Here is a 123,692-nt window from a genome sequence, read left to right as displayed (position 1 = left end):
TCTGTTCTAATCAATCAAACTTTCATTTCCAATGGCAATAACCTTCCCTGGGCACTCAAGAAATCAGAAACTGGAGCCTTGTACACAAAAAGTCAATATGGTATTTGCTACCCTGTTGAGCGGTTCCTACAAACCTACTCACAATTTTTTGTCAGCAAGCAATCCGATGTTCCATTAGACTATGGGGTTGGCAACACCATCTCTATGTTCAAGACTGTCATGTTAAATGGAAAAGATGTAATCTGCATCTGGAACTTAAAATAAATTTGAGATGAAGCAAAGATAAGCAATAGCCTCCCAAACTCTCATCTTTGGTTATATTGTGTTGTGATGTCTGTGTTTAACGTTTACCAAAAAGACAGAAATTCCAGGTCATAGGGGTTGTGATGCTCATTACTTAGAATAGCAAACAGCTTTACAGATGTTGTTAGACAATAAGTGGGTAAGAAACCACAGACATGTTCTTGACTTTTGACCTCCTCCTCCTCTTCCTTCTGGTCTTCCTTCTTCTCTCTCCTCCTCCTCCTCCTTCTTCTTTTGCAGGGATGGAGTGGAACCCAGGACATTGAACTTGCTAGAAAAGTGCAGTACATCTCCATCCCCTAGACTTTTTCTTCTTCATTAGGTAAGTTTTGTGTGAAATTATAGGAAGATTTATTAAAACCTAACTAGAAGATGGACATGTAGCTTAGTGGTAGAGCACTTGCTTAGCATGCAGAAGGCCCTGTGTTCCAGCCCCAACACTACACACACACACACACACACACACACAAAATCTAAACTCACATGCAATGAATTTGCAATAGAAATTTTTCTTTTATGAGGAGGAAGATGGCAGCAAGGGGAGTGCATTGCCCCGTGTGCCGCGTCACTGTGTGGGAGTATGACGAGTCAGGACAGCTAAAGGCTATCTTGTTAGGAATTTCCAGCAACAGTGGGGTGCTCCGGAACCTGGAGGAAGGATTTCCATCACACGAGGATCGGCTACGGGGACTCAAACGCGAGAGATTTGTCGCACGGAGGGTAACACTGCTTATTCAGCAAATCGCCCCGCGGCTAGAGTCTGCAGCGTGCGCTGGGAAATGAGGAGATAGCGGCGCAGGGATACAGCGCTGCAGTTTCTGCCAGCCGTGCAAGCACCATACTCAGTGCTGAATTCTGGGTTCCTTCTGGGGGAAGGAAGCGGTCCATTTCGGTTCTCCACACGGGTCAGACCACAGAGGAGGCCAGCGGCCACCATCTTGGAGAGCTGACGTCACCATCCCTGTTTTCGACTGACCGCAGCTCATTCAGCCATAGAACAGGTAATTTCAGGCTGCCATTCGCCTGCGGCTTGCAGACAGATTACTCAGGCTCAGTGCTAAATAACCCGTGGAAACTGCTTCTTGGAGCCTGCTCTTATCAGAGCATACACCGAGCACGGAGCAGCCGAGTTCCGGCTCCCGGAACTGCTCTGGCCCAGAGATAAGGAGCCCGCGGAAACTGCTTCTCGGTCCTGGTTCTGCTGAGGGCCGGTCAGGACTCACCCGTTGCTTTGGTTACCCGGCAAAGGGAACGAAATGCTGCCATTCACATAGGATACCAACATGGCAGAGATCTGATGTCATCAGAAAGTGGCGGAGGAGAGAACTTCATCAATACTAGCGGCGACAGAAACAGTTGGTCTCCTGGTAGGGAGGGTGAGGCACAGACACCCGAGTCTCTCTCGATTTGTTGTGGAGCCAGAGGGGAGGAGCCGGGCCGCCGCCCGCGCCCGGGGCAGGCCCAGTGGCTCGCTGGAAAGCTCTGAAAGCTAGAAGATCCTGGAATAACATATTTCAAACACTGAAAGAAAATGGGTTCCAACCAAGAATTGTGTATCCAGCGAAATTAAGCTTCAGGATGGAAGATGAAATTAAAACCTTCCACGATAAACAAAAGTTAAAAGAATTTGCAGCTAGAAAACCATCTCTTCAAAACATCCTCGCCAAAACATTACAGGAAGAGGAAATGGAAAATAACAATGAAAACCAACAGTGGGAGGTAGGACAGTAAAGGGGGGGAAAATAATCAAAGAGGAAAACAAACCATGTTTAGTAACATAAATAAACAAATATGGCTGGAAGAACAACCCATATCTCAAAAATAACCCTAAATGTTAATGGCTTAAACTCACCAAGTAAGAGACACAGGCTAGTAGAATGGATCACAAAACAAGACCCAACAATATGCTGCCTACAGGAGACACATTTGATAGGAAAAGACATACATAGGCTGAAGGTGAAAGGTTGGGAAAAATCATATCACTCATATGGACTTCGGAAACAAGCAGGAGTGTCCATACTCAAATCAAATAAAATAGATTTCAAGCCAAAGTTAATCAAAAGGGATAAAGAGGGACACTACATACTGCTTAAGGGAACCATACACCAACAAGACATAATAATCATAAATATATATGCCCCAAACAATGGTGCAGCTATGTTCGTCAAACAAACTCTTCTCAAGTTCAAGAGTCTAATAGACCACCATACAATAATCATGGGAGACTTCAACACACCTCTCTCGCCACTGGACAGATCTTCCAAACAAAAGTTGAATAAGGAAACTATAGAACTCAATAACACAATTAATAACCTAGACTTAATTGACATATATAGAATATACCACCCAACATCAAGCAGTTACACTTTTTTCTCAGCAGCACATGGATCCTTCTCAAAAATAGATCATATATTATGTCACAGGGCAACTCTTAGACAATATAAAGGAGTAGAGATAATACCATGCATCTTATCTGATCATAATGGAATGAAACTGAAAATCAAAGATAAAAGAAGGAAGGAAAAAGCATACATCACTTGGAGAATGAACAATAGGTTACTGAATGATCAATGGGTTATAGAAGACATCAAGGAGGAAATTGAAAAATTCTAAGAGATAAATGAAAACACGGACACAACATATCGGAATCTATGGGACACATTGAAAGCAGTTCGAAGAGGAAAATTCATTGCTTGGAGTTCATTCCTTAAAAAAAGAAAAAACCAACAAATAAATGATCTCATACTTCATCTCAAAATCCTAGAAAAAGAAGAGCAAAACAACAGCAAAAGAAGTAGAAGGCAAGAAATAATTAAAATCAGAGCTGAAATTAATGAAATCGAAACAAAAGAAACAATTGAAAAAATTGACAAAACTAAAAGTTGGTTCTTTGAAAAAATAAACAAAATCGACAGACCCTTAGCCATGCTAGTGAAGAGAAGAAGAGAGAGAACTCAAATTACTAGCATACGGGATGAAAAAGGCAATATCACAACAGACACTTCAGAAATACAGAAGATAATCAAAAACTATTTTGAATCCTTATACTCCAATAAATTAGAAGATAGTGAAGGCATCGATAAATTTCTTAAGTCATATGATCTGCCCAGATTGAGTCAGGAGGATATAGACAACCTAAACAGACCAATATCAATTGAGGAAATAGAAGAAACCATCAAAAGACTACCAACTAAGAAAAGCCCAGGACCGGATGGGTATACAGCAGAGTTTTACAAAACCTTTAAAGAGGAACTAATACCAATGCTTTTCAAGCTACTTCAGGAAATAGAAAAAGAGGGAGAACTTCCAAATTCATTCTACGAGGCCAACATCACCCTGATACCTAAACCAGACAAAGACACTTCAAAGAAAGAAAACTACAGACCAATATCTCTAATGAACCTAGATGCAAAAATCCTCAATAAAATTCTGGCGAATCGAATACAAAAACATATCAAAAAAATTGTGCACCATGATTAAGTAGGATTCATCCCTGGGATGCAAGGCTGGTTCAATATACGGAAATCAATAAATGTTATTCACCACATCAATAGACTTAAAAATAAGAACCATATGATCATCTCGATAGATGCAGAAAAAGCATTCGACAAAGTACAGCATCCCTTTATGTTCAAAACTCTAGAAAAACTAGGGATAACAGGAACATACCTCAATATTGTAAAAGCAATTTATGCTAAGCCTCAGGCTAGCATCATTCTGAATGGAGAAAAATTGAAGGCATTCCCTCTAAAATCTGGAACAAGACAGGGATGCCCTCTCTCTCCACTTCTGTTCAACATAGTTCTCGAAACACTGGCCAGAGCAATTAGACAGACGAAAGAAATTAAAGGCATAAAAATAGGAAAAGGTGAACTTAAATTATCACTATTTGCAGTTGACATGATTCTATACCTAGCAGACCCAAAAGGGTCTACAAAGAAACTATTAGAGCTAATAAATGAATTCAGCAAAGTGGCAGGATATAAAATCAACACAGATAAATCAAAGGCATTCCTGTATATCAGCGACAAATCCTCTGAAATGGAAATGAGGACAACCACTCCATTCACAATATCTTCAAAAAAAATAAAATACTTGGGAATCAACCTAACAAAAGAGGTGAGAGACTTATATAATGAAAACTACAGAACCCTAAAGAGAGAAATAGAAGAAGATCTTAGAAGATGGAAAAATATACCCTGTTCATGGATAGGCAGAACTAACATCATCAAAATGGCGATATTACCAAAAGTTCTCTATAGGTTTAATGCAATGCCAATCAAAATCCCAATGGCATTTCTTGTAGAAATAGAGAAAGCAATCATAAAATTCATATGGAAAAATAAAAGACCCAGAATAGCAAAAACAATGCTAAGCAGGAAGTGTGAATCAGGCGGTATAGCGATACCAGACTTCAAACTATACTACAGAGCAATAGGAACAAAAACAGCATGGTACTGGTACCAAAACAGGCGGGTGGACCAATGGTACAGAATAGAGGACACAGAAACCAATCCACAAAACTACAACTATCTTATATTTGATAAAGGGGCTAAAAGCATGCAATGGAGGAAGGATAGCATCTTCAACAAATGGTGCTGGGAAAACTGGAAATCCATATGCAACAAAATGAAACTGAATCCCTTTCTCTCACCATGCACAAAAGTTAATTCAAAATGGATCTAGGAGCTTGATATCAAATCAGAGACACGCCGTCTGATAGAAGAAAAAGTTGGCTACGATCTACATTCGCTGGGGTCGGGCTCCAAATTCCTCAATAGGACACCCATAGCACAAAAGTTAATAACTAGAATCAACAAATGGGACTCACTCAAACTAAAAAGTTTTTTCTCAGCAAAAGAAACAATAAGAGAGGTAAATAGGGAGCCTACACCCTGGGAACAAATCTTTACTCCTCACACTTCAGATAGAGCCCTAATATCCAGAGTATACAAAGAACTCAAAAAATTAGACAATAAGAGAACAAACAACCCAATCAACAAATGGGCCAAGGACCTGAACAGACACTTCTCAGAGGAGAACATACAGTCAATCAACAAATACATGAAAAAATGCTCACCGTCTCTAGCTGTCAGAGAAATGCAAATCAAAACCACCCTAAGATACCATCTCACTCCAGTAAGATTGGCAGCCATTATGAAGTCAAACAACAACAAGTGCTGGCGAGCATGTGGGGAAAAGGGTACACTTGTACATTGCTGGTGGGACTGCAAATTGGTGCACCCAATTTGGAAAGCAGTATGGAGATTTCTTGGAAAGCTGGGAATGGAGCCACCATTTGACCCAGCTATTCCCCTTCTTGGTCTATTCCCTAAAAACCTAAAAAGAGCATGCTACAGGGACACTGCTACATTGATGTTCATAGCAGCACAATTCACAATAGCAAGACTGTGGAACCAACCTAGATGCCCTTCAATAGACGAATGGATAAAAAAAATGTGGCATTTATACACAATGGAGTATTACTCTGCATTAAAAAATGACAAAATCATAGAATTTGCAGGGAAATGGATGGCATTAGAGCAGATTATGCTAAGTGAAGCTAGCCAATCCCTAAAAAACAAATGCCTAATGTCTTCTTTGATATAAGGAGAGTAACTAAGAACAGAGTAGGGACGAAGAGCAGGAGAAGAAGATTAACATTAAACAGGGATGAGAGGTGGGAGGGAAAGGGCGAGAGAAGGGGAAATTGCATGGAAATGGAAGGAGACCCTCAGGGTTATACAAAAGTACATACAAGAGGAAGTGAGGGGAAAGGGAAAAATAATACAAGGGGGAGAAATGAATGACAGTAGAGGGGGTAGAGAGAGAAGAGGGGAGGGGAGGGGAGGGGAGGGGAGGGGGATAGTAGAGGATAGGAAAGGCAGCAGAACACAACAGACACGAGTATGGCAATATGTAAATCAATGTATGTGTAACTGATGTAATTCTGCAATCTGTATATGGGGTAAAAATGGGAGTTCATAACCCACTTGAATCAAAGTGTGAAATATGATATATCAAGAAATTTGTAATGTTTTGAACAACCAACAATAAAAAATTAAAAAAAAAGAAAGAAAGAAAAAGAAACATCGAAGGCTTAAATACAAAAAAAAAAAAAAAAAGAAATTTTTCTTTTAATGGATTTTCTTTCAAGGTACTATGTTGGAAATTTGTTCAAAGAACATTCAGATGTCCACAAAACTAGAAAAATAATATTTTAAGCACACAAATTCCAGCAACTGAATAGTTTATATTATTACGACATGGTGGAGTTTGTACCTAACACACTGTTTACGGATAGTCAATAGACAGTGAAGTCACCAGGCCTGGCTTCAGGACAGCAACCCCCTGTTGAGATCCCCACCACAACCAAGCTATGAGGCATATGAGGGTTGAAAGCAATGAGACTTTCTAAGCCTACAAAACAGGGGTCTGAACAGCAGATCTGCCTTCCCATGGCCTTGCTTGGAGGACAGAAGGAATGAGGTATGTGGTTCTGCTTTGCATCTCATTGCCATTTGAACAGTTCTTGGTAGTATTAATTCTGGGCTTCTCATGTGTATTCTGCATCTCATACATTATATGACAAGTTCCTAGTTGATTCTAATTCTTATTTTTAAAGTTTCATTGTCATGAATCATTTTATAGTTTGGCTAGAGACCAATCTTTATATGTTAATAATGTCATAATTTTTTAAAAAAAAAAGCAATAATATTGCTTTTCATGACACTTTTAGATTAGTTTTGATCATTTCATTGAATCTGCAATAAGCAAAGTCACTTGTTAGAACTGCATGCTCAGATTTTCTTTAAACTATCTGTTTGGGTTTGGATACAGGGTATCCCCCAAAAACCTCTATGCTAATGCAAGAGGCAAAAATGATTAGATTGTGAGAAGTGTAACCTAATCAGTCCATCCAATCAACCCATTAATAGACTAACTGGGTGGTAACTGTCAGCAGGTAAGGCGTGGCCTGGAAGGCTTCATCTCCCCTACAGTCCCTTTACTTCTCTCTTTCTCTGCTTCTTGGCCAGGAACTGAGCAACTTTCTCTGCCATGCCCTTCTGCCATGATGTTCTGCCTCTTCTCAGGCTCAGAGCCAAGGAGTCAGCGGACCATGAGCTGAACCTCTGAAACCATGAGCCCCAAACAAATTTTTCCTCTTCTAAGTTATTCTGGTCAGGTATTTTGGTCACAAGCAATGAAAAATTAATTGACACACACAATCCATGTAAGCCTCTCTCTGCTGCTTTTTTGTTCAATTAATGCACACAATTATTCTAAATTGGTAGCTCTACTCAACAATTTGTTAGCTTCTATTTTCTTGTTGCTTAATGAGACTAATTTAATCAATGCCATCCCTGTGAACTGTGTAACTGCATGCAGTTCATTTTTGTGCACCATAGTATACTCTATTTTCATTTTGCTGCCCAATCCTCCTGTCAAGCAACCTTATGCCTCAGGGCCCCAGCCAGACACCAGAGAATAAATGCATTGCATGGGTGGAAAAATTTATTTTTCTTTTTTTTTTTTTTTGGGGGGGGGGGCGCAGGGGTAACTGGGAATTGAACCCAGAGGCTGGCTATGTTAGCTAAGCACACACAGTACCACTGAACAACACCCCAGTCCCTCTGGTAGAGGGATTTGATGCTAACATTCTGTGCAAATGAATGACACAAAAGACACAGGATGGTAAAGGAATCCATCCTGTGGCCGAAGGAGGAACTACCTAGAAATACTCCAGGCTCCTGTCACTCCCTAAATACTATGGTTAAAACAACCAGTGGTAGGTGTTTTTTAACTGTTCCTCACACTCCGTGAGCCCCAGCATCTCCAGAACACCTTTAGAAGGCTAGGAGGGCAAGAGGCAGAACGAGAGCTGTTTGAAGGAGGAAACAGGCAGTGCAGTCATTTAATCAGCAGGCTGTGTGAAAGAATGTCATATCTGCCAAAGCACCAGTTTGTGGTTTTCAGAAAGGACAAGTGGGTGTGGGCTGAACATGTGGCATAATCGCCCAGAAAGAACTGAAATTGCCCAGCAGGCACATAACCACACGCCCTGATTATAATCTGTTGCCAGGCTGCTCCCTACAAATATGAGCCTGCATCTACAAGCCCATCTAAAAATAAAGAAGGATTTAATGCATCACTTTATCAGGGCCTCTTGGATGGCAGCAGGGCAACTGGAAGAGCAATGGCAAGGAGGAAACATTACAGCTCCTGTCCTAGCACTGTCATTAACAAGAGCAAGTTTTTTGAGAGCTCTGGGACTTGGAATCTTTGTAAAATAGGAATCACAAAACCAGCTCCATTTTCCTTGCAAAGTGATGAACTGAAGATGAAGAAAACTTATCAACAAGTACGTTATTGGACTCCCAGTGTTCCCAGAAGTGAGGGGGACTTGAGAAGGGATGAGATACAGTATTTGACTGAAATATTTTACCATAGATTTTGGGTGAAATGAGACCAAAGCCTGTGTAGTAAGTCAACTATCTGACAGTATTTACACAAGCACTCACAAATAGAATATAACATAACATTTCTGTAAAATTTCACAGGCATGAAAGGATGATATGGAGGAACCAGATCCTGAAAGATGAAGAGGGCTTGGCTGCAAAAGAAGGGAAGGACAGGAGTTTGTCAATAAAGACTGGAAGGCAGCAATTTGCAGGGCTTTTTAATTGCAAAGGAATGACTGGCAAAAAGTTCGAGAAAAGCAGGGAAGTAAATTGTATAGATAAGATGAGCCTGGATTAAAATAACAGTGAAACCAGATGGACAAGGTATCTGGAAAGGAAAAGAAATAAGGTTCCAGAGTTTTTTTTTTTTCCAAACAACAGTGACTTAGCATTTAAGGAAGATCGGCCTGAGAATGGTACATAATCTGGCCAGAGCTGAGAAGACTGAAAGACATGTGGAAAAGCAGCTATGATCCATTCTTAGTAGAGGTAATAGAGAAAAGCAGAGACAGCAGACAGAGTCTAAAGGAAAAAACTGGGGTCGGGCTTTAGCTCAGCAGTAGAGTCGGCATATGCAAGGTGCCCTAGACCCCTGATACTGCAAAATAAGTGAATAAACAAAAAAAAAGTGAAAAGACTAGACAATCAACTGCATATGGAGGACAAAGATATGTTAATGTTCATTCAAATACGAGTCTGGGTGACTACAAGAACATCTGCTCTGTTTGAAAAAAGAATGCATTGATGATTTTTTGTTTCTTTGATTTACTGGGGGTTCGTTTTAAGCTCTCTCTCCACAGAGTATTCTCAGCTGATATATGTTAATCATGATACATATCTTAACGATGACACAGCTATTCATTGCAAGTGTTTGTTAGTGTGCTTTCTTGATTCTTCCCGCCTTGATTTAACGTCAATTTCTACACTCTAGCTTTGCAATAAAATGTTTAGCATTATGTCTTATTATTTTTATCTGTGTATCCCTAAATCCAAAAGAGTAGAATAATTTGTAGAATTCGTCTGTCCTTATTTGAATAGTACATTATTTTTCTGAATTTTAGCTGCCCAAGTCCGTGGCAAGATGTAATTCTAGATTATTACACTAGATGGCAGAAAACAACTACTTTCTCTTCATTCCATTCAGCATAATAAAGCCACTGTACGGAAAAATTAAGCAATGTGGCTCATACATTTGTTTTCTCTTATCTCATGAAAAGAAATACAAACTTTCATACCAAACATGTGAATCCCAATGAGAAAAGTAGAGGAAGAAAAGTAATTGTGAGTGGTATTTCCTTTTGATTTGGTGGCGTTTGTTTGTTTTGTTTCGTTTTGTTAGTTTTTTGTTTGACTTTATGTCTAATGGGTTGCCTAAATAAAAAATGGTGACAGAAAATGAAAGTGGTTGTGATGTTGCTATGAAATGAGACTCTATTATTTAACTAATTTATTTATTTTTGCAGGTCAGAGTTAAGGTGAGTTTGGGTGGGAAGGTCAGAGAAATGGGAATATACAGGTGGAAGTTATGATCAGAATCAATGGCAATAAAACTGTTCCCAAAATCAGCCTCTGCCAGCCTTTCAGAAATGCCCTGGCACCCAGGTGGTGCTGAGAAACATTACTAACCACAGCTTTCAGGCGGCCTCTAGTTTATTCTGCTTCTGGATGGAATTTTACTTAAATCAACTGAGTAGAAAGAAGCGGACCTTAGACTTCAAACCTGATTTTAATATTTAATTGCTTTGAAAAGTGGAATCATGTTTGTTTTAATCACATCCTTTCAGTGTCTATTTTGTTGAACACACTCCACAGTGAGCACCCTTGTATTAACAAAATGACTGTCACACCTACCCTAGTGGAACTTAAGCCCTCTGGAAGCTTGTGAGACTTCTGCAGATTTCAAAAAATTCTACCAATATTCAATTCCCTCCTACCTGTTATATAACTGTATCTAGAAAGCAAAATATTTATTCAAGTATGAATTTGGGGTGAGAGCTCTATACTTCCCTCGGTAAAATCTCTATTATCTGTAGATGACTACTTTGAAGAAATTGGGGCTTTTTTTCCCCATCAAAAAAAAAAAAAAATACACACACACATACACACACACAAACAGTTTTTTAATAAGATTATACTCAAGAGTTCTTATTTCTACATAATTTCTTGAGTCTCTGGTAGTTCTGAATAATTGGGACATTTTAATGATCAACCTCACTAGGAAAAAAGTATCACTTATCACACATCAGGACTCGTGTATTTGCTCTTCCCCTCCCTTGAACTTCCTCTTTAGTATTATGTGAAAGTAGAAGGTATCTAGCCCTAATAAAGAAACGCTAAAATGCAGCCTAGAGCAATAACACTTTGCCCCTAGTGCTATGTTTGCATCCATGCTGGTGTGCTGCCTAATGGGTGACTTAGGTGTAACCCTGAAGTCCTTAATGTAAGCCTCACTTTCCCCCTCGGTGGAACAGTGAGATGGCTGCCTTAGGCACTTATAGAAGTCTGCTGGGTATCTCAGGAAACAATTAACAGGGCTCCAATGAAGGGACAGCACTATACCACAGGAGAACATTATGGGTGCTAGCAAGAACACTACCGGAGGCAGACACCAGGCTGGCTTCCTAGAGGTGTGGTCTGCTCTTCTCCTGAGCTCCTTCCTGCATCCTGTCACCAGACAGGACCACAGGAATGGGGCTGGCCTGAAAGCGCCATGAGCAGCTAGCAGAGCATAGATAGTGCTGGGAGGGCTCGGAGCCACTCTGCACTTCATGCCAAAGGGTGATGATTTAAATTGCTCTATGAATATGTATCTACTTCAGTAATTAACTTTTGCTATTACTAGCAGAGAAACTGCTGTGGCCAACCGTCTTAACAAAGCTGTAGTTATTGTGATTTCACTTTCCAGTTTTCCTGGGGAAGCAAGCATCTTATGCCTGTGTGAGCATTATTACCATATATAGAGAGAAAACTGCCCGGTTTAAAAAAAAAGAAAAAAACAATAGAAGCCTGAGTCAGTTGCTTTAGGTAGGAGTGACTATAGCCAGAGTCAGAAGTCACAGTCAGGAGGAAATCTGCACTTGGCAGACATTATTACTAACTGCTCAGTCTGAGGTGATTCAAAAGACAGATCAGAAAAGGGAAATGTTGCAAATGCTAGCACACTCATGGAAATTTAACTGCCAGGAGAGGTTGTTAAACAGTTATTCAAATTCTGGAGAACAGATGAAAGACTTTTCTCGACTTTAAAAATAAAAAAATAAATTTTACTTTTTTTCTAGATTTGCTTATTTTTTTAAGAAAAAAAATTTAAATAAAAATCCAGTTTATGGGCTGGGGATGTGGCTCAAGCGGTAGCGCGCTCGCCTGGCATGCGTGCGGCCCGGGTTCGATCCTCAGCACCACATACAAACAAAGATGTTGTGTCCGCCAAAAACTAAAAATAAATAAATAAATATTTAAAAAAAAAAAAAAAAAAAAAAAAAAAAATCCAGTTTATGATCTAAGATGAAAATCTGTGACCTTGAAACATTGTGAAGGTTAAAAAATAATGCAAATACAGGTCAAAGACATAAAACAAATTTGCTGACAACTCAAAATGATTGTTATGTAAGTGTAGGGTAATTGCTTTGATATTTGTGACATCATAGTTACTGGCAGACCCCCAAAATAGAACTACTACCAATATTGACCATTCTGATTTTAAGAGGAGGGGAAGGATTTTTGAATGAATGTTTGGAAAAGAGTTGAAAGCATTTCCATCTATTCCTGATCCTTCCATTTTGCTAGCTTGGGCATAGCTCACACTACCTCACCTTTTCACTCATAAAATGCTCATAGCATCTGTCTACATTGTTTTTAGTGCTTTATTAACATTTTCTCCAATTATGCCCTTAAAACTTTTAAAGCCTCCTGGAAGAAATATATTCTTATTTTAAAAATATTTCTATCATGGTCTATTATCATTTGATGATGACTATATAATTCTATATTTAATAAATTACTATCAGATGATAATTTAAAATAAGTCTGCAACATGGGGAATTTAAACATTACAAAATAACCAGAATGAGGCCAGGGGTTTACTTAGAGTCTATAAAAATGGGGAAAAGGAGTATCTATCCTATACAAATTAACTAAGAAAATACTTCTATGACTTTGCTAACACTAAATCAGAAAATGATGTAAGAGGAATTTCAGTTGTCTCTCAATGGTAGAGCATTTGTCTAGCATGCATAAGGCCCTGGGTTCCACCCTAGTGCTTCCAAAAAGGAAAAAAAAGTAAACCAAAGAATTGAGGGCTGGGGTTGTGACTCAGTGGTAGAGCACTCATCTAGCATGTGCGATGACCTGGGTTCAATCCTCAGCATCACATAAAAATAAATAAAATAAAGGTATTATGTCCAACTACAACTAAAAAATAAGTATTTTTTAAAAGCCAAAGAATTATATAGTGAGCCTTTCTGTATACATAAAAAATAAAGTATTTTTACCACTAAATAGACTTATCTTTTTTTTTAACAAAAGTTAAGACTTTCATTGTGGAAAATTCAAACAAAACAAGAATGCAGAAAAGAAATATGTGAATACCTCCTCATATTTCTGTACTCTCCAAAGACCAGAAAGATAATATCTTGCATGACCTGTTTCATTGCAATGTAGATAATATCCTGCAATGTACTTAATGGATTTTACTTAACCATACAGATTAATATTCACAGATTTCATTCTTGTATTGGCTGCAACCACTGACTGAATATACCACAATTTATTTAACCCATCTTCTCTTAATTAAATCTTGAGATTTCCCCCAGTGGTGTTTCCTTCTTTTAAAAAAAGCACTGCAGTGGACATTACTAAGACTTTAAATATACATGAGCAAGTACTCCTCCCATGGTAAATTAGATCAGAGGAATGTCTGGGTCAAAGCTGACACCAGGGTTTATGAGTGTCCATTTCCTCTTGTTTTTTGTTTGTGATGCTGGAGCTATTCTTGTTAAGATGTTTCAAGTTTTAATAGTTTCGAGTTAAAAAGGAGGCTAACAGGGAAAGAAAAGGAGACTGTAACTTTAAATCTAAGAAGCGCCTTGAACACCCTCACCTTTGCCCCCCAAACCAGTTTTCCTCCAGACATGAATTCTTAAAAAGCCTATGAGTCCTGTAAGTCTAGGTAATTAATGCCTACATGCAATGCTGGTTTACACAACATATTTTCCTTCAGATTAAATAAAGCCAAGGAAAAATACTGTTAGGACTTATGATGTGGTCATCTTCCAAATATTAACTTTTAGCTAGATGACATCAATCTAGAGATCCTGAAAGAATCAGACCACCATGACGCACCCAGTGTTCTATGATGAAGAGAATTGAGATCACCAGGCTGATGTTACCCCAAAGTACATTCCTGACCACTATTTACAAAGTTCCCTTTAAAAGAAGATCCCAACATGGGGGTAGGAAAGACGGTGGAATGAGATGGACACCATTATTCTAAGTACATGTATGAAGACACGAATGGTGTGACTCTACTTGGTGTACAACCAGAGATATAAAAAATTGTGCTCTATATGTGTAATATGAATTATAATGCATTCTGCTGTTGTAGATAACAAATAAAAATAAAATAAAATACCCAAACTTTTTTGGGAAAAAAAAGAAGTGCCCAACCTGTGTGATACATGCCTATAATCTCAGCAGCTTGGGAAGCTGAGGCAGGAGGATCACAAGTTCAAAGCCAGGTTCAGCCACTTGGTAAGGACCTAAACAACTTAGCAAGACTCTTTCTCAAAATAGAAAAAATAAAAAGGCTAAGGATGTGACTCAGTGGTTAGGCTCCCCTGAAGGAGAAGAGCCCAAGACCTCAAAAGTGAGTCTCATACCCAAGTGCTCACACTCCTTCATTTGACTGTGTGTCCTGTCTATTGTTTGCTTTCCTCAATAAATCTCCCTGCTTTCCTAAATAAATCCTGCTTGAGCCTGTTTTTTCTTTTATTACTTCATTTTAATTATACACAATAGTTGGTATCACTTTGACAAAATCGTACATCTATGGAATTTGATTTACCCACTTATTCCCTGATGCTCCCCTACCCTTTCCTCTCCCTCCTCCCTCCACTAGTTCTCATTCCTCTACCCTACCATGCTTTCTTTTGCTTGTTTATCTATTTATTTTTGATTGGTGTTTTATAGATATGCACATAGGTAGAATTCACCATGCATACATTTATACACATAAGTAAAATACACCATACATTTATACATACACATAGCATAATTTTGTTAAATTCATTTCACATTTCTTCCCTTTTCTTCTTTCTCCTCCCTCCCTCTTTATCTCCTTCTTGTACTCCACTAATCTTCCCTCTATCTTTATAATGTCAAATTCCTGTCCTTTTTTCCCCCCTGCTCTAGCTTCCACATATGAGAGAAAACATTCAACCCTTGATTTTCTGAGTCTGGCTTACTTCACTTAGGATGGTGTTTTCCAGTTCAATCCACTTAATAGCAAATGCGCCACAATTTCATTCTTCTTTATGGCTGAGTAAAATTCCATTATGTATATAGATTTTCTCAGTTCATCTATTGACGGCATCTGGGCTGGTTCCATAATTTACCTATTGTGAATTGTGCTGGTATAAACATTGATGTAGCTATGTTGCTATAGCATGCTGATTTTAATTCTTTTGGATAAATACCAAGGAGTGAGATAGCCAGGTCACATGGTGGTTTCATTCCTAGTTTTTTGGGAAATCTCCATACTGCTTTCCAGAATGGTTGTACCAACTTGCAGTTCCACCAACAAAGTATGAGTGTACTTTTTCCCTCATATCCTTGCTGGCATTTATTATTATTGTATTCTTGATAATTGCCATTCTGCTAGAGTGAGATGAAATCTTAGAGTAATTCTGATTTGCATTTCCCTGATTCTAAAGATGTTGACCTTTTTTTTCATTATTTTTGTTGGCCACGCTTCCTGAAATTATTTTCTGTGACGGAAATCAAGAACTTGCCAATGCTTTGTTGAGGTCCCCTTCTCCCTTCCTTCCTCAGACCCCTATCTGGTGATGTTTTGACCATTGTGCTGCATGGTCAGAGACTCCTCCACAAATGTGTCATCTGATCCAGCCAATCTGTTCTCTGTCCCATTGAGTTTCCACAACCAGCAAGTTGTCCACTTTAACATTAATGAAGTGATAGTAAGAGGGAAGGTCTTTAAAGGTGAATAGGACATAAAAACTCCATCCTTTTGAGTGGGATTAAGGATGTGTAACAGGGGCTTCATGTACCATTTTGCTCCCCTGCTCTTCACCTACTGTGTGAGAACACGGCATTCTCCTCCTCTTGAGGGGGCATCAACAAGGGACCATGTTGGAAGAAAAAGCAGCCCTCACCAGACAACTGAACAGGGCACCATCTTGATCTTAGATTTCCTAGTCTCCAGAACTCTGAAAAAATAAATGTTTGTTCCTTATAAGCTATTCAATCTGTAGTATTTTGTTATAGCAGCACAAATAGACTAAGGCAAATGCTAAGTCAGTTTGCCTACAAAATGGAGGAAAAAGAAAAGATGAAGGAGAGGGACTCAATCATGAGTTCATCCCTTTTATCCTCCACTGCTTCAGTGGGCATATGCTGCTTCTCTAGATGGAAGGCCTTGGTCAGAGGTAGGCTGGCTTAAGAGGAAAGTGAAAAATTTCTCCTCTCTTCCCATTGTTTCATTCCTCCCTTGATTCATCTTTCATTAGACCAGTTTTTGCACATTTTTTCTTTTCATTGATGGGGCAGCTGTTCATATTATTTTAATTCTACTAATGGTTTTTGTTGTATCTTAACATGTGAGCCTGCATTTACCTAACAGAACCTAATATCAAATTCTATTCTCTCCACTCCCACCACCCCATTCCAACAGGAACCATTTGCAATTTCTATTCCTCCCTCTTTTCTTTGCTCAGCTTTTAGTGAACAATCTGTCAAATTTTCCAGATGCTCTAATAATTGTTTCCTTACAACATGCCTCTTCTTCTTCAAGATTATTTTAAATTGCATCACAATTAAAATTAAATTGCATTTCATTTTTTTAATTTATTTAGATTTGACTAAAGTTTATAGAATTTTTACTACTTATTACTCTTTCTTATATACTAAGTGTTTTTTCTTTTCTTTTCTTGATACTCTTTCTTATATATTAAGAAGTTTTTTTTTCTTTTCTTGTGATCTTTACTCTGATTCCTTTTATTGAACTAGAGTATTTTCATAATTATCCAGAATGTGTACAAGGTTGGCATGCATTTATAATCTCTGAAGAGCTATGACTCTGTTATTTTCCTTGTTAACTTATTTCTAGAGAAAAATATTAGACACTTTACATTTCTTGACATTAGAAATGGGCCTTTGAAAAATAATGCCATCATAAAACTGGTGAACTTTTCCAGCCTGAAGACATAATATTTTCTTCAGCTCTGAGGTATTGTCTTCTAATATTTTGTTGATTGTTTATTCTCCATTGCATCCTTTTCTTGCAGTGGAAACCATGGTCATTTTTCAACTACACTTCCAAATCTATTCTGCAAAATACTTTTTTTTCACATCATCTCTGTCTCTCTCATGTACATGCTGTGTCAATATCATCTAGTGTTTGGAATTAGCGATTATAATATTCACTTTTATTTAGATTTTAATTTTGGCAATTATAGTTTAAATGCTATTTTCCAAAAAAAAAATTATTTCATGTTTCCTGAGGTTTTTTTTTTTCTTTTCCTTGATACAATGTCCTCTTAAATTTCACTGTGAATATGAATTAGGTTTGCCCCTGGCTTTTGCTTCAAAGAGGCATATTTGTTCTGAATGGTCAGCTTTGGGTCCTCCTTTTTGTTTTTTTATTTTTTGTCTTTTGTGGTACTGGGGATTGAACTCAGGGGCTCTTGACCACCGAGACACATCCCCAGCCCTATTTTGTATTTTTATTTAGAGACAGGGTCTCACTGAGTTGCTTAGCACCTGTTTTGCTGAGGCTGGCTTTGAACCCTCAATCCTCCTGCCTCAGCCTCCCGACCCACTGGAATTACAGTAGTGCACCATCACGGCAGTCCTCCTTTTTGAACTGATAGTTCTACCTGTGTAGCTAATGATTTGTTGTTATTGTCTAGCTTATTTGGTGTTATTTGCTGGAGTGAGTCTGTTTAGTTCTTACAAAGCTCTGGCTCTGGGATTTCCCCAGAACAATTGGTCTGACAGTTGACAATTAGGAGTGTCGAACCTTTTCTCAGATAGGCTGCTTGTGAGGGAACAAAGCAGGTAGAGGCAATTCCCTTCCAGGTATGTATATCTGAGGATTACAAAATGATGTTATAGGAAATATATAGATGGTAAAACACTTACTAAAATGAAACACATCTATCATCTCACATAGTTCCTTATTTTATGTGATAGGAGCAGCTGAAAACTATTTGGCAACTGTGCTAGTCAGCTTTTCATCACTGTGATCAAAATATACAACAAGAACAACTTAAAGGAGGAGAAATTTATTTGGGGATCAATGGTTTTAGGTCTATCAACTACATTGCTTTGGGCCTGGGATAAGGTAGGGCATTGTGTCAGAAGGGCATGGCTGAAGAAAGCTACTCAGTTCATGGCAGCCAGGAAACAGGAGGGGGGCAGTGCTAAGAGCCACGGACAAGATATAATCCCCATGGTCATACGCCCAGTGACCTATTTCCTCCAGGCATGCCCCACCTGCCTAGAGTTACAACCCAAGAGTCCATTAAAATTATTAATGAACACATACATGGATGAGGTTACATCTTTCATAGCCTAATAATTTTACCCCTGGCATTCCTGCATTTCTTAACACATGAGCTTTTGGGAGGGGACATCTCATATCCAAACAGTAACAGCAATTATCCCTAATACAATACAATGTTATTAACTTTAGCCCTCATGTTGGATATAAGGTCTCTAAACTTGTTCATACATATCAGCTGTTTTGCATCCTTTAATCAACCTCAACCTCTTCTAATTTCTCCCACCTGTCTGTCATATCTACTGTTTCATTCTTCATTTCTGTAGATTTGCAGATTTGAATCCTTTTTTTTTTTTGAATTTCACATATAAGGAAGATCGTGTGATATTTTTGTTCTGTGTCTGGCTTATTTCACTTAGCATAAAGTCCTCTAGGTCCACCCTATGGCCAATGGCAGGTTGTGGTAAATTCCTCCCTTTTAAAAATTGAATAACATTCTCCTCTCTCTCTCTCTCTCTCTCTCTCTCTCTCTCACTCTCTCTCTCTGTGCATGTTTGTGTGTGTGTGTGTGTGTGCATACACACACATATTACTTTCTTTATCCATTAATCTGTCAATGGAAAGTTAGGCTGTTTCCCCATCTTAGCTTTTTTGATAAATACAGCCATGAACATGGGAGTGCAGATCTTGATGAGGTGATGATTTCCCTCCCTTAGGAATCTACCCAGATGAGGAATTTCTGGATCATGCTACAGCGCTATTTTTTATTTCTTTAGGAGCCTCTACACTGTTTTCCATAATGGCTGTATGGATATGCATTCCTACTGAGGGTGTATTATGGTTTCCTCTTCTCTACATCTTTGCCAGCACTTGTTATCTTTGCGTTTTTGATAACAGCCATTTTTACAGGTATGAGGTGATATAGCTCATTATGACTTTAATTTGTATTTCCATGATTATTCAGGATATTGAGAACCTTTTCATATACTTCTTGGCCATTTTATATATCCTTTGGAGAAATGTCTGTTCAAGTTCCGTGCCCATTTTTCAATCAGTTATTTATTATAGTTATTTATTTATTGCTACTGAGTTGTAAGAGTTCTTTATAAATTTTGAATATTAACCCTTTATCAAATATGTGTTTGCAAATATTTTTTCCCTGCCCATATGTTCATTTTCTTGATTGTTCCTACAGTTTGATGTAGTCTTGTTTATGTAATTTTTGCTTTTGTAGCTTGAGCATTGGATACGATATCCAAAAACCAGTGCCAAGGCCAATGTTGAGTTTTTTCCCTATGTGCTCTTCTAGGAGTTTTATGGTTTTGTATCTTTTTTTTTTAATTTTTTATTGTTGGTTGTTCAAAACATTACAAATTTCTTGACATATCATATTCCACACTTTGATTCAAGTGGGTTATGAACTCCCACCTTCACCCCATACACAGATTGCAGAATCACATCAGTTACAAATCCATTGATTTACATATTGCCATACTAGTGTCTGTTGTGCTCCGCTGCCTTTCCCATCCTCTACCCTCCCCCCTCCCCACCTCTCCCCTCCCCTCCCCTCCTCTCTCTCTACCCCCTCCACTGTATAATCCTGAGGGTCTCCTTCCACTTCCATGCAATTTCCCTTCTCTCTCCCTTTCCCTCCCACCTCTCATCCCTGTTAAATGTTAATCTTCTTCTCCTGCTCTTCGTCCCTACTCTGATCTTAGTTACTCTCCTTATATCAAAGAAGACATTTGGCATTTGTTTTTTAGGGATTGGCTAGCTTCACTTAGCATAGTCTGCTCTAATGCCATCCATTTCCCTGCAAATTCTATGATTTTGTCATTTTTTAATGCAGAGTAATACTCCATTGTGTATAAATGCCACATTTTTTTTATCCATTCGTCTATTGAAGGGCATCTAGGTTGGTTCCACAGTCTTGCTATTGTGAATTGTGCTGCTATGAACATCAATGTAGCAGTGTCCCTGTAGCATGCTCTTTTTAGGTCTTTAGGGAATAGACCAAGAAGGGGAATAGCTGGGTCAAATGGTGGCTCCATTCCCAGCTTTCCAAGAAATCTCCATACTGCTTTCCAAATTGGGTGCACCAATCTGCAGTGCCACCAGCAATGTACAAGTGTACCCTTTTCCCCACATGCTCGCCAGCACTTGTTGTTGTTTGACTTCATAATGGCTGCCAATCGTACTGGAGTGAGATGGTATCTTAGGGTGGTTTTGATTTGCATTTCTCTGACTGCTAGAGATGGTGAGCATTTTTTCATGTACTTGTTGATTGACTGTATGTCCTCCTCTGAGAAGTGTCTGTTCAGGTCCTTGGCCCATTTGTTGATTGGGTTGTTTGTTCTCTTATTGTCTGATTTTTTGAGTTCTTTGTATACTCTGGATATTAGGGCTCTATCTGAAGTGTGAGGAGTAAAGATTTGTTCCCAGGGTGTAGGCTCCCTATTTACCTCTCTTATTGTTTCTTTTGCTGAGAAAAAACTTTTTAGTTTGAGTGAGTCCCATTTGTTGATTCTAGTTATTAACTTTTGTGCTATGGGTGTCCTATTGAGGAATTTGGAGCCCGACCCCAGCGAATGTAGATCGTAGCCAACTTTTTCTTCTATCAGACGGCGTGTCTCTGATTTGATATCAAGCTCCTTGATCCATTTTGAATTAACTTTTGTGCATGGCGAGAGAAAGGGATTCAGTTTCATTTTGTTGCATATGGATTTCCAGTTTTCCCAGCACCATTTGTTGAAGATGCTATCCTTCCTCCATTGCATGCTTTTAGCCCCTTTATCAAATATAAGATAGTTGTAGTTTTGTGGATTGGTTTCTGTGTCCTCTACTCTGTACCATTGGTCCACCCACCTGTTTTAGTACCAGTACCATGCTGTTTTTGTTCCTATTGCTCTGTAGTATAGTTTGAAGTCTGGTATCGCTATACCGCCTGATTCACACTTCCTGCTTAGCATTGTTTTTGCTATTCTGGGTCTTTTATTTTTCCATATGAATTTATGATTGCTTTCTCTATTTCTACAAGAAATGCCATTGGGATTTTGATTGGCATTGCATTAAACCTATAGAGAACTTTTGGTAATATCGCCATTTTGATGATGTTAGTTCTGCCTATCCATGAACAGGGTATATTTTTCCATCTTCTAAGATCTTCTTCTATTTCTCTCTTTAGGGTTCTGTAGTTTTCATTGTATAAGTCTTTCACCTCTTTTGTTAGGTTGATTCCCAAGTATTTTATTTTTTTTGAAGATATTGTGAATGGAGTGGTTGTCCTCATTTCCATTTCAGAGGATTTGTCGCTGATATGCAGGAATGCCTTTGATTTATCTGTGTTGATTTTATAGCCTGCCACTTTGCTGAATTCATTTATTAGCTCTAATAGTTTCTTTGTAGACCCTTTTGGGTCTGCTAGGTATAGAATCATGTCAACTGCAAATAGTGATAATTTAAGTTCACCTTTTCCTATTTTTATGCCTTTAATTTCTTTCGTCTGTCTAATTGCTCTGGCCAGTGTTTCGAGAACTATGTTGAACAGAAGTGGAGAGAGGGCATCCCTGTCTTGTTCCAGATTTTAGAGGGAATGCCTTCAATTTTTCTCCATTCAGAATGATGCTAGCCTGAGGCTTAGCATAGATTGCTTTTACAATATTGAGGTATGTTCCTGTTATCCCTAGTTTTTCTAGAGTTTTGAACATAAAGGGATGCTGTACTTTGTCGAATGCTTTTTCCGCATCTATCGAGATGATCATATGGTTCTTATTTTTAAGTCTATTGATGTGGTGAATAACATTTATTGATTTCCGTATATTGAACCAGCCTTGCATCCCAGGGATGAATCCTACTTGATCATGGTGCACAATTTTTTTGATACATTTTTGTATCCGATTCGCCAGAATTTTATTGAGGATTTTTGCATCTAGGTTCATTAGAGATATTGGTCTGTAGTTTTCTTTCTTTGAAGTGTCTTTGTCTGGTTTAGGTATCAGGGTGATGTTGGCCTCATAGAATGAATTTGGAAGTTCTCCATCTTTTTCTATTTCCTGAAGTACCTTTAAAAGTATTGGTATTAGTTCTTCTTTAAAGGTTTTGTAAAATTCTGCTGTATACCCATCCTGTCCTGGGCTTTTCTTAGTTGGTAGTCTTTTGATGGTTTCTTCTATTTCCTCAATTGATATTGGTCTGTTTAGGTTGTCTATATCCTCCTGACTCAATCTGGGCAGATCATATGACTTAAGAAATTTATCGATGCCTTCACTATCTTCTAATTTATTGGAGTATAAGGATTCAAAATAGTTTTTGATTATCTTCTGTATTTCTGAAGTGTCTGTTGTGATATTGCCTTTTTCATCCCGTATGCTAGTAATTTGAGTTCTCTCTCTTCTTCTCTTCACTAGCATGGCTAAGGGTCTGTCGATTTTGTTTATTTTTTCAAAGAACCAACTTTTAGTTTTGTCAATTTTTTCAATTGTTTCTTTTGTTTCGATTTCATTAATTTCAGCTCTGATTTTAATTATTTCTTGCCTTCTACTCCTTTTGCTGTTGTTTTGCTCTTCTTTTTCAAGGATTTTGAGATGAAGTATGAGATCATTTATTTGTTGGTTTTTTTCTTTTTTTAAGGAATGAACTCCAAGCAATGAATTTTCCTCTTGGAACTGCTTTCAATGTGTCCCATAGATTCCGATATGTTGTGTCTGTGTTTTCATTTATCTCTAAGAATTTTTTAATTTCCTCCTTGATGTCTTCTATAACCCATTGATCATTCAGTAACCTATTGTTCATTCTCCAAGTGATGTATGCTTTTTCCTTCCTTCTTTTATCTTTGATTTTCAGTTTCATTCCATTATGATCAGATAAGATGCATGGTATTATCTCTACTCCTTTATATTGTCTAAGAGTTGCCCTGTGACATAATATATGATCTATTTTTGAGAAGGATCCATGTGCTGCTGAGAAAAAAGTATAACTGCTTGATGTTGGGTGGTATACTCTATATATGTCAATTAAGTCTAGGTTATTAATTGTGTTATTGAGTTCTATAGTTTCCTTATTCAACTTTTGTTTGGAAGATCTGTCCAGTGGCGAGAGAGGTGTGTTGAAGTCTCCCATGATTATTGTATGGTGGTCTATTAGACTCTTGAACTTGAGAAGAGTTTGTTTGACGAACATAGCTGCACCATTGTTTGGGGCATAAATATTTATGATTGTTATGTCTTGTTGGTGTATGGTTCCCTTAAGCAGTATGTAGTGTCCCTCTTTATCCCTTTTGATTAACTTTGGCTTGAAATCTATTTTATTTGATATGAGTATGGACACTCCTGCTTGTTTCCGAAGTCCATATGAGTGATATGATTTTTCCCAACCTTTCACCTTCAGCCTATGTATGTCTTTTCCTATCAAATGCGTCTCCTGTAGGCAGCATATTGTTGGGTCTTGTTTTGTGATCCATTCTACTAGCCTGTGTCTCTTAATTGGTGAGTTTAAGCCATTAACATTTAGGGTTATTATTGGGATATGGGTTGTTCTTCCAGCCATATTTGTTTATTTCTGTTACTAAACATGGTTTGTTTTCCTCTTTGATTATTTTCCCCCCCTTTACTGTTCTACCTCCCACTGTTGGTTTTCATTGTTATTTTCCATTTCCTCTTCCTGTAATGTTTTGGCGAGGATGTTTTGAAGAGATGGTTTTCTAGCTGCGAATTCTTTAAACTTTTGTTTATCATGGAAGGTTTTAATTTCATCTTCCATCCTGAAGCTTAATTTCGCTGGATACACAATTCTTGGTTGGAACCCATTTTCTTTCAGTGTTTGAAATATGTTATTCCAGGATCTTCTAGCTTTCAGAGTCTGTGTTGAAAGATCAGCTGTTATCCTGATTGGCTTACCCCTAAATGTAATCTGCTTCCTTTCTCTTGTAGCTTTTAAAATTCTCTCCTTATTCTGTATGTTGGGCATCTTCATTATAATGGGTCTAGGTGTGGATCTCTTATGATTTTGCACATTCGGCGTCCTGTAGGCTTCTAGGATTTGGGATTCTGTCTCATTCTTCAAGTCTGGGAAGTTTTCTCGTATTATTTCATTGAATAGATTGCTCATTCCTTTGGTTTGGAGCTCTGTACCTTCCTGTATCCCAATGACTCTTAAGTTTGGTCTCTTAATGTTATCCCATATTTCTTGGATGTTCTGCTCATGGTTTCTTAACAGTCTTGCTGAGCTGTCTATGTTCTTTTCCAGTTGAAATACTTTGTCTTCATTGTCTGATGTTCTATCTTCTAAGTGTTCTACTCTGCTGGTAGTATTCTCCATTGAGTTTTTAAGTTGGTTTATTGCTTCCTGCATTTCTAGGATTTCTGTTTGTTTGTTTTTTATAACCTCTATCTCCCTGTATAGTTGATCCTTTGCTTCCTGGATTTGTTTGTGTAATTCATTGTCGAAGTGATCTTTCATTGTCTGATTTTGCTGTCTAATGTCTTCCTTGATACTCCAGATCATCTGAAGCATGTATATCCTGAATTCTTTATCTGACATTCCATCTGCTGCAGCTGTTACCTCTTCTAAAGTTGCGTTGACCTGCATTGCTTGTGGTCCTTTCTTTCCTTGTCTTTTCATACTGCTTGCGTATCTTTCCTGCAGGCGCGGGCGGCGGCTCTGCTCTCTCCTTATTCCAATTGGGGTGTTGTGGCTACCACGCCGGCAGGTCACTGGGCCTGTTCTAGGCGCCGGCGGCGGCTCTGTTCTGCCCCTACTCCAATTGGGGTGATGAGTGTACCACGCCTGCAGGCCACCGGGCCTGATCCGCCGGTCGGTTGCAGGTTTGCCTACCCTGCAGGTGCGGGCGGCGGCTCTACTCTGCCCCTACTCCAAATGGGGTGACGTGTCTGTCGTACCGGCAGGCCACTGGGCCTGTCCTGCTGGTCGGTCGCAGATCTGCCCACCTTTCGGGCACGGGTGGCGGCTCTGCTCTGCCCCTACTCCAATTGGGGTGTCGTGACTACCCCTCCTGCAGGTCGCTGGGCCTGTTCCTGGCACGGGCGGCGACTCTGCTCTGCCCCTACTCCAATTAGGGTGGTGTGTGTACCACGCCGGCAGGCTCCTGGGCCTGATCCGCCGGTCTGTCGCAGGTCTGCCTACCTTGGAGGCGCGGGCGGCGGATCTGCCCTGCCCCTCCTACCACGCCTGCGGACCCCTGGGCCTGATCTGCAGGTTGGTCACAGGTCTGCTCACCATGCGGGCACGGGTGGTGGTTCCGCTCCGCCCCCACTCCAATTGGGGTCACGTGGCCACCACACCGGCAGGGCCTGATCCGGGCATGGGAGAAGGATCTGCTCTGCCCCTACTCCAGATGGGGTGACGTGTGTACCACACTGGCAGGCCACTGGGCCTGACCTGCCAGTCTGTCACAGGTCTGTTTACCTTGCAAGCGCGGGCGGCTGCTCTGCCCTGCCCCTCCTACCACGCCCATGTACCACTGGGTCATGGGTCTGCCCACCTTGCAGGTGCGGGTGGCGGCTCCGCTCCGCCCCCTCTCCGATTGGGGTCACGTGGTCACCACGCTGGCGAGCCGCTTGGCCTGCTCCGGGTGCTGGCAGCGGCCCGGCTCTTCCCCTCTAGCTCGACGACAAATTGAGGAGACTCGGGTGTCTGTGCCTCACCCCCCCTACCAGGAGACCAACTGTTTCTGTCGCCGCTGGTATTGATGAAGTTCTCTCCTCCGCCGCTTTCTGATGACATCAGATCTCTGCCATGTTGGTATCCTATGCGAATGGCAGCATTTCGTTCCCCTTGCCGGGCAACCAAAGCAACGGGTGAGCCCTGACCGGCCCTCAGCAGGACCCGGACTGAGAAGCAGTTTCCATGGGCTCCTAGCCCTGGGCCAGGGCAGTTCCGGGAGCCGGAACTCGGCCGCTCCGTGCTCGGTGTAAGCTCCGATAAGAGTAGGCTCCAAGAAGCAGTCCCCGCGGGCTCAGTTCCGGGAGCCGGAATTCAGCCGCGTAGTGCTTGGTTTATGCTCTGATAGGAGCAGGGTCCAAGAAGCAGCCTCTGCAGGCTCCCCAGCCCTGGGCCAGGGCGGTTCCGGGAGCCGGAACTCGGCCGCCCCGCGCTCGGTGTTTGCTCCGATAAGATCAGGTTCTAAGAAGCCCCCAGGCACTGAACCCTAGCAATCTGTCTGCAAGCCGCAGGCGAATGGCAGCCTGAAATTACCTGTTCTATGGCTGAATGAGCTGCGGTCAGTCAAAAACAGGGATGGTGACGTCAGCTTTCCAACATGGTGGCTGCTGGCCTCCTCTGTGGTCTGACCGGTGTGGAGAACCGAGATGAACCACTTCCTTCCCCCGTCTCGAACCCAGAATTCAGCCCTGAGTACGGTGCTTGCACGACTGGCAGAAACTGCAGCGCTATATCCCTGCATCGCTATCTCCTCGTTTCCCAGCGCACGCTGCAGACTCTAGCCGCGGGGTGATTTGCTGAATAAGCAGTGTTACCCTCCGTGCGACAAACCTCTCGCGTTTGAGTCCCCGTAGCCGATCCTCGTGTGATGGAAATCCTTCCTCCAGGTTCCGGAGCACCCCACTATTGCTGGAAATTCCTAACAAGATATCCTTTAGCCGTCCTGTCGTACTCCCACACAGTGAAGCAGCACACGGGGGCAATGCACTCCCCTCGCCGCCATCTTCCTTGGCCTTCCTGGTTTTGTATCTTAAGTTTAAGTATTTTATTCATTTTGAGTTGGTTTTTGTGTATGGTTTAAGATAAGGCTCCAATTTCTTTTTTTTTTCTTTTTTCTTTTCTTTTTTTTTTTTTTTGCATGTGGAAATTCAGTTTTCTCAGCATCAGTTTTGAAGAGAATATCCTTTCTACATTGTGTCTTTTTCAAGCCCTTGTTGAAAATTAGTGACTGTATATGTTTGGATTATTTCTGGACTCTATTCTGCTCCATTAGTCTATGTGTCTGCTTTTATACCAGTTGTTGATTACTATAGTTTTTTAAATAAAATTTTATGTTACAAATTTGAGGCAGTGTATTTATTTTAATTAACAAACTTTATTTTTAGAGCAGTTCAGATTTACAGAAAATTTGAGCATGAAGAGAATTCCCATGTGTCTCCATATCTCCCCATATATGCACAGTTCCCCCTGCCACCATTACCAACATCTTGAATTAGTGTGGCACATTTGTTTTAATCAATGATCTAGTATTTAAACATTATTACTTAAGTTTGTAATTTGCATTAGGGCCCATTATTTGTTTTATGTATTCTATGAGTTTAGCAAATGCATATCATACAGAATAATTTCAGAACTATATGTTTAATAAAGAAAGCTTTTTTAAAAAATCATACATTTATCCTGTCATAGATCAACTGTGTAACGCCCTCAGACAAATGTGAGTGTCTAGGCAACTGTGTCATGAGATCGTGGTGCAACAGAGCCTTTTGTGGCTGAATAGAAGTTGACCTGAGATCCTTGATATTCAACATTGGTATTAGGGAGAATCTGGTTCAATCTGCTTAAGTAGAACAGTGTCTCTGGGGAGGGAATTTTAAGACAGAATAGTTTTGATGATAAAGCATAGTTTGGACCAAAGCCCAGTGGCACAGAAGAAAAATGAGTTTCCAAAAATAAAAATGTCTTGGGATGCTCTGCTAAGGACACTGTGAAAAGAATAAGAAGATGAGATACAGACTGGGAGAACATATTTTCAAAAGATACATCTGATAAAAAACCACAATCCAAATGTATATACTCTTGAAACACACAAAATAAGAAAACAAACAATCTTAAAAATGGGCAAAAGACCTGAACAGACGCCTCACCAAAGATATACAGAGGGTAAATAAGCATATTAAAAAATGTTCATCAAGTTATGTCTAGAAATTATAAATTAAAACAAGATGGATGCTACTACACACCTACTAGAAGAGCCAAAACCCAGAACACAGAAAACACCAAATGTTGGAAATGATGTGAAGCAGTAAGAACTCTCATTCACTGCTGGTGGAAACACAAAGTGGTTTAGCCACTTTGGAAAGCAGTTGACAGCACAATACTAATCATACTCTTCTGACACAATCCTGCAATTTCACTGCTTGGCATTTACACAAATAAGTTGAAAATTTAGGACTGCCCCCCCACCCACACACACAAGCTATTAAGCCATGAAAAGACATGGAGGAAACATAAATGCATATATATCCTTATGGCTTAATTTATTTTTTCTGTGCTGGAGATTGAACCCAAGACTATGTGCACACCAGGCAAGTGATCTCCCACTGAGCTATATCCCAAACTCTAAATGCATATTGTTAAGTGATGGCAACTAGTCAAAAAAAGGCTGCATACAAGCATGATTTCAACTGTATGACATTATAGGAAAGGCAAAACTACAGAGACATAAAAGATCAGTGATTGCCAGAAGTCGGGGGGGAGGGAGTGATGACTAAACAGCACACAGAAGGATGAGGGGTGGGTAGTGAAACTATTCTATAGATACTACTTATATGGGGATTTTCTGCTCAGTTTTGTGAACCTGAGCTGCTTTAATTTTTTTTTCTTAAAATATTATCTTGAGCTGCTTTAAATTTTTTTCTTAAAATATTATCTTGAGCTGCTTTAAATTTTTTTTTCTTAAAATATTATCTTGAGGGAAATGCTATCCAAGCTAGCAACCAAGACCAAAGCCAAGGTTCCCAGGATTTGTGGAACAGAGCTGGTTGGACACAGAATACAGCTGATGTCAAAAAGATCCTCCAAACTCAATCATTATGCCTGGCATGGTGTACTGGGTGTAACCACTGTGCATGGCCATGTTAACTGAAGAGGTAAATAGAATGTAGCACATACTGCTAAGCTTGTTCTCTCTAGGATTACAGTGAAGGGATCAGGACACAGCAGTATGGCCCTGCAGTAGGCTAGGCACCTCTGCTGCCAGACAATAACAAATATGTAACACAATTCCATCTCATGATGAGAATCTATAGCAAAGGTGCTGTTCAGCTATAATTGCTGTCTTCTCTTGAGTACAGGTACAAGGCAGGTGATTTGAGGAATCTGGAAGCCCAGAGGAATGCTGTAGGTGAGTCAGGGTGGGAAATGGAAGGAGCACTAGAGGAACAGTTAGCTGTTGGACGGCTTGTTAATCTTGGAGTTAAGAGGTTTCCTTGTTTATTTTATTTTATTTTGGAAAAATAGTACAAAGTAACATCAACTCACTTTTGTGATATTCCTGATATAGGAATGCTTGTTATTTCTATTGTTTTCCTGAATTCTATGGTTTTATTTTATATTCTTAAATTGCTGTATATATTCAGAACTCAAGAGCACACTTTGTAAAGAGAGGGATTTGGGAAATTATCTCTCCATCTTAAACTCTATACAAAAAATGGTTTGGTTAACATTGTATCTGAAGAACTTTATGTAAGAATATTTTGCCCAAAGGGCCTATTTATGACTCTAGAGAAAAACAGATTGGAGCAAGTCCTAACATATTTGTCACGTAGTACATCTGCCCTTAGCTTCCATTTTCTTCTTAGTGCATTGTGATCCCACTGCTTTGGGATTGTCTGTAACAGGATAAGACAATATGATATCCAATGGCTGCTCTGTGAGAGCTCGGAGTTGAGTTAATTCTGTTCTAAAGTTACAGGATTCTCAGGCTCCTTTACCCTCTTTTTTCCTCTTCTCACCCAGTTAAAAACAAATCAGGTCATACCCATTACAAAAGAAACAAAAACAGAAAACAACAAGCATTGGTGAGGATCAGGGAAAATCAGCACCCTGGGGCATTACTGGTGGAAATGTAAAATTGTGCAACCATTTAAAAAAAAAAAAAACACTATGACAGTTCCTCAGAAAGTTAAACAGAATTACCACAGACTCAGCAATTTCACCCAAAGGAATTTAAAGTAGGACTCAAACAAGTATTTATACATCTGTGTTCATAGTAGCATTACTCACAAGAGCCAAAAGCAAAAATAGACCAAATGTCCAATAATGGATGAATGGATAGACAAAATGTGGTCATATGCATTCACTAGCTGACAGTGAAATATTACTCAGCCTTTAAAAGGAAGGAAACTGACACATGTGACAATGTAAATGAAATCCGAAGACATGCTGAAAAATAAGCTGGATACAAATGGACCGATGTTGTATCACTCCTCTTATATGAGGTACTCAGCCTTGGGTCCTTTGCATCATCCCTTTCAGGACCTTTAAGTCTGTTTTGTCATTCATTTATAGTCATTCATTTGTTCATTTATTCATTTAACTAATCTTTATTAAGCATGTACTATATTTTAAGATACTCTAAAACTATGGAATAGCTTGGAGATTATTGATCATGAGTCAAATAGAGAAAGGATTTGATTGAAATTATCAGTATAAGAAAAATATCAATTTTTTAATTAAAACAATCTCATTATAGATTTATCACATTCAGATAAAGATTTGATTCTCAAATCAAAGCATCACAAAACACAAAAGCTGGAAGAAAACCAATCTAGCTTAGTTAAACTGCTCAGCAAAATAATATATTTTTTTCCGAATAAAATTCAAGGGTTCCTAATATAATAAAATATTAAAACTGCCAAATTTATGAAAGCTATCTTTTGCAATCTAAAATTTCATTATTGAGGTTCATAGAGTGGCCAAATTCATGGAGACAGAAAATAGAATGGTGGTGGCCAGGGGTTGGGGAGGGGAGAATGGAGAATTGTCATTTCATGAATATGGAGTTCCAGTTTGGGAAGAAGAAAAGCTGAACAATATTCCATTGTGTATTTTTACCACATTTTCCTTATGCATTCGTCTGTTGATAGGTACCTAGGCTGGCACCATAAATTGGCTATTGTGAATTGTGCTATGATGAACATGGGTACACAGGTTTCCTATAGTATGCTGACTTTAATTCCTTTGCATATATGCCCAGGAGCAGTATACCTAGATCATATGGTAGTTCTATTTTTAGTTTTTTGAGGAACTTCCCTACTGTACTAATTTACATTCCTACTAATCATGTATAAAGTTTCTATTTTCCCACCATACATCTTCTCCGGCATTTATTTATTTATTTATTTTGATTGTTTGCTTTTTTTTCTTTTGTATTCTTGACAACAGTCATCTGACTGGGGTGAGATGGAATCTCACTGCAATTTTGATTTGCATTTCCCTGATGGCTAAAGATGTTGAATAATTTTTCATATAATGGTTGATTGTACTTCCTTTGAGAAACATCTGTTCAGTTCATTTGCTCATTTATTGATTGGCTTGCTTGTTTTTTCAATGTTAAATTTTTTGAGTTCTTATATGTTCTGGATACTAATCTTATGTTGGAAGAGTAGCTGGGCACAGATTTTTCCTCTCTATAAGCTTTCTTCATTCTGTTGTTTCCTTTGCCACACTTGTATTTTTGATGTTTCAGCGATAGTAGAAAAGGATGGTAAAAACCATCACCAGAAATGATGGTTTCTTAAGTTTAAATAAAATGGAACATGTATTTAATGCTATAATTAATAAATGTCAAAATGATATTAAGTCCTGATTTTTTAAATATATAGAAATAATTGTTATTGATCAAAAAACAAAACAAAACCTAGTCAGGCACAACCTGTAAACAGGTTTTGAATTACACATTCATCCTTGGGCAGGAATTACTAGAGACTTAAAATAGCCACTTTCTATTATTTCACCAATTTCTCCTCCACAGTAAGGAAAATAGAATTTATTGGCCTCTTCAATTTATGATCCTTCCATTTACTCACAGTTCAGTTTGTTGTGATCTCTTTCTTAATCAAATTTACCTGTTAAATGTGAGATTTTAAAATGTTAAATTTTCTGTTGGAACACTTTGTATAATTTTAAGCTTTTTGTCTGTTTGTTTGTTAATATGCATGCCTTATTAAGATTATTCCTCTTCTGGAGTTAACAGAAATACAAAACACATATCAATAATCCCTATTTTAGATTTTTTTTTAAGAAACCATTTAAACAACTAAAATAGAGACACATATAGAACTGAAGTTCTTCTTACCTGGAAGGGTATCCTTCCCCAGGTGCTGCGGATGAAACCCAGGGCCTAGAGTATGCCTGGCAAGCACTCTACCACTGAGTTATACTCCTAGCTCCCCAAATAGTACTTTAATTGGCAATTAAAGTCAGATGGATTGCAAAGCCAAAAATATTTACTATTGGGCCTTTTGAGAAAAAAAAAGAGAGAGAGAAAAAAAAATGTGTCTCCTGATCTAGGAACAAAATAAAGGAAAAAGAAAACAAAACTCCCCCTTCTTGCAGTAATGGTACAATCAGAAGATTCTAAAATAGAAATATTGAAAAACAAGCATAAGCCTCATGTTAATTAAAGCCTACATTTAAAGGTCACACTGTGGTCAGTTCTTTGCCGCTAGAGGACAGGAAGTGTGAGTTAAGTTCCTCTGACTGTGGGAATAAAGAGCAATTCGCTATGTCCAGATATATTAGACAATTTTTTTAGTTGCAGATGGACATTTATTTATTTATTTTTATGTAGTGCCTCACACATGTTAGACAAACACTCTATTGCTGAGCCACAGTAGAGCTCCAGCTCCATAGGCAATGTGATTTTTTTAAGGACAAACAATAGTAAGCAAACAACAATGATATAATAAACAATAAATATCAAAATGATACAGATCCTTCCAAAAATTTTTTGCTTGGGTTTATGGACCAACCTGACATTTATTGGAACAGTTGCTGCTTTGGGACTTCAGGCTTTGAGGCAGGGGACAACAGGTGAGCAGTGGCATCATAGAAGCACATTCCATGCTCTTCTGTTTGCAGTCTGGGGATCCTGTGTTCTTTGGTAGGGGAAAAAAAATCTTTCAAAGTCTCCTGTACAGGACATGGTCTTTATCCTGAAACCCAGCCAAGACACGAATTCACTATATTCTTTCCTAGCTACATAAGACAATAAATTTCCATTTTTTATTTAAGTGCTTTGAGTTGATTTTTGTCACTTACACCACGACAGTTTTTTGTCTGAAAAAAATAGATTCTCTTCAGCTCTACCTGATATATGATTTTTCACTCATCTATGAGGGTAACTGCACATAATGTTTAATGTCAGACTTGCATTAAAATCACAGTTTCAGTATCTGTTAACTATGTGTAATTTTGACTTTAAGTTTCCACTGTCACATGGAGATATCTTCAGAGAAGGGTCTTAGAAGTTCCCAGAGGAAAGGGGTACTCAAATCAAGTCCAGTGGTGTTCTTTACATATGAAACAGAAAAGAATTTCAGCCTGAGCCAGACAAAGGCATGACTTTGAGGAAGGCAGATACATTCAAGAGAGAAGGCAGACTGTCTCCAGAGAAGCAGCCCTGACTTGGGATGGGAGTCCAATATTTATAGAAGGACTATATCAGGAGCTGGACTGGAGGTGGATCCAGGTGGAGCTACACAATTTCACACAGGTTTTCCTTGCCCTTGCTTATTTCCCTCATTTTGCAAGGGCATGGGCTAAGGGCACAGGCCAAGAGCACGTTGCTCAAAATTTACAACTGTGCCTTCTTCATCTTGATGGCTTGTGAGTGCTTCCTTTAAGATTTGGTATTTCTCTCTCTTAATCCTAAATCTCTATCTCAGTATCTCTTCAAAATGGAGATAATAATACCTGCTTTCAAGAATCATGTGATGATGAAAGAAGATTACATATTTGCAAAGCATAAAACATGAAAGAAACAATAAATTTTATGAAGGAGGTCCTTTGGTCCTCCTCGATCAAATCAGAAACAAAAAAACAATGGTCCTGACCCTCACCTCTTCCTACTCAACCTCTGCATGCTCATTCTTCTAGGATTAATCCACTCCCTTGCCTTTGGGAAGCCCACCTGCACACCTACCACTTCACTAAGCGGAACCAGATGAAAATTCTCAATGATCTAACAACTCTCTGGGGTTGGTACTTACACCTATTGTATCATGTAACCTAGGTATTAATACCTACTTTACCCATAATAACAATATATGTTTATTATGAAAAATTTTGAAAATACAGAAAAACCCAAAGAATATAATAAAAGTACAAATCAACTGCATTCTCACTTCCACAATCCCCAAATAATTTTCTTTTTCCTCTCTCTCCCATTCTATATGTACTTTATTGGTACAGTTTCAGTTGCCACTAAGAAGCAACGTGGATTTAATATTCAATTGGTTTCAACAATAGGAAATAATTATTAGCTCTCATAATAAGAAATAAGGTGACTTCTTGAGGACAGTTCATCAAAATCATTCTCCAATTATAGCAACAAGGAACTAGATCAGAGACAATTTTTTTTAATATCCCTTAAATGATTTTATAAGAACAAATGAGAACAGTAAACTATTTCTAAGTACTTCACATCTAGTAAATCAGCTTATAGGAAATTGACTTGCATTGTGTGAGTTTTTAGTGAATTGGCTTTTGGCCACCAACCTCCAGCCATTCACTTCAACATTGACTGACCAGCAGATCACAGACCAGCATCTGGGACCCCTTCATTTTTCTGCTTTCCCCTGGCATGAGGCACACAGCTGTGAAAGAAGAGGAGGAAAACCTCATCAAAACTGTGTTGTTTAGGAAGAAAGAGGGAAATAGTATGAGTAGGAAGCCTGTAGGAAATAGGAAATGGGTGTAGACAGAAATCAAGTTTCTGCCTTCTTATTTTTTTTTGACTTATCATATATAAAATTCCCTATGTCAGTAAGTATTTTTGAGAACATGATTTTAACTGAAAACATATTTGTATGAAAACATTTTTATTTTATAACAGGTTCCCTGTTAGACAGTTAGGGTGAGTCAATTTGTCTGTGTCATAAATCACTCAATGTTTTGTCCTAAAACTGTCAAATTAGTGTCCATAAATTCATGTCTTGAATAATGCTGTTTCTTTTACTGAAATAAGCATTACCATTTACAGTTAGTGGTGACCTTATGTCATTAATGAATCAATAAATGATTTTTCAAGAAAATCCTGGATTTGTAATATACATATATACTTTTTCAACCTCACATCCTTCACCGTCCCCCAACACCAGGAGAGCTCTTGACCAACTCATCTCGATAAATATTTCCAGATAATTTTGACAGGCCCTATAAAGACCCAATCTCTGCCTTTAAGAGCTTATAAAGTAGAGTTTTTCCTGAATAAATCACAGCAGATAAAGAGCTTGGACTACCAGAACTGTTTGATCCACACATTTGTTTAATGTCTATTGACTATCTGTTCTGGAAAACAGAGGTGAAATGCCTTTGTGGAACTTGGTAATATTAGGTACCGAGAAAGAAGTCCAGTGCATGGTTTCAAGTGGTTCTTCCCATCTTTTGTTCCCCAGCCCTTTGCTACTTAGAAAGGAAACATCTGGTCTCCCTGCCTTTTTCTGAATATTTTGGAGAGAATATTTAATGTTAATTTTCTCACCTTTGGCCTTGTCACTGATGTCATAGATAATGTAGCTATTTCACCAAGTCCTAGACCTGGCCAAAGAATATACTTTTACAAACTTTCTTTCCTGATGGAGTCTGTGGCTCACTAACAAGGCAGGAAGTGCTGCTCACAATGAACTTTGCTGCCTGTGCCTATGAATAACATGGGAGCTCTCGAATATTGCTGACCCAGCCCCTGCATTCTCTCCCAGGGGACCCTGGGTCTACCAGAGTGTGACAAGCCACAGAGTGTACTGGATTCTGCGTTAGGAATGTTGTTCCTTTTGGAATTTTTCAAGATAGAAATTTATCCTTATGGAACTGCCTGCCCATCCAAGGGATACCTGGTGATGTGGAAGGAAGGAAGGAAGGAAGGAAGGGAGGGAGGGAGGAAGAAAGGAAGGAAGGAAGGAAGGAAGGAAGGAAGGAAGGAAGGAAGGAAGGAGAAAAAGAAAGTTCCCTGGCTTCACCTGGACCAAAAGAATTAGATCTTCAAGGCCTGTGGGAACTACTGGTCCAAACTTCTCATTACACAAGTGACTAAAATCTAAGCCAAAGAATTCACCCAGGCTCTCCATCGGGCGTAATGCACTTTATGTCTTCAAACATCAACTTCTTTCTTAGTTACCACAAACAGGTCAGTGAAGCCATTGGAGGCACTGCTAGTCTTCGGAATCCTCCTAAGGAGATAAACAGAGGTCAGTCAATAAAAGGAGGCGGGGACTGAGGGAAGAGAGGCCCGTTGCTCCTGGCAAGGGAGCCTCAGCAGAGAGCCCTGAGTTATCTGTGCAGCCACCTTTCCTTTCCCAGGGTCCAGCTCCAGGAGCAAGGCCTTGCCCGTCCTGGCCTCAGATTGCTGCTCTGCTGCAGGGCATGCTGCACAAGTAGGAGGGCGCTGGAGAACCCGGGCAGCGCTGGGATCTGCGGCACCGGACCTCACAAACCAGCCCAGGACAAAGAGCAGCTGACTCACTGTTAAATTTTCGATGACGTGGTATTGGCAGAGCCCTGCTCTGCGCTGAGCTGCTGGCCCCATTCTTCCCTGAAGGCCAGGAAAAGGTACGGGCACCGCCAGGAAGAGGCACCTACAGATGAAGCTCAGCCAGTAGCCCAGGGCTGCTCTTTTCTACTTAATGCAGATAAATACAGAATGTCCCCAAACCTTCTCTCGGCCCACCTTCAGTGCCTACAGATGGTTTTGTTGGTGGAAAGATGACAAAGATAATTATAAATAAATAAAAAAGTAAAACAAAGAAATAAACTTTTTTTTTTCTTTGTAGTATTGGGTAAAAACAACAACAACAACAACAACAACAAAAAAAACCCTGAGCCTCACTCATGCTAGGCAAGAGCTTTACCAACTGAGCTACTTTCTCAGCCCTAAGTGGCTTATTTTTAACAGGTGACCTTGAATTCAAGTGAAAGGAGGCCAAATTGCTGGGACTGAATTACCCAATAAGATGCATTTATTCAACAGATATTTTTTGAGTCCTTGTCATTGAGAAACAAAACCAGCAAACATTCTTGCTTTCTGTAACTTACATTCTTAGAATGAAAATCTAAATATCTAGGTAATTAATGAAATATATGCATGAATGATGGTTTCCTTTTCCTGACATAATAGCTTCTTCATATTTATTGAGGTCTTCATATTTTAACATTTAAAAGAGTGGCAATTTAATCAAATGAAAGTAACTAAAATAAAGATTGTGGCATCCTAGCCAATAAGAAAAACTTAATTGGGTTACTTTCACTCTTGCATAGTGTAATAAAACTCCTCAAAAACACACATTATCATGAAAAGCAAAATTTAGAAAAGTTAATGATTAAGAATCAAAATCTATAAATTATCATATGCAACTTTTTTTACTCCCATGTTAACCTAAAAACTATTGGTTTATGATTTTAATAATATCCCAATAACTATAATCTATTGAACATTGTGTGCCAAGTATCATGTTAATATGCATTAAAAAAAATTAATCCTCATCATAAGCCTTTGAGGCAGGTCTTGTTATCTCCATTTTGTAGACTTGGTCCAGCACAGAGAGGTTAAGTAACTTGTTCAAGATCACACAGTTCTGCATCCAAATTCAAATCCAATTTGCCCCTCAAGTCTCTGTTATTAACTAGTAAGTTCTAGTGCCTCCCCAAACATCCCTATGGATCTATCATAGATTATTGGTGGGAAAAGTATCACATAGTGGTTAAATGCATGGGCTTTGGTGTCAAGCATTCTTAATTTGCATACTGATCCTACTGCTATATAGTCAAACAACACTCACCTCACTGAGTTGTACTCGGGATTATAAGATAATCTGTGTAAAACTCATAGGACAATTGTCAGCTCTTAACTCTCAATTAATGTTAACTATAAAATTGGGACCCTAATATTTTCATCATGTGGTTGTCATGGAAATTAAAATGAAATAATAGAGTGCTTAGCATATCATGTGCCTGGTGTGTTATGAACACCAAAGAATAGAAGCAGGCCTATGCCAGATACAGGAACAGACATAGACAATACAATAAGTAGTAGATACCTCAAGTATTCATAAATGGTTTTCATGTGGGTTAATTTTTTTTTTCAATAATATTTTAAAAGGACTAAGGGACTAGCCTGGGCCAAGCTGTGAGTCACGACAAAAGCATGTACATTCTGGGATCTCAGCCTGCTGTTCTATTTTGCTCTGCAAGAGCATGACCCTAGAACACCACTAAAAATAAGCAGTATAGACATTAATATGCCCTACTAAAAGAAGTGAGTACATTATGATCAGGATTTCATTGTGGCTCAGAATTGTAACTCTCCTTGTAATACCTGGTCAAATTAAACTGACAAAACACAGTTTAAGTAACCTATTTAATTACTGTGTTATTAATCCATTGGTGGTGTCATCCATTTGTCTTCAGAGGTAGGATGAATCGAGGTTCCCAAAGGGGCTGGAGAAGGGGGTGATGATGCACTCCAATAATACCCAGCAGTATGATTCATATAATACTCAGTGACGGGGCTGTCAGGATGTGCAGCTGAATCACAGTGATTGCTGTCAGCACCCTTCAGGCAACACCCAAAGGTTCTGAGAGCATCTAAGTGTTCAAATCATGGTGGTAACATGAAACACAGAGAGGTTCCTCTGCTCAAGAGATTTCACTGACTCTGGCACAGGCTACAACGGAAGCACCAATAAAACAAAACAGAAAGATGAGATACCACCAAGATTTTTCTGATGGCTATAGCCCTAATATCCTCAGAATGATGAAAAAAAAAGTGGCCCCATGAAACCATCACCTGAGGCCTGCCTAAAATCTGAGAATAAAAGCTGTCAGAATCCAGATTTATATCAATTTTAAATTTATATCAAGCCATATCCAATGATAAGTATTAGGGATTATTTTAATTTAGATAATAACAATGACTGTGCTTTGGGGTATCATTTCTTTTATTTGTTTTGTAATTGTAAATGGACAGAATACCTTTATTTGTTTATTTTTATGTGGTGCTGGGACGGAACCCAGTGCCTCACACATGTTTGTCAAGCACTCTGCCACTGAGCTACAGCCCCAACCCTGGGTATCATTTCTTTATTTCACTATTAGATCAGATAACAACAAGTCCTGATGTAAATATTTTTAACCTTTCAACTGTGACATGTAAAGTCAAAGTACTAGAAAAGCATCCAAAACATAATATCTCCATTATAAATATGAAGTATAGCCCCTGAAATGAGGGGAAATCTTAGATGGAAAATAAACCCGGGTAGATGAAAGATGTGAAAGTCATATAAAAACCCAAACTGGTTGATTCAGTGAGAAGAAAAAGATGGGTGCATGGGCATCTCTAAACCAATGAGAAGTGCCCTGGAATTTACCATTTTCCACTAGTTGGACTAGCGTTGTCTAAGCATCTCACTGTCAGTTTCATTGTCACAGAGTGCACAGAGGTAAGGTGCAGAGCCTTGAGGTGGGAGAAGGAAAGTGCTAGCTTCTAAAACAACTGGGAGAGGGGAAAGGAACATTAAAGGGACAATATGGAAGACAGGACAAGAACAGTAAAACAGCAAGCAGGGAAGCAAGTAAGTGATGAGGTTTCAGGGGGCTGGCGCTCTTGCTCGGTGGTGGAGCACCTAACCAGCATGTGCAGGGCCCTGTGTTCCATCTTCAGCACCAAATCAAACAGACAAAATACCCCGAAACAAAGCAAAGACAAAAAGTCTATAGGCTTTCTGTCACATAAGTCTGGCTTGAAATGTTTCTATAAAACAGGACAGACAATGTGTATCTTGAACATTTAATGAGATAATATACAAAAAATATCTAGCAAGTTCTTAACTACACAACATACACTCCAGGTTAAAGAAATGAGAACTGTTAGTATGAGCAATAAGAAAGCAAGAATGGTAATTCAGGGAGAGTTTCAATGTGCCAGTCCACTAGAGTCTGCACATTTTCTAAAACCTAATGATAATAATGAAGTACATTTCTACATCTGGATTGCTCTCTTAAAGGGCAAATCTTATTATATAAGGGGAAAGTGCAGGTTAATTTGGCAAATTCACAAGGGGCCTATTTTGTATTATTTCATTTATAAATTGGGATGAAATAAATACTCTAAGGGTTAATTTCATCTGAAGTAATAAAAAATCTCTGTAGGTCTTTAATTATATATTTGGTAAGATTCCAAGTACTTTCTGAGCTATTGTATTATTTAAGCCTTTAAACTACATACTTAAAATAAACATTTCTACAGGATAAACTGACCTAGCTTTTCAGCAACCTGGTAGCTTGAGGGAAAAAAGAAATGTTGAGTTACTGTTATGGATATTACAGACATAAAGGACCTAACAACCATAGGTGGTAATAGGGCTGCTTTCTGGTTCTGGTTTGGATTTGGGGGTATTTATTTATTTTGGATTCTGATTTGAACAAACTAACTGCAAAAATTTTTTTTTAGATAATCAGTAAAATATGATTATTGATTTGATATTATATATTAAGGGGGAAAATGTTAGGTTTTTGGTTGTGATGATATTATGGCTATATAAAAAAAGCTCATCTTTTCAAAATTTGTGCTGAAAAGTGTGAAGTATACTCTCACAGTCTGGGTTTTTCTTCCAAATACTTCAAAAATGGGGAAAAAAACCCTCAAGGACCTGATAAAGCAAAGATGGCAAAATCCTGATAACTAGGAAGTCTGGTGATGAGTCCATGATATTTTATTGTATTCTTCTCTTTAATTTAAATGTTTTATATCTTAATATGGTAAACTATATAAAAAGCATTTGAAAACAAGGCAATTGATTTTGTCCAAATATTTTCATTTATTACTAGGAAATAAAAATTCAATTTATTCATATTTACTTTTTTCCCCAAGAAGTTAGATAATACCTTATCTTTATATTCTGTCAGAACAAATATGATGTCATGATCTGAAATTTACAGGACTTACAATTTCAAAACCTCTACACTTTTTTCATTTGAAGGATGAAGACCTTTGATGTCATTAGAAAATTTGGCTCTTACTGAAGAAGTTTATGTACTCTGAGAAGTTCTACTAAGATTTTAAAAGTATTCACTTCAAAATAACATAGATAACCAGTAAAGCATATTTTCTATTTCAAGTAAAAAGACAGACTATGATATCTATTCTTAAACTGATAAATTTGTTCTTCAATGTATGTAAAATGCAAAGAAGTTAAAAACCAGGATCCTAAAAATTCATTTCTGATTTTTAAACTTGGGAGACAGGCCTCTTCTGATCTTTAGAACAAACCTATGTTTTTATTTCAACACTTTTATTTCTAACGTTCCTTTTTGGGGACAGAAAAAATCATCAATAGCATATTATAAATGTGCAAAATAGACAGGTGCAGTGGCACACACCTATCATCCCAGCAAATCTGGGGATTAGGCAAGAGAATCTCCAGTTCAACACCAGCCTCCGCTATTTAGCGAGGCCCTAAACAACTTAGTGAGACACTGTCTTTAAATAAAATATAAAAAAGGACTGGCGATGTGGCTCAGTGGTTAAGTACTCCTGGGTTCAATCCCTGTTACCCCCCTCCCAAAAAAAGGAAAAAGAAATATGCAAAATATGTCTTGTTTGTTTTGTGTATGTAGTGTGGTGTGTGTGTGTATGTGTGTGTGTGTGTTAGTATGTAATATTTGCTTCTAATCTGAACCTAGTTCAGCTTCTTCCTTCTGTTCCTTTATCATGACTGAACTATTTGAGATAATTCTGCAGTCATGACTACATATTTATAAAAGCTCATTGCTCTTTCCTGGGTTCTTTCATGTGGAATCACCCTTCTTTACATTCTAGCTTATCTTTTGAGCCATCCTCTGTGTCTTTTCTGCCTATGGCTTCATTTCCTTTTTTTGAATCACTCACATACTGTTTCCACCTCTCAGCCTCATTTTAGGACAACTTCTCTGCCCTTTTAGGGTCCACAGTTTGGCAAAAGAAGAGTGATCAGTACATATTTCTAGTCTGTGAAAGAAAATACTGTCAGAAAACCTCTTGAGGAAAAAAATAATGACTAGAATAATACTTAAAATTGCATTTTCCAAGTGAACACACAATAATAGCCATACAAAATTAAGATTAAAATTAAAAAAACAAATTTTCTTAACTAAAAATGATCTAAGCTGATAATAAGCTGAAACAGTTTAAATTGCATATGAATGTTTACTAGGAAAACACTACCCCACAATAAAAGATTTTATACTGAAATTTGGAGTTCTCTTAATATAAGAGCTGTCAGTATACTCATAGTTCTGGAATTCCATCTCCAGCACTGCAAAAAAATAATTCTTTTTCTTTTAATTCTACACTGTAATGTAGCAAGCTCAAAACCAAACTACAGATCTACTTGAAATAGTGCCAATATTGTTCTGTTTTGTAAGTAACATTAAGATATAGATTTATAGAAAAGAGATGTAAATTTATTTTCAATGTATTACAAAAATATCAAAATATAAGAGCAGAAATTCAATCAAACGCTGCTCATATCGAAATCTAATCAAAATGGAATAGCTGTAAAATCTATTTCCTTTCCATCTATTTTTGCATAACATCCTGATTGACCAGCTGCAAGACTTTTGATATGCTTGAGATGGTAATGCTAATTTACATGGCAGGCCTGTTTTGGATTAGTCATTCTGTACAAAAAAAAAAAATGTAGGTGATATTTTATGCCAATAATTTCATTAAGTATTTTTTTTGTAATATCTGACACAAGCTGACTTCTGCTTTTCTGTCCTGGGGCCAGTCAAAAATATTACTCTTTAATAACCCAAGGAATAGAGCATTCCTAATTCTGCAAATCAAAAAGTCTAAGAAAGGATGAGAAATCACTTACCATGTTCCTCCACCTTAAAGTTTGAATAGGGGCAAATAAAAATATAGACTGTTTACAAAGATCATCAAAGATGAGTGTTCTGTAACTTCAGTGACTAATTCCCACTTACCAATTATTTTTTTTCAACCTGAATCCAACGGATAAGTTTATTCTAATTTCCTTCACTGCTAAGCAGAAGAGCCACACCCCACCTTTGTCATCACTGGGGTAGACTTGACATTCTCAGAGTGAACCTCCTGAGTTGATCTGAATGCTGCAGTGCTGCTAAAGCATTTAATTCTTCTAGAGTCTCAGGTGCTTTCTGTGTACAAAATCTTGTTCAACCATTCCTTCAGCTGTAGCTTTGGCCTGAGCACTCACCTGCCTTGCTTCCCTGCAGAACTCCCTCCCCTCTTACACACTCTTCACAGTTTTACATTCTGATATTTAATATATGGAGAACTTTCATTTTATGTCTCAGAGCCATCATCTTTGAAATCTCTTCATTCTCATTATAGGCAAAATTTCCTAGGAGATTTTTCACATGGAAATACCGTTTTATTTTGTTTCTTTTTTTTCTCTTTTATTCCAGCGACTGTTCTCAAAAAAAAAAAAAGAACATTCAGGCCCTTCTGATCTGTGATTGCTGATTGTAACTCAGTCCTGAACACTGTAGGAATCCCAATCATGCCTTGGCTGAGGGTACAAGTACTTGGTGTCCACTCCAGTTGCTTTATGTTGAGAATTGTACATGTTCATGGGTGAATGCCAGCCCGTGGCTTTGAGGTCTTCTGAAATCAAATTCCCCTCACAACTTAGGCTGGCTCCAAACAGCAGAGATTACTCTCTTAGCACCTTAATTTAATGTACTCTTCTTTTTCTCTCCTTTCTCCTATTTTAAGCCTCTTGGTTCATTGAAGTATAATTTCTTTTAAAGTCTTGCCTCTCCCATGCCAATTTTGGTCAGTAGGGTGTGGGTCCCTGGGTGCACCAGAGCATATTTAACATTTGTCAGAGTTCCAGAGAGAAAACACTTGATGTGTTTTCACACACACACACACACACACACACACACACACCAATCTATCAGTCCTATTTCAGGTTGCAATTAATCATTGCATCAAGCATCTGATTGATAAAGGTTGATATTTCCAATGGACCATAATTTCAATACTGCCTGTGCTCATTGCTTTGGGGTTATCACTATTTCTAATTCTTTTCAGTATTCCAAACCCAGGAAATGTGTAACTTTTAAAAATGTGATTAAATATACATAACATAACATTTATCATCCTAACCAATCTCCAAAATGCTTTTCATCTTGCAAAACTGAAGCTTTGTATCCCAGAAAATAACAATTCCTTATTCCGTGAGGCCCTCAGCCCATGACAACCATAAAATACTTGTTATTTTCTGTTTCTATGAATTTTCTATTTAAAGTAATTCACAAAGGGAATTGTATAGTATTTGTCTTTGGGGGGACTATTTCATATATCCTCAGGTTCATCCATGTTGTAGCATACATCATAATTTTATTCTCTTGTAAAACTGAATACTATTCCAATACTATTTTATTTATCCATTCATCCACTGGTGGATACTTGAGTTGCTTTCACTATGTAGTGCTGCATATAATGCTGCTATGTACACGGGTGAAAAATATCTCTTGGAGACCTTGCTCCAAATTTTTTCAGGCATGTACTCAAAGTGGAAATGCTGGATCATATGCTAGTTCTATTTTCTATTTTCAGTTATTTGAGGAATCTCCACACTGTTTTCCATAGCCATTGTGCTATTTTACACCCCTATGAAATGCATAAGTGTTCCAATTTCTCTGCATCATTGTCAATACTCATATTTTAGGAATTTTGTTTTAAAAGCAGTCATCCTAATAACTAATATATATATATATATATATATATATATATATATATATATATATATTGTGTTAGTGTTATATATATAAAATATTGTGTTAGTCATACAAACACTTAAGATATGGACACTGCCTTAAGAAAAATCTTTAAGGTGTCTGATAAAAAATATGTAACTGACAAACTTTGAATGATTTGGTTGAACAACTTTATGCCCACACACCTGGTATATAACAATTATAATCTGATGCCATCCTTTGTATGTATATAGATGTATATGATTGTTTAGAATAAAGAGCACCTAATAGCAATCTCATGCCCATCCAGTTCTGTGTCGACTAAGAAGATAGACAAGGAGTAACTTATAGATGAAAATGTCACTTAATTACTTTCATAAATGCTGATATGGAAAACATGGCTTACAGATTACTTCTTTTTCTTGAACACCAGAATCAGATTGGTCTGCCATAGTGGAGCTCAATCAGAGCAGTCATTGTCTTTGCCAGGGCTGCCCTCAATTCTTGCAGCCTCAGTTTCAATCTGTGTTCTGTAACTTAATGCAGCATGTACTTACTATTGCATATAGTTATGCAGTGTAGTCGCTCCTGTCTCAGTTTCCTTGGCTATAAAATGTGGATAATACTATAATACTTCACATCAAGGATTATAGCCCAACATGTTCTACATCTTGTATAGTTTATTTTTATTTAAATCTTTTAATTATTTTAGTCCATGGATATATTCAAATTTATTTAATCAATTACAGACAAATTTCTTATATGTAAGAATTCAGTTTCTCATATTCCATGTACAAGGCATTGCAAATCAGCAACATTTATGCATTTATGGGTAAAAAAAATATACATATATATTTATATATTTACATATATACTTTCCCAGTGCTGGGGATTGAACACAGGGCCTTGCATATGCTAGGCAAGCACTCTACCACTAAACTACATCCCCCAGCCTTCTTTTATTCTGAGATAGGGTCTCTTTAAATTGCCCAGACTGTGCTTGACTTTCCATCTTCCTACGTCATCCTCCCAACTATCTAGGATCATTGGCGAGCTCCACCATACCCTGCTACTGATAAAATTTTGATTGAAGTATTTCATTTCCAAGGTCAATATTCTGATGTCAGAAAAAAACAGTATAATTGACATTTTAGGCATATGGAAGTTTTGGGAGAATTTATTTTATAATAAAAGAGAAATTGGTATTTTAGGAATCTGGTGTAAACTTAGATAAATGAAGGAGAGTCAGGCATACAAAGATATTGAAGAGCTAAAACATCAAACCTTTCAGACTAAGATTATTTCATTCTAATTACAATAGAATAACACAACATGCAAAATTCTTTCAGTTTAAAACATTACCCAGCTGGCAGCCATAAGCAGTTCTAAATAGGGAATTCTGGTGATCCTAGAGGGAAAAACTTATGACATCAGCCAACAACCATGCAGAAATCTTAAAGCAGAGTGTCACAAGGCTTGTTCTTCCAAATGCTCTGAGAATATTGTTAGAAAATATAATTGAAGTTTATTTAGAATTCTCAATTCATTAAAAATTTACAACAGCTTTGAATTGATTTTTAGATATAATATGAAGGTATTTGAGTCTCAGTGTATTAATTGGAAATTAATTGTGTTGATTTGATTTTGGGGGATTGAACCTGGGCCTTACACATGCTAGGCATGCATTTTACCACTGAACTAAATCCCCAGCCCCTAAGTTGGAATTTGGAAATAAAAAAAAAAAAATTCTAGTTTCTCTTTGAAAATTACTTTACTTCAAAAAATAAATAAAACAGCAATTTGTAATTGCATGGTTTGATTACTTTTCCTGTTCTACCACCTGCAGGTTCTACAACATGCTGTGAAAATCTTATTATAAATACTTGGAAATACAAACTGATGTTTTGAAACTTGTTTCAAGTAAGACTAATCCACATAGGACTTAAAATTTCAGGATAATAACAAAGACATTTGTTTAGGCATTTAGTCTAAAAAAGGACTGATCATGTGTTTAAAATAGTGGTTTCTAATGTTTTGGGGTTAAGATCCCATTAAAACTATGTATCTATCTATCTATAAATGAAATTTTGTTTACAATTTTAGGGGTTTTGTAATATCCCATTTATAAGCATGAAACAAGATCTGGGTGGGACAAGAACTCTGCCTTAGATAATATACTATGAGGATTAAATTGAATGGGGGGGTGAGTGCAGGGAGACGGTCTTGCTTACCTATGATTCCTACTCTTTGACGAAACTGGCCTAAATCAAGCTGCTCCTAATTCAAAATGCCACTGCTGATTTTTCTCTAGATACTCAAGTACTTAAATTAGGAAAGAAATGCTGTTTCATAGTCACTAGCTATAACCGGTTGATGCTCATTTCCTGTACTAAATGACCATTGTTCCCAAAAATAACTGCAGTGCTATTCAACTGCTTATATTTGGCGTATTCTTTATTCTTATTTGGGAAGGCACATTCCCTTCTACAGCTGAAGAAACTCTGTTTGAAAAGCACTGCCCCAAAACACTCTTCCCTCCAGGCCCTTAAAAATGTTCAGCATCTGAATGTTGGCAAGGAATGCTCACACCCAGTGGAGGCTGCGTTGTGTGGATTGAACAAGAGAAAAAATGGGATACTATATATGGAAAACAGGAAGCTGAGCCAGTGGAGGCAGCCTTACTCATTAGTGACCCACATTCAAAGCCATAATCCAGCCACTGTTAACGATCTAGAAAAGGAAAAGACTTAATGGCTAGCCTAAACTATAAAGGACACATTACAAATCTGGTCAGAATGTTCTGCCATTTTGCACTTTACTTTTAAATAAGTTGAGAAATGAAGCACTAGTTAAGCCTTGTCCATTTCAGGCTGGTCAAGCGCACTGAACTACTATACATACTCAGTTGGTGGCTGCCTTGTGGCAAAATTAACTTTTCATGTCTTTTTTTAGGAAGAGTATTGAGGGGTGGCACTAAAGGGAAGCCCTGAAACCCAAAACAAAAAGTTGCAAAATAAACAAACTTCCAGTTTCTCTGCATTATATGACTATTTGAACATTATACATTTGGAGACAGAAAAAGGAGGAACTTCAAGGACTGTCACCCTTTCTTGGTATTTTAAAAGGTCAATAATTCCCAGGGCTGCTTTTTACAAGGAATACACATTTATGTTTTAAAAGCAGAGTTTTAGTATCTTAGGAAATGGAATGGAGATATGATTCTGAAGTACTTCTACATTAGTATTATAGGACGTTATGAGAACCATCTATCCTTGTTCCTTTATCTCCTCTTCTTCCCCCTCTCCTTTCTTCTCTCCATTCTCCTCCTCCTCCTCCTTTTTTATTGTTTAAAAAATCATATTCTAAGTAGCTGGATGTGACCAATGAGAAAAATGTATCTAGGTCACTCTGTAGACATGGTTCTTGGAAAAGTAGTCAAAGACTCACCTAGTCACCTAGTCAATTTGCTCTAACCACAATCATATTCATTTATAATGGTATTTAAAATCCAAGTTCTGTTGTTTATCCAGGCTACTTTCAAGATTTTTTCCCCCTAATTAAATCCACCGGTAGGGTCTCTTCATCTACAGGAACTGCCTAATTCTGCACACTCACCCCCAATCACTTTTTACTTTTACTATTATCATTGTTAAAATTGGTTTTTATCTATAAACCTAGAACCTGATTTGTAATGTGTCCCTTTGAATTACCTTGAATTTCTACTTACTCCTTACTCTTCATAGTTTGAATATTCTTATTCATAGGGTGACTATATCATTTTTCATTCATACCAGAATATAACTTTGAGAATGAAAAGGGGAACAAATTAATAGTTATGCTTCAGTAACAAACTGGTACTATCTTGGGATATCAGAACACAAGGTTACTCTGCTTATTTAAAAATGGAATTGTGTTATGCCAATCAATGGAAAAATTGTTCTTGGGTATGCATCTATTCTCACAATGCAGGTATTCATTCTTTGTTCTAACCCTGGGGTGGGGAGGTGGTCTTACCTTCTGAATGTTATTGTGCTTGCAAAATGATTTATAAATGGATGTGCACTCAACTATTGGCCCATAAAAATTTATACTGTTTAAGGAGGTTTCTACTCTCAAAGATTGAAAAGCCTCCAAGTTACCATGGGATGATTTGTGGCTCACTGAAGGGACTAATATTTGAGAGCCTAAATCCCAAGAGGGCTCAATCCACCAGAGAGAGATAGCTGTCCGTTCCTGAAGACAACATTGACTCACTTATACTTCAAATCCAGTACTGCATAATCATGATTAAATTCAATTTACTAAATTTAAGCTCAGTAATCGACTGTGGTCCCACTGTTGCAAGGAGAAAATAAGGTTTTCAGAGAAGCCTCTAGCCTCCTTTGCATCTTAATGATAAAGGTTTCTTTTATTTGTGGAAGTCTTTATAATTTTATTTAGAAATAGGAATAAAAGGCTAATTGAAACAAACCTGGGCATCACAACATTTTCAGTGAACAACTTTGAAACTTAATTTTAGAAAATAGTAGGTTTGAAGAACCTTGTATATTTTGAAGAGCAAGTAATATGATGCCAAAACTAAAGAAAAGGACAACTCTAGTTATTTAACATAATGATGACACATGAAAGAGTAGAAAACAATTTATGACAATTCGGAAATTTCGTGGGTAAGGTATGGATTTATCTTGAATTTAATGGACTATCATGGTGTGATCTAGCAATGTAACCAGCACTGTATCTACTTAATAGGATTTCCCCTTAAGTATAAGGCAGACCAACTTTCCTTTGGAGTATTCATAAATTTTAGTTAACTATGCACTTGTCAATATTTGAATGAGATCACAAGTAGTCATGCTCCTGACCAACTACTACTTTTCTTAGAGAATATGTTTCTTTAATTTCATTTTTCCTCATAGCTCCTGAATTCTGCATGTAAATTGCTACTCACAATTCAGTTTAGGCAAATGCTCTAGATTGAAAATGTGGGTTGCCACCTGGGGAACTGTAGCACCCTGTTGGGAACAAGAAAATCTATTCGTTCATTTATCAAATATTAGCTGAAACCTGATTATGTGTCTTGGAACATTGCTTGATACTTTGAGGGACTAATTTAGAGTTATGTAAATGTGAACATTACTAAGGTTTTTGTGGCAAAAATTGTTAGTAACTCACCAAATCACACATAGGGAAGAAATTCTGGGAAATATAGATCCTTGCAAGTCAAATATGGATAAATTGTGCTTTATCTCAAACTATACAATTTCCTGTGCTAAGACTGGACCAATTTTGAACAGTGGTGAAGTTAATACCTTTAAATTCAAGAACGTTGAGTTCTAACAGGTTGTTAATATAGAAACATCACTTAGCCTCTTAAGCTTGCCAAACGTTAGGCAGGAGAAATAATGCTCATTTCTTAGAGGTCTTCAGAGACTGGCTAAACAATAGATTTGATTTTGCTGGTGAACAACGTGCAGATTTTCCATAGATGGGGTCACTTCATCTTCTATTTAATATTGACGGCCAAATGAACATCCCAGTCTCTGATCTCTAACAACAGAAACACTACTTCACAGGTTCATAAATCTGGTATTTTGAGCTCTGTTCCCAACAGGGTGCTATAGTTCCCCAGGTGGCAACCCACATTTTCTGCTAACTTCATGGCAGCTTGCCAGCCACATATTCTGCATTACCAGGTTTCAGTATGATGTCGATTGGTACAGATTTCAATCCTCTATAATCAAAATGTGCCCAGTCAATCTCATAATGAGTGTTTCCCTTTTCTTCTAAATGTTCTTTTTCCGGCCCCCAACTCCACCTAAAGGGGGGAAAACGAGGAGAAACGAGAATGTGTACTCTTAAAGATGAGAATTTTCCTTCTCATCCTTATTTCCCCACACATGGACTTCCAGATAAATCTACCAAAAGCATCTTCTCAATTCATCAGTTTTTCTCTAAAAGTTCCTCATCCCCCCGCCCCCCCACCTCCCCTTTCTTGCCACTCAGATCTTTTCTAAATCTTCAAGTTTCTTACAGACAAGTCAGGCCCACTATTTCACGAAAAACATTGCTGCTAGCTAATTCCCTTTTGAGAGGACAGTGTCGTTTTGGTCCCCAAGAGGCCCCGCAGGGTGGAGGACTAGCCCTCTCCATTTGCCCGGGGGGGATCCGGGGACTTTCAGGGATCAAAACGCGGAGGTGCGACTTTGAGGAAGCAGAACTAAGAAGGGCCTAACAGGAAAGTGAGTCCAGGCTCCGGGAGGCTTACAGCTCACCCAGGGCCTGCGGAGCGCTGGGTCCCTCCCCACACCTCCCTGCCTAGACAGAGAAGGCCACTGAGGCACAGCCAAGGCTTCGACCGGGCCCTCCCCCGGCCTCCGCCGCCTCCCCAGGCCCACTCGTGTCCAGGCCCGCTTCTTTGTCTAGGCCCGGGCCTCACAGGCTCCTTCTCCTCCTCGCCTCAGGCTCGGCTGACGCTGCCCGGGAGGAATGCGTTTCCGGAGGGAGAGGGCGGCGGCGACTGCCTTAGGAGCAGGAGCCGCCGCGCGGAGGAGGCGGTGCCGCAGAGGTCGCTTCCTGCCGGGAGGCGGCTCGGGTGGCGGAGTCTCCTCCTCCCGCCCCTGAGAAGGAGGAGCCGCCGCCGCCCGCCGCGCCCGAGACCGGGAGGCCGCTAGAGCCCGCGGGAGAGGCCGAGCGCGAGCGGCGGAGCAGCAGGCCCGAGCCGACCGTGCCGGGACCCGACGCCGCCCGGAGAAGGTAGGGCCTGAGGCCTGCGGGAGGGCGCGCGGCCCCCGGGCTGCCGGGCCGGCCGAGCCGGGCTCGGACCTCTTTGCGGGGCCGGGCAGGGCCGGGCAGGGCCGCGGGGCGGAGGGGGTAGGGCTGGATTCCAGCCTTCAGGCACCAGAGGAAGTGGAAGCTCGCCGCCCGCCCCCCGCCGGGCTCCTGGCCCTTCCTGCCTTTCCTGGCTCTGTCCCGCCGCCCCTTCCCCAGCTCAGGCGGACTCTGGAAGTAGAGCCGGCCCTAGCCCGGTTCCGAGTGGGAGGGTCGCGGGCCTGGGCGCTGTCACGTCGGGGGGCGGTGGTGGCCCCCATTGGCCACTCTCACACCTGCCCCATCTAGCGACCCTTGCGGCGGTCTTGCAGGCCTGAGCTCCGCGGTTAAGGTACGGGAATTGGGACCGCCGGCTGTGGTCCGTGGGAGCGAGAAGCCTCCGAGGAGGCTTTGAATGGTTGTGGACGCCTTCTAGCCCTTTCTCTCTGTTTCTGTCACTGGCCGCTTTTTCTGTGAGCTACGTGGACACGCCTGGTCTCTTGCTCCCGGGATCAGAACTGCTCCCGCCTCCAACTTTCTGAAGCGGTGCGGCAGCCCGGAGCGCCCGCGGCGTGGGAGGGTGCGGGCTAGGCCCGGGCCGAAGTTGGCACCCGCAGCCGCTGGGGAAGGGAGGCGCAGAACCGGCGTGTGTTCTTGTCTTCAGTGTTTAGAAGTACAAAGGACACGGCCCACCGCGGGGCGGCCCCGGGACCGGGACCAGGACCAAACCAGGACACGGGGCCAAGGCCGACCCTCCTGGCAGGTGTCCACTTGTCCGCAAGACTTAAAACCCTACCTCTTCTCGTATCGTTTCACTGCGTGCCCTTTCTTATGCTTCAGAACAAGTTGGATTCTGAGAATTCTCATATTTAAAACCTGAAGACTTTTTATTTCAACAACTTTGTACTTTAAATGGGAAAACTAACACCAATTACATTGCTTCTGTTTCCTCATCTGTAAAATAGGAACAAGAATAATAATTATTATAATGACAGTGAAGACCATGCTTAGCTCTAGGCATTTTGCACATATTATCTCATTGAATTTCTAGAATGGCTCTGCTGAGGCTTAGGTATTGTTCTTATACCTGTTTTACAAATGAAGAAACAGAGGTATGGGAAACATAAGTAAATTGCCGATGATCTTCAGGAGACCCTGGAGAACCCATGGGATCTAGCTCCAGAGCCTATGTTTGAACCATGTGTAACCACCTTAACTGCAGGATGGTTGTGAAAATCAAATGTAAAATGTAAAAAAACACCTACCTGAGAGTAGATGCTCAATAAATATTGACTCCTCTTCAATTCTCCTTGGTTGTAAAAATGTCTCAATGTCATTGATAGCACCATTAGTAAGGTTTTTTGGGGTCTGTATTCCATGTGTTTAGGTGAGTAGAATTACTAGGAAGTTATTTTTTATTGTTGTTTTGATGGTACAAAAGTAAATACTAAATGGATTTTTATTAGACTTTTTTCTTATATGACACACACCCTTTACAGTAGGTTATATATTAGAACATGTTAATAAACTATTAAGAAATATTAGTTGAAAGTTATCTATTCTACATTTGTGGACATCAAAGACTTAAGTACCCAAGAGGGACTTAAAGAGATTCATGGTGATGTTCATGTTTTTAAGTAATTTTGGAATATTGATCAATATTAAATAAGCAACTGAAGATGATGAAGTGAGAAATAGAAAAGAAATGAAGCAGATCAGTATTTTTTTTGTTGTTTATAGACATTTGCAGAGTAGATGATGTTACTAGAAAGACTATGTAACTAGAAAACACATAAATTCCAATTTAACTCATGTGTGTTGACTTCCCAGACCAACAATTTTAAGTATTTGGTATATTGGTTTTCTTTTTTAAAGACTGAAATTCTACATTAAGAGTTTTTAATCCTCTCAATTTTCTATGCATGATAGGATGGAATCAACAATTTAAAAAAATCATTGCATTTAGTAATTTCAACCTTCAGGCAGCTTTCTTAGTTTTCTGGTTAGTATAACTTAAATTTGCCCCCAGTTATCGTCACTGAATGAAAATGTAGTTTAACTTGATATTTCTAAATTCTTAACTCCAGGAGGGACACTGGGGACCTCTCTTCACTTTATCTTAATGAAAATTAAACATTTTTGACCAGTTGCTATTTTTCTTGACAATGCTTACTAATTAATGTAATATCTATTTGGCTTCTTGATAAATAAATTGTGACTGTTGGGATGGGGGGAGTGTAGTATTCTCTCTGAAGAAAATGTTCTTTTCATTATATTCTGAAACACACTTGTTCTTAACTGTTCTGCCATACTGATACGATAAACAGCTTGTAACTGGCTAAAGTTTCAGAGAACTTTTGAGTTCTGAGATTTTATATTTAGAATTCTGGATGTGTAACAAGCTGAATTTATCTGAGTGAATTTGGATGGACTTGTTAATTTTAGATTTCCCCACTGTTTGTGGGGGTTAGGCTCTGTCAAGTTGTAGGTAGAATCCTAGAGAATTACATTGTGTAAATATGCAGAAATTTGTATTATAATATTAGTGTTTATTCTGTTCCTGATTATATGTTCTCCTGAGATTTTCATTTGTCCTTTTATATTGTTGCTGCAGAGGTGGGAATCCAGGGTAAGGGAGGATAAGAGTAGGAAAGAAAGAATGCCTTAGTCTTCTGGATTCTGAAATAATAGCAGGATCTGCAGCTGTAGCATGCTGAAATGTATTGAGGTTAAAGAAGGTGCAAGTCATAAAACTCATAATATTGGTAGTCTTAAGATATTTCAGTAGAGGTCAAAAACGGACCCTTTTCAGGAACTATATGCAAAAGGAGCCAAGCTATACTTCTTATACTTTGTTAATTTCTCATTGTTTTAAAAATGCTTATTTGTAAGATTTTTAAGGACTGATGTGTTGCTAATAAAATAATGTGTGAGAAAGGAAAAAAAAAGCTGCTTCAAATATATGTGCATTCATGTATAAACACACACTCACATACACATTTCTTTTTTTAAATATTTTGGTTTTTAGTTGTAGTTGGAGACAATATCTTTATTTTATTTTATGTGGTGCTGAGGATTGAACCCAGCACCCTGCATGTGCTAGGCAAGCGCTCTACCACTGAGCCACAATCCCAGCCCCACACATAGACATTTCTTACATGACCAGTCTCATTATGTGAGTCTCCAAAGTGCAGTTTTCTGATCCTTAGGGATATGTAAAATGACTCACAAGAGTATTAGGAAGAAAATTTTAGGCTTACTATTATGTATGTTTTAAAATTTTAATCATTTTAAAATTCAAAAATTTATTATGGTTTACAATATCTTATACCGTTGCCATAAAGCTATGTGTATTTTACATGCATATTCCAAATTTTTTTAGTGATAAAGGTGAGTAATCAAAAGATTTGGCAATCCTAGGTATAGCGGGTGGTCTGGGTGGGAACATAAGAACTACAATGTTTAGGTGTCTGAGGTTAGAGAAATGAAGCAGCCTGGTGTGACACAGGGTTCTGGCTATGTGGTGCCATTCACCAAGGTAGGATTTGTGACCACAAGGGGTAGTCCTGGTTGGCTGGAGGAGGGGAAATGATGATGAATTTATAATGTTGAGGTGTGTTTTGTTTTGTTTTGTTTTGTTTTGTTTTGTTTTTAAGGTGACCACAGGGCATAGGCAGAGATGTCTAGAGTGTAGCTGAAATTAGAGATCAGAAAATAAAAAAGATGTCTGGTTGAGAGATTTAAATTTGGGAATTCTTAGCCTGCAAGTGCTAATTGAAGCTGTACGCTGAGGGTGAAAATACCAAAGGAGTGAAAAGGGCCAGAACCTGGGCAGTATTTACCAGTGGATGGGTAAGTGGAGAAAGAGGGATCTAGAAAAGCATTTCCCTTCCCTCTTTCTTGTCTGAATTTGTGGTTCCTTTGAGTGACATTTTAGTGGCTGGGATTTGTGGAGTTTTCCTAGTCATTAGCATGTTTAATGTAAAGTCGGAGAAACTTTATGCCCCTCTTTGGTAATTTATTTAAAGACTAACAGAACAGAGGGTAGGAAACCTGGGCATGCTCTGCCACTGAATTTTTTGTGCACTTTGTCAAAATACTCCATCTTCTGGATTTTTTTTTTTTTTCACACCACACTATAAAGTATCTGCTACATTTCTCATTCTGTCATTTTGTGAGTTGAATAGTTACTGTCTGATCTGAGTACTGTAGAGTGCACTTCTTTTTCTTTCCATGAGCAACCATTTTTTTGTATCACCAGAGAGCATAGGTGCTGTGCCAAATTACCACTCTAATATTTGCCAGTGCTGATGGATGAAATTGTTGCTATCAGCTCTTTGTTGGGGTGTAGCTCAGTTGTGCATTACATTTTAGTCTATCAGTATATTATCACTGTCTAGAGACAAAAATGGTGTACTGAGTGAGCATAGATCAAGAAGTTGGTCTCGTCTTTGATATTGAGTGAATTATCTAGCTGGGACAAGTAGTTTTCAGCTCAGGAAAATAGAACACATACTGAAGAATATTTTACACAATGTACTGAAACAGATAATATTAATAGTTTTTGAGAAAAAAAAACATCATATTGGCTTAAGTGGTTTTGAAAGACTTATTAGAAGAGAAGAGGCCTGAGTTTGGAATGGTAAGAGCAAAGATATATATATTTTTTGGTACTAGGGATTGAACTGTGTGCCTGGCTGAGATAAGATATGGATGACTGATGTGTGGCATACTCAAAGGACAGTACAGTTAAAGGCAGAATCCTGACTAATTTAGCAAATATTACTTGGCCACTTTGTTACCCATGGAAAAAATGTGTACCCATATATACATAATTACATATGAAATATAAAATGAAGGCTTGAATTTTTATTCTAGACTGGCAAGGGACACAGGCATGAATGCATTTAGTTGTAATTTTGAATAAAAATAACACTATGTCACAGTAAAATAACACTGCAATTATTGAGCATCATTGAAAGTTTGTCATTCACTGTGCTAGGCAGCATTAGGAATATGTTTTAAGACCACAGCAGAAGGAGTATTAATTCTGTTTATTGTGGTTGTTGAAGACTCAGAGACCTAATGAAGACCAACCAAAATAAGAAATGTAGAAGACTAATTAATATTCCGTTTGCTTAGGGAATATATTTGTAGTCTACTTAAAATGGGATCAGGAAAATATTTACATGCATAACCAGATATGTACCACTTGAAGTATAGAAGTCACATTTCAGTGTATAATAATTGTTTATTGAATGAATATATAAATAAGTTTTCATGTTCTTTATTAATGATTTATTAGCTTTCCCTCTACATCCAGTATTTTATGATTCATGTGTGATTCATATCACATTATTTCATTGCTTCTCTTAACAAGGAAGTGGTATGGTCTTGTTTGGTTATTGGGGAAGAAGACTTTAGTTTGAGAAAGCACATTTAGTATATTTTATGTTATATTATAATGTTATGTCAGGAAAATGTAACAAAAATACAATAGTGATTTTTTTTTTTTTTTTTTTAATTAAAGAAGCATGGGTTGCATGGGATAGGTTCTAATCTGGTAGACTGTAAAGGTTACCATGTACAAGGCCCTGGATTCAGTCCACAGCGCCTCCCCGACCCCCCAAAGAAATTGACAGTTATTAAATAGTCAATCAGAATCTTATTTTAGAAGCTCATGACCACAGTGAATGACTGCAGGCAACAAAAAAAAATCAGTAATCTAGTAAATTATAACTATAAAGATAATTTTTGGTAAGAGCTTTTATATTTATGATTATAATATATTCTGCCAACAATTCTGAAGTAGATGTTATTCCCAGCTAGTAAAATGAAAAATTGATTTTTCCCTGTTTTAGTTTGGTTTTAAAACATTTATATATTTAAAATATGCCCAGTGCTCTGCTTGTTCCATGCTGGGAGATAAGACAAAATATGTAGTCAAAATTAATGTGACCAAGGAAGAATTTTAGAATAATCTATTTAAAAAGTGGATAAAGTTATGCATTTGGGGAACATAGTTTTAAGATTCTCCTTAACTAAAATTATGTAGTGCAAAAATACTTTTGATTAATCAGAATGGTTAGCTTTTCCTTCCTCTATTCACAGTTACCTTTGTAAATTTCCCCAAAGCAAGTTTTCAAGTTAGCAACCCCTAAGTTGCTAACTCAGAAGAATTAAGTTCAGACAATTTTTCATGGTAATCAGTTTGGATTAGCCCTTCCTATTATGGTTTAACAGTTTGCTTACAGTGTCCCCCCCCCCCCCCACTTTGGACCTTTAAGTCTATCCATCTGCAGTCTTTGGATTTATTTTGTACCCCACCTCCTTTTGGATTTTTTTTTTTTGGGGGGGGGGGTTACTGGGGATTGAACCCTGGGGCGCTTAACCACTGAGCCACATCCCTAGCTTGTTTTTACATTTTATTTAGAGACAGGATCTTGGTTAGTTGCTTAGGGCCTTACTCAATTGCTGAGGCTGGCTTTGAAATTGTGATCCTTCTCTCTCAGCCTTCCAAGTCCATCCACCTCTGTTATCTGATCGGCTTGAATTATTAATTTGAGTTCTGTATGATTTTTCTTGTTATGTTAATTCTGTTCCTCAACATTTGTCAGTTCTGAAGGAGTCCAATCTAAATTAATCCTTCTTTATCTCTCTATACTTTTCTTCTAGTTTTGAAGTCTTATTGTTTTATGATACAGGGTCTTGAACCCAGGACCTCCAGCATGCTAACCAGGAGCTTCACCACTGAGCTATATTCCCCAGAAAGTCTTACTTTTTAGGGAGCGGTGGTGGTGGTGGTGCTGGGGATTGAACCCAGAGCCTTGTGCATGCAAGGCAAGCACTCTACCAACTGAGCTATATCCCCAGCCCCAAGCCTTACTATTTTTAATCATTGTAAGATTTACTTGGGATTTTCTAAATTCCTTGATGAGTATAATGAGTTCATCTATATTTTATTATATTTTCATAGAAGATTCTTCACTTACTTTCACTTTTTGTCTGTAGAAGTTTTTCTTAGGTGCTATCATCCCAGCCTTTACCTCCTCCCTTCCCCAAGACATTTATCTTTTACAATTTTTTTAATTCCCCCTAACCTGAAGTATGTCCATTCTGCATAGTTCCTTTGCCCTTTTATTCTGTGTAGTGATGATAATTGATCTGTATCCTCATATTCCTGGAGATGGTGAGTAGAGTAGTTGTTAGTGATGAAGTTTATCTTTATTCTTGTCTTAAAGTATGTCTGACCATGTTGTAAGCCGTTTTCAATTGTTTTCTGAACTTGTCTCTTTGGAACAATCAAACGTTGTTATTGGAAGTTAGTAGCCTCATTATCATTAGGGAAAAAAAGGGCTTCAGGTGCCTTAAAATGCCATTTTTCTGCTGAGTAGTGAAATTTAGGATGTTTTCTAGTTCAGACTATTTTTGTTTTTATCCATAGGGGATTGGAGAAAACACTTCAAATTAAATGTTACTTACATTTTTGTCTTAGATTATTCATCCTCTTCTCTTTTCTAACCCCTTCTATTTACTTTTCTTCTCCATTCTTTTACTAAATTGTATTAATCATTAATTCTTGAATATTATTTGGTCCATAAATACCTTTATAGTCACCACCACACCTCTTCCTGCCAGACAGTAGAGATTTAAAGTATACCTTGATAGAGGTATCAGATCTTCACCACCATTAAGGTGAAAAGATTTTAAAATGGTATGATGACAAAAGGGAAATATTTGAATGATGAGAACATTTAGCTTTTTGCATTAGATACCTAATTACATCGAAAGCTTGGGCTTTCAAAATAAGGCCTGGGTTCATATCATAGTTCTGTCACTTACATGTCTGGCACATAGTAGGTATGTAATAAATGTTTGTTGGCTTGGATGTAATTGTAGTGAATACAAATGTGCCCTTGTACAAAGATAGGAAGAAATCTGGTATATACTTCTTTTTTTTTATATGAGTTTGCTTTTATGAGAGTTGGCTTATTTTAAAACTGAAATAAACACAACTTACTACTTTTTGTAAAAAATTAATTTTTCTCTGAAGTGTAATGTTCCTTCAAAGATAGTGTAGATTGAGCATCTCTAATCTAAAATTCTGAAATGCTCCAAAATTCTAAATTTTTTGAGCACCAGCATGGCACAAATGGAAAATTCTGCAATTGAACTCATGTCACAGATGACAGTCATTTTCAGACACACTAAAAATATTGCATAAAATTACTGTGAGGCTATGTGTATAAGTTGTATATGAACAATTGTACCATGAAAATGAACTTATTTGTAGAATATTCTTAAGAACATTTACTGCTCAAGGAATGAATTATGACTCCTTAGATAAAACTAAATGTGATAAAAAATGATCCTAGCATGAAATGCTTTTTTTGTATGAGCAAGACACAAGTCCTGTGTCTATACTTGCGAAATGTGGCAATTAAAATAACTTTTGTTGGCCTTCTCAGTTTGAATGCCCAGCGAACAAACTCATAGAACATTATAAGCCTGTTCCATTTCTATGCTCTGAGTCAGTTCTAACACTCAGTGTTTTTTCTTTTAAAATAGTGATGAAGTAGGCCTTCAAAAAAATAACACTTTAGTGAAGCACAAAGTCGGCTTTGAGTTACAACTTCTGATTTCAGGTGTCAAGTTTCAATTCTTGAAACTTTTGATTCTGAAAAAATTCTGTGAGTTTTTTTTTTTACTTTTCTGCATTGATTTCCTCATCTGTAAAATGTAAAACAAAGATGATATCATTCTCTATCTCATACAGTTCTTTGGAGGAGATAGTTAGATGCTATTATTTTTATCACTATTGTTCTAGTCATTGTGTTGAAATATAAATCTATTTTTTTAAAGTAAATGAAATATCTTTTGTTATAAATCACCTTAAATCATTTAATGCCTAATGTGACCCTCTCAGTGCCAAATAGATCTTCCTTTTTTCTGTAGTCCACAATGGGGAGTAGTACCTGAATGAAATCAGGCCAGTAATTTTTTTTACTTGCTGGGAGTTGAACCCAGGAAGTAAGTCTCTCCTACTGGGCTATATTCACTGACCTTTTTTAATTTTTGATTTTGAGACAGGGTCTCACTGAGTTGCAGAGTCTGGCATCAAACTTGTGATCCTCCTGCCTCAGCCTCTGAGTCACTGGGATTACAGGCATGCTCCACTGCTCTCAGCCCAGGCAGGCTAATAGATTTGTCTGAGTAATATGCCACAGAATTCTGATTCAGGCTTCTACTAGTAAAATGTCTTTTCAAGGGTGATTTCCTTCTTTCTTTTAGACTCTGCTAAGTTTGCTCTCCCATGATCTATCAATCTTTAGTTAGTCTTCCTTATTTCTGTATTTGATCTTTTTTAAAAGATGGTCTGTGATATTAGCTTTCAGAAATAACTGTTTTGTTTAATATTAAACACTTACTTAGACTTTGTTGCTTTTATTGTTTTACATACAAATTGTTAAGTGAGAAAGCATATTAAATAGAATAATCCCACTGAAGAATGTGGTACCTAAGAATAGCATAATACTTAGTTTTTGATACTGAAGTCATCAGGTTCAAAATGAGTAACTGAATGGTTATAATTGACATCAGTTTATTTTTTTGTAGTGGCTTTATTTCTAACCCTTTCACTGTCTTTCTGTATTATGTCTTCCCAAAAGTGGATCCATCCAAAGTTTTCTATAATTTCAGTTGAAAAAAGCAAAATGTTCAAACATAGTTACTTCATTTAATCTAGTTGTTTTGGAGCTCTTGCTGTAATGTTTCTTAATAATTGTAACAAGTACTTATGATATGCCAGATATTGTTTTATATGTATCAACTTATTTAGACTTAGGAACCCCTATAAAGTAAATACTACTGTCCCTATTTTAGAGATGAGGAAACTGAGATACAGATTAGATCATGTGCTAGTACCAGCACCACCTTTGAGGCTGTGCATCCTGGTTTCAGATCCATACACTCATTTCTGTGCTGTCCATCCTTATGCAATGGTTGGTACAACACATTGCCTGGTCTTCTGAAATTTCCTGTTTTGTTATGTTTTTTGGTACCTCAGGAAATCTTTGTCTTTATTTTGTTTCTTCTCTTGTTAACTATTAAAACATTGTGCTACAGAGGGCATAAAACGACTCTTAGGTGATGACAGTTCTTCAGGCAAGTCAATGGTACACATTCACAGAAGATGAGTGCGAGTTCCATACATCTTTATATTTGTTTTAATATATGTATGTATGGCTACATTTGAATCATCGCCTTATTCATTCTTTCCTTCCCAATTCTTGCCATCATTAGGATCCTCAAGAATTCGTGCTGATAAAACTTCTCACTATTCTAACAATTATTTTATTTTATTTTTAATTCTTTCAACTCCATTGGCCTTCATTCACTATATTAGGAACCTCTCCTGCTCTTCTCACATCTTCTTACCTCCCCTCTGGTTCCAGCCTCTGCTACTGGGAATAGTCCTATGACTCATTTCTGGCTGACTTCATCTTGCCCCAGTCTTGCTTTTCTCCCCTGGGCCTCTTGTCTGTACCTGTGAGAAGTGGATGGCAACCCTCTGGGCACATGAGCTGCAGTTCTGGGAAATGTGGGGAATATGGACAGCTTTTTCACCTGTGGGGACTGGAGGTGATGAATTTACTTCTTCCTGTTGACCCTCCCTGGGTCTTTATGCATGATCAAGTTCCCAGGTATCCACTGTGATAAATTAAGAGTCTTTATATTGACCTTTTCTTTGTCTTAGTTCTTCTCTTCAAAGTACCTCTTTCCCTGGAGTCACCTTCCAGATTAAACTGCCTGTACGCAGTCCTTGTTTCAGGCCCTGTTTTCGAAACAATCGCTGATATATGTACTTTAAGTTAAGACTTTTCACCTAAGACTTCCTTTCTCTGAAATGTCCAGTTATTCCAGATGTGGAGCACCTATAAAAAAATGAGCAAAAGATATGCCACTTAGGATAACTTCAAAATACTACCTGAATGGTTATTATGTTTGCAGACTTGAACACTTGGGACTTAAACTCTAGCTGGCTCACTTTCCACTTCTTGTTTTTTAGTGATTCCCTCAGTGTTACCTTCCCATTGTCATTTCTAGTCCTTTAACTTTTTCCTCTTTGTTGTCAACTTGTTGTCAGCACCACTATTTCTTTTTTATTAACTTTTTTATTTGTTGTTTTTAGATATTCATGAGATATTTTGACATACATGGAGTATAACTTATTCTAATTAGGATCCCATTCTGTGGTTGTACATGATGTGGAGTTACAGTGATGGTGTATTCATATAAGTACGTAGGAAAATTATGTCCAATTCATTTGACTTTCGTATTCCCATCCCCCCCTTCCCTTCAATCCCCTTTGTCTAATCCACTTAACTTCTATTCTTCCCCTCTTCTCCTCTTGTGTGTTAGCACCCAGATAACAGAGAGAAGATGTGACTTTTGATAGCACCACTATTTCTTTGTCCCCTTTTCTTCCTCCTGTGCTTGCCCTGCAAACTGGTGAGATAATTCACTGATTTCAGATTCAGTGTCTTAGGACCCATGGAGGTATTCTCAGAGATTTGAACATTTCTAAAGAATATTCAAAAATTCATGTTTTTGTTTTGGTAGATAATAATAATAAACCTCTGTATTATCTGGTTGGCTACTTTAGAACTAATTATTGTTTTAGTGTTGTTTTTATTTGTTAATCAGTTTTGGCTTCATAATGTCTAAGAACCATAAGCATGAGACACTTTTACAGCTAGCTTTAAGATGGCTTAAAAATTTGAAAATTATTATCACTAGGGTATCTACAGTAACTCTTTTTATTTAGAAAGGGCTGGCACATTAACTAATTCAGAAGAATTATTCTTTCCTTACTTCCTGAGTGATATTAGAAAACAAATATATAATTTTATATAGTTCAGTAAAAAAATTTGAGCATTGACTTTGTGCCAAGTAATTCTAAGTGCTAGAGCTGTGAATAAGACACACTGAGGCCATGTTCTCTTGGAGCTGTGACTTCATCAGGGAAGACAAATATTAAAGAGGTACAAGTGAGATGAGTTTTGTAAATGTACTTTTGTAAGTTAGGATGTGCAATACCTGCGAGGCCCTCAGCATTGCTCTCTAGGTCTATTGTGTCTTTCTAATTTTCTTCACCTGGTTCTTTTTCAGCCCCACATCCTTTTCTCCCAGCAGTTGTCCTGAGTGAACTCTTCTCCACCTTGGAAAAAATGTACTGCTCCTGTATTCGGGGTATTATACTTCCTTGGGTCTGGATGTCTGGCTCCTTTTCTTCCCTCATTCCCGTGTTTTCACCCTTCAAGTCTGCCACCAGCTCTCCTTTCTTCCTGAGCATTCTTCACAAAATTTCTCTCATTTTCCTAATTTCAGTTACCACCTCAGTAATGACACTTCCAATGTCTGTATTTCTAACTTTGACCTATCTCCAGAGATCCTGAGCCATGTATCTTTTCCTCTCAGGAGGTGTCTTCACCTCCTTGGGGGTATTTTCCCTAGACTACAAGCAGACATTTCACATTTCACATTTCTCAAGAAAAAATGCGTCATTTTCTTCCCTATCTCCATTCCCTTTTCCTGTGTTCTTTATTTAAAATGCAAGTTTTTTTTTTGTTTTTTGTTTTTTGGTTTTTTTTGGTGCTGAGGATTGAACCCAGGGCCTTGTGCATGTGAGGCAAGCACTCTACCAGCTGAGCTATATCCCCAGCCCTAAAAATGGCAAGTTTTTAACTATGACAGAGAAAAACAGAACACCATAAATTAGACTATTGTTTATTCTAGATTTCTTTCTTTTGCCCCCTTCTTTATTCAAGCAAATTATTAGAGCCACATAGCTAGCTACCTCTAGTCACTCCCTTGTCATTTCATTTACTACTGTTGTCTGAATTCACCTCCTATGCAAAACCTTTGCAGTAACTGCTAGGCCTATCTTCTAGCGTCTATCTTCCACCCATCCTTTTTCATGCTAATTTCCTACCATGTATATGCAGTTATGTTGCTATCCTGCCCCGGTTTTTTTTTAGTTTCCCTACTATTTGTACAATAGAATCTAAACTCTTTCAGCATAGATAGCATTTAAAGCTCTCAGTCATATAGCTCCATCTGCCTGCCTGCTCTCCATTTCTGCTGTTTCTAACTTGTGTTTTAAGTCTTGGAGTGATTTAAGCACTTCAAGATTCTTTTTGTCCTTTTTAGTGTTTTAAAATAATATAATTTGTGCTTATGGCAAAAAAATGATAACTACGAAACACATAATTTTTTTCCTTGTCTTTTTTTCCAGAAAAAGAAGAGAGAAAAAAATTCTAACTTGGGGATGGGACACCCAAACATGTACTTTTGGCAATCAGATTAGAAAGGAGTTGCTATAATCTCTTTAGGACCCACTCTGTGCATGCACAGATTTTGGCTTGGAATATCATCTCTCCATTTATCTTCCTTCTTGCCTCGTAAGTGCCTTCAATTCTGTCTGAAATCCTGCCTCTTTGTGAAGCCTTCGCACCTGTTGGGATTTCAATGTCCTCAATGTGCTGTGTCTTATCTTCATTACAGAAATCATCACATCATACTGTAATTATTTGTATTTTTGTCTTTGAACTGAACTCAAAGTTCCTTGAGGCAGCAATATTTTTATTTCCAGATATAGCACAAAACCTGAGAAGTGACCTCTAGTGACGCAGAGTGGAATAACAAGTAGAAACCAAGAAAATAGATTAAGGGTACCTTACATGTTATAGCCAGTCAAGAATTTATGAATGAAGGGATTCAGGTAGATGAGGCCAAGAAAGAGTTCTTTTATATGGTGAGTTTCATACGCATGGGAGGGAGTATACATCAGTTGTAGTAGGTTGAGGAGAGGGGAAATGATTAGGAAATGGGGACCAATGTAGACAAGAAGTTTAGACCTTTGACTATGAAAAAGAGACCCAAATAGAATGAGGACAGTGTCTCAATGGCATTTTTTCCTGTTCTCCTAACAGGCTGTCTTGTGTGGAAAGCCATTGGTAGGAAATATTTTAGTACCTTTTCTGAACATAAGAATCACCTGGTGAACAGGTCCTGCTCCACAAAGGTTATGGTTTTTGGCTTGGGGAGGGTATCCAGGTGAGTCTTATGGGGTTGTTCCCAAGCTACTATGGGAAGTGCTCCGTTAAGAGGTTTTGAAATATAAGATGCTTGGTGTGTCTTCTTTCCATTTCTCCACACACATACAAGAGGATTTCCCAGTACCTTCTGAAGACTGTTAGGATTTGTAAGGGGAGGCTGTGGCTCTTTACATAAAATGCTCTACTGCTTGCTTCCCCCGTGGCCTCTCCTAATTATAAGTTCTTCTAATTGTCCTCATAGCGCATATTCTTTTTGTGTGTATGTAGGGGTTGGGTACTGGGGATTGAACCAAGAACACTTTACTACTGAGCTATAGCCACAGCCCTTTTAATTTTTTATTTTGAGACAGTATCTCACTGAGTTTCTTAGGCCTTGCTAAGTTGATGAGATCGACCTCGAATTTGGTGATCCTCCTTCTTCAACCTCCTGAGTCACTGAGATTACAGGTGTGGCTCACTACAGCCTGGCCATTTTCTTATTCACTATCCTCTTCTTTGTCCTCATAGATCTTTATTCTTAATTGCTGTCATCTTCTTTTGCTTCTTCATTTCCCTGAAAGCCTGACCTTGCCTTTTACAGACACCAACAGCCAGTGTCAACTCCTCTCTGTTTCTGCCAGTGTGCTGAATAGTCAGGAGAGTTGACATTTGTCCTCAAGCTGTTTGCAGCCATCATCCTTTTTCTCTCAGCTGTTTTTTTTTTTTAACCACTGGGGCCTTGAGCCACATTTTTTTTTGGGCTTGGAGCTCTTTCAGCAGTGCCAGGGTTGTGGTGAGTTGTTGTTTGACTTGTCAAGGTTCTTAGAAGGAAAGGAACTATGACAGATAAAGCAATATTCTAAAGGGATGTAGCCTCAGAATATTAAGAAACATTTTATGTTACCTAATAGTTTTATCTCAGTATTATTCTCTGAATTATATAATATTTTGAAAGATTTCTCAAAACTCTCCAGTGGTCCTTAAAGTAGCCTGAAAATATAAATAAATAAATATATATATATATATATATATATATATATATATATATATATATTCATCTTTATGTGGGACAAATATTTGTTCCAACTTTTTATAGAAACTGCCCATATACTCTTTACCACAGTGATGCGTTTCCTCAGAAATCTTCATGTTCCACATTATTTTCATCTTGGCTTTGGAACTGATTACATTATTTGAATTGTTTAGCATTATAGACTGTATGGATTTACTACACATTAAGCTTTTAGGCAGGTTCTAAAAGATGAATTGTGATGCTTAGGTTTTGTCAGTCACTTAGATGTAGTTGCATGTAAGCATAACTGCCAACTTAAGATATAACAGAACTTTCTGATCTGAGCCCACTTGTGAAGTACGTGACTACACAAGTTGTTCTTATCTGCAGTTTCTGTGATGTCAACATTGAGTGCAAGTATCCTAGAGGTGCTCTGACTAGAGCTTAGAGCCCTGTCTGAACTATCAGACTAACATCATGAAATGTAGGCCCTTGAAGGTGAGGGTTCTTTAAAATTTCTCTTCAGTGTTAATGTGGAATTCAATGAACTTTTTCTTATCCAAGGAAATTTGCTAAGAAAAAAATTTCACACAGTTTATCTGTGTTTTTAATAAGAGAGCAAAAAGAAGAGAAGAAAAAACTGTAAGAGTTTAGAAAAACAAAATCCCCATTACCTTTATATTATGCATATAATTCTTTGTCATTCCAGATCTCTTTGGTTTCTCTTATATGTTTAGGTACTGGTATTTTGCATTTCTTTGATATTGGTACATACTTCGCACATAGCATCCTGTAAACCTTCTAATATTGCAGCATGTTATTATTTTTATGATTGTCTAATAGTTCAAAAAAATTGATGCAATTAGAGTTCACCAATGTTTCCATTTTGCCTAGTATAAATGTACTAGAGTGCTATACTGAACACATCTGCACGTGTATCATCTTTTATCTCTTTGGTGATTTCTCTTCATATTTTAAATTATTTATTCACCATAGGATGAACTCCCCAGTAGCTGATTTACTAAGTTGGGAGAAATATTTTTTATGCTTTTTTATTTTTACACATTTTATGACACATTTTTTACACATTTTGCATTTTTTCCTCAAAAGTACAGCAATTTACAGAGCTACCACTTTCTTACAGCTATCTGCAGTAGGTTTTGGGGGGGCAAAAAAAAAAAAACTTTTTTCCCCCCCTCACTAGTTCTCCTTATAGTGTGTGTGTGTGTGAGTGAGAGAGGGAGAGAGAGAGAGAGAGAGAGAGAGAGAGAGAGAGAGAGAGAGAGAGAATGTTGATAACTAGTAAAGCTAAACTTTTTTGGCAGGTATACATTTGCTTTTTTTGATATTCTTGTGGCAGGGCAGATACTTATGTATAACTATTAGACTGGGTGCTGGTCTAGTAAGTATTTAAAGGGTAGAAAGGTTTAGGAACCTTTAACTGTAGCCATCTTTGAGCATCTGGTAAGGTATAGATTGTGAAACTCTGAAAACTTTGATTCAGAGAAAATAGTTATATAGCTAATGATTGGATGGTGAGGTAGTCTGTTTAATATACCGAATGTTACCTGATTTTTTTCTGTAGGAATTTTAAAAGACACTCAAGACTCTTTCTTCCTGGGTCTTTTTACTGTCTCTCTCTCTCTTTTTTTTTTAAAGTCTAGTTTGTAGATCTAGAAAGTGTAGGGAATTAAACTGAATATTTTACTAATTCCATGCATTTTTTTTTTTCTTAACAAAGAGAAAAAGTAAGAGGAAACAAAGTGAAAATTGAGTTAGGGCCTTTACACGATATTGGTTTTTACCTGAGGAGAAATGAGGACTATTGAAGAGTTGATGAAGAGGGATGACTAGAACAGGTTTTGAAAAGCTCATTGAAACTGATGTATAGTAGTCAGGTAACTGAGGCATCTGGATGTGCATGTTTTTGCTCCTGAGAGACACAGGAGACCGTGGAGATGGAAATTATATGGGACAAAGAAAGAATTTTCATAGTTTTCTGGCGTTGGGGAGTACTTGATATTGTTATTCTTCTTTTTTAGAGCACTGTTAGTTCAATGTTAAAACATTTATTTATGGGCTGGGGATGTGGCTCAAGCGGTAGCCTGCTCGCCTGGCATGCGTGCGGCCCGGGTTCGATCCTCAGCACCACATACAAAACAAAGATGTTGTGTCCGCCGAAAACTAAAAAATAAATATTAAAAAAAAAAACACATTTATTTAAGGCTGGGATTGTGGCTCAGAGGTAGAGCACTTCCCTATCATGCGTGAGGCACTGGGTTCGATCCTCAGCACCACATAAAAATAAAATAAAGATATTGTGTCCACCTATAACTAAAAAATAAATATTTAAAAAAACATTTATTTAGAGAAGAATGAATTATGGGGATCTGCTGTGCAAGTTATTTGAGTAGTATAAGTAAAAAGTGAGATAGCTAGTTAGTGGAGAGAAATGATGGGGATGTGGGGAGGATTAGAGGAATGATTTGAGAGGTATTTTGTTTATAAAATCAACCAAAGATAAGGAGCGTGGCACCTGTTATGTTTAATATATTTTTTATTATTTTCTTAATATAATGTTACACATTTTTTATATTTCAGATGAATTTACAACTGGTTTTCTGGATTGGACTGATCAGTTCAATTTGCTGCGTGTTTGGTCAAACAGGTAAAAAAAAAAAAAGGTTTTCTAATTATCTTTTTATCTTATGCCACTCTTTGATCAATTGGATCCTTGGAAAACCTGAGTCAGATCACACTACTCCTTTTAAAAGCCCTGCAGTGGTCACATCTCATCATGAGTGAAGAGCCGTGTCCTTCCAAGGGCCTGCAGTTCCTTCATGGTCAGGCTTGCCTCTAACCTGCTGCCTGATAGGCAGGTTGACTAGTGAAATGCTGAAATGATAGAGGAGCAGGATAGATGACACAAAAATCTTTTGAAAGTATAAAGTGTTTGAGCAGAGAGAAGGCAAAAGCATGTAATATATTCAGAAAGAAATAAAGTAAATCTATAGAATGGTGGCTTAAGAACTGCCCATTATTACCTAAAAAAATGTTAACTTTCTAAATAATGTTCTTACCCTTGGATGAAAAAGTTTTCCAAAATGTTGGCATCATCTAAAAGAGCAGTGAAACTAAAGCTAAGATACATTTAATCCTGTGAAGCATGGTGTGTCCACATCTGGAATAGTAGATACCAAATCTGTTCTCCACATCTCAAAAAAGTACATTGAATAGAACAATTAGAATTATTTGCTCTCAGGATAGGAAAGACTTACTATATGTAAAAGTGAAGGAAAACTCCTTTAAAAAAAAACTTGACAAATTTGAATTATTAAAAATCATTAGTCCAATATCTGTATGTTAGAACACCATAAATGAAAAACTAAACAAAGGCTTAGCTTCTTTAATATTTATGGAAAGCCACTAAAGATCATGAACATGATAATAGAAAAACTTGCAAAAAGACCTAACAGAAAATTCACAAAAAGAAATGATCAGTAAATACAAACAACAAATGTGATCCATTAAATGACTGACAATTGAATTAATATTCTAATGTATATCTCTTAAATGAATAAAAGTTTTTGATATTTAAGTACTTAGTGTAATTGGAGTGTGGCAAAATAATATGTATGTGTTGCATGGTGGAATAGAAATTAGTGTATTACTTCTGTGCAAAAATTAGTGTGTATTGCGGATCTCAGAGATGTTAATTTACTCTTCAACTTGCTAGCCCTTTTTTTGGACATTTGTTATAAGAAAGTTATTAGGTCTGTACTGAGGTTTATATGTAAGAATGGTCATCAAAGTGCATGTGTACTGCCGCAGTCTGGCTGAGCATAAAATAACCGAGCCGCCATGAGGCACTTGTAGGTTCAAACAGGAACTCTTTATTGCCCAAACTCCACCAGCACTCCACCCGCACCTCCCAGGAACACTCTCATCCTCCACAGGGCTCCGCGCCCACTCTCTCGGAACTCCTCGAGAACTCAACCAGAACTCCAAAGTAGTGGGCGCCCAAGGCTGCAGGAGCTGCCCTATTGCTGGACAGCAAAGGTCTATATACAACTGAATACACAGCTTAACTTAATCATCATCATCTCAATGGCTTGATGGCATCACATCTTAACCATTCCTTCTGGCAAAATGCCATGCTCCATCCCTACTCGGCTGTGGCCCTCAACAGTGTACATGGGCATGTGTGTGTGCATTTGGAGTGTTTGTGTGTGTGAGCAAGCTATTGTGAGCTGTGCACACACGTGCTTGGAAATTGTCTCCTTTTGCCCAACACTACCTAGATTATATTCATATAATAAAATATTATATAGTCATTGAAAGCCACATTTTTGAAGTATTTCTAACATGAATAAAACACTGAGAATAATGTTTAAAAAGCAGTATATAAAACTGTATTATGAAATGTATTGTCAATTGCTTTAAAATAATGTCTGTATGTGCTTATTTGCTATTTCTTTATATGTCTGTACAGAAAAAAAAGACTACAAAGAAATATACAAAAAAAATGTGCTTATCGCTCAGTGAGCACATTGTGAATGATTATTTTTGTTATGCTTTCATGTGTTTTCCAATTTTCTATATAGAGTATTAGGTTTATAATAAGAAAAGTTACAGTGAATGAAGTTCTTATTTGTGTTTGCCACATGAAAGGCATGTGAGTTCTTAGGTGGAATAAGAAATATTTAAGACTTATTTTGAATACAGAGCCTAAAAATTCATGGGATTTTGGATTGGATAAGTGTGGATTTTTCACTTATTTAACATACTAAAAATGCAAATTACTAAGACATTTGTGGGAGTATAGGTATGATATCCTGAATCACATGAAAAGAAGTAATAATACTTTACCCATTTGTAAGAAAACTCATTTTGTTTAATACCATCCAAATGAATAGATTCTGAAATTATACCTCTGAAAAAAATGATAAATGTATAGTTGGATTAATAGTACTTAGTTTTTGGTATAAAATACAAGAAAGATAACTGTGTTCTCTGTTTTGGGCTTTTTTTTTTTTTTTGGTACCAGGGATTGAGATCAGTGATACTTAACCAACCACTGAGCCATATACTCAGCCCTTTTTATTTTGAGACAGAGTCTCGCTAAATCGCTGAGAGCCTCACTAAATTGCTAAAGCCCGCTTTGAATTTGTAATCCTTCTGCTTCACCTTCTGGAGCCACTGGGGTTACAGGCATAGGCCAGCACTCCTTGCTCATAGCTGTGTTCTTATATGGCTTCCATTGCCAACATGCATAGTCTTTTGTGGGTAGTTCTCTTTTAGTTTGGTAACTAGTTTAGAGTTTTCATATTTAACATACGTATAAATTGCATCATTTGTCATTATAATCTGATTTTTCATTTTTTTTTTCTCTGAAACTTCATATAAATTGGCTTTCTTTCCTTTTCTGGACAGATAAAAATAGATGTCTGAAAGCAAATGCCAAATCATGTGGAGAATGTATACAAGCTGGGCCAAATTGTGGGTGGTGCACAAATTCAGTAAGTAAAGTTGCACATGTCCTTTCCATTTACTCTCTGATTATTGAGTACTGCCCAATGCTGTATCCTAGTGAAGTACTAGATATGAATTTTCACTTAAGTCAGTGTTTATTGAACAGTGTGTGATGGTCTAGAACTGTGCTGTTAAGTACAGTAGCCACTTGAGCACTTGTGATGTGGGTGGCACAGATTAGTTGCTCTAAGTCTCAAGTACAGATTTGAAGACAGTATAAAAAAATCAGTGTTGAAATAATTATTTTATATAAACATGTAATAAGTGTTAAAATTAATTTCTCATTTCTTTGTTTCTATTGGATAACTTTCCAGAAAAATATCTAGCTATTTAGTTTGACTATTGTAGATTTTTTTCCCTTGTTTCAGTGGGGAGGTATAGATTAATCTTAGAAATCTCTATACCGGGCTGGGGATGTGGCTCAAGTGGTAGCGCGCTCGCCTGGCATGCGTGGGGCGCTGGTTTCGATCCTTAGCACCACATAAAAATAAAATAAAAATGTTGTGTCCACCGAAAACTGAAAAATAAAAAAAAAGAAAAATCTCTATACCTTACTAACATGATGCCTTCTAGAAAGCCTACAAATTTCATTGAGTAAATAAATGAATATTTAAGAATAGGAAGTAAGGAGAGGTTATTTTGAGGTTATATAATTTATTCAAATAATGAATAAATAATACTAAAGTCAAAGGATTATTGATTATGTCTTTACCTAGGCATTTGGACTCAAATTGCAAGTGCCTAACTGTAGGCTTAACTGGTCAAATGTCAAGCATGTCAGATGGTTTGACCATATCAAAGAGAGATTTTTGTTTTATATCAAACTATTTCTTATGGTTCTTTTCTGTTACCGTTTTAAAAGTGGTAAGCTGGTATTAACTTGGAAACAGTGGAATAAAGAGTGTTGTGAGTTTATCTTAGGCAAGGCTTACTTAACTGCACCTCTTTGCTTTCTTCTCTGGAAAATGAGGATATTGCCCCCTTTATCTGTAGCTTCAATTAGAATTGATGACCTGTAGTAGTGTTTCTTTGATGGTTCTAAATAAGTAGTAGCTGCTATTATCATCAACATCCATTTCATAAAGGCCATAGTTTATATGTAGTTGAGGATTATTCTAGCCAAACTATTCCTTAGATAATTTAGCCTTTGAGCTCTGGACATAACTACTGTTTGATATTTGGATTTATACATGATTAGTAGTTGTCAACCATACTGAATAAGTGATTTCACTGAAAGAAATGTAGTTTGATTTGATTTGAATTTGAAGTTTACTATTTAAAATAATACACTGAAATAATACTGGGAAATTTATAACTTTCTTAGAATTGATTTTACTATTTTTAAACAAGAGGACTTGTGGTTTAGACAAAGGGAGCTTTTTGTTGTAAAAGCCCAAAATGAAATGTGTTGGGTATCATTTATTTTTTGTAATTTGTGTGTTTGCAATTATATTATGTAAAAAAGTTTGCTTATTTATACTAGTATTTTATGTATCATTTAGACATTTTTACAAGAAGGAATGCCTACTTCTGCACGATGTGATGATTTAGAAGCCTTAAAAAAGAAGGGTTGCCATCCAGATGACATAGAAAATCCCAGAGGCTCCAAAACTATAAAGAAAAATAAAAATGTAACGAACCGGAGCAAAGGAACAGCAGAGAAGCTCCAGCCAGAAGATATTACTCAGATCCAGCCACAGCAGTTGGTTTTGCAATTGCGATCAGGTATAGAATCTAACTCTATGAATACCTTCCTTTTTACTTGGGTATTTTGTTTGTTTGTTTTTATGGTGCTGAAAATGGAACCCAAGACCACTGAGATACACCTTCAACCTTCTACTCGAGTTTTTGACACCATCTTTATACAAGCCTGTTAATTAGTTCTGTGGAAGGCTCCTTTTTACATGTGAACTGGCACTCCAAGATGTGGAATAGGCTTAAGTTTAGGATTTTTTTTGTTTTTTGCAATGTTAAAAATATGTGCATTGTGTGTGTGTGTGTGTGTGTATACTTAATATTATTAAATGTCTAATGTTAGTAGCAAGTTTTGTTAAATATTCAGAAGGTATTAAATAGACTAAATGAATTTTAAAAATAATTATGTCCATCCTCCACTATAATTTCATAATATAAAATCAGATTTTAACAATTTCCTTTGTATTTATTTAGCATTGCAATCCCACAATTAAAAACAAAGAAACAGCAAGCATTCTTCATATCCTTTCTCATTTCTATCCTTTTAGAAAGAATGGTACACATTCCTGTCCCATGACCCTTTTCTTTCGGCTCTCCAACCTGTACAGTCAGGCCTCAACTTCCACACCTGGTCTGTAAAGTGCCATTATCACCTTGAACCTTCAGGGATCCTTGTCAGAGTCATTCATTTATATATTTATCTAATTTATTTATTATTATTACTTTTAAGCCTTTCTGCACTAAGTGATGCTTTGAACCTCTTGGGATGCTTAGCCCTTAGCTTTTGTGATGTAACTTCTCGTTGTTCTTATCTCATCATTGCTTTCTAGTCCCTTTTTGTGTCTTATTTTTTTCTCTCTCTGAAGTTCTCTTAAAATTTGTTTTTCCTCCATGGCTTTAAAACCATTCATATGCTGAAACAACAGCTCTGTACCATTTCATACAGAAAAATCAACATAATAAAAACCAGTAAGTTTTCATCCAAACCTTTATTTTTCTCCTGTAGTGTCTGAGAGTGTGTGTGTGTGCGTGTATTTTAGGTGCTAAGGATCAAACCCAGGGTATGGCAAGTGCTAGACAAGTGTGTTATCTCTGAGCTACGTCTCCAGCCCCTATATTTTCTGAGTGAATACATTTATCATGTTGTGTGTTTCTCTCCTCTTCTCCTTCCTCATTGTTCAGAGCTTCATTTCTCTTGAATTTTTCTGTAGTTTCTTACCTGGAATCTTTGTATAATTTCTTTTTAAAACTCTTTTTTTGCCACGTTTTCTGAAGTAAAAATCATATTATTTACTCAACATATAGTGACATCCTATTACACAGAGATTTGTCACTTACAACTTCAGTCTCCAAATGTTAGTTGTACCCTGCTTTGTCCTCCTCAGTCTAATAGATGTTATTTTGTTTTTTCTCTCATAGTTAAAAACTTGTGTTAGTTGGCTTTTTATTACTATAACAACTACTGGGGATAATTAGCTTATAAGGAAAAAGGGTTTATTTGGGTTCTCAGATTTGGAGATTTCAGTCCATGGTTGAGTGGTCCTGTTACTCTGGGCCTGTGGCAAGGCGGAACAGGATCCCACTGACCCCCTTTAAGGGCACGCCCCCCAGAGACCTAACACATGAACCATTGGGGGACATTCCAGATCCAGAAAGATTGATTGTGTTGCTGACAGTCAATTTTTGGGAATGTTGTCTTTTTCATTTTTGTTTCTCTAAGATCAGGTGTTTTAAGTATTTGTTGAACAAAATTTAGTACAGTACACATTGAGTTACTTATAGAATTCTCAGGTTTTGTGAAAAGTATATACTTAATATATTTCATTTTATTATGTTTACCATGTAAGTCAGATTTATTTGTTTTTTTTTTTTTTTTCCATTTGCTTTTTTGGTACCGGGGATTTAACCCAGGGATCCAGGGGCTCTTAACCACTGAGTCACATTCCCAGCCCTTTTTTTATTTTTTATTTTGAGACAGGGTCATGCTAAGTTTCTCAGGGTGTTGCTAAATTTCTGAGGCTGGCTTTGAACTTGTGATCCTCCTACCTCAGTCTCCCAGCCACTGGAATTACAAGTGTGTACCATTGCACCCAGCTTATTTGCTTTGGATTATTGGTGAGCTAATTTCATTTTCTAATCTCTTTTTAATCAGGAGAGCCACAGATGTTTACATTAAAATTCAAGAGAGCTGAAGACTATCCCATTGATCTTTATTACCTTATGGACCTCTCTTACTCAATGAAAGATGATTTGGAGAATGTAAAAAGTCTTGGAACAGATCTGATGAATGAAATGAGGAGGATTACTTCAGACTTCCGAATTGGTAGGACTATTGGGAAAATTAATAATTTTCATATGTATAAGTCTTGACACTTGTCAAAGTCCTTTTGTTTTCCTCTTTTATTCTTTTGTTTTTTGGGGGGGCAGGGGTAGTGGTGATGGTACTAGGGATTGAACTCAGGGGCACTTGACCGATGAGCCACATCCCCAACTCTGTTTATTTAGAGACAGGGTCTCTCTTAGTTGCTTAGTGCCTGGCTTTTTGGTGACGCTGGCTTTGAACTTTCCATCTTCCTGCCTCAGCTTCCTGAGCCACTGGGATAACAGGTGCGCGCCACCACCCCAGCCAGTTTTCCTCCTTTATTCTTTATAACATTCTTGTGAGATGAATTTGCCAGTTTGTAGCTTTTTCTTTCTGAGAGGAAACTGATATTCTTGATGTACATCTAATGCTCTTTCTGCTTTCTCATTCCTCTGTTATTTTATGATACTATGTAATTTGACACAGATTATTCCTTATAGGTAGTGAAATCTATGCTTGTTTTCACAGGAATTTATCCATTCATCTGTTGATTCATTTTATAGACATGTGTTGAGTACCCCAGGTTCTATTTCATTACCAACTAGTGTGAGCACACTTGCTTGTATGTCATGTCCTAATTTCATTTTATACCTGGATTTCATATTATAGTGATCTCAGTGTATCCCCAGGTGAACCTCTTTCTTCCTGCCACTTTTCACCACTCGTCCAGCAGAAACAGAAACAGAACATTGGAAAGACTTGACTATCTTCTTGAGGCTAAAAATGCCTCTCAAAAATTAACTCTGTGTGGAAACATTAAAAAAAATAGCGCTTGGTTAAAATATACTTTCATTCAGTAAAAATAATTGACCATGGAGATTGGAAGCTTTTACCAAGTTAGTCTTTTGTGAGGTGGTCCAAAATCTAGAATATTCCTTCTATCATGCTGTTATTGAGAGCTGGTACACTAAGAAAATGAATCTGAGTTATTTTCAAAGTGGGTAGACTTATATCTTAGTCTCTTTGGGCTGCTGTAACAAAATGCTGTAAACTGAGTAGCTTATAAACAACAGAACTTTTTTTCTCACAGTTACAGAGTGAGAATTCAACATCAAATCAGATTCTGTGTCTGGCGAGGATCCACCATTTGGTTCACATATGGTCCTTCTAGCTGTATCTTCTTTCTGGGGACTCTTTTTTTTTTTTAATATTTATTTTTTAGTTATGGTTAAACACAATACCTTAATTTTATTTATTTATTTTTATGTGGTGCTGAGGATCAAACCCAGGGCGTTGCATGTGCGAGTGCTCTACTGCTGAGCCACAACCCCAGCCCCTCTGGGGTCACTTTTTATGAGACTACTAATCCCAGTCATGCAGGCCCCACCTTCATAATTTAATCACCTCCCAAAGGCTTTAGTTTCTAATATTAATTACATTGGAGATTAGGTTTTCAACATGTGAATTTTGGGGGTGGCGCTCACATATATTCATTTCATAGAAACCTATATGTGATAACATATTTGACTTTTGGAAAAAATACAAGCTTATCTGTATCTCTGCATCGATCTATGTACATGTGCATTTTTTTTCTCCCAGGATTTGGCTCATTTGTGGAGAAAACTGTGATGCCTTACATTAGTACAACACCAGCGAAGCTCAGGAACCCTTGCACAAGTGAACAGAACTGTACCAGTCCATTTAGCTACAAAAATGTACTCAGTCTTACTGATAAAGGGGAAATATTTAACGAACTTGTGGGTAAACAGCGTATATCTGGAAATTTGGATTCTCCAGAAGGTGGTTTTGATGCAATCATGCAAGTTGCAGTTTGTGGAGTAAGTGCATTTATTTTCTACAAGGGGATATCATTTGTATTACTTGTGTGCATTTTAGTGTAACATCAAAAATTACCTTAATTACCATGTCATTAAATTACTCCAGAGAAGTACAGGCAGTAATCTCTTAAATTACCTCCAACTGCAGGAGGAGGGAAATCATGTTTAATCATTATGTCTCTATTTAAAAACAGGCATACAGAGTTTTAAAAGCTAGAATTCTGACCATTAATTGAAGTTCTGCATTTTTAAAAAATTTTTATTATTAGTTGTTCCAAACATTACATAGTTCTTGACATATCATATTTCATACATTTGATTCAAGTGGATTATGAACTTCCATTTTTACCCCATATACAGATTGCAGAATCACATTGGTTACACATCCACTTTTTTACATATTGCCATACTAGTGTCTGTTGTGTTCTGTTGCCTTTCCTATCCTCTACTATCTCCCCCCTCCCCTCCCCTCCCCTCCCATCTTCTCTTTCTACCCCATCTACTGTAATTCATTTCTCCCCCTTGTTTTTTTTTTCCCTTTCCCCTCACTTCCTCTTATATGTAATTTTGTATAACAATGAGGGTCTCCTTCCATTCAATGCAATTTCCCTTCTCTCTCCCTTTCCCTCCCACCTCTGTCCCTGTTTAATGTAAATCTTCTTCTCATTCTCTTCCTCCCTGCTCTGTTCTTAGTTCTCTCTCCTTATATCAAAGAAGACATTTGGCATTTGTTTTTTAGGGATTGGCTAGCTTCACTTAGCATAATCTGCTCTAATGCCACCCATTTCCCTGCAAATTCCATGATTTTGTCATTTTTTAGTGCAGAGTAATACTCCATTGTGTATAAATGCCACATTTTTTTTTATCCATTCATCTATTGAAGGGCATCTAGGTTGGTTCCACATTCTAGCTATTGTGAATTGTGCTGCTATGAACATCGATGTAGCAGTATCCCTATAGTACGATCTTTTAAGGTCTTTAGGGAATAGTCCAAGAAGGGGAATAGCTGGGTCAAATGGTGGTTCCATTCCCAGATTTCCCAGGAATCTCCATACTGCTTTCCAAATTGGCTGCACCAATTTGCAGTCCCACCAGCATTTTTGGAAGAGGCTCAGTTGTCTCGACTTTCAGACTTTCTACTGGAGATGGAATTAATGTTATCTGAGGCTTCACCAAAAATCCTGAACATGCTCAGAGGGAATAGCATTTCATATCATTTTCTCTGGTCAATTGTCTTCCACTCATTGTCTTTGAAAGACAAATATTTCTTCTGTGTCTTGGTAATTCAAAAGGAAAGAACTTTTAAAGCTTTAGATTATAAGCTACATTTATGGTTTTAGGGGCAGGGTTATAAGTAGTAGCAACTTCATCTCTAATTGGCCAGTGATTAGCATTTTGTGACCCATGTACCAGCCTAGTATTTTGCAATAAACCTTTTTTTTAATATGTATTTTTTCATTGTAGTTGGGCACAGTACCTTTGTTTTATTTATTTATTTTTATGTTGTGCTTAGCAAGCACTCTACCACTGAACCACAACCCCAGCCCCTGCAGTAAACTTTTAATGATAGAGTCGAGGCTGAAAGTAGAAAACTTTGTAAATACAAGTTTGTCTGGAGGACCTACTGTTGTCTCATTTTTTCTCCCTTGCTAAGATGCTTATGGATATTCAAGATAATAAGTGAAACAACATGGTAATTAGTGCAATAGTTAGGAATTTTCCTATCCTCTCCATCCTAGGCAATTTACTTAGCCTCTCTAGGATTGTTTCCTTCTTTCTCTTTCTCCCTTTCCCCCCTTTCTCTTTTCAGGACTGGGGATTGAACTTGTACATGGTAGGTAGGCACTGTAGCACTGAGCTATATCCCCAGCTCTTTTTTACATTTTTATTTTGAGACAGGGTCTTGCTAAGGTAGCCCAGGCTATCTTCAAACTTGCAATCCTCCCGCCTCAGCCTCCCGAATCTCTGGGATTACAGCAACATACCACTGCACATAGCTGTTTTCTTTTGAAAGGATAATAATAGTATACTCATGGGGCTATGAAATTCTAGTGCAGTAATCCATTTAATGTACCAGTATGCACTCAGCAAATATTAACTACTGTCTTGGTAATTTTGACTTCTCACTAGAGTGTTTATAAATTAAGATTGGTCTCAAGTTTTTAAAGCTGAAGAAAGTAGTTTCCAGATAGTATCTGGTCTGCTACCTCTTTTCATTCTGGCTATTTATTTTCAATTGTTATAGGAACAGTATTCTTTGAGCTGCCTTTATCCACCTCTTAACCAGAGGGATAAAACCAATCATAGCATTCATTGTCATGATGGCTATCTTTCTGTGTTTGTCATGCTCTACTTCTCTAGAGGTGAAAAAGACAACATTCTACTTTTTAAAAGATTGTTAACATTAATAAACTTAATTCCTTTAGACAAGGAGTTTAGACTTGAAGGGTATAAACAGTTATATTGAGTTAATTTAAATTTAGACACAATTATGAAATAGAATGTTACTTTACTGCTACTTTAAATTCTTTGTTGACTAGGTACAGAATAAAATAAATGAACAAATAAATAGTATTGATCTGTGAGTTAAGATGAGTAGAATTAAACAGCAATTGGATAAATTTTTCTCTAATAAAAAAGGAAGGCCTCATGTGGAGGGCTGATTAAGAAGTATATGGTACTCAAGATGGGGCAAGAGTGGATGGAGGATGGATGGGAACAAGACACAGCGGTAGCATAAAAGAAGGTGTAGGCTGGAACACTTATCACTCATAAATATTCACCAAGCTCCTATTACAAGGCAGGCGCACTGTGCATGCTGCTGTACAGTAATCCCTGCTAGATGTCCACATACCTCAGCTCATTTTAAAATGAGCTGAGGTATGTGGACATCTAGCAAGAAATAGCTGTGGAGTGGATAACCATCATTCAGTGGTCTCTCTGTGTTTATCAGCAAGATTATTATCATTGTTGAAAGAGAAAGATACAGAATTAGGTTAAAAGTACAGTGGTAGTCTGTGTCAAATAAAGATTTATGTCAAATTATTGTGAGTAGCGTTTTAAAATTGAAATCCTTTTATTTTCATTTATTTAAGTCATCAATTGGCTGGAGGAATGTTACACGGCTACTGGTATTTTCCACGGATGCTGGATTTCACTTTGCTGGAGATGGGAAACTTGGTGGCATTGTTTTACCAAATGATGGACAATGTCACCTAGAAAATAATGTGTACACAATGAGCCATTATTATGTAAGTGCTCAAGTTTTTACATGGTGAATGAATTTATGTTGAGTTTTAGTGTTTATAATGTTCAGTATTGTGGGTGACTGGCTTGTGGGTTTTTCAGCCTTTGGAATAGTGTTTTTTAGGTAAGTATGGGTCCTACCCTGGTGTCCAGGCAAACTAGTGTTGCTGTTGGTGAAGATGTAGTGCTGTGTTTACTTCCTTGCACGTAGGCAAGGACCTCATTGGGTAAAAGGAGACATAAGAGACTACTTGGACTCTTGTCTTAATCCATACCCGTCTCCTCTCATTTGCCAACAACTTATGGTAGCAAAATTAATATTGTTCCAAAATAATTTATCACTTTATCACTGAGCTACATTCCCATTCCTTTTTATATTTTATGTTGAGACAACAGGATCTTGCTAAGTTGCCTAGCCTGACATTAAACTTCAATTGATCCTCCTGCCTCAGCTTCCCGAGTAGCTGGGATTACAGGCGTGTATCACTAGCCCAGCTAGCTTTACTTTCATTTTTTTCCTTTATATGATTTTTAAAAACAGGCAGATTGTCTTTATTGAAAATAAAGATGGGTAAATTACTCAAGATTCAAAAGAAATTTAAATGTTGGTGACTCTTGATCTTAAGTGATAGATGATAGAATCTTTTATTTAATTGTCCTTATAGTTAATGAACATAGATTATCTTACTATTTAAGACATTTTAATATGAAAATTAAAAAAAATTTTAGTTGTAGATTAACACAATATCTTTATTTTGTTAATTTTTTTATGTGGTGCTGAAGATTGAACCCAGTGCCTCCATACACTAGGCGAGTGCTCTACCACTGAGCCACAACCCCAGCCCTAATATGAAAATTCTTATATAAACAAAAAGTAGAATGAAGATTAGAAACCCACATTTACATATAACCCACCACAGCAATTATATGCATTTGATACTCTTATTTGAAAGTACTTTTGTGTAAGCAGTTATATATGCAAATAATTATTATTTTCAAAAAGTATTAAAAAATGGAACATATTGGAATATTAAATTTTGTTATTAATTTCTTAGGATTATCCCTCTATTGCTCACCTTGTCCAGAAACTCAGTGAAAATAATATTCAGACGATTTTTGCAGTGACTGAAGAATTTCAGCCCGTTTACAAGGTAAATATGTGTGAGATAGAAAAAAGTTCTAGACTTTTTTTGTTTCATTTGTTTAATCATTAGAGGCAAAATTATATTTGAATTGAAATGTGTGGACTAGTCCACTGATAGGTGGACTAATTTTACAGAGATTTATATTAATTTTTGATTACATATTATGAAACAATTGTCTTTTCCTCAAGTTTGATTCCTAAAATTGTTTACGACATTTGTAGGGAACTAATATTTCTTCATTTAATTTTTTTAGATACACATGACAGTAGAGTGTATTCTGACATATTTTACATAGGTGAAATATAACATTCTAATTAGGATTCCATTCTTGTAGGGAACTGATATTTAAAGATAACTGTTACTTGCTCAATGGACTCTATGTTTAAATGAGTAATATTTGTATTTTACCTGTTTTATTTCTTAATTTCAGGAACTGAAAAATTTGATCCCTAAGTCAGCAGTTGGGACATTGTCTGCAAATTCTAGCAATGTGATACAGTTGATCATTGATGCTTACAATGTGAGTACATTAAGTAGATTAAATTTGAACAAAACCCTACTGAGAATACTTGGCTCAAAGAAAGTAAAACTTCCTTTATGAACAATTTAGCAAGCCAGTAAGTCAACAAAAAAATTTATATTCTATATCTGAAAGAAAATTTTTATATTATCGTATCAGAACATGGCCTAAGTCAAGAAAAAATATGATAAAGGCATGTGGGGAAATTTTTGAGTATATGTTTGTATGTCATTAAGCAGTAGATGTATGTGTTGGTGAGCAAGTATAACTCACATTTAAATTTACAGGTTGCCCCTAATCTTTTTCTTCCCCAAAGTATCCTTTATAGATGCATCTATTTTGATGAACTGTGCTGGAAAATTTTATTACCATTTCTCCTCTTGTCTCATATATTCAGAGGATATATTTTTCTATTTTCAATAGGTACACACACTCACACATTTATATATACAGCTATATATATGCACACATGACATAAAATACATAAAAGAGTAAATATATATGTGACTTGCTTAAAAAGATTTATAGGATTGTTCTTGCCTCACTTGGGAGTTGATACTAAAGACAAATTGTTTTTCCCTTTTAGATCTTAGTTCACTACTGAGCATTTGTTAGTAATCATTTAAAATAATCTGAAGGCTTTTATAATACTTTGTAATATTGTGCATTGCATTTAATTTCACATATTCCTCCATAACCCTCTGGTAGGTTGAATTTTAGATATTTTTTACATTGTGCAATGGGTATTCCCAAATGTTTTGGAAAGAACTATCTGAGAAGGTTTTTGCAGATTTTCAAGATTCTAGTCATTCTATGTCTTCCCCATAGTTGGTCTCTGTCTAAACAGAACATTTTCCTAGTTCCTAGTTTAGTAGTGATATGAGCAGGAGGTAGCTTGCCACTGCAACCTCCTTCATTTGCTTTGAGAGCTGATATTTTAAATAAAGATTGACTTGAATTCACCTCAGGACCTCAGGATCTCACACATGCTAGGCAAGCACTCTGCCACTGTGCTGTATGATCATTAATATTTTAACTGAAAAATTAAAACAAATGCCCTTTTCAATTGTGTATATTAGTTTGAAGATTGGACCCTTTATTAATTAGAACCTGTTTCTCTAGGTTCTATGTTTTCTAGTCATTTGGATTTGGTTTCAAAATACTTTACTGAAATGACATTTTTAGCTGGGCATGGTGGCGTGCATCTGTAATCAGGAGGTTGAGGGAGGAGGATTGTCAGTCCAAAGTCAGCCTCAGTACTTAGTGAGGCCCTAAAGCAACTCAGTGAGACCCTGTCTCTAAATAAAATGCAAGAGGCTAGGGAATGTGGCTCAGTGGTTAAGTGTTCCTGGGTTCAATCCCCAATACCAAAAAAAAAAAAAGATTTTGTTTTTTTCTTTTTAACAATTCATCTTATATGCATTCAACTAGCATTTTATTTGACTTCCCTATTTATACTTCATTTTTCTTTTAGTCCCTTTCCTCAGAAGTCATTTTGGAAAACAGCAAGTTGCCAGAAGGAGTAACAATAAATTACAAATCCTACTGCAAGAACGGAGTGAATGGAACTGGGGAAAATGGGCGAAAATGTTCTAATATTTCCATTGGAGATGAGGTATTTTCTAAAAATGTTTTCTATATAAAAGAAAAAAATTACTTGTTTATAGAAAAGCAAATTTAGTTTCTAATTTGAGAGAAATCAAATCAGTGATTTTTTGAAATACTTGTGATATTCATTGCTAATTTGCTAACTTAATCTAGTTTTTCTTCCCTCAAGGTTCAATTTGAAATTAGCATAACTGCAAATAAATGTCCAAATAAGAAATCTGAGACCATTAAAATTAAGCCTCTGGGCTTCACTGAGGAAGTGGAGATTATTCTTGAGTTCATCTGTAAGTGTGAATGCCAAAGTGAAGGTATCCCTGAAAGTCCAAAGTGTCATGAAGGAAATGGAACATTTGAGTGTGGAGCTTGTAGGTAAGCTGGGAGTTGTCGAGTGATAGTTATATGGATTTAGAAAGTTATAGGCAGGCTGTATTTTGGGATACCATAGAAAATCTCTGTTTGGAACAAAAATGAATTATTTGTTCCAACCACTGTTCATAACTAAAGGATCATTTTGATGGCCTTTTGTGCTGGTTTTTGAAGAGTACTCATAAGTTACTACTAAATCGAAGTGCTAAAATGAATGCTTTCATAGCTCTGCAAGAAGTTACCCAATACACTGTTAAGGTAGTATTTGGATTTTTCTCTTATGATAGCATTTGCACTTTTCTAGAGCAAAAAAAGCCTACGTAAAATATGTTTTAGAAAAACATACCAAACTGATAATGGTGATTTTTTTAATCTAAGAAGGAAGATTAGGGTCATTGAAGGATGTTTACCCAGAAAATGATATTTTTAGAATACAGAATCTACCAACTTAAATTATATAAACATTTTCATAATGTGGTTACCTTTTTAAATTAAAATATAAAGCTGAATGTACTGAGGATACCTTTCTCCTTAAAAGAACAGGAGAATAAGATATTTTGATTTAAATGTCAGCCTTAGATGACTATGCTTAGAAGAGTTATTGGTCATGAGGAAAATTCATGGCTATAATTCACCATCAATTTTCTTTTTTTCCTTCAGTACTGGAGATTGAACCCAGAGGTGCTCTACTATTAAAATAGATCCCACCCTTTTTTATTTTTAATTTTAAGATAGGGTCTTGCTAAGTTGCCCAAACTGGCCTCAAATTTGTGATCCTCCTACCTAAGCCCTCTAAGTTGCTGGGATTATAGATGTGCACCACTGTGCATGGCTTACCATCAATTAATTGCCTGTTCTAAATAACAATGTGAATGTTATAGTTTTATTTTCATGTTGTACATTTCCTGCTTGAATCATGAAGATCTATTTTTAATAAAATCTCATTTAACCAAAAAGTTTACCTTGAAAATTCTTTGCATAATGTATTCTCACCTGATATATTGGTAGTTTGAAAGGCTTGTTCATAGTTTTGTTTTCTCTCTCGTGAATTGTTATTTCAAGTTATTTTTATTCTATCTGATTGCAATTTTGAACTCTTCTTCAGGTGCAACGAGGGACGTGTTGGTAGACATTGTGAATGTAGTACAGATGAAGTTAACAGTGAGGACATGGATGCATACTGCAGGAAAGAAAACAGTTCAGAAATCTGTAGTAACAATGGAGAGTGCGTCTGTGGACAGTGTGTTTGTAGGAAGAGGGATAATACAAATGAAATTTATTCTGGCAAATTCTGCGAGTGTGATAATTTCAACTGTGATAGATCCAATGGCTTAATTTGTGGAGGTGAGAAAAGCACCTAAAATAGTTATAAAATATGACCCCTCCAACATGGTAAAACATCTTAGGACTTTACATGTTCAGTAATTAGAAAAGGGTGGCATTCAGGGTCAGTCCATCACTTAGATACACTTTGTTCTCTGCTTATTTTTAAATAAATGCTGTGGTTTTGTATTTTTACCACTATTTTGAGAAATGATATTTTTAATTGCAGGCAATGGTGTTTGCAGGTGTCGTGTGTGTGAATGCTACCCCAACTACACTGGCAGTGCGTGTGACTGTTCTTTGGATACTGCGCCATGTATGGCTGTAAATGGACAGATCTGCAATGGCCGGGGCATCTGTGAGTGTGGTGTCTGTAAATGTACGGATCCAAAGTTTCAAGGGCAAACTTGTGAGACATGTCAGACCTGCCTTGGCGTCTGTGCTGAGCATAAGTAAGTATTTTCTAATTCTTGATATAGTTAACATTTACTTTCTGCTGATCTAAATATGTATTGTCATTATCCATAGAACTATAACAGGTGCCAGTATGTTATAAATGAAATGTTGACTGCAAAGAAACCAACTTTTTTTCTTAAAGATTCTTTCTTAATAGGCAGTGTGTATTGCATGATATTGAAGTGTATGTCACATGAGAGCTGCATTATTACTTTGATCTGAATTTATTCTATAATTGAATTTGTGTGGTTACCTTTGTTAAATTAGCATTACTATCTTTTTGTTGTTCTGTTTCTGGGAGTGAAACTATAGCCTTGTGTGTGCTAGGCACGTGCTCTACCTCTAAGCTATACTCCTGAGTCCAATTACTGTTTTTAACTCTGTAAAATTAAAGTTTTTTTTCTTTTGCAGGATTCTTATAATAATAGTAGTAAATTGTTTAAATTAAGGTGTGTGTGTATACATACACACACACACACATTATGTGATAGGATTAACTTTATTACCTGTATTTCAACTTAAACTCTTATGAAATTATAATTGATTTGGAAAGCTAGCATTTTTTTAATTTGATGAGTTTTATAAAAAATAGCTTTAATGAGATATAACTGACATACAAAAACTTGACATATTTAAAGTATAGAATTTGACAAAACTTTTTTTTTGTTTTGTTTTTAACTAACATCTGTTTTTGACCATCAATAAGAAATTACTTGTTTTAAAATACCAGATGCTGGCATTGTTCAGCAAAGTCTGTTTGGGTTATTTATAATTGTTATAAAATTGAACTGCTAACATTTGTTCATTGAAACATTTTGAACTGCATTAATGCTTTACATCCCTGCATTTATATTAAAAATCCATACATGAATGACAATGAGAAAACTTGTAATTACTTGATTTCTGTCCCTTAGTTTTCCACTCACAGGCATATACTTGGTTACTTTTTGACCCCATGGGGTGAAAAGTCTTACATTCATTACTACCAACAACAGGGAGAAGAGAAAATATTTGGTCATTTTGATAATGAAATGCTTCTCATCTTAAGTGTATTTTTAAGCACGTTTTCCATGTATGCCACGTGCTAGCTGGATGTCTTTTGGCATAATTGTTACATATTTGACATGAATAGCACACAACTTGATATCTTTGTAAAAAGGCTAACCAGATAGGCCTCACTTGCCTCCTGCAAAGCCCCAGATCTGTTTTGAAGTCCTGAACAATTTCTCTTACCAGTCACAGGAAGTGGGAAGTTTTTGAATCAGTACAGTGGGCTTCTGATAGTGCCTGGCCTCTAACAGTGAGTTTTCTTCACTCCTACAGTAATGGGTACAATCCTGCAAGCAACTTTTGTAACCAGTTGCTTCCTGGGTGCTTAGCCACTACTTGGTTTGCTGATAGGTTTGCTAGCAATTGGCTTTTTATAAGCCACGTAATACACGTTTCTTTCCTACTCTGTTCTCCTTCAACTGGGACTTGGAGAGCCAGAGGTGGTGCTGGGGTTAGCCACTGACAGCAGTGGGGTCATAGCTGCTTGAAACTAGCATTTCTTTTATTAATTTACCATTCAAATCCTTCTTCATTATTTTTGGTTGAATTTGGACACAGAAAATAATCTTTAAGGAAAATTTATCTTAATACTACATTTTAAATTTAACAATTTATATTTTAAACAGAGAATGTGTTCAGTGCAGAGCATTCAACAAAGGAGAAAAGAAAGACAGATGTGCACAAGAATGTTCACATTTCAACCTGACCAAGGTAGAAAGTCGGGACAAATTACCCCAGCCAGTACAGGTTGATCCCCTGTCCCACTGTAAGGAGAAGGATGTTGATGACTGCTGGTTCTACTTCACATATTCAGTGAATGGGAACAACGAAGCCATTGTTCATGTTGTGGAGACTCCAGGTAAAAAATCTCTTAATGTCAAAAATTCTTTTCATTTTCTTTTATCCCTTACTTTTCAGGCCTGTTGTAAGGTTTCCTAAGACCCAGAAACAGCCTTCAGCAGCTCTATTATTTCAGGTTCAATTGGGAAATTTTCCTTTTCACAAATTTTAAAATTTAACTAAGAAATAAGGAGAAGGGAAGTCAAGTTTTAAGTTTTCTGAGGGGAGTGTTTAAAGATGAAATGGCAATAATCAGAATGTGGAACCATGCCTGACAGGAGGTACTCAGTAAGAATGTTGTCACAGGTGATATTTAAATTTGAGCTTGACTGAACCTTGGATAGTGTGAAATATAATTTGTTAAAATATATTATTAAGTGTTGAACTTGCTCACCTTCTCAGAAGATGAAGCTTTTTTTTTTTTTTTAATCTTTGTTTTTCTTGTAGCCTTTTTGGTAGATTCTTTGGAATATTCTACAGCAGTATACAGGTTTTGGTGTGAACATATTTTGGAAGATACGATAAACATGTTTAACTTTATAGGAAACTGCCAAACTCTTTAAGTTTCAGTGCTATTTTATATTATCAGGTGGGGTGTTTGGCAGATTTTGTTTCCTAGTCTACCTCCTTGTCTTCTCATTTTCTTAGCATTGTCTTTTGGATATCAGAAGTTTTATTTATTTTGTGTATTTTGGAGGATAGAACTCAAACTCACTAGGCAAGCTACTCTACTACTCTTAGCCCTGGAAGTTTTAATTTTGACAAAATACAGTTTACCAAGTTTTTAATTTTTAAAAAAAAATGTGTTTTTTTTTTTGGTTGTAGATGGACACAATACCTTTATTTCATTTGTTTATTTTTATGTTGTGCTGGGGATTGAACCCAGCATCTTGCACATGCCAGGCAAGCACTCTACCACTGAGTCACAACTCTGGCCCCCATGTTTTCTTTTATTGACCTTGATTTTACTATTGTATCTAAGAATTCTTTTGCATAACCCAAGATTTTAAAGGGTTTTCTCCTGTGATTTCTTCTAGAAATTTGAGAACTTATGGTTTTACATGAAGGCCTATAGCCCATTTTCAGTTAATTTTAGTATATGGAGTAAGAGACAGCTTTTTGAATGATTGTCTAGGTCCTGCATCTTTTGTTGAAGATTGTCCTTTCTCCAGTTATGTTGAAAATTTGGTGAACTTAATGTGTGTAGGTGGGTTTCTGACTCTCTTCTCTATTCTCTTCCATTAATCTATGTGTCGGTCCTTTAGCTGTACTAGACTGTCTCATAGCTTTATGATTAGTCTCTTTTTTTCCATTTAAATTCATTTCTTAACTGATACATAAAATATAAAAATGTCTTTAAGTGGGGTAAACATGGAATGTTTGGGGTACATATATTCATTTTGTAATGTTTAAATTCAGTTCAACATATCTACTCAAATATTTATCATTTCTTTATAGTGTAAACTTTGAATATATATGTTCTTGTAGCTTTTTGAAAAACACAGGTCATTGTTGTCTGTAGCTGTGCGATAGCATACCAAAACTTCTTGTTCTCACTATACTGTAAGTTAATACACATTCTACTCTCCACTTTGATGATCTCAACTTTTTTTAGATTTTTACATATGTGTGAGATCATGTTCATAGGGCACAGACAGATGCAAATGATGGGAACACAGGTTAAGGGAATTTCTATTAAATGGGCCCACTGTGCTGACCCCTACATGCTTTCTTTTTTAAGAATCAATTTACCTGCATCCATGACTGACTTAAGTGGACAGGATATGTCACATTCCTCTATTTCCTTCAGGAGAAATGCAGGCCTGAAATGTCAATAAAAGAAACCCAAGTAACTCTGAAGGGGGAGACTTTTGTGGCCCTTTTTCACAGGCCAAATCCTGAAACTCAGGGATAAGGATAATTCCTCTTTACCAAAAAATCTGTAAGAATTTATGGTTAAGAATATTATTACAAAAAGAAGGAAAAGAAAAAAGGAATGATGTTAAAAAAAAAAATAAAAGAATACAATTAGAACCCATCAGCATGGTCCAAAGTGACCTAGAGTTGTCTTGGCAGTGGGGAATTGAAGGTCTGAAGTCGTCCTGCTATTAGTCAAAAGTCTAGAGGTAGACCTGGGTGGGACTATGGGACCTTCTCTGGGATTCCCAATAAAACTGGCATGCAGGAGAGGCAACTCTCCCTTTCCTCTCTGAGAGGAAGCACTCTCTTCCTTAAGAGTGTTTCCTTTTCCTTTTCCTGTCCCTTTAAAAAACTAAACTCATGGCTGTTAGTCTGAGTGACATGTCTGAAACCTTTCTGACTTGATGGCAAGAATTCGGGGTTTAGTGGCGGGGTTGGGGGTGTGTTTGTGCTATCTCAATTTCCTGGAAGGCCCAAACCCTGTAACAGTGTGATACGTGTATTTCTGTACATGGCTTATTTGATTTAACATAATAAACTTAACTTCCATTTATATTGTTGCAAATGACAAAATTTCATTCTTCTTCATGGCTGAATAGTATTCTGTTTGTGCATATGTATCACACTTTCTTTATGCACTCATCTATTGATAGATATTTAGGTTGTTTCCATTTCTTGACTGTTGTGAATAGTGCTGCAATAAAAATGAGAGTGCAGATATCTTTACCATGCTGATTTTATTTCCTTTGAGTATTTACTGAAGAATGGGGTTGTTGGAATGTTGTTGGAATGGTTGTTAGTAGTTCTGTCTTTAATTTTTGAGAAACCTCCATATTGTTTTCCATAATTATTGTACTAATTTAAATTCCTACCAACAGGTTCAAGGGTTGTCATTTTTCCATATCCTTGCCAGCACTTTGTATCTTTTAATAGTAGCTGTCCTTACTGGATTGGAGTGATAATCCTATTGTGGTTTGATTTGTATTACTGTGATGACTGGTGATATTAAACATTTTTTCATATACTTGTTGTGCCATTTTTATGTCTTCTATTGAGAAATGTCTGTTTAGATCTATTGCTCATTTTTAAATTGGTGTGTGTCTTTTTTGCTATTTATTTTTTCAGTTGCTTATATGTTCTGGATATTGATTCCTTGTCAGGTGTATAATTTGCAAACATTCTTTTTCCATTCTCTAGATTGTCTCTGAATGTTAAAGATTGTCTCCTTTCCTGTGCAGAAGTTTGATATAGTCTTATTTGTCAGTTTTTGCTTTTGTTTCCTATGCTTTTGGAATAAAAATCTTTGCCCATTCTAATGTCCAGAAGCATTTCCCTTCTGTTTTCTTCAAGAAGTTTCACTTTGAGATCTTACATTTAAGTCTTTAACCCATTTTAAGGTGATTTTTGTCACTGGTCAAATATAGGGGTCTAGCTTAATTCTTCTGCATGTGGATATTCATTCAGTTTTTCCCAGAACAATTTATTGAAAAGACTTTCCTTTCTGCAGTGTATGTTTTTAACATCTTTGTCAAAAATGACTTGGCATAGATGTGTGGGTTTACTTTTAGGCCCTCTATCCTGTTCCATTGGTCTGTCTATTTTTAAGCCAAATCTATTTTTCTGCCTTCCATGTAACTTTTAGAATTAGCTTGCTGAGTGATACCTATAAAAATCTTGCCAGAATTTTGATGAAATTGCACTGAGTTTATAGATCAAATGGGGGAGAATTAACATCTTGGCAGTATTAGATCTTCTAATTCATGAACATGGAATATCTCTTAATGTAGTCAGGTCTTCTCTGATTCTTTTATCATTATTTAATAATTTTAATGTACAAATCTTGCACATATTTTATTAGAGTTATATGTAAGTTTTTGATGATTTTTGATGTTATTATAAGTGATTTTTTAAAAAATTTCAATTTCTTGTAGAAATGAACATATGTGTTGAAAAATACATGATCTTTGATTATTAATCATGTCATACCTTATAAACTACTTGTTTTGTCTTTTTTTTTTTTTTTTTTTTTAAGCTTTTGGGGGATAGCATCCATTCACTTACCTTGGCTTTTTTGCTGGGGACTGGGTACAGAGGATTGAACTCAGGGACACTTGATCACTGAGCCACATCCCCAGCCCTGGTTTGTATTTTATTTAGATACAGTCTCACTGAGTTGTGTAGAGCCTCAGTTTTGCTGAGGCTGGCTTTGAACTCGCGATCCTTCTGCCTCAGCCTCCCAAGCTGCTGCAATTATAAGTGTAAGCCACTGTGCTCGGCATCTTGGGTTTTTAGTCCTATTTACTTTATAAGATACTGCCCAGCTCTTTGTGGTCATGATTGGACTTTGAACATTTTAGTCCCTGTATGCTCATTATTAACCTTCTGATTTTCCAGACTGTCCCACTGGTCCAGACATCATTCCAATTGTAGCTGGTGTGGTTGCTGGAATTGTTCTCATTGGCCTTGCATTACTGCTGATTTGGAAGCTTTTAATGATAATTCATGACAGAAGGGAATTTGCTAAATTCGAAAAGGAGAAAATGAATGCCAAGTGGGACACGGTAAGTTGTAAAACATCTAAAAAGTAAAATAAATGTAACAGTATTTTATTAACTGAAAGACTGATTATTAAAGTCTTCTTTAAATATTTCATTTTCCCAAAAGTTCATTATTCAGAGAGGATTTACATTTAGTGAAAAACAGAAGGTATTGTAAATATGTCCCTTTGAAACAAAACATTATAATAATATGTTTTAATTACAGAGGCCAGTATTTTTAGTTCTTTAATAGTTTTGATCCTAAGTTTGCTCTTTTGCTTTGTCTAATTAAAAACAGAATCCTCAATAATGCTGTCTGTGCAGTAAGCTATTCAATGGAACCATTCATACACTGTCTCTTTTTGTGGTACTGGGAATTGAACCCAGGGGCACTGTATCATTGAACTATATCCCCTCCCCTTTTTGTTTTTCATTTTGAGATAGGCCATCCCTAAGTTGCTGTTGCTGGCCTCAAATTTGCCGTCTTTCTGCCTCAGCCTCCCAAGTTACTGGGATTATAGGTGTGTGCCACTGTGCCTGTCTACCACCAACCTCTTTTTTAAACAAAGAACATGAAGCAGAGAGCAGCCAGATTCAAAAGACTATCAATATCGATTCTGTTTATATGACATTCTGGAAAAGACACATTTGTAGGGGCAGAGATCATAATAGTAATTGCTGGCGGTTAGAGTTGAGGGAAAGGTTGACCAGATCATTTTGGGATGATCTTGATTATAGGTGTTTATGCATTTGAAAACTCATGGAACTCTGCCTGAAAAAAGTATAATTTATATAAAGTAAATCTCAATAGACCTTGCTTCATGAGAAAATTTAAAAACTACAGATGACTGAAAATTTTTGCTTAACATTTAGTGCTTTTGGATAAAGAATCAGAGGGTGGGGTGGCTAAATGATCAACCCTCATATATTCCTCTTTTTACACAAGAAGGTAATGACAATCTTAAGTATTTTTAAATTATAAATGAATTTTAGTCATTTGCATTTTACTACAATTTGCTTTTTTTAAAAAATATGAATTTCAGAGGGGTAGAAATAGTAAAAATTCTCTTTTGTAGTGTCATTTTCTGGTGAAGTCATTAGAAACTATTTCTTTTACTTTAGCAAGAAAATCCGATTTACAAGAGTCCTATTAATAATTTCAAGAATCCAAACTATGGACGTAAAGCTGGTCTCTAAGTTGCCGTTCGTATTTCCTTTCACTTTCTGTGTTTGCATGTGAACATTTATTTTTTATTTATTTTTTTTAATTTTTTTTTTTTTTTTTTTTACTGCACCGTGTGTCCTTTTTCACCATTGCTATTCTTTTTAATTCTGGCTTTTTTATATGGCTATCTTCTGGCTTTTCATTTTGTGTGTTAACATCATTTAGAAGGATTTTAAAATAAACTGTATGGTACAGAAGCAATGACTATGTCATAGTGAAAAGAAAATGTTCTTTCCAATCAGATGGACCTAGGTTCAATCCCAGCTCTTCCACTTAGTAAGTAGAAGAGCACTGAGTCACTTCACCACACAGAGATTCAATTTCTCATATTTGTAGTAAGGGATGGGTAATATCTATTAATTGGGGTGGTGGTTCTTGGCAAATGATCTTCATTATAGTCGTATGCCTTTGGTGGTGTTATCTTGAAATAACAAATTACTATGTGTAACTTTTAGGGTTGAGTAGTGAAAATTGAATGTAAAGTCCAAATTATAAAATAGGAAGATCAAGATAAAATGGAATAATTTTTTTATGTGGTTTACATCTATAGTACCATTATTGAGTCTAGAAATATTTTGAGATTCTTTGGGTTTTGATCATAACTTGAAATTCCAATAAGAGTCATAAGATTATGTATGTGTATTTCTCTTTAGTTATTAAATGAGTCAAAATTTCTAACATTCAATACTAAGATTGAATATTTTTATAACAAATATTTTAGAAAAATCTTTTTACGTTTTTAAATAAAAACTTTATTGAAAAATTTACAGTTGTAATAAGACTTATCCTGTTCTCCATACCTGGGGGACTTGTTTTGGTGAGTTTATGTTTTATAGATGACATGGTTTTTTGGTTTGTTCTGTTTTTTTATCATTTTCTCTTATATCAGCAGTGGATAGAATTCTTCTTTATACAAACTGTTCATATATGGATTTTTATGAAATGCTTCCAGCATTATTTAATATAATTGTGTAAGCCCTAAAACTCTCTAATAAAAAAGTTAATTGAGTTTAGAACCAAATTCTCCTGATAATTCAGAATGCTTTTTTCACCAGTTGAATGTAATACAGCCTGGAAGAATTTAGTTTTTCTCACTTCCTACTTTGTTGTGTAGGTAATGATGGTGTTGGTAATAATTTTAGTAATAATAGAAAATACATGATAATCCTTATGTCTCAGACACACTTTTCAATACTTACTCTATATTTATTTACTAGTGAAAACAGTAGGAACTATTTTTATGTCTGTTTCACACATGAGGAAACTGGGGCATAGAAGGGTTAGGTAACTTGACCAAGTTCACAAGTTAATGGGAGAACTGAGATCCAAACCCGGGTAGCTGGACTCCAGGTCCTAGTTCTAGTCCTCTATATGGTACTGGTTAGCAGCCACTTATCTACGGAAAACTATGTTATCTGATTAGGAAGAGGTAGATCACTATAAAGAATTATAGCTTTGTGATGATTGTAAATCAGGGTAACTCTGTGCTATGGCAAAAGTAATAGGAAAATTACTTAGTTACATGGAATCCATTCACTATAGCTTATTTGCTCTGTTGAGAAAATATATATATATTTGGTACTGGGAATTGAACCCTAGGTCACATTACCAATGTTTAACCAATTTTCTGGCATGTTGGAACTTCAATAACACTAGGGATCATGACTTGTTGGATTTTGGGGATTTTTTCCTAAGCAAATTATATTTAAAGTTAATTTTGTTTGCAGAAAATTATAGTCAAATTCATATGTGGGAAAATTGGTACATTTTTGTGTTAGTCTGAGACATGATACTTCTTTTTTAATTTATAGTTCAAAAAAGTCATATATTGACCATTTCATGTGTTTTTTTAATCACATCGAGAAACAATTTCTACTTGTATTAGTAAGATGAAATTTTCACCCTTACTATAAATGTTTAATTTTACCTCAAAATAAATTAGCAACATATAATTTTTATTTATACCTAATGTTTTATTGTTTACTTAATTTCTTAGCTGTAATGTTCAACGTTTTAACCAAAATTAGCATTTCACATAATTTAAGAAGTAAATGTTTGATAAAAATTTCTGTATGTACTGGTGAATTCCAGGCAAATTTATAGCTAGAGAATATCCTGAGGTGTTTTCTATAAAAAAAATTAAAGTAGAAATTCATAATAGAAATTATTAAATAAGCATTGAGAAATTAAAACAAATCATAGATTGTAACACACTTTTCTGGTATGGGACAGAGGTTTACAGGTCAACTAATTTACATTATTAGCAGGCACTGTAATTATTTTAGCATGACTACCATGTTGGAGCATTAGGAAAAAACCATTAAGTTATCAACTTATAACCATTAAAGTGGGTTAAAAAATTAGTTTAGCTTCCTCTGCTGTTTTCCAGATTTAAATGTGGATTCCGTATCTCACATAGTTATGCACTGCATGCCTAATGTATTATGGAAAGGATTTTGCAGCCCCATTGCCATTCCAGAGAACAAGGAAGAGTTTTTAACTGAGTACAGATGACCTTATTTCAGAATATAGCCCTGTTCTCTAGTTATAAAATAAGCTTTGATTTTTTGCAAGGCGGGGTTGCATTCTGAATGATGGACACTAATCTGAATTACTTTAGTTCACCTCCATTTAAATTGATGCCTAATACAGATAGTGAATTTAATTTTACCTCTAACCTTGCATGTTAAATTTTTGTTTGGGTGGGCTTTGAAATAGTATAATAAAAATGTTTGTACATATAGCAAAGCAAACTTTTCTCCAAAGGTAAGTTCCTCCATATAAATTATGCTTTGGATTAATTAATAATAGGTTTTTAAAAATTTTTTTTGTTCTTATAATTCTAAAATAAAAATATTAGGTATGTCTAATTTATTGTTTTTATAAAAACCTAAGTGAATGGTAATTTATCATCACGACTTAAAAAAAAAAGGCAGTACTAGCCTCACATGCAGATGGAGGGATGGAAATAATAAGTCTAACTTGTTTGTACTCTAAAACTTCCTAAGAAGATAGTTGCTAGAATCCTGTTCCCTGACCCCTATTCGAAATATCTCCTTTGATGTCAGTATAATAATGTATAATCTCCAGTTGGGATTGGATTAGATAGTAGAATTTGAGATTTTGTATGATTCTAGCATACAGGTCATATTTTCCTGAGGGATCTTGATTGGGAAATAACTAATTAAGTTGCATTTTAAGGAGTATTAGGTGAGGGCTAAGGTGTAAGGTCTTGTTCTAATTGGCATTTATGCTACTTGCTGAGCTGAAATCACAGTAGTTTATTTGAAGTCACAGAACCCAGCCTCTGAATGCTCTCCTTTTGTCTTGTCTCCTGTTCTATGCCACCCCACACTCATACTTAAAACTTCTGAATTATATATGTGTTTCTGTGTATATTTGCCATTGTTTCCCCGTACCTTGACTTTGCATGTATTTGTTTATTTTTCAGTAATTTATTTGTAGTTGATTTCACTATGAAAGGAGTCCTAATCACAGATAAAGTTAACTCTTTTCTAATGCTATTCCCATATTACATACATAATTCTATTTTGTACTGTATCAGAGTGTGATATTTTTCTTAACTGTCATTCACAAAACTATAACCCCTGGAGGGCAGAAACTTGGTTGTATGCTATTTTTTTGCTTAAAACATCATTGTCAGTATATTTTTGGATCTTGAAAGATCACTTATATTTATAGCTTGGAGTCTCTTGCTGGACTTGCAGTATTTTTTACTAATGTATAGTACTGTAGTAAAACGTCACCAAAATAAAAATTTCATGAAGAATGATAATTAACATTTTAAGCAAATTGGCAATGTGACTTGGAGGAGTACCCTCAGTGACACCAACATCCTTATTCAGACCTCTAAATCAATAACTTGCTTTTTTTCGTTTTGTTTTGTTTTGTTGTTTTTTTGGTAGTGCTGGGGGTTGAACCCAGGGCTTCCTGCTTAGGAGACACTCTACCACTGAGTCACAAGCCCTCAGTCATTAACTTTTGTAGAAGGAACTCATCAAACAGTGAAGAAGCCAAGGAATACCATTTTGATAAGCACTTTCTGTGTATAATAAAGGTATAAGAGTCAGAGTTAATTCTTCTGTGACGTGGGCATTAAAAACTTGTTCAAAGGAGAGAATCCACCATGATAGCAGTATAGTTTCTGCTATGGAGGACATTGTTAACTCAACCCTCCAACAGAGGAAGGACTCAGGAAAGGAATAATGCCAGATAACAGAGATATCATTAGACTTGCACAGCAGTTTCATTTTTCATCTTTAGAAGCAATTATTAATAATGCCTTCTAAAAAATTGTGATAGCTGAACAAATAAAACAGAAATTACTTTTTAAGATGACTTTAACTCTTAATCTTGTTTTATAAAATAATACTATCTAGTTTTAGCAAAGTGATAATTTTACTCACTTTTTTCTTCTCTTCTTTTTAGGGTGAAAATCCTATTTATAAGAGTGCCGTGACAACTGTGGTCAATCCAAAATACGAGGGAAAATGAGTATTACCTGTGCAAATTTCACAACACTGAATACAAAGTAGCAATTTTCATAGTCACAGTAAGGTAGCTTTAGGGCACTATTGCCATGGTTTTATTCATGTGCAGGTTTTGAAAATGTACAATATGTATAATTTTAATTTTTTTATTATTTTTAAAATAATGTTATAATCCATGCCAGGGACTGACAAAAGACTTGAGACAGGATCAGTATCCTTGTCAGCTAAGGTCACATTGTGCCTTTTTTGACCTTTTCTTCCTGGACTATTGAAATCAAGCTCTCATTGGATTAAGTGATATTCCTGGGGTGATTGAAAGGGCATAAAGTAAGGAGCATGATTAGAATTTTTGTTAATCACGTATTAAAACTGATATTTAGCTTTACAGATATGTCAGTTTTCAGTTATACAGAATCCAAAGGTAATGTCCTGCTAGCTAGTTTAGGATTGTTTTTAAATCTTATTTTGCTGTTTGCCTGTTAGACATGACTGATGACATATCTGAAAGACAAGTATGTTGAGAGTTTCTGGTGTGAAACAGTTTTGAACAGTTGATCTCCAAAGGCCATGGGGAAAATTCAGAGTTAGGAAGGAAAAACAAATAGCTTTAAAACCTGTGTGCCATTTTAAGAGTTACTTAATCTTGGTAACTTTTATGCCTTTATAAATTCAAGCCTTCTATAAAAGTGCTGGGAAATTTTCTGCTGAAGAGGCCTTGATTTAGCACTATTTACTTAAAGGCCATGATTTACATAGTATATGCTGAATGGGGACCTTTTGGATTGAGTTTATTTTATTTTGTTATTTTTATTTTGTTTAATTCCTGGTGCTTTTTATCACCTCTTCTAATCTTTTAGTGTATTTGTTTGCAATTTGGGGGTAAAACTTTTTTTTTTTTTTTTTTTAATCAATACGTTTTCTTTAAAGTTTTAGCTGTAAATTTGCCTTTTTCATGATTGTGTGATGTTGTACTGTGGTTTTCGCGACAGCAGTCACTTTGAACAAGTCTTACTTTCGGTTGGTGTCCTAACAGACCACTGTGTATTTACTTCTCACTGCTTGCATTGCTCCTCTTTGTTTCATACTAGTCACATTCTTGTTTTAAGTGCCTTTTAATTTTAACAGTTCACTTTTTACAATGCTATTTACTGAAGTTATTTATTAAATAAAAATGCCTAAAATACTTAAATTGTATGTTTTGGTGCTATATTGATCTACCTTGTTAGTTTGTGTGCACAAAATTTTTCTCAATTAAAGAAGTTGAGGAAAAGCATTCCTGGTTTGTTGGTATTCCACTTGAGAAACGAAAGCAGTTCTTTTTTGGGGGAGTGGGGTGAAATATAGACTTAGATCCTTGTCTCCCTGTATTGGGAGATCTTTATGAACATCATCTTAGAGCTGTTACTAGAAACTGGAAATTCTTTAATTTTAATTTTAGAGATGGGATCATAATCATAAGATAAACAAGGGAAATTTTTATTTATTATTTTGGTCTTGGTTTATTTTTATGTAAAAGTATATATTCATAAAAAATACTTGTGTGAAAGCCAGGCACAGTGGCTCATGCCTAATCCCAGAGACTCAGGAGGCTGAGGCATAAGGATTGCAAGTTTGAGGCCAGCTTCAGCATCTTGCTGAGGCTTTGTTTCAAAATAAAAAAATAAAAGGACAGGGAATGTAGCTCAGTGATAAAATGTTCCTGGGTTCAATCCCCAGTACAAACAAACTAAACTAAAAACTTGTGTTTATTAAAAGAAATATGTATTTCTTTCTTGAGCATACAACAGATGTCAGAATGATTTAGGGGGGAAAGATTGTGTTATAGGTTTCTACCCATGCATCATTATTAATTGATTTTAAAAAAATATTTCATTTAGATGTGTTTTCTAGTTTTGACTAAAGTATCTTTGAGGTGAGGAAAATCATACATTTTTACAAATTCGTAAGATCCATGAAAAAAATTATCCTGTTCATCAAACATATCTCATGCCTCAGAATTCTTCTAAAAATTCAAGGATTGTTAAAAGTAGCTTTTGAGTGAAAAGTGGGAATACATATCCAAACTGGATGAAATAAGGCTCTACCACTGTGAGGGTAGTATCTCATCTGAACTGATGGGGTGCAAAATTGCCAGGAAAAGGCATGCAGCAAATATAACTCAGTTAAATCCCCAGACTTAAAATTCTATGAAAATTTTAAGGACATAAAGTTAACAAAAAGTCACTCTTCATTCATTTATGTTTTATTTGACTTTCTACATATTCTGGGTTTATGGTCTTATTAGGCCTAATTCTAAAACGTAGTGACATAACAAAAACTAAGTTAATTTATTTGTATAAAATTGCTATTCAAAAGATTTCAATTTCATAATTTAATGCATTACTTCTTTACAACTTTATTGTAAGTTTATAGAAAACAGTTGTATTCAGTTTTATGGGTAAAAGGCAACATGTTTTCACACATTGATAATATTAGTGTTGCTTAATGACTAAAACTATTCATGAGACAGAGATCGGTATTCAGGTCTCCTGCAATTGCCAGCTGACTGGCCCCTAGGCAGCATTTTAAATGTAAACTTGATCAAATTTTTAAACACCCCCATTCGAGTCTGACTTTCAGATCCTTAAGACTTGCACACATTCTTTGTATTTGAACTTTGTTTTATCCTTATATTTGATAGCTCTATTGGGATAGGAACCTGTGTGTTTTGATTCACCATTGTGTCCTAAGAACAATGTCTAGCACAGAGTACTTGTTGAATAGATGGATCTGCTTTTTCCCACCATGTTTACCTATCAGTGATATACTCTGCCTTGCTGCCAGTTCCTGTAGATGGAACTCTGTCCTGCACTTGGATTCTAGGTGCCCTCCCCTCTTACCTGCTCAAAGAGGCAATTCAGTTCTCTCTTGTGTCATCAATTTCCCCCTCTTCTGGATCATCCCTGTCAGAAACAAACATGCTATAGTTACCATTTCTGTTTTCCCTTTCTCTTATACAATTCAAGAGTAATCTAACCCATACATCTCTGGCCACTTAATTATGTATGCAGTGCTGGATAACTGGAATTCACCCATTAAAAACAATTAAAAAATGAAGTTCAATCCCTAGCTCTCACTGTAATATAACAACTAATTAAAAATGGAGCAAAGACCTAAATATAAGAGCTAAAACAATAAGATTTTTTGAAGAAAATATATCTTCATGCTGTGGATTTGGCAGAAGGTTTGTAGACATGACAACAAAAACAGGAGTAATGATATAAGCTTTTGTGTATCAAAGACATGTCAAAAGACTGTTGTAAACCTGCAGAATGAGAGAAATATTTGCCCAAAATATGTATCTGTGCCTTTTAGTCACAGTAACGGAAAAGCTAATGTGACACATAAGTCTTTAACAATTTAAACATGCTGATTGCATAGTTCTATGTTTCCATGTAGGTCTATGAAAAATGAGTAGGTAAAATATGTCACTTTAGGGGCTGGGGTTGTGGCTCAGTGGTTGAGCACTTGCCTAGCACGTGCGAGGCCCTAGGTTCTATCCTCAATACCACATAAAAATAAATAAATAAAATAAAGGTATTGTGTCCAACTTCACTTGAAAAAACAGATATTAAAAAAAATATGTCACTTTAAGTGAATATACATAGTGCTGTAAAAGTGTATGCTTTAATCATATGCAGTTTCTTTTATTCAAGTTCTCCAAATATATTTAAAAGTAAAAAAATTAAGATGCCACCTACACAAGGCAAGAGGCTGTTGGACCCCAGGCAATTCTGTAGGTATTGATTGTATATCTTATTCTTATATTCATTCTGTACCTACATTAAAAGTATAATTATTATACGATATAACAGTCTGCTTCTGGATATATATCCAAGGGAATGAAATTAGTATTAATACTCATCATAGCCAAAGAATGGAAGCAGCCTAAGTGTTCATCAGTAAATGACTAGATAAAGAAAATTTAAACAGATCAATTTCAAGCAGTGAAACTGGAGAAGCCATCAAAAGCCTACCAATCAAGAAAAGCCCAGGACCAGACAGATTCTTGACTGAGTTCTATAAGACTTTCAAGGAAGAATTAAGACCAATACTCCTCAAATTATTCCATGAAATAGAAAAGGAGGGAACCCTTCCAAACTTATTTTATGAGGCTAGTATCACCCTGATACCTAAGTCAGACAAAGACACATCAAGGAAAGAAAACTGCAGATGAATATCCCTGATGAACATAGATGCTAAAATTCTCAATAAAATTCTTGTCAAATCACATACAAAAGCATATTGAAAAGATAGTGTACCACAGTCAATTGGGATTCATCCCAGGGATGTAAGATTGATTCAACATATGGAAACCAATAAACATACTTCATTGCACCAATTCACTTAAAGACAAGAATCATATAATCATCTCAATAGGTGCAGAAAAAGCATTTCATAAAATACAGCACCCCATCATGTACAAAACATTAGAAAAACTAGGGATAATAGGAACATAATTCAACACTGTGACAGCTATATATGCTAAATCCAAGGTCAACCTCATTCTAAATGGAGAAAACTTGAAAGCATTCCCTCTAAAAACTGGAACAAGGATGCTGTCTTTCACTTCTATTCAACATCATCCTTGAAATTCTAGCCAGAACAATTAGAAAGAAATAAAAGGGATACAAATAGAAGAACTGTCACTATCTGCTGATGACATAATTCTATATTTAGAAGATACAAAAAATTCCACCAGAAAACTTATAGAACTAACAAATGAATTCAGCATAGTAGCATGATATAAAATCAACACTCATAAATCAAACACATTCATCAGTGATGAATCCAGTGAAAGAAAAATAAGGAAAACTATCTCAATCACAGTAGCCTCAAAAAAGATAAAATACTTGGGAATCAATTTAACAAAAGAAATGAAAGACCTCTACAATGAAAACTACACAACACTAAAGAAAGAAATTAAAGCAGACCTTAGAAGATGGAAAGATCTCCCATGCTCATGGATAGGCAGAATTTACATTGTCAAAACGGCCATACTACCAAAAGCTGTAAACAGATTTAATGCAATTCCTACTAAAATCCCAATGACATTGTTCATAGAACCAGAAAAAAGAAATTATGAAATTCATTTGGAAAAATAAGTGACCCAGAATAGCCAAAGCAATCCTTAGCAAGAAGAGTGAAGCAGGAAACATAACTATAACAGACCTTAAACTATACTACAGAGCCATAGTAACAAAAACACCATGGTACTGGCACTAAAATAGACATGTAGACCAGTGTGGTACAGAATAGAAGACACAGAGACAGACCCACATAAATACAGTAATCTCATTCTAAAGGCGCCAAAAACATTTATTGGAGAAAAGATAGCCTGTTCAACAAATGGTTCTGGGAAAACTGGAAATTCATATGTAGCGAAATAAAGTTAAACTCCCATCTCTTACTCTGCAAGAAACTCAATTCAAAGTGGATCAAAGGCTTAGGCACTAGAACAAAGACCCTGTGCCTAATAGAAGAAAAAGTAGGCCCAAATCTTCACCATGTTGGTTTCCTTAACAAGACTCCCAATGCACAAGAAGTAAAATCAAGAATGAATAAATGGGATGAATTCAAACTAAAAACCTTCTTCTCAGCCAAGAAAATAATCAATAACATGAAGAGGGAGCCTACAGAATCGGAGAAAATCTTTACCACATGAACCTCAGAGTATTAATTTCTAGGATACATAAAGAACTCAAAAAATTCAACACCAAAAAAAAATTAAATAAATGGGCTGAGGACCTGAACAGACACTTCACAGAAGAAGAAATACAATCAACAAATATTTGAAAAATATTTGCAATCAAAGAAATGCAAATCAAAACTATACTGAAATTCCATCTCACTCCAGTCAGAATGGCAATCATCAAGAATACAAGCAACAAATGGTGAGGATGTGGGGGGAAAAGGCACACTCATACATTGCTGATGGGACTGCAAATTGGTGTCACCATTATAGAAAGTAGTATGGAGAGTCCTCAGAAAACTTGAAATAGAACCACCATTTGACCCAGTCATCTCACTTCTAAGTTTATACTCAAAGGATTTAAAATTAACATACTAGAGTCACACAGTGAGATCAATGTTTATAGCAGCTCAATTCACAATAGCCAAACTATGGAACCAACCTAGATGCCCTCCAACATATGAATGGATAAAGAAAATGTGGTATACATACACAATGAAATATTAGTCAGCCTTAAAGAAGAATGAAATTATGGCATTTGCTGGTAAATGGATGGAGCTGGATAATATCATGCTAAATGATATAAGCCAATCCCCCCAAAACAAAGGCCAGATGTTTTCTCTGACATGCGGATGCTAATTCACAATAATAGAGAGGGGGCAAGGGAAGAATAGAGGTATTTTGGATTAGGCAGAAGGGAATGAAAAGAGGGGAGGGGGTGTGGGGGTAGGAAGGGTAGTTGAATGAATTGGGTATTATTAGCCTATGTGCATATGTGACTACACGACCAGTGTGATTCTATATCATGTACAACCAGAAGAATGATAAGTTATATTCCATTTATGTATGATGTTTTGCATTCTACTGTCATATATAAATAATTAGAAAAAAATTAAAGAATGCGTATGTGTAATGCAATATTATGTAGCCATTAAAAGGAAAACAGATGAACTTGGAGAACATTATATTAAGTGAAATGAACCAGATACAGAACGACATTACTGTATGATCTCACTTCTATTTGGAATCCAAAAAAAGTTGAACTCAAAGGAATTACTGTGAAAGCATAGAGGGTGGGGGCCAAAGATCATGGGTGGAAGAAATGATGAAATGTTAGTTAATGATCAATAAGTTCTGGGGATCTAATGTATAGCATGGTGACTATGTTTACTAAAATCAGATCTTAAGCATCCTTATCACGTGTACATAGCACGCACCATACACACACGCCCAGTGGGAACTGTGGAGAGAATATGTTAATTACTTTGTTGTGGTAACCATTATACATGTGGGTGTCAAGTCATTGTACACCTTGAATATCAATAATTTTTATTTAACAATAATACCTTGATAAAGCAGGGGAAAAAGTGAATGTAGTGGTAACCATTTAAAAATAGATGTGAGATGCAGCTAACTGTATTACAAGTCTTTGTAATACCAAATGATTAGAAACAACAAATAGTTAATCATCATTAATTCATGAAAAAACAGAGCAATATATTAGAGTCAGCAAGGTTTCATTATCCATGATCTGATCGAGTGTCGCACTTGTGAATATGCTGTATTATGTTGCCTGAGAGAATTAAGATTTCGAATTGGCTGACCTTAGGTAGGGATTACCTAAGTAGGCCTGATGAAATTGGATTGGTTCTTAAGAGCAGAAAAAGAAGGCACTGGAGTCAGTCAGTGCATCAAAGCATGAGAGGAAACTGACAATCCCTCTCCCCACCCAGTTGTTGACTGTAGAGATGGAGAAAGTAACACATAAGCCAGTGAATACAGGTAACCTCTAAAAGATGAGAACAGCTCTCTAAACATAAGAAAAAATTTGCTAACAACCTGAAAGAGAACAGAAATAGATTGTCTCCTGAAGCCTTCAGAAAGGAACGTCTTCGTCCCAACAGTTTGGCAGGTGAGATTCAGCTCAACTGGCTGATGTCTGACCTGTGACACTGGAAGTTAATAAACTTGTGTTGTAAGCCGTGTTGTAAGCCATTAAGTCGGTGGTAATATGGCAACAGGAAGTTAGGTGTTAAATGGAATACTGTGTGACCAATTTTATGAAGTCTGTATTGTAACTGGAAAGATGTTTAAAATACTTGGTTAGGAAAAAAAGTTACAAATTAATAAATATTGCATGAACCTGTTTTTGTAAGGGTAGGATGACCCTATTAAAAATATATGTAGTATAGAAACAAAATTATAAACCCCAGGTTGTTTCACTTAGCCCTGGTGTGAAATTGTAACAGAGCAGGCAAGAATAAGAAACATTAAAAAAAAAAAAAAGAAAAACAAAACAAAAAAAAAGGACGTAATTTACCCAAGCACTTGCTTGGAGAAGAAAATATCTAGCTAGTCATTACATCTTCTAGCTAGATAGATCAGGAAACTACTACTAAATCTTTACACAACATTTACCATGGTGATTAGGTTAAATCTTATTTTGTATGGCAAAATCAATTTTGTGTCTCAGTTTAATTGGAAGATTTGATATACATGTTCTAAGGACTGTTTGTTTATAAACCTGAGAATCTATATTTGTTACAGAAGCTACATGTGTTAGAATATTATAACAAACAGTGTTTACATAAATTGGTAAACTATGTCAAGGTCTAGATTTTATCCAGAAAAGTAATAATTACTTTAACTTTATGTATATAACTATACTCTGTCCTTTCAAGTTCTGTAAAATTTAGGAATTTAGCTAAAGAATATCACATTATAAAAATTAGTTATACAAATAAAAGATGACAAACAGAATGAACAATTCAGGATTCTGAATGAATTAAAAAGAAATGATTACATGATTTCTTCAGGGAGACAAAACTGTGGATGACTTACCTTTTGTTTATCCTTATCTATATTTTCCTAAAAAGGAGGAGAAAAAGACCTTATTAGAGTTCATATTCAATGAATAATCATTCTAAACAATATTATAAAAATAAGTATTGCCATAATCTTAGCACTTGCTAAGTTTTAAAATAGGAGGAAGAAAATATGTGATAAAAAGCAACTAAACAGTTTGGGGAAAGAACAAAATAGAACTTTAGAAATTAACAACCTGAGGCATACAGTGGCGCACACCTGTAATCCCAGCAGTTTGGGAGGCTGAGGCAGGAGGATTGCAAGTTCAAAGTCAGCCTCAGCAACTTAGCGAGACCCTAAGCAACCTAGTGAGATCCTGTCTTAAAATAAAAAAGGCTGGGGATGGGTGAATCAGTGGTTAAATGCCCTTAGGTTCAATTCCCAATACCCAAAACCAAACAAAATTTAAAAAAAAAAAAGGTAAAGAAAAAGTAATTACCAATGGACATTTGAAATTAAATTTCTGATGCTTGAGTTAAACAGTTGAAAAAATGACTAAGAATATCCATGATATTTCTGAAGGCAAACTAAGAGATAGGAGCAATTTTTGTATCAAAAATTGTTTTATAATACAAGAACAGTAACTAAAAATGATAATATGATAATGGCATAGGAGAAACAGACAAATCCTACCAATGGAATAAGATTACAAACACAGGTTCATATGGAAGTAAGTATTTTAAACATAGGTGAAAAGTCACTTTGAGAAAATATTTTGACACTTCCTCATTATGTATAAACGTGAATATCCTAACAGATCTATTCTTGGGTAGTGATATATAGTTATAAATGTGCACCAAAAATCTACAAGTACGGAAGGATTCATTGTAGCATTAAAAAGAGCAAAATACCCAAACCAGTTAAATGGCTACCCACAGTAGAATTGTAATTGAGGTATAGTAGGTCAATTTCAGAAACAAAATTGAACACAAGAATCCAGTCATAGAAGAATGATATTTCATAATCTTTAGAATCAGGCAAAACAAGTGATATATTGTTTAAGTACATGTATTTTAAATGGTGAAGCTATAAAGAAAGGCAAGCAAATGATCAACATAAAATTCAAGCAAAATAATGGAATACATAGCTCTGAGGTTTTGTCCCCATAGAACCAACAAAAAACAAGCAGGAAGTGTCAGAACCAGCTTTTATCAGAAACCCGGGAAGCACAGCAGCCATGCAGATACTGGATCAAGAACAGGCGATTTAAAAATGGCAGGAAAGCCTCATGACATTTTTCCTCACTTGTGCTTCACTTCCTCCCCAACTCTGACATTCTTGAAGAGAACAGCCCATTCTTAGTGGGGATCCTGGTCCCTGGTTCATATGGAGCAAGGGCAAATTTGCAAAGTACTGTGTATATGTGTTCTAATGCTCCAAGGGCTGCCTCTGAGGACCGAGGCCAGATACTCACCTCCATTTCACCTGATTCAGAACTCTTGACTAAGAAGAGGAAAAGAAGAAAGGGTAGGGGTGGGGTGGGAAGGAAAGGAAAAGGAAAGATCTTACAGATGAACTAATGACAGGCTTGGTAAACAATGACATACGCAGGACTGCCTGAAGTCCAGAAGCAAAATCTGTGGAGTTTTCTTTAGGGAATTGGGACACTCAGAGGTGCCCATGTAAATAAGGGACTGTAGAAAACTACATTTATGCCCAAGGCAAGATGCATGCTCAGTAAAGACCTGAAAAGACCCTAAGCTTTTATCTCAGGCTGATGCCTAGACTCAGTGCAAGCCTGGGTAAGTGTTCAAGGAGTACACTAGCAGAGAGAATCGGCAAAAACTGTAAAGCTGATGTTTTAAAACTCTTTTGACATTCAAGAAAATGTCTCCAAAAGCATCATACACACTTCAGTAATCATACACAATAAGGAGTGCAATATTTAAAGAAACTATCTGGGAAAGTCACTAAGCAAATGGAATTAGAGTTCAACAATTAAAAAGGAAAAACAATCCCGGGAAATTTGGGGGAAAGGAAGAATAGGACTTTTATTGTTACATCATCTTTTCAAGTGGTTTCCAACAACAACAACAAATCATAGGGCACACAAGGAAATAGAAAGTATGGTTCACTTAGAGGAATAACATAATTGACAGAAATCTTCCTAAGGAAGGTAAAACATTGAAGGCTTTAAAACAATCGTTTTACCAGTTGTGGTAACACATGCTGTAATCCTAGCAATTCCGGAGGCTGGGGCAGGAAAACCACAAGTTCAGGGCCAACCTTGGAAATTTAGCAAGACCCTGCCTCAAAGAAAGGTGGGTGTGAGGGGCTTGGGGAATGTAGCTCAGTGGTGGTGAGGTAGGAGAAACAGGCAGAGGAGGGGAAATGGTGAGGGTCCATAAGAGGACAGATGTCAGGACCCCTGTTGGAGGTATGCTTCACCATTGGATGTATCCCAGCATGTCAAACAACAGCATCTATTTCCCAAATGGGTCAAAAGATTCTATTATTAACAAAAAGAATGGCTACGTAGCTCACACCTGATGAACTCTCAAGGACTGGTTGGTTATAAGAGGGTCAGTCAACTTCCCCTCAGGTGCCTTTAAAAGAAGGGATGTCAAGAGACCCTGGTGGCACTCTTGCCCCTCTCATATTCTCCGTTGAGAGCTTTCTTACTCATTTGAACCTTAATCTCCTCTATTAAAGCTCTCTTTCTTGCTTATCTTTGCCGTATCCGTTGTTCATTCTTCGAGTCCATGGACCATGGACCGGATTCTGATTTCTACCAGTAACAATAGGACACCCCTGGGTTCAATTCCCAGTATCCCACCAAAACAAACAAAAAGAAAAAAACCTCATAACTGTCTTAAACATACTCAAATGGCTAAAGGAAAATGATATATTAACTAAAGATTATGTCAAATGAACAGGGATTATAGAAAAAATTCTACAAAAAAACAATTAAAAATTCAGTAGAAGAACGTAGTAGCACATCTGAGCAGGCAGAAGAAAGGATCACTGAACCTAAAGCTACCGCAATTGAAATTATTGAGTCTCTGAAGCAGAAAGAAGAAAAGATTGAAGAGAAATAGAATCAAAGAGATCTGAGGATCACTATCAGGCAGATAAACATACACATTATAGGATTCATAGAAGGGAAATTATATTTGAAGAAATAATGATTAAAAAGACAAACCAAATTTGATGAAGGACATGCATATGAAAGCAAGAGTTAGAAATATGACTGACAGGGAGGGTCTGGCTGGATTGCAACAATTCCATGTGCAAAGTATCTGAGGGACCAGAGAGCAGCACCTGATCAACCACCTGAACAGCACATGAGCAACATCCTGATTGGACAGGGGCACATGGTTACCCGTGTCTCATTGTGGATGTAAAAACTCCCCTCCCTAAAAGTCATGAGTCAATAGTCAATAAAGGTCACCCCCCTCAATACCATATAAACTCCTAGACACAGCAACTCAGCAACAACCCACTTAGGATCCTCTCCCTTGTGGGAAATCCATTTACTCTCTCTTATACAAAACAAACCAAAAAATAAACAAACAAAAACCAGTTACTCTAATCTTAGCCTCCATTGCTGATGGGTTTCGTTCTTCTGATCTGTGACAAAGAACCTACACCTCACTGCCTCACAAATCTATGGATATCAAAATATCAAAAAAGTCAACAAACTCCAAATAGGATAAACTCAAAGATATCCAAATACAGACCCTTTATAACCAACCACAAGACAAAGAAAGCTTCTGAAAAGCAGCAGGAGAGAAGTAACTCATCATGTACAAGGGATTCTCGGTTGCCATCTGATAAGGGTAAATATATGGGCTATAAACACCAATATTATTTTGTTTTGAGGTTGTAACTCCACTTTTATTACCAACATGATTTAGAAGGCTATTGCATAAAAAGATTATACACCTTTATTATTGGGCATGCAGGTATAACAGTATAATCTGTGATAGTAACAAATGTGGGGGAGGGACAGAAGCATTGGAGTAGAGATTTTGTATACTATTTAAGTTACATTATCATTTATATTGTTAATAACATCAATTTAGATTGTTAATAATTTAATGTTAAATGTAATGCCCATTATATATGTTATAAACACACACACAAAACACACAGACACATACACACACACACACACACAACACAATGCCCAAAGAGAAATGAAAGGGGAACCAAAATGTTTCATTAAAAAGTCAGCTAAACACAAACGAAGGCAGTAATGAAGGGAATGACAGAAGTCCTTATTAGTAATACTTTTAGAATTTTATTTTTTACTCTTTTTAATTTACTATTAGGGTTCATTTTGACATAATGATAAAAGCATGGAATATAATTTACTCTAATTCAGTCCCTAGGTCTTCCCCTTTCCCTCCTCTCATCCCTCCTCATCCTTCCCTTTACGTGACTGACATTTTTTGCTATTTACATATAGTGTTTTTAAAATTAGCACCTGTGGAGTACATAAATATGAGACTCACTGTGGTATATTCATGTATGTACATTGGAAAGTGAGGTCACATTTGCTCCTTTGTTCTTCCCTTTTCCTATCCTTCTTCTGAAACATTTCCCTCGACTCCACTGATTTCTCTTCTATTTTGCTTATCAGTAATACTTAAAATGTCAGTGGATTAAACTTCCCAATCCAAAGGCAAAGATTTCCAGAATGAATAAAAACAAAACAAAAGCATAATTTATAACAAACTGTGCTCGTCTACAAGAGAATCACTTTAGATCTAAAGATGTAAATAGTTGAGAGTTAAAGGACAGAAAAATATGCCATACCAATAGCAACCAAAAGAGAGCAGGATGACGATATTAACACTGGACAAATTAGTCTTTAAGTAAAACACTGTTACAAGAGACAAAGAATGCCATCATGTATTGAGCGAAGCATCAGAAGATATAATTATAAATATATATATACACCCAAAAATAAAGCCCCAGAATATGTGAAACGACCACTGACAGGATTGAAAGAAGAAAAGAAGGTTCTATGTTAATGGTGGGGGAATGCATTACCCTACTTTCAATACTGACTAGAACATTTAAACAGAAGATCAATGAGGAAATGGAGAAGGTAAGCAATACCCTATACAAAACAGAGGTAATATGGAGAAGACTCCTCTATAGATTGTTATGGTTTTGATACAGTGTGTCCCCCCAAAAGCTCATGTCTTAATACAGGAATGTGCAGAGCTGAAATGACTGGGAGCTATAATCAGAGGATTAATCCATTTTATGGATTAATGATTTGAATGGACTACTAGGTGGTAACTATAGGCAGGTTGGCGTGGCTGAAGTAAATAGATCACTGGGGTTGTGCCCTTGGGGTTTATATTTTGTCTCTGGCTCCTCACCCTATCTCTCTCTCTCTCTCTTTTGCTTGCTGGCTGCCATAACTTGAGCAGCTTTCCTCTGTCGTACCCTTATGCCATGATACCCCACCTCATCTTGCACTTAGAGCAGTGAAACTGGTTGACTGATCATGGACTGAATCTCTGAAACTATGAGGTCCAAATAAACTTTTTGTCCTCTAAGTTGTTCTGTCAGGTATTTTGGTCACAGTGATGAAAAGCTGATGGATACACATTCTTTTCAAGTACACATGGAACATTATCAAGAAAACATGTGAGATCACAAAGCAAAATTCCATAATGAAATGAGGCAAAGCATGTTCTCCAACCACAATAGAATAATGCTAGAAATCAATAGCAGAAGGAAATCTGTAAAATTGACAAATATCTGGAGATTGAAGAGCATACTTCTAAACAACCAATGGGCCAAAGAAGAAATCACAAATGAAATTAGAAAGTACTTGAAGACTAATGAAAATTTTAAAAATAACATTATAAAATGTATGTGATTTAGCAAAGGCAGTGCTCAGAGAGAAGTTTATAGGTATCTACCCCTGTATCAGATAGGAACTACCTCAGGCCAATCACTTAACTATACTTTGAGAAACTAGAAAAGAAAAAATAAAATAAACCCTAATCTAGCAGAAGGAGAGGAATAATAAAAATTGGAGCAAAGATTGAGAATTGAAAAACAATAGAGATTCAAGAAAACCAAAGTTTATACTTTGTAAAGGTTAACAAAACCATTAGCTAGACTGAAAGAAGAGGAGAAAAAAACATGATGGGATGTTATACCTAAAGTTACTAAAAATATTTTTTAAAGGATAATATAAATATTTCTATGACAAAAAATTAGAAAACTTAGATGAAATGGACAAATTCTTAGGAACACATCTATTACATCAAATGATTCAGAAATAAATGTTAAATCTGAACACATCTATTGTTGGGAGTCACCCCAGCTCCAAAGACTAACTTCCCCATCCGCAGAGAAGAGCCATCCAATGGTGAGCCCTGCTGGCTCACATGATTCTTACCCACCAATCAGACTAGCCCTGCTGGCTCACATGATCCTTACCCACCAATCAGACTAGCCCCTGCTGGCTCACATGATCCTTACCCACCAATCAGACTAGCCCTGCTGGCTCACATGATCCTTACCCACCAATCAGACTAGCCCTGCTGGCTCACATGATCCTTACCCACCAATCAGAAAGCACCCCATGCCAACCTCAAACCTTTAAACTGTTAAACTGTCATAACTGTCAAACTACCTCAGGCTCTATAAATATGCAGAGCTGTTCCTCAATAAACGGGCATTTTCTCCGCCGCCGAGCCTTGTTCATTCTTTCACCTATAGCGTTGAGATTAAATCAGTAATTAAAACCTCTCAAAGAAAGAAAAGTGCAGGACCAGAATGGCTTCATTTGATGAATATTTTTAAATATTTTTAGAAGTGATCTTAATACTTCTCAAACTGCTCCAAGAAAAAAAAAATAGAAATGGGAGGAGCACTTTGTAACTAATTCTTAGAGGCCAGCATTATCTGGATGCAAAAACTCTATAAAAGCCAGGCAAGGTGGTGCACATCTGTGGGAGGTTGGAGTAGGAGGATGGTGAGTTAGAAGCCGGCTTCAGTAACTAATGGAGGCCCTAAGCAACTCAGTGAGATCCTGTCTTCAAGCAAATATGTATAAAGGGTTGGGGATGCGGCTCAGAGGTTAAGCACCCCTGCGCTCAATCCTCAGTACCAAAACCAAAACCAAAACCAAACAAACCACCACCACCAACAACAACAACAAAACCCAACTCTATAAACATCAACACAGAAAAGAAAACTACAGCCCAATACGTTTTGAATATATATGTAAACTTCCTTAACATTTAAACTGTAAGGACACATATAGACTAAAGTGAAGAGATTGAATAATTAATATATTCCATGCAAATGGGATCCAAAATAAAACATGAGTAGCCACGTTTTATTAGATAAATTAGACTTTAAATTAAAAGCAGGAAAAATCAACGAGGAACGTAATTTTATAATGATAGAGGGATCATTTCAACAAAAGGAAATAACAGTTACAAACATACATGCACCCAAATATTAATGATACAAAAGGGGGAGATAGAAACCAATATAAAAACAGTAGATGACTTTAACACAACATTTTCAATTAATGGATTAGTGATCCAGACAGAAAATCAACAAAGAATAGCAGAATTAAATTGTACCCTAGACCACATGACAGACATCTATTAAGAATTTCATCCAACAACCAAAGATACCACACAGTGTGTTTTGTATATATGCAAATTAAAACATCATATTGTACACCTTAAATATAATCTTAATTTGTCAATGATATCTCATAAAAGAAAAATAAGACTATATCATGATATCCTTTACTTTAAAAGCCCATCTTTCATAGATATAAAGATAATATCTATTCAATAGAAAAAAATTAGACTGGTTTGATTTACTTTTGGGAGCAAGACAAAGATGACCTCTTTAATTACTAATACTTTTATAAAATGGAGAACCAATGAGGCAACATAGATAAAAGATTTGTAAAAGAAATGACATGTTGATATCTACACAGAAAAACTACTGAGATCAGGAAGATAGTTCAGAAGATTGCCAGATAAATCTCTACTAATAATATCAAAAAAATTTCATAGCCAGCAATAACTCACTAGGAAAAAATACCAGTCAGTGAGATAGAGGGAAAAGATCAAGTACTCAGTGTAGGTAATGAATGAGAGGATGAGGCCTGCCTGGTTGTCAAAGAAAGAACAATGCATTGCTAACGACTAACCTCTGTTCTCCTGCTCCTTCCTGCCCTAACACATACATGGAGAAGAAAGAGAAGACAATAATTAAAAGGAGGGTCTGGGATTTATAGGAGAGACAAGACCGTTCCTGCCCATGGACATCCAACTTTGGGGCCCCTTCTCTTCAGAGAGTTCTGTCTCTGTTCCTTTCTTAAATAAAAGTTTATTTGTATGCTTGCTCAATATTTCTTGGGTGTTTCATCTTCAACACTGGTGAACAAGGACCAGTTCCTGATCTCCAATGGACTGAAAGCTAGACTGAAAGAAGAGAAGAGAATTAATCCACTTAATAGATTAATGATTTGAATGGACTACTGAGTGGTAGTCCAATGGACCTGTATCAGCTGGAGGCTCACCCAGGATGGTAATGGAGATAAGCTCTTTCACCATACCTTACATCTTTCTGTGTGTTTTTCTGTCTCTTTCTCTTTCTGGATGACAGTTTAGGGCACCTGTCATTTAAACATGCTCAGTGAAGGCTGTCAATCTTAAATCTCGGGTGAAAAATTTCAAAATTTTTTTGGTTCCTAATCACCTGCCCTGCATGGCAGACATAGTGGGCTCTGCAAAGGTTATTTCCTACTTTCCTATTCTGGCTTGGAGCATGTCTGGCACTAGTAGACAGTGGCCCCTGATCCTGGCCTGCCTTTGGATGTGAGGATTTGGGCAAAATTAGGGAACAATTGTGAGGTTCTGTCTAAAGCTACTCCTCAGGGGATCTCAGATCTCTGTCTGATTCCATCTCCCAACAGCCCTCTGGGTATCCTGTAGTGACCAAGCAATTAAGTGGTGCTGAGTAAACACCCCAGTAAAACATACACTTCTGTATGAGCTGACCACACTCTTCCACACTTGCTTCTCATGAGCACTCTCCTTCCCTCACCAGTGAGACTCCAGAAATTGAGAGAGGGACATTTTACATGGAATGGTTCATAAGAAAGTCCTGGGTTCTTACATTGAGCCATCACAAGCCTATAGAGATTGTCCCCATTGTTGTTTCTGTGCTTTGTGTGTCTCATTAGCTTCTTTGGCTGCAGATGGGAGATTTATACCTATACTTTCCTATTTTTCAGAGATCTTGGAAGACATATTTTAACCCATCACCCTCTAGATGATGAAGCCACCCAATTACAATCTCCTCTCGACACTCCCAAGATCACAGGGCCAATACCCTTTCAATTCACCTTTTCCTTAGATGACTCCAGAAACAGGACACTAAGCATTCAACAACCACTAGATGTCCTCCTTGCTCTCAGGAGATTCCTTTGACCTACAGTGATTTTAAGCATAATATCTTTATTCCAGCTTTCACCCTTGGCGACTCTGGCTCTCCAGTCTACGTGAGTGGCAACTTTTTTACAGACCAGACTCCATAATCATATAGATGCACTGAGCAGAGGAATGCATCATATCATAGGTCATTTCTTTATCATGGGTCATCACATCTGGAAGTTTTCATAGTGGCGGGGGGAAACCAGTAAGGGCCACTGAGTCTTTGACACATGGCCAGCAAAGACCCTCACATCCTTACTGCTAATGCTGCAATAAATACAGCAGGACATAAAAGTGATAAATGGGTTTGCTGGCCATCAAAAACTCATAAGGGAGATGTCCCTAGCAGAGTGGGTGGTTTCTCTGGTGTGAGCACCAGAATTCTGTTTTCTCTTACATAGGTGAGAGTAACAGTTATGCCAGGTTCACCACTGGCCTGCCCATAAAGTGATACCCTCTACGCCAAACCATACTGAAAAGTTGGGATAAATTTCATCCCTAAATTTTTCTTGAGAAAAAGCATCTCATTTTCTTCTGATGCCAGGCCTGGCCTCAGTACAAACTCTCTGATGGGGAATCTTGAATGCCACGGGGAAGTATGAACTTTAATACTATTTTACAGCCTAGTGTGTTTCAGAAAAGGGAAGGGAAATGGTCTGAAGTTCCCTATGTTCATGCTTTCTTTGCTTGTAGGGAAAACACCAAATTATGCCAACAATGCTGATTAGACTCTGTGGTCACTACCACAACAGGAGAAGGCCTTAAAGAATCATTTACTGAGGGAGAAAAACTAAAAAGACCCCAGGAATTTCCACCTTCTTCTTTCACCCACCAAAAGCCCCTCTGCCAGGAGGAGAATTCAGACCAATTAAAGTACATACCCTTTTCTCCCTCCAAGACTTAAGACAGATAAAGAGAGATTTAAGGAGGTTTTCAGAGGATTTAAATACATATCATAGTGTTTCGTAACTTATGTCAGGTATTTGATCTCACCTGGCAAGATATTATGCTGTTGCTTAACCAGACTTTAACCACCAATGAGGCTGAACATTTGGGGGGTGACCTACATCTCAGTAAGGCCCCAGCAGCACAAACTAGAAGCAAACCTAATTATCCATCTGGAGCACAACTGGTTCCTAGACCTGATGCTGAAAAGGATCCAAATGATGAACAGGAAAACTGAAAAATTAGACATTTCCAGACATTAATCCTTGAGTGCCTCAGATGATCCAGACAAAAACTTATTAATTATTCCAAGCTGTCTGAGACATAATAAGGCCTTCAGGAAAATCCGATTGTCTTTCTGGAGAAAGTCAGAGAGGCATTGAGAAAACACATCACCATGGATCCTGAGCCCACAGAGGGCCACTTAATTTTAAAAGATAAATTTATCACTCAGTTGGTCCCAGACATTGGAAGGAAGTTACAAAACTTGGCATATGGCCCTGATCAGTCCTTAGATGACATCTTCTGACTTGAAACTTTCATCTTTTATAACAAAGATCAGGAGGAAAGAAGGAAAATGAACATAGAGACAAAAAGAAGGCTGAAACATTGATTATGGCCCTGCAAAGAGTAAGCTTCCCAGGTAAGAAAGGGGAGAAATGGAGTGGACCTTAAGTCACAAAAGGACTTGCTTCCATTATGGGAATGAGAAACAATACCAACAGGAATGCCCATAGGCCAAATGGTTATTTCCAGGGCCCTGTCCTATATGCTGTGGCAATCACTTGAGGAATGAATGTCCTTAGGTGTGTAGGCTTTCAGGGCGGCTAGATTTCCCCAGACAGGACTGACAGGGCCGGGGGTTGACTCTAATGGCTCCTGTAACTCCTGTCACCACACATGAATCCCAAGAGGTCAGTTACTTCCTGGACACTGGTGCTAGCTTTTCAGTACTCATCTTTTACCTGGAACCCTTTCCTCTAATACTATGATGGTGCAAGGGGTGTCTGGATGATCTATTCAGGAACTTCACTCCCCCCTACTGAGTTGTGAGTGGGATAGAATGATGTTTTCTCATGCATTTCTTATAGTCCAAGTGCTCTACCTATGGGGAAAGATTTCCTTTCAAAGCCTCAGGCTTCCATCATGATGAATCTAGGACCCCTGGGACCACTATGTCTACCTCTATCAGAATGTGATATAAACCTTGATGTTTGGGTCACTGACAGCAAGATTGGGTGAGCAAAAAGTACAGTCATCGTAAAAATAGTCTTAAAGGATCCCTTTGTTTTTCCACATCAGAGACAATAACCCCTGCACCCAGAAGCAAAAATGGGCTTATTGGATATCACTTAAAACCTCAAAAGGCAGGGACTTCTAGTGCCCTGCAACAGCTCATGTAATACACCCATTTTAGGAGTTCAAAAGCCAAAAAGGGAATGGCATCTAGTTCAAGACCTCTAAAATAATTAATGAAGCAGTCATTCCCCTCCATCCTGTGGTTCCTAATCCATATACTCTATTATCTGAGATCATAACTTCTGCAGGTTGGCTTATTGTATTAGATTGAAAGGATGCCTTTTTCTGTATACCCGTAGACTCTCAATCATAATACTATTTGCTTTCAAGGAATTTGATAGTGGATCTCAATTAACCTGGGAAGTGTTGCCTCAAGGATTTAGAGATTTTCCCCATCTGTTTGGACAAGCCCTAGCCAAGGACTTAACAGATTCAAAGAAAGGTCATCTTTGGTTTTTCATCAATATGTAGATGACATCCTCCTGTGTGCCACAACCCAGGAAGAGTACCAGGAGGTCATTACATAACTCCTAAATTTCTTAGCTCATAGCAGATATAAGGTTTCAAAAAGGAAAGCTCAATTATGTCAACAACAGGTTTAATATTTAGGATTCCAGCTGTCTCAGGGAATCAAGCTAGGAGAAGAGAGGACAACCCACATAAGGTGATACCCTCTATTCCAAACCATAAGACAACTCAGAGGCTTCCTAGGAATAACTGGATATGGCAGGTTTTGGGTCCTTGGGTATGGGGAATTAGTTAAGCCTCTTTAAAGCTTCCTTAAGGAAACTCTACATAATGAACAATTACCCTAATATGGGAACCAGAGAGTGTTAAAACCTTTAAAGCATTAAAAGGGGCCTTACTTCAAGACCTTCCTCTCAGCTTGCCTACAGAGCAAGAATTTAACCTGTTGTCACTGAAAGAAGAGGAATAGTCATGAGAGTGTCACAGAAAAGAATGAACCAGTTCAAGAGCCAGCAGCTATCTCAGCAAGGAGCTTGACAAGGTGTTTCAGGGATAGCCCCATTACTTTCAAGTGATGCCTGCAGTTGTTTTACTGGCCCCTGAGGCAATCAAAATCACCCTAGGAAGCGATCTCATTGTCTGTACCTCTCATGATCTCTCAGGGATTTTAAATACTAAAGGGAGATGATGGCTTTCAGATTCTTGCTTTCTAAAATACTAGGCTTTACTTCTAGAAGGACCAGTTGCTCAAATAAGGACTTGCTCTAACTTAAACCCAGCCATTCTCCTTTCAGAATCATTAGAGGGAAATCCTGAATTGACTGACAACAAGTCTTAGCTATAGACTACTCAGCCTGAGGGGATCTTCAAAGCCTCCCCTGTCTAATTCAGACCTCACCTTGTACATGGATGGAGTCTTGTTCATGGAGCAGGGAGAGTGCAAAGCTGGATAAGCCATGGTGACTTTACATGACACCTTAGAGGCACAATCCTTGCCTCCAGGTGCAACTGCATAGCTTGAAGCATTGATAGCTCAACAAAAGCACTCAAGCTGGTAAAACAGCAGGGAGTCAATATTTACACTGACTCTAAATAGGTCTACCTAATTCTGCGTGCACATGCAGCAACTTGAAGAGAGAGAGGATTGCAAACAGATGGGGGAATTTCTATAAAGAACTACCAATAGATCCTAAACCCTGTTAGAAGCTGTTCATTTACCTAAAGAGGTAGGAGTCATCCACTGCCCAGGATATCAAAAAGGAATAGATAACAGAAGGCAAAAATGAGCAGAACAGCAGGCCAGAGAGGCTATGGGAATGTTCTGCCAAAAATGACCTTTGCCCCTCTGCTATGGACAGGACCTCCCCCAGAGATAAAACCTTAATACACCAAAAAGTAACAACAGGTTAGAAAAGGGTAGGCATTCTGTTGCCTTCTGGGTGGATTCAGATGGAAGATAATAAACTTTACTTAACTGCTAACTCTTAATGAGAGATTTTACATACCTTATATCAATCTTTCCATTTTGGAAAAGAAAACACTAATTAACTCTAGAGACTGGAGAGAAAAAAAAAAATGCCCCAAATGATCCATCGAATAATCAAAGCCTGTGAGAAATGCCAGAGAAATAACCCACTTAACTTCACCAAAAGGCTTCCAGGACTACAAAGGTCAATACAATTCCCTGTGGAGAACTGGCAACTTGATTTTACCCCCACGCGTAAAAGCAGTGGGTTCCAATACCTGTGGATTATGGTAGGTATCTTTACTGGATGGACTGAGGCTTACCCCTCCCAAACTGAACAGGCAGGAGAGGTGGTAAAGGCTGTTGCAGGAAATAGTTCCCCAATTTGGACTGCCTCACAGCCTCCAGAGTGACAACAGGGTAGCTTTCAAGGCAGCTGTTACTTGGGGAGTATCCATGGCCCTTGGCATATCATCTCCAGTGTGCATGGAGACCCCAATCCTTGGGAAGGGTAGAGAAGCTAATGATATCTTAAAGACACATCTGAGAAAACTCACTCAAGAAACCCACTACCTGTGACCCAAAGTGTTCCCTTTAGCCCTACTCAGAATTAAAAACACCTCGGGAACACTAAGGCTTAATCCAAAGATCAGGAAACCACAGATGTGGTGACTCGTATCACAAATCTGGCTAAATTTCATGCTGAAATCTGTAGATATCCCATCTCTGAGACACTCACTTCTCCACCTTTGTATGAGCCTGGGGATCTAATTACGGTCAAGACCATACTTCAAATTCTCCAAATTTAGACCCCATCTGGAAGGGACATTCACTGTGGTTTTATCTACGCCCTGGGATTTTATCTACACCCTCTACAGTAAAAGTGCTTGGAAAAGAGAACTGGATCCACCACCCTCAGGTAAAACTTTGGCATCCCGGATTGACTCCCAGAGAAATTTCTCTTCCTAAATCTCTGCAGCCCATTAGGAGACCTAAAATATGTCTTCTGCAGAGACAATGGTGATATGTAAACTTTTCTTTATTTCTTTATTATTTTAGACAAGTCCACTGAAGTCAACTCTTTTCTAGACTGGGCTCAGCAGTATGCCACTAGATTACAGGGAGATAATTGCTGGATGTGCAGAACATTGCCCCTTTCCAGCACTTCTGGGCTGCCTCGGTGGTTATCTCCCTTACAAGGGAATGACTGAATAAAGTGATAATCTTTAATGTTAAAACAGAAGAAAGAGATACACTCTTTAAAACTGCTATTCATGCAGATGTTAAATTATGGCCTATAAATGATATTTTCTCACAGCCAGGTCATAGAAAGAATTTCACTCTACAGTAAGCCAATCTTCAAAATGTTTCAGCTGTTAAACTACATTTAAGCCCAGATACTCCTCTCTTTCCATTGTTAATGTCAAAGATAAGAGGATAAGATTTGGAACAAATATATGGCTTATACCCACCATGGGGCATCTAAATAAAAAAACTACCCAGTCTTTTAGGAACAATGTAACCACATGTATGACAGATGGCCTAATGCCTCTTGGGAATGAGGATGGATTCCAGAGTCACTATGCCAACACATCATGATTTTACAGGCCAATGACTGGTTTGGGACCAAAGGTTTTTTGGACCTGAAATTAGATGGCCAGCAGTCAATGGGAACCAATGAGTATGTGGAACTAATACAGTTTCCCCTAGGCTGGATGGGAAGTTGTACTATTGGGAACCCTGGATGAAAGGGATGTTGACATAAAATATAGGACAACCATCAAATCTCCCCAATCTCAAACACAGATGTGAATGATGTTTTTCATTAGTATGATCATTTAGTTTTATTGTTTTTCCCACAAATGGGCCTACAAGATGTAATATGACACATGGAGTCCCTAATCAATTATACTCTAAATGCTCTCCATGAGGTTGAGGAATGTATTTCTCTCCTTTACACAGAGCACTCATGAGAAAGGTTGTTTTTACAAAACCCAATGGCCTTGGGTGTTATTAGTGCAGCCCAAGGTGGTGCTTGTGCCATTATCTGAACTGAATGTTGTGTTTATATACTTGACAACTCTGACAATGTGAGTAAAATCCTTAAAGGTTTACATTCCAAAATAAATGCTGTGTCCTCACTAGCCTTGTCACGAGAACAGATTTTTAGCTCTTGGTTCTCTGGCACCTCCTTGTGGGAAAAATTGCTGGTCTCTATCATGATCATAATATTCATTGGTATATGTGGATCTTGTGGCATTGTA

General features: G+C 37.1%; 1 protein-coding gene and 1 long non-coding RNA gene across 4 annotated transcripts; both read left to right on the top strand.

Moving 5' to 3' along the window:
- Positions 1-6,612: 6,612 nt before the first annotated feature.
- On the top strand, positions 6,613-9,939 carry LOC124095160 (uncharacterized). Its single transcript, XR_006852425.1, has 2 exons — positions 6,613-6,792; positions 8,865-9,939. It is a non-coding gene; the product is annotated as an uncharacterized LOC124095160 (long non-coding RNA).
- Positions 9,940-51,809: 41,870 nt separating this feature from the next.
- Positions 51,810-100,404, top strand: Itgb1 (integrin subunit beta 1). 3 transcript variants are annotated; one of them, XM_046448333.2, is made up of 17 exons: positions 51,810-51,936; positions 69,703-69,769; positions 72,535-72,620; positions 74,136-74,358; positions 76,481-76,651; positions 78,230-78,468; positions 81,564-81,719; positions 82,770-82,865; positions 83,290-83,379; positions 84,854-84,994; positions 85,157-85,356; positions 86,459-86,697; positions 86,906-87,128; positions 88,809-89,041; positions 93,337-93,503; positions 94,602-94,682; positions 99,154-100,404. In XM_046448333.2, the coding sequence occupies exons 2-16, from the start codon at positions 69,703-69,705 to the stop codon at positions 94,674-94,676; spliced, it is 2,406 nt and encodes an 801-aa protein (XP_046304289.1). In that variant the 5' UTR covers positions 51,810-51,936; the 3' UTR covers positions 94,677-94,682; positions 99,154-100,404. The 3 variants fall into 3 exon arrangements, with proteins under 3 accessions (XP_046304289.1, XP_046304291.1, XP_058436559.1); XM_058580576.1 differs by lacking the exon at positions 51,810-51,936 and adding an exon at positions 65,296-65,453; XM_046448335.2 differs by lacking the exon at positions 94,602-94,682.
- The last annotated feature ends 23,288 nt before the right edge of the window (positions 100,405-123,692 follow it).

Source organism: Marmota monax, unplaced genomic scaffold (genome assembly GCF_021218885.2).
Source record: "Marmota monax isolate L192 unplaced genomic scaffold, Marmota_monax_Labrador192_F-V1.1 WCK01_AAM20220418_F8-fsc00066, whole genome shotgun sequence".
NCBI lineage: Eukaryota > Metazoa > Chordata > Mammalia > Rodentia > Sciuridae > Marmota > Marmota monax.
The sequence above is the reverse complement of the archived record's forward strand: the minus strand, read 5'-3'. Positions and strand labels throughout refer to the sequence as shown.

What these genes read in the sequence shown, in the direction of transcription:
- Itgb1 (XM_046448333.2), top strand. Translation starts at nt 69,703, where the DNA reads ATGAATTTACAACTGGTTTTCTGGATTGGACTGATCAGTTCAATTTGC. An exon ending in TGATCATTGATGCTTACAAT is followed by an intron (nt 83,380 to 84,853) that starts GTGAGTACATTA and finishes TTTTTCTTTTAG; the next exon opens with TCCCTTTCCTCAGAAGTCAT. An exon ending in ATATTTCCATTGGAGATGAG is followed by an intron (nt 84,995 to 85,156) that starts GTATTTTCTAAA and finishes TCTTCCCTCAAG; the next exon opens with GTTCAATTTGAAATTAGCAT.